The sequence below is a fragment of the Somniosus microcephalus genome, chromosome 4 (assembly GCF_052327205.1).
Source record: "Somniosus microcephalus isolate GS21.2 chromosome 4, FLI_Smic_1.0, whole genome shotgun sequence".
Classification (NCBI taxonomy): domain Eukaryota; kingdom Metazoa; phylum Chordata; class Chondrichthyes; order Squaliformes; family Somniosidae; genus Somniosus; species Somniosus microcephalus.
Genome location: NC_140990.1, coordinates 310,981,393 through 311,094,772, shown reverse-complemented (window position 1 = coordinate 311,094,772; position 113,380 = coordinate 310,981,393). Strand labels below are relative to the sequence as shown.

At 46.3% G+C, this 113,380-nt stretch overlaps 1 protein-coding gene across 1 annotated transcript; it reads right to left on the bottom strand.

Moving 5' to 3' along the window:
• Positions 1-39,771: 39,771 nt before the first annotated feature.
• On the bottom strand, positions 39,772-112,997 carry LOC147120593 (protein mono-ADP-ribosyltransferase PARP14-like). Its single transcript, XM_085986723.1, has 25 exons — positions 112,657-112,997; positions 108,985-109,193; positions 107,877-107,931; positions 107,613-107,783; positions 105,829-106,077; positions 103,815-104,048; positions 93,249-94,777; positions 92,263-92,314; positions 89,630-89,761; positions 87,659-87,721; positions 86,882-87,058; positions 86,588-86,772; positions 85,301-85,349; positions 82,787-82,921; positions 79,975-80,037; positions 77,231-77,407; positions 73,259-73,425; positions 71,699-71,822; positions 63,005-63,067; positions 58,357-58,533; positions 52,572-52,751; positions 50,038-50,625; positions 47,916-48,061; positions 43,567-43,741; positions 39,772-41,488 (listed from the first exon to the last, which is right to left on the bottom strand). The coding sequence occupies exons 1-25, from the start codon at positions 112,823-112,825 to the stop codon at positions 41,187-41,189; spliced, it is 5,571 nt and encodes a 1,856-aa protein (XP_085842849.1). The 5' UTR covers positions 112,826-112,997; the 3' UTR covers positions 39,772-41,186.
• Between the last annotated feature and the right edge of the window lie 383 nt (positions 112,998-113,380).

Sequence of the window (113,380 nt, the reverse complement as noted above, 5' to 3'; positions counted from 1 at the left end):
GCTTCCACCAGAGGCATGGTAAAGACCTCTCTTGTATATAGTGTGTTTATAAGTTACTTAAAGCTTACTTTAATGTTACTTGATGGTAAGCCTCCTTTTTCTTACATCATAGAGTGTAAGGTATACGAGGGGGGGCGAATGGGGACCTGCCCAGACACCAGCTCCCCCTCCCCACGACTAGTAAGTCAATACTCCTGCGAGGACTCAATGGCACTAAAGTGCCAGCTCACTTGAGCACCACGCAGCTGGTGGAAATCGATAATATATACCTCCCCATGAAATTCTATGTGTGTAAAAATAATGAAGGTACAATATTAGGTAATGATATAATGAGGGAGTACAAAGCAATAATTGATTGTGGCAAAGGAAAGTTAACATGGCCAAAGGCGGATGGCCGTAAGGAAAAGATTAGACAACTGGCAAATAACACTGGCACCCTTGGGGTGGCCACCATAACTACCAGGGACTGGCACAAAGATACGGGAGGATACGGAGCCATTTGTGATTCCGTGATTGGGGTATGGGCTGAAACAAAGTTAGATACAGGAAAAGCTAGTATCGACCCTATTAAGATTCCCGGACCAGAACACAAGCCACACCGCCAGTACCCAATAAAGGCGGAGGCCAGGAAGGCAGTCATGGACATAGTGAAGGGGCTAGTAGAAAGGGGTATCCTGAGGGAAACCACGAGCACTACTAATTCTCCCACATGGCCAGTAGAGAAACCTGATGGGAGCTATCGGTTGACTATAGACTATACGGCCCTCAACAAGGTCACTCCTAAATTACACCCCATCGTTGCCAGTCCCTCAACAATTTTGAATGGGCTATCCCCTGAACAGAAGATATTCACCGTTTTAGACATAGCTAACGGATTCTGGGCACTCCCATTAGATCCGGAATCACAAGAGAAATTTGCATTCACAGTAGGGGATAAATAATATACGTGGACCCGATTGCCACAGGGATTCCATAATAGCCCAGCTATTTTCCACCGCGTCATGAGTGATATCCTAAAACAGATAGAAGTACCTAAAGGAAGCACTATTTTACAGTACGTCAACGACATACTAATAGCCTCGGAAACGAAGGCAGACCAGCTGGCAACCCTATATTTAGTACTAAGGGCCCTAGAGACGGCTGGCCTCAAGGCAAGCCCTAAAAAAGCACAGATAGGAAAAACTCAGGTCCTATACCTGGGACATCTAATCTCCCAAGGACTTAAAGAAATGCCACAGGACAGGAAACACGCTGTCCAGGGCATGCCGAGACCCGTAACAGTACGCGGAGTCAGGAAGGTACTGGGGCTCTTTAATTACAGTCAAAATTTTATCCCGGGGTTCGCTAAATTAGCAGAACCTATACAAAGATTAGTGAAAGGGGGTAAACCCGCGTTGGAACCGATAGATTGGGGACCGGAACAAGAGGAAGCTTATACTCAACTAAAGTCTGAGCTAGTATCAGCCCCAGGGCTAGGACTGCCAGATATGAGTAAGGACTTCCACATACATTGCAACAATGAAGAAGGGTTTTACACAGCAGTAGTTACACAGGATCATGGGGATAAAAGAAGGCCCGTCGCCTACTATTCCACAGCGGAGGGACCGGTAGTCACAGGGCTCTCCCGGTGCATAGCTGCATTGGATTGTGCGGCTGGGGCAGTAAAGGTTGGTGAGCCGATAGTAATGACAGGAAACATTATATTGCACACTAAACACACTCTGGTAGAGATGCTGAATACTGGGAAATTAAGATCCGTCTCGAATATGAGACGTGCCAAGTGGGAGGCCGTCCTCCTCCCTCCGAGTAAAGCAGTAACCATTGTTAGAGACACAGGGGAGAACCCGGCAGAAGGAATACTGGGAACTGGGGAGCCCCACAACTGTGGGGACGTAGATATGAACCTGGAAGAAGATAGGATAAAAGACACCCCTTTAGCGACAGCGGAAGAGACGTTGTACGTAGATGGTTCACGCAAGTACATAGATGGGCTGCCCCGAACGGGGTGGGCGGTGGTTAATGGCGAATTAAAAACCGTAGAGTCAGGACGGATTGATGGAGGCCTATCGGCCCAAGTAGCAGAGCTAGTGGCTCTCACCAGGGCACTAGAGTTGTCAGAGAATAAAATCGTGAACATTTACACAGATAGTAGGTATGCCTTTGGGGTGGTCCACGATTATATGACTGCATGGGGTAGGAGGGGATTCATTACTACGGGAGGCAATCCCATAAAACACCAGCTGAGGATAGAAGCCCTCCTAGAAGCTAGCGACAAACCCCAACAGGTAGCAGTAATTAAGATTAAGGCACATCAGAGGGAACCGGACCGGACTAGCCCGGACTGGTTAAATCACCAGGAGAACCAGGCTGCGGACCAAGCAGCTCAAAGGGCGCTAGAGCAAGAAAGGATCGAAGAAGTACCAATAGCCGCTGTGAGCAGCTCCAAGGACGAGATAAGTATTGACGAACTCCATGAGGACACCCCCGACGTCGAAAAAGGTACGTGGGAAGAACAAGGCGCAAAGCGGGGAAGCGATAATGTCTGGCGAAAGGATAACAGGGTAATGGCCCCCAAGTGCATTCAAAATACGCTATTAGAACTCCACCATGGGCTTGTACACTCAGGGAGAGAAGCGATGATGGGAAGCCTCAGCAAAGAATGGTGGTGGAAGGGGATGGGAAGAGATATCGCGAGATACTGCCATCGATGTATCACCTGTGCGCAGTATAACCCCGGGCGACCCATAAAAGTCAAAATGGGACATCAACCAAGGCCACGAGGGCCCTGGGAGCATATACAAATAGACTTCACAGGTCCCCTTCCACCGTCACACGGCAAAACATGCTGCCTCGTGGTCATAGACCAATTCACCCGCTGGGTAGAGGCTTTCCCCACGCGAAATTGCACCGCTTTGACGGTTGCCAGAGTCTTAGCCGAAGAAGTAATCCCCAGGTGGGGAATACCAATTCAAATGGACTCTGATCAAGGTACCCACTTTACCGGGAGTGTCATAAAAACGGTATGCCAATTAATGGGAATTAAACAAAAATTCCACATCCCATACCACCCTCAAAGTTCGGGCATGGTGGAACGAATGAACCGAACCCTTAAAAATGCATTGGCAAAGGCAATGCAGACGTCGGGGAAAACCTGGACTGAAGTATTGCCCATTATCCTAATGAAGCTGCGAGCCACTGAAAACCGAACAACAGGCTTGACCCCTTATGAATTGATGACAGGAAGGGCGATGCAATTGCCAGAAGGCATCATAACAGGTGGGGCCGATGTAGGCCATTTAAAAGATAGACTAAAACGATATGTTCTGGAACTTAGCACTCAATTAAAGGAGATGCGAAAGAATGTCCGCGATAATCAGGAGGACAAGGATCAGGCACAAGAGCTCACAATGACGGCTTATGTTCCGTCAGCGGGTAGTAAAGTCATGGTGAAAACTCTGCCCAGCAAACCAGGGTTCGCCCCAAAATGGAGTGGGCCATATGAAATCATAATCAGTGGGGATACCTGTGCCTGTCTAGACATAAGGGGTAAAGGAGTATGGAAGCATTGGACACAATTGAAAGTATATAAAGACAACTGACTGGCTACTTTCTGAATCTGTTTTACAGGTGATCTGCATACCCTTTGTCATAAAATTCCTGTAAAGACTGGACTGTAGTGATATATTAATCATGTTTAGAGTATTATGGGTAATGGCGTTGTTTCATATTGTCACGGGAAGCGCTACCCCATTTACGTAAAGAGAGAGGATTGCATGTAAATACCTTTCTGTATATGTCATATGTCTATGCGAAAAAAATGGGCCAAAGCTCCTGCTGGGTGTGCGCCCATGTGCCCACCCATACGGGGGGAGGAATCCCATTAAGGCCTATCCCCTTTAGGGTAGAAGAGATGGTAGGGTGGTTATTATACTCTAATACCACCTGGAATAAGGAGGATACCATACAAACCCAAAATAGCTTGAATCCAGGTCAGCTGGAACATGAGTGGAAACAGGCAGGGTATAACCCCACGAACTTTAAAGGATGGTTTCATCCCCAGTACGATAATCGAAGGTATCCAGAAGAGCTATTAGTCAGCACAGGGGGAAAACTAAACAATGCAGAGGGGGAAGTCTGCTTGGTAAACTATGACGAGACAGGGTTAGTGGTTGGATGGAGTAAGTGCAAGTACAATTACACTTTAACCAAAACCAGTACTAAACCACCAGGTGCCCTAGAATGGCCCTACGTGGGAACGTTTAATTTATCCGAAGTGCTAAACCGGACTAGCAATCTACCCTGGAAGGAATACCTGGGATCATGTACCAACTTTGGAACAAATTTGAGGCCTATAATAATACCTATTTCATTTGCGGATATAAGGCGTATCCGTGGCTTCCACGAACCTGGACTGGGTCATGCTATATAGGATACGTAGTACCATACATCCATTATTTATCCTCCCTAACCCACCACTACGGGTACCAGTCGTTATGGCAACCAGCCAAGCGTGTTAAGAGAGCTATTACGGAAACCGAAAGATTCTGGGCTATAGCATTCCCCTGGTACGGAACAGGAAAAATAGCAAGGGAATCCATAAACATGGCAGCAGTGCTCGAACAAATAGCCAACGATATGGCTGAGTCCCTGAGAGAAATGAGTGCCGAAATGGTGGCGATCCGGACCACCGCCTTACAGAATAGGATAGCCCTAGATTATCTGTTGGCGGCGCAAGGAGGCACCTGTGCCCTGATCGGGACAGACTGCTGTACATATGTCCCAGATAGCTCTGAGAATATCACGAACCTAGCAAATCATATCCAAGAAGAAATAAAGAAGCTCCATCAACCCACAAGCACAGGGGGATGGCTTGATTGGTTGCTAGGGAAGACCGGGTGGGGAGCGTGGATGATGCAAGGGATAATAATAATAGTTGTAATTTGTATGTTGATGTGTTGTGCGCTGAGCCTTATAAAGTTGTGTTGCCAAACTGCTCTGAAAACCGTGATGCCGATCGCCTCTATCGAGGAGGAACACACCAACCTGCTACCAAGGGACGAAGAACACTGTCGAAGGAACAACCAAACCCCCGGACATAAGCCAGTGGCTGTAAGCACTGATGAAAGGGGGACCGAGGATGGTCATCTGGGAGCAAATGAATCGTGCTCCAGGACCAAGAGGAGGGATTGTTAGAATAAAATTTTGCTGGACAAGATTGCTGGACAAGATTTTGCTGGAAAAGACACAAACAACAAATTCGCTGACTGGGACTAATTGAATCACTGCACAGTGAGACATGCCACGCTTACGCATGGCTGGAACAAAGTTCATCTCGTGTCCTGACTGGGACTAATTGAATCACTGAGAACTAACAAGGTTCACTGGTATCCTATCATCGAACTAATCACTTGTATCCTATTATCGAACTCATCACATTCCGCCGGGGAACAAGACGGAACGAAGACCTGAAGAGGCAGAATTGGCAACACGAGTGTGTAAACTCCTGACTGGAGGAAAATAACGATATGCGCTAATAAACGAATTGATTGGATGAATGTAAATGATCTAAAACCAACTTCTTGGAATTGTATATAAGCTCGGCACGTACTACAATCGGGGAGAAGGTGCTCTCGCAGACCGTGTGGTTGCAGACGCTTCTCCCAGAGCTCTGTCATTTAATAAAGCTGTCTCTCTTACTCAAAGTCTAGTTTCCGAGGAATCATTTTTCCTACAACATACCACAAAAAAGCAAAGGACCCAGTACTGAGCCCTGTGGAACCTCACTGGAAACAGCCTTCCAATCACAAAAACACCCTTCGACCATTACCCTTTGTTACCTGCCTCTGATTTTGGATCAAACTTGCCATTTTGCCTTGGTTCCCATGGGCACTTTCTTTCGTGACCAGTCTGCCATGCGGGACCTTATCAAAAGCCTTGCTAAAATCCATATAGACTACATCAAATGCATTCCCCTCCTTGTTGTCTCCTCAAAAAATTCAATCAAGTTAGTAAGACACGACCGTCCCTTGACAAATCCATCCTGACTGTCCCTGATTAATCCGTGTCTTTCTAAATGAAGATTCATCCTGTCCCTCAGAATTTTTTGCAATAATTTTCCCACCACCGAGGTTAGGCTGACTGGCCTGTAATTACTCGGTCTATCCCTTTCTCCCTTTTTAAACAATGATACCACATTAGCAGTCTTCCAGTCCTCTGGCATCACACCTGTAGCCAGAGAGGATTGGAAAATGATGGTCAGAGCCTCTGCTATTTCCTCTGATAACAGTCTGGGATACATTTCATCTGGGCCTGGGGATTTATCCACTTTCAAAGATGCTAAACCCCTTAATACTTCCTCTTTCACTATGTTTATTTCATCTAATATTCCACACTCCTCCTACCTGATTGCAATGTCTGCATCATCCCTCTCTTCTGTGAAAACAGATGCAAAGTATTCATTAAGAACCATACCCATGTCTTCCGTCTCCTCACACAGATGTTGGTGAGGAGGACTTTGCCGGGTCGACTAGGCTGTAGCCGGTGCCGAGGTCGATGCCGGATGGTCTGTCCAGTTTTATTCTTATTATTGTTTTTCGTAGCCGTTTGTTACAACTGAGTGGCTTGCTAGGCCATTTTAGAGGGTAGTTAAGAGTCTACCACATTGCTGTGGGTCGGGAGTCACATATAGGCCAGACCAGGTAAGGACGGCAGATTTATTTCCCTAAAGAACATTAGTGAACCAGATGGGTTTCTATGACAATCTAGTAGTTTCATGATCACCATTGCTAATGCTAGCTTTTTATTCAAGCTTTTAATTAACTGAATTTAAATTCCCCAGCTGCCGTGGTGGGATTGTGAACTCACACCTCTGGATCATTAGTCCAGGCCTCTGGATTACTAGCCCAGTGACATAACCACTATGCTTCCATTCCATGTTTATCTATGTCAAAGTTTATTTTCCACTTAACTGCCCAGTGTGCAAGTTTTCTAATGTCTTCTTGTGTTATGTTGCTCTCTTTTTCAGTGTTAGCTTTACCTCCCAGTTTGGTATCATGTCTTGTTTTTTTCTAAACTTTCTTTTTGTTTTTACCTGTAGGTGTGTCTGGTGCGATACTAAAAGCTGCAGGTAGTTCTGTGCAGGATGAATGCAAGGCCCTAGGTACTGGTATTTCTCAATCAGGGTTATGCTCTTCTAGGATATATGCTTTGAAAATGTAACTACAACAACAGCTAACATTTATATAACACCCCTCACATGGAGAATGTCTCAAGGCACTTAAAACATCAGGAGAAAGCGGACACTGAGCAAGGAGAAGTGAGATTATGGGAGGAGAGTGAAGACAAAGTTGAAAAGTTCCGTTTATAATAAACTTTTGAAGGAATTGAGAGAAGTGGTGATGCTATTACAATATCTGTTGGACCTATATTACAGTAAAAATATCAAACCTTCATGTTATTTACTGTTCAAAAGGTGATTGATTCTGAAGCTTATTTAACAGAATGACACTTAACAGATGGGGGACAGGGGTGGAGGGGTGGGGGGGTGCTGGGTGGCTACTTCTGCCCACTGCCCTAATGGCCTGGCAGTAGTTTGGGGTTATGTCTGGGTGAGGGGGTTTGTCCAGGACTATTTCGGGAATCCCCTCAGATTATCCCAGTGGTACCTGTGTCTGCTGAGATGGGGTAGGTTCTGTTCTGGGCCAAACATGGATCCAAAGTTTAACAAATCAATAACAATCAATCCCGATGGAACAAGGACGTCACGTCACAGGAGAGCAGTTATTTCAAAATTCAGCACCTTTGCATCATTGTCCCAGTTGGCATCTGCCTCAACCCCACAGCAGCAGGGGTCTGCTCGTAGATTACACTGGCCCCATGAGGGCAAGTCCCCCTGTTACACCGCTACAGACACAGGCGCCTGTGGTGTATGTAACCGTTCCACCTTCAAGAGAACTATTTTAAGAGATGCACTACTTTATCTTGGCTGCTGTATACTGTAATACCGGTGGTGACCACACCGGTATATAAGTGCTGTGTAATGATTTATTGGGCAGTTCAGCCTGACCTTCGACTAGTAAAGACCTGTTGCATTTATTCTTGTGGTCTGTGTGCAGTGATTCTTACTAACAATAACTAGAACACACAGTGGCGACGATGACGATCTTACCCTGCGGCAGAGATATATCCAAGGCAGTTTAACGGGCGTCGAGAAGAGGCATCCGCCCTCATCATCCTGCTGAGAAAAGACTCGGGTCTGAAGAGCAAGGAAGAATCCTGACACGAAGCCTTCCATCAGTAACAGGCAGTGATCATCCCTTCTATCACGGTGGTGGGTAAGCCGATCAGTGACGAGCAGCAAGTCGGCCACGTTGGCTGTGAAGTAGGGGAGGGAAAAACGGAGGATATAAGGGCGGAGAACTCGACCACGGCCGGGGAAAAGAGCCGGACAGAAGTCGGGGCCAGAGGCGCTGAGACTGGGGCAGCATAAGGCACGGGAGCCGCGGTGAATGCAAACGCAGCCGGTGTAAAAGACCGGGCTGCAAGCGGGCTGGGAGGCGCAACAGCGTCGAGAGAGAGCTCGACCGCGACCAGGGAAAAAGGCCGGGCAGCTACCGAGGCCGCGAGGCGCGGGAGAAAATAAAAATAATTTTTTTTAAAATCCGCGGAGAACTCAGCCGCAGCCGGGGGAAAGGACCGGACTGCAAGAGGGGCTGGGAGGCACGATTTGAGAACCGCTGGGGAGGGCGAATGCAGCAATACGGCAATCGCCATTACAGCCAGCGGGGGAGAAAGGCAAACGCGGGAAGCCGCCATTTTCATAGGCGGGGGAAGAAGAAAAGCGCGGGAAACCGCCATTTTGAAAAAAAATAATAATAATAAAAGAAAAATTTATTTTTGTTTCTCAAGAAGATTGCGAGGATGCCTAAGCGTGATAACATCAACGATTTCGATGCCGATGTTGAAGATTGGGCCACGTATGTAGAACGCATAGAGATTTATTGTAAGGCAAATAAAATATCAGATGAAGATAAAGCACTAACCTTACTAAACGCAATGGGTGCGAAGACATACGGGCTATTGAAGCATCTTCTATCACCAGCTAAACCGGCGGATCAGGCTTTCGCTAATATTGTTGCTGTCCTGAGAAATCATTTGAACCCCACACCGCTGATGTTAGCGGAACGATTTAAATTTTATGCGAGAACGCAACTGAAAGAGGAAAGCAACGCGGAGTATTTAATTGAACTGCGTAAGCTAGTGAAATACTGTCAGTTTGGGGAAAGACTGACAAAGGCACTGAGAGACAAATTCGTGTGTGGATTGTCGAAAGAAGGAACACAAAAGCGGCTGCTTGAAGAGAATGATCTTACACTTGATAAGGCTGTCACTATTGCAGCATCGCACGAAGCCGCAGCGAGAGGCACTGCGGAAATGCAGCTGAAGGCAGCGGTACTCAGCATAGATCAAATGGCTTTGGGTACAGCGAAATGTTATCGTTGTGGAAAGACAACACACGATCAGAACCAATGCTGGTTTAAAAATCAGGAATGTAGAAAATGTGGCAAGCTTGGTCACATAGCTAAAGTATGCCGGTCAGGAACGAAGACCAGCAACAAAAAGTCACCGCAGGAAAAGTGCAGAAAGGTACATAAGGTGGCTGAGAAGAGTTCGGATGAACAGAATTCGGATTCAGACTCCAACAGCAAGGAACTGGGTAGTCTGAGAATTCACAATGTGAGTAAGGAAGCTGACCTACAAACTATCTGGGTCACACTTCAGATAGCAGGAGTCCAAGTGAAGATGGAATTGGACACCGGATCGGCGTTGACGGTCATGAATAAGCAAGATTACAAAAGGTTATTCACACATATTCCCCTGCGGGATACGGAGATAGTATTGCAGACATACACGGGGCAAAGAGTATACCCCATCGGAAAGATAAAAGTCAAGGTGGTACACAAGGGCAAAGAACACCAAGGAATGGACTTATATGTACTACCTGAGGGAGGTCCACCACTTCTGGGACGGGAGTGGATCAGGAAAATAAATATGGACTGGCACTCCCTAAAAGCAATAACAGTAGATTCCGGAAAAAAAGATGTCAAACCTGAACGATTGTCCAGAATATTGGATGAGGCTAAAGAGGTGTTCCAACAGGGACTGGGAACACTGAGAGGAATTACAGCAAAAATCAAGATTGCAGAACATGCAAACCCAAAATTTTTCAAAGCCAGACCGGTACCTTATGCGATATGACCTGCTGTGGAAGCTGAGCTGGAAGGGCTAGAACGTTCAGGAGTACTGTCTAAGGTGGACTGGAGTGAGTGGGCCACGCCCATTGTTCCCGTCATGAAGCGTTCATCGAGTAACAAGCCAGGGGAACCGGGGAAGGTCCGCATCTGTGGAGACTTCAAGATCACGGTTAATCCGGTGCTTCACACGGTGCAATATCCGCTTCCGCGGATTGAGGATATCTTTGCTCCATTGTCTGGCGGGAAACACTTCACCAAGATAGACCTGGCGCAAGCGTACTTACAGGTGGAAGTTGAGGAAGAGTCGCGCCAGTATCTCACAATCAACACGCACAGAGGCTTGTATCGATATAATAGACTGGTTTTTGGAGCGGCTTCGGCTCCAGCAATTTGGCAGAGGGCCATGGAGCAGGTATTACAGGGAATTCCAAGCACTCAATGTTACTTGGACGATATCCTGATTACAGGAGATGACGATGAGGAACACCTTGCAAATTTGAAACTGGTGCTCACCAGATTGAAGGAATATGGACTTCGAGTTAATCGCCAGAAATGTGAGTTCTTTCAGAAACGGATCTCGTACTGTGGTCATGTCATTGACCAGGAGGGGCTGCACAAGTCACCTGACAAGATCGAAGCTGTTGTGAAGGCTCCCGCTCCGGAAAATGTATCCCAGTTGAGGTCGTTCCTAGGGTTGATTAACTATTACCATAAGTTTCTGCCAAATCTATCCACGGTGCTGCACCCGCTGAACGCTCTTTTGCAGAAAGAAGTACCATGGAAGTGGAGCGAGGACTGTAAGAAGGCCTTTCGCAAAATCAAGGCATTGATCACCTCAGAGGAAGTGTTGGCTCACTTCAACCCAACGCTACCTATTCGTTTAGCTTGTGATGCTTCTCCTTATGGTATTGGAGCAGTACTCTCACACAAGTTGCCAAATGGCTTGGAAAGGCCAGTCGCATTTGCATCCAGATCATTGACCTCCGCTGAGCGCAACTATGCTCAGATAGATAGGGAGGCTCTCAGCCTTGTGTGGGGAGTAAAGAAGTTTAATCATTACCTGCAGGGCCAGAAGTTTACACTGCTGACAGACCACCAGCTGTTGGTATCCATTTTTAACCCTAAGAAGGGTGTTTCGGTGATGACAGCACAGAGGCTCCAGAGATGGTCCCTTTTCCTAGGGGCACATCAATATCAGATAGAATTCAGAGGTACAAAGAAGCATGGTAATGCTGATGGGCTGTCGCGCCTGCCACTACCTACTGAGGAGGAGGCACCGACGGTTGACCCGGTGGAGTTATTTCACTCGACCATCATCGAATGTTTACCTGTCACCAATGCAAATATTGAAAGGGAGACTAGGAATGACCCGACACTGTCCCGGGTCTACGAATTGACAGTAAAGGGATGGCCAGCCCATGGTGATCCACTGTTACCGGCATTCTCAGCAAGACGAGAACAGCTGTCCATCTGTCAGGGAACATTGATGTATGGAACAAGGGTGATTATCCCTCCTAAGTTAAGAGAGAGAGTTCTAAAAGAACTACATGAAGGTCATCTGGGGGGAGTCAAGATGAAAAGCCTTGCTAGGGCTTATGTGTGGTGGCCGGGTATCGACCAACAGATAGAGGATCTGACGAAAAGCTGCTCAGGGTGCCAAAAAGTCCAAAATGCACCTCCAATTGCACCGCTGCATCCATGGGAATGGCCTTCAACCCCATGGCAACGTGTACATATTGACTTTGCTGGTCCATTCATGGACTCCATGTTTTTAATTGCGGTGGACGCACATTCTAAATGGCCAGAAGTGATTAAAATGACTACCACTACCTCGGAGAAGACGATCGCGGTGCTAAGAACGATATTTGCAAGAAATGGATTGCCAGAGCAAATATGTTCAGACAACGGACCACAGTTCGTGTCAGAGGAATTCCAGAAATTCCTGAAGAAGAATGGGGTGAAACATTATACCTCTGCCCCATGTCATCCAGCTACGAATGGGCTGGCCGAGAGGTTTGTACAGACGTTCAAAAAGGCAATAAAGGCCATGAGCGAAGATCAGATTCCACTGCAACACAAGGTGGACAATTTCCTACTGGCATAGCGAAACGCCACCCATGCAACAACAAACCAAAGTCCTGCCATGATGTTTTATAACAGGAGGTTGCGGTCCAGGTTGGACTTGTTAAAACCAAATGTGCGGAGGGAAGTTGATATACCTATCAATTCCTCCAATAAAAGGCGAAGAGTTACGAAGGTGACTAAAGGTTTTTATTGACTAAATAACAGCCCACTCTCGTGGGTGATCCGATCCAAGCAGGAGGAATACCAGCCAGTCGCTCACCTTTATACCTGGCCTGGTGGGTGGAGCCAAGGCGGAGTCGGCAGTGGTCATCCCAGGTATAGCAGTGTGGCAAGAGGCGACCTCGTACCGTGATACAATAGTGGTCAGTGATACAGTTATAACGAACAGTGGTGAACAGTGCTAACGATAGTGAACGTGGTTTACCACATTCACCCCTTGTTTAGAATTAAGTCCGGCGGGGTGAAGTGTACTACCAATTCTGGTAGGTCAGTCTGTCCGGAGGCTTCGTAAGCCTCTCCGATCGCCGCAGCGGTGGTGTTGCCTTATCCGGTGCTGGTGCCTTATCCGGTGTTGATGCTGGTGTTTGCGTGGTCGGCGAGGGCTCGTGGGGTTCCGGCATGCCGTCTACCTGGACTGAGGTTGGGGGGGGTGGTGGCGGTGTTTCCGGATCGGCTGAGGGTGCGAGGTCTCGTAGGGAGACAGTGTCCTCCCGCCCGTCTGGGTACGCCACGTAGGCGTACTGGGGGTTGGCGTGCAGGAGGTTCACCCTCTCGACCAGGGGGTCCGTTTTATGGGTCCTCACGTGTTTCCGCAGCCAGACCGGCCCCGGGGCGGTCAGCCAGGTTGGTAGAGTGGTTCCCGTAGTCGACTTCCTGGGGAAAACGAACATTCGTTCATGGGGGGTGGTGTTAGTGGCCGTGCAAAGTAATGACCGGATGGAGTGCAGCGCTGTCGGGAGGACTTCTTGCCAGCGGGAGGTTGGGAGGCCCTTAGACTTTAAGGCTAAGAGGACGGCCTTCCATACCGTCGCGTTCTCTCTTTCCACCTGACCGTTACCTCTGGGGTTGTAGCTGGTGGTCCTGCTTGCTGCAATACCTCTCTCTAGGAGGAATTGCCGGAGTTCCTCGCTCATGAAGGAGGAGCCCCGGTCGCTGTGTATATAGTTCGGGAACCCGAACAAGGCGAAGAGGGCATTCAGGCACTTAATGACCGTGCTACTGGTCATGTCGGGGCAGGGGAAGGCAAAGGGGAAACGGGAGTACTCATCAACGATGTTGAGGAAGTACACATTACGGTCAGAGGACGGGAGGGGCCCCTTAAAGTCGATGCTCAGGCGCTCGAAGGGGCGGGTGGCCTTGATCAGGCTTGCTCGGTCCGGCCTATAGAAGTGCGGTTTGCACTCCGCACAGGTCTGGCAGTTCCTGGTCATGGTCCTGACCTCCTCGATGGAGTAGGTCAGGTTGCGGGCCTTAATGAAATGGTAGAGTCTGGTGACTCCGGGGTGGCAGAGCTGGTCGTGGAGGGTCTGAAGCCTATCGATATGCGCGCTGGCGCATGTCATTCGTGAAAGGGCATCAGGGGATTCGTTCAGCTTGCCTGGCCGGTACAAGATCTCATAATCGTAGGTGGAGAGCTCGATTCTCCATCTCAAAATCTTGTCATTCTTGATTTTGCCCTTCAGCTTGTTATTAAACATGAAAGCCACCGAACGCTGGTCGGTGAGGAGGGTAAATCGTTTGCCTGCCAGGTAGTGCCTCCAGCGCCGTACTGCCTCCACGATCGCCTGGGCCTCTTTCTCGACCGACGAATGTCGGATCTCGGGGCCCTGTAGGGTCCTTGAGAAGAAGGCCACTGGCCTCCCCTCCTGGTTTAGGGTGGCGGCTAAGGCGAAGTCGGAGGCGTCGCTCTCCACCTGAAAGGGGATGGACTCGTCCACTGCGTGCATCGTGGCCTTGGCTATGTCTCCCTTAATGAGGGAGAAGGCCGCGCACGCCTCCTCCGTGAGGGGGAAGGAAGTGGCTTTCAGGAGGGGTCTGGCTTTGTCCGCGTAATTGGGTACCCATTGGGCATAGTAGGCGAAAAGCCCCAGGGTTCTCCTAAGTGCTTTAGGGCAGTGGGGGAGGGGTAGCTCCATGAGGGGGCGCATTCTTTCTGGGTCGGGGCCGATGATTCCGTTCTCCACTACGCAGCCGAGGATGGCAAGGCGCGTGGTGTTAAACACGCATTTCTCCTTATTGTAGGTGAGGTTCAGCCGTTGGGCCGTACGGAGGAATTTCTCCAGATTCGCGTCATGTTCCTGCTGGTCGCGGCCGCAGATAGTGACGTTATCTAGGTAGGGGAATGTAGCCTGCAGTTCGTTCTGGTCAACCATCTGGTCCATCTCCCTTTGGAAGACCGAGACCCCATTAGTGACACCGAAGGGGACCCTAAGGAAGTGGTATAGGCGCCCATTCGCCTCGAAGGCGGTATACTGGCGGTCCTCAGGGTGGATAGGGAGTTGGTGGTAGGCCGACTTCAGGTCGATGGTCGAGAATACTTTATACTGTGCAATCTGATTGACCATGTCAGATATGCGGGGGAGGGGGTATGCGTCCAGCTGGGTATATCTGTTTATGGTCTGGCTGTAGTCGATGACCAGGCGGTTTTTATCGCCGGTCTTTACGACTACGACCTGGGCACGCCAGGGGCTGCTGCTCCCCTCGATAATGCCCTCTTTCAGGAGGCGCCGCACCTCAGAGCTAATGAAGGCTCTGTCCCCGGCGCTATACCGCCTGCTTTTGGTAGCGACGGGTTTGCAGTCAGGGGTAAGGTTAGCAAACAGAGAGGGTGGCGGGACCTTGAGGGTGGAGAGGCTGCAGGTGTTACGCGGTGGGCGGTTTAACGTTTGCTGGTTGTTGACTGTGAGTGGGGGGAGGGGTCCACCGTATGCTAGGGTTACGCTTTGGAGGTGGGATTGGAAGTCCAGCCCTAGTAGGACGGCAGCGCAGAGATGGGGGAGGACGAGGAGTTTAAAGTTTTTATACTCCGTGCCCTTAACCGACAGGGTCACGACACAGTAGCCGCTGATGTCCGTGGCGTGGGACCTCGATGCCATCGAGATTCGGCTGCGCGTTGGTAGGACAGAGAGGGAGTAGTGGCTCACCGTGTCTGGGTGGATGAAGCTCTCCGTGCTTCCGCTGTCGAACAGGCAGGTCGTGGCGTGGCCGTTCACTTTGATGTCCATCATTGACTTGGACAGATGGTGCGGGCGGGCTTGGTCCAGGGTGACGGAAGCTAGTGTGTAGCTGAGCGAGTCGTTGTCATCTGCGGGCGAGGCGGTCGGGCGTGGTGAGTAAAATGGCGTCTCCCACGAGGTAGGGCCCCATGAGGCACTATTGGGGTCGGTTGCCTTAATCAAAGATGGCCGCCCCCATGACTCATGTGTGGGGATGCTGGCCTCAGTTGCCCTAAACAAAGATGGCCGCCCCCATGACTCATGTGTGGGGATGCTGGCCTCAGTTGCCCTAAACGAAGATGGCCGCCCCCATAGTTCGCATGCGGCACTGCTGGCCTCTGAGGATCCGCTCCTGCAGGCCTTGGAGAAGTGGCCTTTCTTCAGGCAGGTTCTACATATGGAGTTCTTGGCTGGGCAGCGCGACCTCGGGTGCTTCTCCTGGCCACAAAAAAAACAGCCGGCGGCCCGATCGCGGATGCCCGATGTCGGGGCCGGTGCCGGGGGTGGCGGGGCCGGTCGGGTCCGGGACGCCGACGCAGAGGTAGGTCCCGGGGGCGGCGCTGGGAAGGGTGCTGTGGTAGGGGTCGGGCCCGAGTCCCAGGGTCGCGAGCAGTACCTGGTGAATGCTTCCTGATCTTGGTGGGCCACTTCCAGGGAGATAGCGAGGGCTTCAGCTTTTTCCATGCTGAGGTCTTTAGCTTCCAGCAGTCTTTGCCGTGAGTACTCGGACCGTAGGCCTTTCAGGAATGCGTCGCGGATATTATCTTCAGTATTTTCGGCTGCCGACACCGATTTAAAGTCACAGTTCCTGGCGAGTGCATATAGCGCCTGTGAGAATTCGGCTACTGATTCTCCTGGCTGTTGCGGCCGTGATCTTAGGAGGTGCCTAGCGTACATGTAGTTTACCGGGGTCCGGTACTTCTGTTTCAGCAGGTTGATGGCGGTCTCGTAGGTAGTCATGTCCTCGATGAGAGTGTATACTCTCGGGCTCAGTTGTGCCTGCAGGACACTTAGTTTGGATGCCTGAGGGACGCTGGATTCTCTCAGGTATGATTCGAAGCAGACCAGCCAGTGTTTAAAGTCTGCGGCTGAGTTTGCTGCTCGTGGGTTCAGGTCCAGGTACGGCGGTCTGAGGGCTCGCAGCCAAGCTGGCTGGTGTGGCTGTGCTCCTGGGAGCTGCGCTGGTGGCTCCTCCGCCGGTTGTGACTCGTTGTCGGACATCATTAAATTTAGTCAATAAAATTGATATACCTATCAATTCCTCCAATAAAAGGCGAAGAGTTACGAAGGTGACTAAAGGTTTTTATTGACTAAATAACAGCCCACTCTCGTGGGTGATCCGATCCAAGCAGGAGGAATACCAGCCAGTCGCTCACCTTTATACCTGGCCTGGTGGGTGGAGCCAAGGCGGAGTCGGCAGTGGTCATCCCAGGTATAGCAGTGTGGCAAGAGGCGACCTCGTACCGTGATACAATAGTGGTCAGTGATACAGTTATAACGAACAGTGGTGAACAGTGCTAACGATAGTGAACGTGGTTTACCACAGAAGTCGAAAACAAACAGTTCCAGCATATCAATAACAAGCCCACTCAGAGTTTTGAAATAGGACAACCGGTGTTAGCCAGGGACTATAAAAACGAAAAATGGCAATCTGGAACAATTCGGGCCAGACAAGGACCCCTGATGTACACGGTAGATGTTGGTGAAAATGTAATGCGACGTCATGCTGACCAACTGGTGGGATCGAGAACAAGGGTCGAGCCCATGGTTACGACAGAGACAACCGTGGAGGAAGTTAGTGAACCTGAAGCATCTACCTCAGAAGTGAATATACCTGATGATGATGTCCTATCCATAGGGGATCAACTAGATGAGTCACCCCAGCAATGAGAACCAGAGGCCCCTGAAAGGCGTTATTCGCCTCGGATCAGGAGGCCTCCTCAGAGACTGAATCTGTGAACTGTTTTTACATGAAGTTGTGTATATATGTTATTATGTTATGTTAAATGGGGAATATATACTGTTAAGCTAAAAAGGGAGGATTGTGGTGTATGTAACCGTTCCACCTTCAAGAGAACTATTTTAAGAGATGCACTACTTTATCTTGGCTGCTGTATACTGTAATACCGGTGGTGACCACACCGGTATATAAGTGCTGTGTAATGATTTATTGGGCAGTTCAGCCTGACCTTCGACTAGTAAAGACCTGTTGCATTTATTCTTGTGGTCTGTGTGCAGTGATTCTTATTAACAATAACTAGAACACACAGACTTAACAGCGCCCACTTCAATTATTTAAATCACCCATCTTCCGGCTTTGAGACATGATTATGGTGGGATGAAAATTATGGGCAGATCTCCCACTGGGATTTCTAGGATAATGTCTTGGCCATCACTCAGTTGTGCAGGTGATTAGTGGAGTGCTGTAGGACAGGGCTCTATGATATGCTGCCTGTCCTAAAAATGAAGTACCTGCATACTGAAAAATGACCACCCTGTGGGAGCTCTCTTGTCCAAGTTAAAATTGTTATTAAAATCGCTGTCTTGAATATAATCAACAACTGAGCCTCCACAGCCCTCTGGGGCAGAGAATTCCAAAGATTCACCACCCTCTGAGTGAAGACATTTCTCCTCATCTCAGTCCTAAATGGCCGACCACTTATTCTGAGACTGTGACCTCTGGTTCTAGACTCCCCAGCCAGGGAAAACATCCACCTTGCATCGACCCGGTCAAGCCCTGTAAGAATTTTGTATGTTTCAATGAGATCACCTCTCATTCTTCTAAACTCTAGAGAATATAGGCCCATTCTACTCAATCTCTCCTCATAGGACTATCCCCCCATCCCAGGAACCAGTCTGGTGAACCTTCATTGTTCTCCCTCTATGACAAGTATATCCTTCCTTAGGTAAGGAGACCAAAACTGTACACAATACTCCAGGTGTGGTCTCACCAGGGCCCTATACAATTGCAGTAAGACGTCTTTACTCTTATACTCAAATCCTCTTGTAATAAAAGCCAACATACCATTTGCTTTCCTAATTGCTTGCTGTACCTGCATGTTAACTTTCAGTGATTCATGTACAATGACACCCAAGTCCCTCTGAACACCAACATTTCCCAATCTCTCACCATTTAAAAAGTACACTGCTTTTCTGTTTTTCCTACCAAAGTGGATAACTTCACATTTGTCCACATTATATTCCATTTGCCATGTTCTTGCCCACTCACTTAGCTTGCCTATATCCCCTTGAAGCCTCCTTGCATCCTCCTCACAACTTATATTCCCACCCAGCTTTGTATCATCAGCAAACTTGGATATATTACATTTGGTCCCCTCATCCAAATCATTGATGTAAATTGTGAATAGCTGAGGTCCAAGCATTGATCCTTGCGATACCCCACTAGTAACAGCCTGCCAACCTGAAAATTACATTTATTCCTACTCTCTGTTTTCTGTCCATTAACCAATCCTCAATCCATGCTAGTGTATTACCCCCAATCCCATGAGCCCTAATTTTGTTTAATAACCTCTTGTGTGGCACCTTATCGAATGTCTTCTGAAAATCCAAATACACCACATCTATTCTGCTAGTTACACCCTCAAAAAACTGTAATAGGTTTGTCAAACATGATTTCCCTTTCATAAATTCGTGTTGACCCTGCCCAATCCTATTATTATTTTCTAAATGCCCTGTTACCATGTCTTTAATAATAGATTCTAGCATTTCCCTACTACTGATGTCAGGCTAACTTGTCTGTAGTTCCATGTTTTCTCTCTCCCTCCTTTCTTAAATAGTGGGGTTACATTTGCTACCTCCCAATCCACGGGAACCGTTCCAGAATCTATGGAATTTTGGAAAATGACAACCAATGTATCCACTATCTCTATAACCAACTCTTTCAAAACCCTTGGATGTTGGCCATCAGGTCCAGGGGATTTATTGGCTTTCAGTCCCATTAATTTCTCCAGTACTACTTTTTTACTAATACTAATACCTTTCAGTTCCTCATTCTCGCTCTAGCCCTTGGTTCTCCACTATTTCCGGGAAGTGTTTTGCATCTTCTTCCGTGAAGACAGACACAAAGTACTTGTTTAATTTCTCTGCCATTTCCTTATTCCCATTATAATTTCTCCTGTCTCAGCCTGTAAGGGACCCACATTTATTTTCACGAATCTTTTCCTTTTTACATACCTATAGACGCTTTTACAGTCTGTTTTTATGCCTCTTGCTAGTTTACTCTCATATTCTATTTTCCCTATCTTCATCAATTTCTTGGTCCTCCTTTGCTGAATTCTAAAATCCTCCCAATCCTCAGGCTTACTATTCTTTTTGGCAGCATTATAAGCCTCTTTCTTTGATCTAATACTAACTTTAACTTCGCTTGTCGTGCTTAATCACATGACATTTGATCATGTGACTTTTTCCCACTGTTTGCAAATGTTATTGCATTTACCTTAGTTGAGTGCCTCACTATCACAAAGCCCCGAATAAAATATTTAACTCTTTGTTTGAGAGTGAGATGAATAACAATTTGAAAATCAAAGGATCACAAAGGAATAGAAATATTTAAGGATAAGTAATGTTTAAATAAAAGTTACTTCTGTGATGTTTCCACAATATTGACTGCAATAAGAAGCACTGAGTAAATACAACTGATTCGACAAAAACATGATCAATATAAGTAGCTTCTAATTAAAGTTTCTGTACAATTTTATGACTTTCTAACAATACACAGCAAGTTATAAAGATAATAAATAAAACAAAAACCGAATCTATTTCAATTCCCTGACTCCCACACTCCACCACGGAAACCCAGCTTCAGGGAGGTGAGGCTCAGTCCTCAGAGAAAAGCAACCTGACTCCGTAATAAAACACATTATACAACAGCGCACAACACAGGCCGACATGAACTCTCCCTCCCTCCAGTATGTGTTGCTCTCACTCTCTCTCACCATCCCCAGTTTGTTTATCTCTTTCTTTCTCTCTCTCTCCCCAGCTTCTGTTGCTCTCTCTCTCAGTTTGTATTTGTCTCTCTCCACCAGTTTGTGTTTCTGTCCCTCCCTCCCTGTAGTGTATGTGCTTTCAGTCAGAACTACTTTTTACAGCTCCTGTATACTGTAGTACCGGCAGTAACCACACTGGTATATAAGCTGCACGCATGCCTCTGTACTCCAGTCTAGAGATGACCCTCCTCCAGTAAAGACCTGTTGTTTGTTATATACAGCATCCGTGTAATTCTTTATCCACTGAACCACGGATCTAACAGTGGCGACGAGTGTTGATGCGAATCTACCTGCAACATTAAACAAAAACAAAAAAAATAGTCGAGTCCAGGAACACGGGCGTCGACCGCGAGCAACCACCCAGCAGCCAGGCAGAGATCCAAATTCGCTGGGGAGGCTGTGGAGAGCCGGGCTTGGTTCCCCAGCCACAACGAGCAGTAAGAGACCGACGACAGGTCCTGAGCAGACCCTTCCCGAGCAGCGGCGGCTGGAGCCGACCGACGGCAGAGAGAGAGAGTCGGGCAGCGTCGACGGGGTAAGAAAAAGGGTGAAGAGAGCAGGGCGCAGCCGGGGGTTGATCACCGAGCAATGTCATGGAAAAATACTGCAAAACCGGAGAGAGAGAGGGTAAGAAACAGCCGGGTTCTAGACCGAGCGGCGTCGACAAGTATCAAGAGAAGAACGCGCAGAGCACAGCCAGGGATCACGGGCTGATCAGGGTCCACGGGGCGAAGCAAGGGGAGACGCCATTGAGCTACGGAGAAGCAGGGAGAGCGCGGGAGACACCATTGAGCCGCAGAGAAGCAGGGAGAGCATGGGAGGCGCCATTGAGCCGTGGAGAAGAAGGAAGAGCGCGGGAGACGCCATTTTGTGAAGCCGCAGCGGAGAAGACGGGTGAGCGCGGGAAGGAAGGAAAGTGCAGGAGACGCCATTTTGAGCCAGCGGAGAAGAAGAGGAAGCGCGGGAGGCGCCATTGGGGATAGTTAACGCACAACCAAGGATGCCGAAGAGTGGCAGTATCTCTACGTTCGACAATGAAGTCGAAGATTGGGTGACATATGTGGAACGTATTGAGGTGTACTGCAGGGCGAATGAAGTGCCAGATGCTAATAAAGCACTGGTTCTGCTAAATTCCACGGGTGCAAAAACTTATGGGTTACTGCGGAATCTAATAACCCCAGAGAAGCCGGTAAACAAGGATTTTGGAAGCATAGTAGAAATCCTACAGGACCACTTAAGCCCCACACCGCTGCTGATAGCAGAACGATTTAAGTTCCACAAAAGGAACCAACACAAAGACGAAAGCAATGCTGAGTACCTAACGGAACTGCGCAAGCTATCGAAATACTGCCAGTTTGGAGCGGGACCAGCAGACACGTTAAGGGACAAGTTTGTGTGTGGGGTACAAAGTGAAGGAACCCAGAAACGGCTTCTATCAGAAAAGGACCTTACGCTGGACAAAGCTTTCAATATGGTAGTATCACACGAAGCAGCCGCAAGGGGCGCTGCAGAGATACAACGGAGACCGCAAGAATACGGCACCAACGAAATGACCTATGGAACAGGGAAGTGCTATCGCTGTGGCAGAACAACACATGACCAGAAAGATTGTTGGTTCAAGGACCAAGCGTGCAGACAGTGTGGGAAAGCAGGACACATAGCAAGAGTCTGCAGGTCTGGGAAGAAAACCAACAGTAAGAAATCTCCACAGGAGAAGTACTAAAAGGTACACCAGGTGATGGACAATGGTGCAGACGAACAGAAAAGTGACACAGACTCCGGAAGCAAGGAGCTGGGTTGTCTGAAACTACATAATGTAACCGAAATAGAGGAACACCAGACTATCTGGGTTACACTCAAGATAGACGGAGTCCAAGTGGAAATGGAATTGGACACAGGGCCAGCTCTAACAGTCATAAATCAAAGAGACTACAAGCGGCTATTTTCACACATACCCTTGAAAGCTACAGAGATTGTCTTGAAGACGTATACGGGGCAAAAAGTCTACCCCAAAGGAGAAATAAGGGTGAAAGTGACATATAAAGGTCAGGAAATACCTAAAATGGATATATATGTAGTGCCAAATGGAGGACCACCACTGCTAGGACGTGAGTGGATCCGGAAGATACATTTAGATTGGCATTCCATACAGGCACTGAAGGTGGAGGCCAAAAAGGATGACGACGTCACACCTGGACGACTGTCAAAAATGCTAACTGACGCAAAAGAAGTGTTCCAGGAGGGACTAGGAATACTAAAAGGAATAACAGCAACAATTAAAATAGAGGATAATGCAAGCCCAAAGTTTCTGAAGGCCAGACCAGTGCCTTATGCGATCAGACCAGCAGTTGAAGCAGAGCTGGAAGGGTTGGAACGTTCAGGAGTACTGTCCAAAGAGGACTGGAGCGAGTGGGCTACACCCATCGGCCCTGTAATGAAGAGGTCGTTGAGTAATACGCCTGGGGAACCAAAGAAGATCCGCATCTGTGGGGATTTTAAGGTGACAGTGAACGCAGTCCTTCACACGGTGCAATATCCGCTTCCACGAATTGAGGATATTTTCGCCTCGCTATCTGGTGGTAAACGCTTCACCAAAATTGATCTAGCCCAGGCGTACTTGCAAATGGAGGTAGAAGAAGCTTCGAAACATTACCTTACGATCAACACCCATAAAGGTCTCTATCAATACAACCGGCTGGTGTTTGGAGTAGCCTCGGCTCCGGCTATCTGGCAAAGGGCGATGGATCAGGTCCTGCAAGGGATTCCAGGGACCCAGTGTTATTTGGACGACATCTTGGTCACGGGCGAAAATGACGGTGATCACCTCGCTAACTTGGAGAAGGTGCTCGCTAGATTAAAGGAATATGGGCTACGAGCTAATCGCCACAAGTGCGAGTTTTTCCAGAAACAGATCTCGTATTGCGGCCACGTCATCGATGAAGAGGGGTTACATAAGTCCCCTGACAAGATTGAGGCAGTAGTCAAGGCTCCAGCACCGGAAAATGTGTCACAACTGAGGTCGTTCCTCGGGCTGGTAAACTATTACCACAAGTTCTTACCAAATTTGTCTACGGTACTACACCCGCTGAACACCCTACTGCAAACAGGGGTACCATGGAAGTGGGATGACGAACGTAGATGAGCTTTCCAGAAGTGTAAAGAATTGATCACATCAAAAGAGGTGTTGGCCCATTTCAACCCAGCACTACCAATTCGTTTGGCATGTGATGCATCACCCTACGGCATTGGAGCGGTGCTGTCGCACAAATTCCCAGACGGGTTGGAGAGGCCAGTGGCCTTTGCGTCTCGGTCACTAACCTCAGCCGAGCACAACTACGCCCAGATTGACAGGGAGGCCCTCAGCCTAGTATGGGGAGTAAAAAAATGCAACCATTATCTGCATGGGCAGAAGTTCACCTTGCTGACTGACCACCAACCACTTGTCTCCATCTTTAATCCTAAGAAGGGCGTGCCAGTAATGACTGCACAGCGGTTACAAAGATGGTCCCTGTTTCTAGGGGCGAATCAATATGAAATAGAATATAAAGGCACGAAACAGCATGGGAACGCTGATGGGCTATCGTGCCTGCCACTGCCTACGGTGGAGGAAGCACCAGCAGTGGACCCTATCGAGATATTTTATTCGTCGATAATTGAACGATTGCCAGTAACAAACGCGGATATAGAGAAGGAGACCCGCAATGACCCGACGCTGTCACGGGTATATGAATTGACAGTGAGGGGATGGCCAACACATGGCGACTCACTGTTGCCAGCATTCTCATCCAGAAGAGAACAGCTGTCAGTATGCCAGGGGACAGTGATGTGTGGATCCAGAGTGGTGATTCCACACAAGTTAAGGGAGAGAGTGCTAAAGGAGCTATATGAAGGTCATCTGGGGGGAGTGAAAATGAAAAGCCTTGCTAGGGCTTATGTGTGGTGGCCGGGAATCGATCAACAAATCGAAGACCTAACTAAGAGCTGCTTAGGATGCCAGAAGGTCCAAAATGCACCACCACATGCCCCTCTACACCCATGGGAGTGGCCCTCCTCTCCATGGCAATGGGTGCACATTGATTTCGCTGGTCCATTCATGGACTCAATGTTCTTAATAGCAGTGGATACTCATTCAAAGTGGCCTGAGGTGATAAAGATGTCTTCAACCACTACAGAGAAAATGATTGCAGTCCTACAGACCATATTTGCCAGAAACGGTTTGCCAGAGCAGATCTGCTCTGATAATGGACCACAATTTGTGTCCGACGTGTTCCAAAAATTCATGAAAAGGAATGGGGTAAGGCATTACACATCCGCCCCGTATCATCCAGCCACCAATGGATTGGCTGAGAGGTTCGTACAAACCTTTAAGAAGGCGATAAAGGCCATGTGCGACGAGGAAATTCCACTACAGCATAAGATGGACAATTTCTTATTAGCCTACCGAAACGCGACACATGCAGTTACCAACCAGACCCCGGCCATGATGTTCTTTAACAGAAGGTTGAGATCTCGTCTGGATTTGCTCAGACCAAATGTGTGAAGAAATGTTGAGGACAAACAATTCCAGCTCATCAACGAGAAGCCGACAAGGAGCTTCAATGTAGGGCAACCAGTCTTGGCCCGTGACTATCGAACAGAGAAGTGGCAACCCGGAACGATATGTACAAGGCAGGGGCCATTAATGTACACAGTGGATGTCGGGGAGAACATTGTGAGACGCCACGTCGATCAGATCTTAGCGTCACAGGAAGGCGTCAACCCCATGTCTCGAGTACCTGGGGATGAACCCGACATAACGGTAGCATCTACTTCAGACCCAGTAGCAGTGGAACCCGATGAACTACCCGATGAAAAGGGGTCAGAATCGCATCTGCACCAAGAACAAGAACCTCCGGAAAGGCGCTATCCCGAAAGGGTCAGGAAGCCGCCCCAAAGACTGAATCTATAAATGGACTCTTTGTTATTGAATGTACATGTAAAAATGTAATTGTTATTTGAATATTAAGGGGGTATTATTAATCTAAAAAGGGAGGAATTGTAGTGTATGTGCTTTAAGTCAGAACTACTTTTTACAGCTCCTGTACACTGTAGTACCGGCAGTAACCACACCGGTATATAAGCTGTGCGCGTGCCTCTGTACTCCAGTCTAGAGATGACCCTCCTCCAGTAAAGACCTGTTGTTTGTTATATACAGCATCCGTGTAATTCTTTATCCACTGAACCACGGATCTAACACTCCCCACTTCATGTTTCTATCCCTCTCTCCTTAGTCTGTGTTTCTATCTCTCTCCCCCAGTTTGTGTTTCTTTCTCCCCAGTTTGTGTTTCTCTCTCTCCCCCAGTTTGTGTTGCGCTCTCTCCCTACCCCAGTTTGTGTTTCTCCCTCTCCCCCAGTTTGTGTTGCTCTCTCTCTCCCAGTTTGTTTCTCTCTCTCCCCCAGTTTCTGTTTGTTTCTCTCTCCTTCCCCCACAGGACCCAGGGCCCACAGTGTTGCCAGGCGATTTTCGTTGGCCCCAGCGCCGCCATCCTCACACCCGGGAATGAATCACCGTATTGTGATTAATGGGGAGACCAACAGAGGTCACACAACATGCTTTGGTTGCAAGCCACGACAGCCAGGGTACTCCACATGCCCGAAATTAAGGATAGTATTCGACTAAAAACAAGGGCATATAAGGTAGCCAAATCTAGTGGGAGGATAGAGGATTGGGAAAACTTTAAAAGACAGCAAAAAATAACAAAAAGATTGATTAAGAAAGGGAAGATAGATTATGAAAGTAAATTAGCAAAAAATATAAAAACAGATAGTAAGAGTTTTTATAGTTATATAAAAAGAAAAAGGGTGGCTAAAGTAAATGTTGGTCCCTTAGAGGATGAGACCGGGAAATTAATGGTGGGAAATATGGAGATGGCAAAAACACTGAATGAATATTTTATATCAGTCTTTACAGTAGAAGACACTAAGAATATCCCAACACTGGACAAACAGGGGGCTAAAGGGGGGAGGAGCTAAACACAATCAAAATCACTGAGGAAGTGGTACTCGGTAAAATAATGGGACTCAAGGCGGATAAATCACCTGGACCTGATGGCTTACATCCTAGGGTCTTGAGGGAAGTGGTGGTAAGGGTTGTGGATGCATTGGTAATAATTTTCCAAAACTCCCTGGACTCGGCAAAGGTCCCGGCAGACTGGAAAACTGCTAATGTAACACCCTTATTTAAAAAGGGCAGTAGACAGAAGGCTGGGAACTATAGACCAGTTAGCCTAACATCTGTGGTAGGTAAAATTTTGGAGTCCATTATTAAGGAGACAGTAACAGGACATTTGGATAATCATAATTTAATAGGACAAAGTCAGCATGGTTTTATGAAGGGGAAGTCATGTTTGACAAACTTGCTGGAGTTCTTTGAGGAAGTTACATATAGGGTGGATAAAGGGGAACCAGTGGACGTAGTGTATTTAGACTTCCAAAAGGCATTTGACAAGGTGCCACACAAAAGATTACTGCTTAAGATAAAAAATCACGAGATTGGGGGTAATATTCTGGCATGGATAGAGGATTGGCTATCTAACAGAAGGCAGAGAGTTGGGATAAATGGTTCATTCTCAGACTGGCAATCAGTAACTAGTGGTGTTCCGCAGGGGTCAGTGCTGGGTCCCCAACACTTTACAATCTATATTAACGATTTGGAGGAGGAGACCGAGTGTAACATATCAAAGTTTGCAGATGATACTAAGATGGGAGGGAAAGTAGTGAGTGAGGAGGACATAAAAAATCTGCAAGGGGACATAGACAGGCTAAGTAAGTGGGCAGAGATTTGGCAGATGGAATACAATACTGGAAAGTGTGAGGTTATGCACTTTGGCAGGAAAAATCGTAGAGCAAGTTATTATCTTAATGGCAAGAAACTGGAAAGTACTGAAGTACAAAGGGATCTGGGGGTCCTGGTGCACGAAACTCAAAAGGTTAATATGCAGGTGCAGCAAGTGATTAAGAAGGCCAATGGAATGTTGGCTTTCGTTGCTAGGGGGATTGTTATGAAATCTGTTTGTCTTGATCCTGTATTCGTTTTGCACTCATGTATATTACCCTCCCCCACTGTGTATAGTTTCACTTCCTCTTTCCCGACTAACCTGGGAGGTTCCAGGTCTTGGCTCTTGGCTCCGCCCCTGACTTCTCTTACATAAAGATCCCAGGATCTGTATGACTCATTCCTGTGAACCAGTCGGCGTGTTGAGATGTTAGCTCTGATCTTAGTGATTAAAAGCCAACTTGTTTAAGTCTATAACTTCTAGTTTTGTGGTTATTGAAGGCCCATCAATTTTAATCACTAAAGAATACTAGGATGGATCGACTCCTAAAACCAGAGCGTCTGGACTTGGATCCACATTCTGCTGAAGCATCAAATCAATTTGGACACTGGCTCAAATGCTTCGAACTCTTCGCGGGGGCCTCATCCGCTTGCGAGGTAGATAAACTGGGTCTACTGACTACTCGCGTAAGTCATCAGATTTATTCGTTCATCCGGGACGCCACCTCTTACATGGAGGCCATCACTATCCTGAAGGCCCAATACCAGAGGCCGGTAAACGAAGTGTACGCCAGACACCTGCTGGCTACACGCAGGCAGCGACCAGAGGAATCAATGGACGATTGCTTACAGGGCCTAAAGGACCTGGTCCGGGACTGTAGCTGCAAGGCTGTGACGGCAACGCGTACTCTGACGAATTGGTCCGCGATTCCTTCATCACGGGCCTCAAATCGAATTATATCCGGCAGAGACTGCTGGAGAAGGAGGTCCTGGACTTAAAAAAGGCAGTGGCCACTGCGCGATCGCTGGACGTGGCCCAGAAAAACTCTGACTCTTATTCTTCCAGCCATGCGGCCCTCACCGCCTCGTGTGCGCCGAGGGGGCCGCCATCTTGGAATCAGCCATCTTCCCCATCCAGGTCTCAGACCAGCTCTACGCCGCCGGAGTCCCCACACAGAAGTTCACCCAGGAGTCCTACTACAGCGGCAATGTCTCGAGGCCCGAAATGCTACTTCTGCGGCCAGGCCAAGCACCCCAGACAACGATGCCCAGCAAAGGACGCTACATGCATCAAATATAAGAAAAAGGGGCATTTTAGCAAAGTCTGCAGGGGGAATCCGATTTCCAACTCCGTCACCGCCTCGTGCGTGCCGTGCGGGCCGCCATCTTGGGATCCGTCATCTTTTCCCGACTCAACGGCCGCCCAGGGCCCAACAGTGGCTTCGATCACGGTGGATCAATCCAGGCCACACCCGTTGACAAAATCCATGATGGACATACAGGTAAACGGGAATTTAACGAAATGTTTAATTGACTGTGGGAGTACCGAGAGTTTTATCCACCCTAGCCTGGTACGGCGGCACTCATTAACAGTAACCCCTACACGGAGCAGAATTGCTATGGCTGCTAAGCCCCACACTTCGGACATTTTGGGCTACTGTGTGGTAACACTGACTGTAAAAGGCACGGACTACAAGGATTTTAAACTCCTCGTGATGCCAGAACTCTGTGTTAATGTAATCTTGGGCCTGGACTTCCAGTGCCACCACGAAAGTGTCACGTTAGCATATGGCGGGTCCCAGCCGCCACTCACAGTCTGTGGCCTATCAACCTTAAAAATCAGCCCGCCCTCTTTATTTGCTAATCTCGCTCCGAACTGTAGGCCCATAGCGACCAAAAGTAGACGGTACAGTCTGGAAGACAGACACTTTATCAAGGCGGAAGTGGACAGACTCCTGCGGGAAGGCATTATTGAATGCAGTACCAGCCCGTGGCGTGCCCAAGTAGTCATAGTTAAAAATAGCGAAAAGAAACGGATGGTAATTGACTACAGCCAGACTGTTAATATTTATACCCAGCTGGACGCCTACCCTTTACCCCGCATATCAGAAATGGTCAACCAGATTGCGCAATACCGAGTCTTCTCGACTATCGACCTCAAATCCGCGTATCACCAGCTCCCCATTAGAACGGAGGACCGCCCATACACCGCCTTCGAGGCGAACGGGCGCCTCTACCATTTTCTCAGAGTGCCCGTCGGGGTAACAAATGGGGTCTCGGTCTTCCAACGTGAGATGGACCGCATGGTTGACAAGAATAAACTACAAGCTACCTACCCCTATCTGGACAATGTCACTATATGCGGGCACAACCAGCAAGACCACGATCTAAATCTTGCAAGATTTTTAAAAACTGCCCTAAAGCTGAATCTAACCTACAACGAAGACAAATGTGTCTTCAACACAACCCGTCTCTGTATCCTCGGCTGTGTGGTGGAAGATGGGGTAATTGGACCGGACCCTGACCGATTACGCCCCCTAAAGGAACTGCCCCTGCCACACAACCCCAAAGCTTTAAAAAGGTGCCTGGGATTTTTTTCGTATTATGCCCAATGGGTGCCCAATTACTCTGATAAGGCCCGACCCCTCATTAAATCGACGTCCTTCCCACTATCAGCTGAAGCTCGGGAGGCTTTCACCAGTATTAAACAGGACATTGAAAGGGCTGCAGTGTGTGCAGTGGACGAATGCATTCCCTTTCAAGTCGAAAGCGATGCGTCAGACTTTGCCTTAGCTGCGACCCTCAATCAGGCTGGGAGACCTGTGGCCTTCTTCTCCCGAACCCTTCAGGGACCTGAAATCAGGCACTCTTCTGTCGAGAAGGAGGCACAGGCTATAGTGGAGGCAGTGCGGCACTGGAGACACTACCTAGCCGGCAAATGTTTCATCCTGCTCACCGACCAGCGGTCGGTGGCTTTCATGTTTAATAACAAAGGGGGAAAATCAAGAATGACAAAATACTCAGGTGGAGGATCGAACTATCCACGTTCGACTATGATATTATGTACAGGCCGGGAGCCCTTAATGAACCCCCAGACGCCCTATCGCGGGGAATGTGTGCCAGCATTCATACGGACAAATTACAGGGTCTCCACAACGACCAATGTCACCCAGGGGTCACCCGACTATACCATTTTATAAAGTCCCGCAATCTACCTCACTCCATCGAGGAGGTCAGGGCAATGACCAGAGCCTGCCGCATCTGTGCGGAATGCAAGCCTTGTTTCTACAGGCCTGACCGTGCACACCTTATCAAAGCCACACGGCCATTCGAGCGCCTAAGTCTGGACTTCAAGGGACCCCATCCCTCTGCCGACCATAACGTATACTTCCTCAATATCATTGATGAATATTCCCGCTTCCCCTTCGCCATTCCCTGCCCAGACATGACCAGTGCCACAGTCATCAAGTGTCTCTGTAATCTATTCAGCATGTTTGGCATGCCGAACTACATACACAGCGATAGGGGGACGTCATTCATGAGTGACGAGCTGCGCCAGTTCTTGCTCTCGAAGGGGATAGGCACTAGCAGAACCACTAGCTACAACCCCCGGCAAGTGGAAAGGGAGAATGCTACTGTTTGGAAGGCTGTCACGTTAGCCTTAAAGTCAAAAGGCCTTCTGACCTCCCGCTGGCAGGAAGTCCTCCCAGACGTGCTCCACTCCATAAGGTCTCTGTTATGTACTGCCACTAACGCTACCCATCACGAAAAGATGTTCGTTTTCCCCCGGAAATCCACCTCGGGCATATCTCTACCCGCGTGGCTGATGTCTCCGGGGACAGTACTATTGCAGAAGCACGTGAGAGGCCATAAAACGGACCCCCTTGTGGAAAAGGTACAGCTCCTCCATGCAAACCCTCAGTACGCCTGTATCGAATACTCTGACGGGCGAGAGGACACTGTTTCCATAAAAGACCTCGCTCCCTCGGGGAGCGGAGAGAACGATGGGAGGCTATCCGATGAAGACCTACACTACAAAGAGACAGGACGCCCAGAGGTATCAATACCCATCTTTAACCTGGAGGACACTGCAGATAACCTGGAAGACACTGCGGAGGCCCGGACAGCGGAGGAACCAGAATCCACTCCCCTAGAGGCACCCCAACCGGCTTTGTGCCGATCACTGTGAACTGCAAAACCTCCTGACAGACTCACGTATACCAACTTTTAAGAAACATCACCCCGATGGACTAAATCTATAGAAGGGGTGAATGTAATGAAATCTGTTTGTCTTGATCCTGTATTCGTTTTGCACTCATGTATATTACCCTCCCCCACTGTGTATAGTTTCACTTCCTCTTTCCTGACTAACCTGGGAGGTTCCAGGTCTTGGTTCTTGGCTCCGCCCCTGACTTCTCTTACATAAAGATCCCAGGATCTGTATGACTCATTCCTGTGAACCAGTCGGCGTGTTGAGATGTTAGCTCTGATCTTAGTGATTAAAAGCCAACTTGCTTAAGTCTATAACTTCTAGTTTTGTGGTTATTGAAGGCCCATCAGGGATAGAATATAAAAATAGCGAGGTATTGCTTCAGTTGTACAAGGTATTGGTGAGGCCGCACCTGGAATACTGCGTACAGTTTTGGTGTCCATACTTAAGAAAGGACATACTTGCTCTCGAGTCAGTACAAAGAAGGTTCACTCGGTTAATCCCGGGGATGAGGGGATGGACATATGAGGAGAGGTTGAGTAGATTGGGACTCTACTCATTGGAGTTCAAAAGAATGAGAGGCGATCTTATTGAAACATATAAGATTGTGAAGGGGTTGGATCGGGTGGATGCGGGGAGGATGTTCCCGATGATGGGTGAAACTAGAACTAGGGGGCATAGTCTTAGAATAAGGGGCTGCTCTTTCAAAACTGAGATGAGGAGGAACTACTTCACTCAGAGGGTGGTAGGTCCATGGAATATGCTGCCCCAAAAAGCTGTAGAAGCTACATCATTTCATAAATTTAAAACAGAAATAGACAGTTTCCTAGAAGTAAAGGGAATTAAGGGTTATGGGGAGCGGGCAGGAATTTGGACATGAGTCTAGGTTCGGATCGGTCATGGCCCTGTGGGTAGCGGAGCGGGCCCAGGGGCCGTGTAGCCTGATCCTGCTCCTATTTCGTGTGTCTAATTCTGTTAGATTCAGGAGATGTTTCTGTGATAGTGGATTGGCGGTTAGGATCAGATCAGCCATGATCTTATTGAATGGCGGAGCAGGCTCGAGGGGCCGATTGGCCTACTCCTGCTCCTATTTCTTATGTTCTTATGAGACCATTTCTCCAGAGTGACCAGCAGCAGCACTCGGGAGCCCAATCCAGGAGACTCTCAGCCAAGGGACAGGAACCCAACCAGAACACCATGAAATAGTCCTGAGATTTATTACTAGATCCTAGTCGATGGTACTCTGCAAGGTAAGTCAGAGAATATGGTCTCTTTCCTACTTGTCTCTGTTGTCCTCATGTTGCGTTTTGTCTCCCTACTCTCTTCTACTTCTCGCTCTCATTCCCCCAAACTCTTTTTGCATCCCTCTCTCCTCTTCTGCTTCTCCCTCTCTCTTTCTATCTTTCAGTTGGGAGCTGATTGCTGGCATGGTTATAAAACAGCCTGTGGGAGCTTCAGACTGCATTTTCTGGTGAGGGTTGTGGGAAAATCTTTGGCCCTCAATGGCTCCTTTCCAATCCCCATGACCCATGCTCTCCCATGCCCTCATCATCACTACTTGTTCTCCTATGAATGAATCATTTGTATTCTCCCCACCCCTTCAGTCTGTTGTCACTCATCTCACCCTTAACCCTTCATCCACTCCACTCAATCCCCACCCACCCCGCAAACAACAAGGGCATTTAATGAAAATACAGAGACCCCTCACTCTCGCCCTAAAACTATTTCCCTCCTCCTCTCCCTTCCCCTGCTCCTCCCCTCCCATCCCATCCCATCTTTCCCTCAGAGGCCTTATTTGCTTTCAAATGAATCAGTACTCCTCCATGTTGAACACCACTTGGAAGAAACACTGAGAGTAGCAAGGACACAGAATGTACTCTGGGTGGGGGACTTCAATGTCCATCACCAAGAGTGGCTCGGTAGCACCACTGCTGACCGAGTTGGCCGAGTCCTGAAGGACATAACTGCCAGTCTGGCATCATCTCACCCTTAGCCCTTCATCCACTCCACTCAATCCCCCACACCCACACCCACCAAGGGCATTTAATGAAAATACAGAGACCCCTCACTCTCACCCTTAACCTATTTCCCTCCTCCTCCCATCCCCTCCTCCCCTCAGAGGCCTTATTTGCTTTCAAATTCAACTTGTTTTTTTTAAATAGTCGAATTAGAATGAGGACAAGCACTGTTTGCTTCTCTCTCGCACACACACAAATACAGGTGACTGCGATTAAAATGTTTACACTTGTGTCAATGACATGTGAGATGCTTAGACGCTTTCTATTTGCTTCAAAACACACTTGTATTTGTAAATTGAGCTAAGATTAGGTAGCGAAGGCGCTCTTAACATTCTGAAGTTTATAGAACACAAAAGTTGCAACAAATGTGCACACTCTATTTTCTCATGTTCTCTCTCTCATGTGCATGCACACACATAGCCTTAAATAAAGCACTGGATATAAACTTTACCTGAATGATTCCTTTGGAATTTGATCTTTGGCTTTTCTTCAAATGATTTTGAAAAATAACTCAGCAAAAAACTGCCAGAAGCTAAAGATTCTCATAGTTCAGCTGAATTAACGGTATGTAATGAAATGTGTTTGGCTTGCCTGTATTCGTTTTGCACTCATGTATACTACCCTCCCCCACACGGTGTATAGTTTCACTTCCTCTTTCCTGACTAACCTGGAATGTTCCAGGTCTTGGCTCTTGGCTCCGCCCCTGACTTCTCTTACATAAAGATCCCAGGATTTATATATGACTCATTCCTGCGAGCCGGTCAGTGTGTTGAGATGTTAGCTCTGATCTTAGTGATTAAAAGCCAACTTGTTAAGGTCTATAACTTCTAGTTTTGTGGTTATTGAAGGCACATCACGGTACTAACGCATTCTTGGGGAATTGAGTCACTGCGTATGCTCAGATTGCACTGTCTGAATTTATTTCACATAGAAACATAGAATATAGGAGCAGGAGTAGGCCATTCGGCCCCTCGAGCCTGCTCCGCCATTCAATGCGATCATGGCTGATCATCCAAATTCAGTATCCTGTCCCTGCATTCTCCCCATACCCCTTGATCCCTTTAGCCTTAAGAAATATATCCAACTCCTTCTTGAATATATTTAATGTATTGGCCTCTACTGCCTTCTGTGGTAGAGAATTCCACAGGTTCACCACTCTCTGGGTGAAGAAATTCATCCTCATTTCTGTCCTAAATGGCTTACCCCTTATCCTTAGACTGTGACCCCTGGTTCTGGACTCCCTGACCATCGGGAACATCCTTCCTGCATCTAGTCTGTCCAGTCCTGTCAGAATTTTATAAGTTTCAATGAGATCCCCTCTCATTCTTCTAAACTCCAGCGAGTATAAGCCCAATCAACCCAATCTCTCCTCATACGTCATTCCTGCCATCCCAGGTATCAGCCTGGTGAATCTTTGCTGAACTCCTTCCATGGCAAGAACATCCTTCCTCAGATAAGGCGACCAAAACTGCACACAGTACTCAAGATGTGGTCTCACCAAGGCCCTGTACAACTGCAGCAAGACATTCTTGTTCCTGTACTCAAAACCTCTCGCTACGAAGGCCAACATACCATTTGCCTTCTTAACCGCCTGCTGCACCTGCATGCTTACCTTCAGCGACTGGTGCACAAGGACACCCAGGCCTCGTTGCACTTCCCCTTCTCCCAATCTATTGCCATTCAGATAATAATCTGCCTTCATGTTTTTGCCACCAAAGTGGATAACCTCGCATTTATCCGCATTATATTGCATCTGCCATGCTTCTGCCCAATCACCCAACCTGTCCAAATCATCCTGGAGTTTCTCAGCATCCTCCTCACAGCACACATGCCCACCCAGCTTTGTGTCATCTGCAAACTTGGAGATATTACATCTAGTTCCCTTGTCTAGATCATTAATATATATTGTGAATAGCTGGGGTCCTGGCACCGATCCCTGCGGTACCCCACTAGTCACTGCCTGCCACTCGGAAAAAGACCCATTTATTCCAACTCTTTGCTTTCTGTCTGCCAACCAGTTCTCTATCCAAGTCAGTACCTTGCCCCCAATCCCATGCGCTTTAACTTTACACGCTAATCTCTTATGCGGGACCTTATCGAAAGCCTTTTGAAAGTCCAAATACACCACAGCCACTGGTTCTCCCTTATCTATTCTACCAGTTACATCCTCAAAAAATTCCAATATATTAGTCAAGCATGATTTACCTTTTGTAAATCCATGTTGACTTTGTCCGAGATCCTGTCACTATTTTCAAAGTGCTCTGCTATTACATCTTTTATAATGGACTCCAGCATTTTCCCCACTACTGATGTCAGGCTTACCGGTCTGTAATTCCCTGTTTTCTCTCTACCACCTTTTTTAAATAGTGGGGTTACATTAGCTACCCTCCAATCCATGGGAACTGTTCCAGAGTGTATAGAATTTTGGAAGACGACCAGCAATGCATCTACTAATTCTAGGGCCACTCTCTTAAGTACCCTAGGATGTAGATTATCAGACCTTGGGGATTTATCGGCCTTCAATCCCGTCAATTTCCCTAACACCATTTCCCTACAAATACTGATTTCATTCAATTCCTCCCTCTCATTAGACCCTATGTTCCCCGACATCTCTGGGAGGTCATTTGTGTCCTCATTCTAGTGGGAATGTACCTCAACTATACCTGGACTATTTTCTCTTTAAAGGTAGCCAATTGTTCCATTACAGTTTTGCTTGCCAATCTTTGATTCCAGTTTACCTGGGCCAGATCCGTTCTCATCGCAGTGAAATTGGCCTTCCCCCAGTTAAACATTTTTACTCTAGATTGCTCCCTGTCCTTTCCATAGCTAATCTAAACCTTATGACACTATGATCACTGTTCCCTAAATGTTCACCTACTGATGTTTCCTCCACTTGTCCTACCTCATTCCCCAGAACCAGATCCAGCAATGCCTCCTCCCTTGTCGGGAGTTCTGGTCGCCACACTATTGGAAGGATGTGATTGCATTGGAGAGGGTGCAGAGGAGATTCACCAGGATGTTACCTAGGCTAGAGTGCTTCAGTTTTGAAGAGCGACTGGACAGGCTGGGGTTGTTTTCCTTAAAGCAGAGAAGGCTGAGGGGGGACCTGATTGAGCTGTACAAAATTATGAGGGGCATAGATAGGGTAGATAGAAAGGAACTTTTCCCCTTAGTAGAGGGGTCAATAACCAGGGGGCATAGATTCAAGGTAAGGGGCAGGAGGTTTAGAGGGGATTTGAGGGAAAACATTTTCACCCAGAGGGTGGTTGGAATCTGGAACTCACTGCCTGAAAGCATGGTAGAGGCAGGAACCCCCACAACATTCAAGAAGCATTTAGATGAGCACTTGAAATGCCATAGCATACAAGGCTATAGACCAAGTGCTGGAAAATGGGATTAGAATAGACGGGGTGTGATGGTCAGCATGGACATGATGGGCCGAAGGGCCTCTTTCTGTGCTGTAAAACTATGACTCCATGACTCCCCAGCCAGGGGAAATATCCTCCCTGCATCTACCCTGTCAAGCCCTGTCAGAATTTTTTATGTTTCAATAAGATCACCTTTCATTCTTCTAAACTCTAGAGAATATAGGCCTAGTCTACTCAATTTCTCCTCATAGGACAATCCCCCCCCATCTCAGGAACCAGTCTGGTGAACCTTCGTTGCACTCCCTCTATGGCAAGTATATCCTTCCTGAGGTAAGGAGACCAAAACTGTACACAATACTCCAGGTGTGGTCTCACCAGGGCCCTATATAATTGCAGTAGGACATATTTACTCTTATACTCAAATCCTCTTGTAATAAAGACCAACATACCATTTACTTTCTTAATTGTTTGCAGTACCTGCATGTTAACTTTCAATGATTCGTGTGCAAGGACACCCAGGTCCCTCTGAACACCAACATTTCCCAATCTCTCACCATTTAAAAAATACTCAAATTTTCTGTTTTTCCTACCAAAGTGGATAAATTCACATTTCTCCACATTATATTCCATTTGCCATGTTCTTGCCCAGGTAAAATCCTGGTGAATCTCCTCTGCACCCTCTCCAATGCAATCACATCCTTCCTATAGTGTGGCGACCAGAACTGCACACAGTATTCCAGCTGTGGCCTAACTAGCGTTTTGTACAGCTCCATCATAAGCTCCCTGCTCTTATATTCTATGCCTCGGCTAATGAAGGCAAGTATCCCATATGCCTTTTTAACCACCTTATCGACCTGTCCTGCTGCCTTCAGGGATCTATGTACATGCACACCAAGGTCTCTCTGATCCTCTGTCCTTCCTACGGTCCTACCATTCATTGTATATTCCCTTGCCTTGTTAGTCCTCCCAAAATGCATCACCTCACACTTTTCAGGGTTAAATTCCATTTGCCACTGTTCTGCCCATCTGACCAACCCATCTATATCGTTCTGTAGCCTGAGGCTTCCCTCCTCGCTATTTACCACTCCACCAATTTTCATGTCATTTGCGAACTTACTGATCATACCTCCTACATTCATATCTAAATCATTAATGTACACTACAATCAGCAAAGGACCCAGCACCAGTCCCTGTGGTACACCACTGGACACAGGCTTCCAGTCACAAAAACAACCTTCGACCATCACCCTCTGCCTCCTTCCACTAAGCCAATTTTGGATCCAATGTGCCAAATTGCCCTGGATCCCATGGGCTCTTACCTTCTTGACCAGTCTCCCATGCGGGACTTTGTCAAAAGTCTTACTGAAGTCCATGTAGACTACATCAACTGCACTACCCTCATCCACACACCTAGTCACCCCCTCAAAAAATTCAATCAAATTGGTTAGACATGATCTCCCCCTAACAAAGCCATGCTGACTAACCTTGATTAATCCTTGCCTGTCCAAGTGGAGACTAATTCTGTCCCTCAGAATTTTTTCCAATTATTTCCCTACCACTGATGTTAGGCTCACTGGCCTATAATTCCCTGGTTTATCCCTACTACCCTTCTTGAATAATGGTACTACGTTGGCTGTCCTCCAGTCCTCTGGCACCTTCCCTGTGGCCAGAGAGGTTCTGAAAATTTGTGTCAGAGCCCCTGCAATCTCCTCCCTTGCCTCACACAGCAGCCTGGGAAACATCTCATCTGGGCCTGGGGATTTATCCACTTTTAAGCCCGCTAAAACCGCTAGTACCTCCTCCCTCTCAATACTAATTTGTTCAAGTATATCACAATCCTCCTGCCTGATTTCTATGCCTACATCGTCCTTCTCCATAGTGAACACCGATGCAAAATATTCATTTAAAACCTCGCCTACATCTTCCGGCTCTATACAAAGATTGCCACTTTGGCCCCTTTGTGTCGTCTGCAAATTTGGAGATATTACATCTAGTTCCCTTGTCTAGATCATTAATATATATTGTGAATAGCTGCGGTCCAAGGACCGATCCCTGCGGTACCCCACTAGTCACACCCTGCCACTCGGAAAAAGACCTGTTTATTCCAACTCTTTGCTTTCTGTCTGCCAACCAGTTCTCTATCCAAGTCAATACCTTGCCCCCAATACCTTATTGAAAGCCATCTGAAAGTCCAAATACACCACATCCACTGGTTCTCCCTTATCTATTTTACCAGTTACATCCTCAAAAAATTCCAGTAGATTAGTCAAGCACGATTTACCTTTTGTAAATCCATGTTGACTTTGTCCGATCCTGTCACTGTTTTCCAAGTGCTCTGCTATTACATCTTTTATAATGGACTCTAGCATTTTCCCCACTACCGATGTCAGGCTTACCGGTCTGTAATTCCCTGTTTTCTCTCTACCACCTTTTTTGAATAGTGGGGTAACATTAGCTGCCCTCCAATCCATGGGTACTGTTCCAGATTCCATCGAATGTTGGAAGATGATCAGCAATGCATCTACTATTTCTAGGGCCACTTCCTTAAGTACCCTAGGATGTAGATTATCAGGCCCAGGGGATTTATCGGCCTTCAATCCCGTCAATTTCCCTAACACCATTTCCTTACAAATTCTGATTTCTTTCAGTTCCTCCCTTTCATCAGACCCTATGTTCCCCGACATCTCTGGGAGGTTATTTGTGTCATTAAGAATTGTGACCTCTGGACAAAAATATTATATTCAAATCCAGGCCTCCAGGTAATAACTTCAACGCAGCATTAAAAGACACAAAGGATAATTCACTCAATACATTTATTACACGTTATTGTGAAATCGGTTTTTTTAATTTGTTTTTTTGTTTAAATCCTTATGTCGGGTATTAAAAATTTCAGTGGCTAAGAAAAATACAGCAGCGAGAATTTATTGGAAAGCATTCTGAGAGACTTGTGGAGAAAAAAATGCAACAGCGCCACATAGTGGCCCAGAACCTGAAATTACACATAGTGAAAGGAGGCAATTGGCGTGGATAAATCGAATGGGAAATGTGGACCTAGCGATTTACAACAACAGACGTTAACACAAAAATGTGACAACAGGAGATAAGGTTTGCAAAGAGGAAATGTGTACAGATGTCAGATATTTAGTAAGACATGGTGCGAGTTAAGATACGGGCAGCAGAGTTTTGAATGAGCTCAAGTTTATGGAGGGTGGAAGATGGGAGGCCGGCCTGGAGAGTGTTGGAATACTCGAGTCTGGAGGGTTGCAGCAACACATGGGCTGACACAGTGTTGGAGATGGGCAATGCTATGGAGGTGGAAGTCGGCGGTCTTTGTGATGGAGTGGGTATGGAGTTGGAAGCCCAGATCAGGGTCCAATTGGATGTCAAGGTTGGAAACAGTTTGGTTCAGCCTGACACAGTGACCAGGGAGGGGGATGGTGGGAACGGAGGGATCCAAGGATACATCCTTGAGGGACTCCAGCGGTAATGGAGTGGGAAGAGATGCCATTGCAGGAGATTCCCTGGCTGTGACTGGATAGTTAAGTGCGGCAACAGGTGAGGGCAGTCACACTCAGCTGTACAACGGAGAAGATTGAAGCCAATTCTAAAAGAGAAAATACTTGAATTTTGGAGGGCTATGCCATGTACAAAGTACCCAAGAATCAAAACTGCTGCTCTTTGGCGGATCCATTTTTCGGAGACGTTAAACCGAGGCCCCGTTTTCACCTCTCGGGTGGACATAAAAGATCCCATGATGGTGCGGATATGTGATCGGAAGCTCATTTCAGGGTCAAATATGTCACCATGGTTATGAGCAGTGTGGTTCAGCCTCAGACAGGCAAAGGGATGGATTCAGTGGCTAGGGAACGCAGGGGACCAAAGACAATGGCAGTGGCTTCGGTCTTCCCAATATTTAGTGGAGGAAATTTCTGCTCATCCAGTTGAGAGAAGTGGTGGTGAGGTAGAGCTGGGTGTTGTCAGCGTACGTGTGGAAACTGATGCTGTGTTTTCGGATGATGTCGCCAAGGGGCAGCATGTAGATGAGAAATAGGAGGGGGCCAAGGATAGATCCTTGGGGGACAGCAGAGGTAACGGTGCAGGAGTGGGAAGAGAAGCCATTGCAGGTGATTCTCTAGCTACGATTATGTAGATAAGAATGGAACCAGGCGAGTGCAGTCCCACCCAGCTGGACCCCAACTAGACAGGTTCCTTCTGACTCACGCTGTCCTTGTTTTAAAGGTGATCAAGTATTCCGGATATGCCCCATCATCGCAAAAAATAACAAAAATGGTAGGTTTAGATACGTTGTCCACTGCACAGTCGCAAAGGTCAGCTGAATCTTTCTGTGGATCTACTGGTGTTGGTTCCAGCATATCTTGCGTTCCTTTGCATTTCTTCCCAGTAATCACTCGTGCCTGATAGATGTATTTGTGTCCCTCAGAGTCAGGGTTGGAGTATTTCGTATCACATGAATACGAGGCATTCAAGGCAAAGTAAGTTCCTTTTCCGTAGTAAGTAGCTAAGAAGAATGAAAAGTACACTATTAGATAATAGCTGAAGTCATTGCTCGAACTGATAATCTGCTGTAATGCACCACTAGTAAAAACACATGAAAACTCAGGGACTACGATAAATAGGAAAACCGAACTTCCAATTTAGGCCATTTTTATGCTGGTCCTGTTTTATTTTGAATTCCAGGACATCAGCTGTCTTGAGCCAGCTCCCAGTGTTAAGTGAGACTCCCTTATCCCCTCAGCTGCTCTAGCACCCAGTTTTTCAGGAGTATGTGAGTCCGCCCCTGGGATAATGAAACTGGATTTAGCGGTGTAAACAATGGGAGAGGGATGATGGATGCCAATCGCCTGGAAACTGAATTAAAATGGGCTCAGCGTAAAAGAGGCTGAAGTCACAAAGGAAAGCACACAATTAATACACTGTAGTCACAGAAATGTAAACATAAAAAAACAGTGACTGCTGCCAACATACCAGAAGCTGCCAGAAGCAATCTGCGCATAAATGTTAACTTTCATAACTTTCATAAAGCCGATCGTAACACCAATTAAAATTTTAATTTTAATTTTCTTTTCGGCTCAGTTCAGCAGCGCATAAGTATTAACTTTCTCCCTCGGCTCAGCTCGGAGGCAGCGATCTCTTTTCCCCACCCCCTCCCTGTTGTTGGGAATATTTAACATTAAACCATCTTCAGCCATGTCTATTATTACTTAACTTTAAAGCTTGGTGGACGCTGACTGTTGGTAAACTCCAGGAGCTTTCGCTTCTCAAGCACACCAGCTTCATGTGAGGAGCCCGGAGCCCAGCCGGACCCCACCATCAAATCACCACATCGGTGACCAGAAACCCATTAGAAATTACTGGAAACCGCGAGTATCTTTACTTCTAATAATAATTACAACGGTGAATTATTTCACAAGCAAACCACATTAATATATCAGAGAGACTGCTGCCAAGGAACCATGCACAACGACTTTATTTCATTGGCATCAGTCGCGTCCATACATAAATCATTCATTTGTATATGATGTACATTTTCCCGTTCTGGTAAAATGTTACACTAAAAAGGCAGTGTTTGACCCGTGCTCTATCACTTTACACCACAGATGATAATACAGCGGCTCTGAACTTCCACCTCTGGAACATCGCCTGACACAGCCGCTGCTGAAACCCTCATCCATGCCTTTGTTACCTCTAGACTTGACTATTCCAACGCACTCCTGGCCGGCCTCCCACGTTCTACGCTACGTAAACTTCAGATGATCCAAAACTCGGCTGCCCGTGTCCTAACTCGCACCAAGTCCCATTCACCCATCACCCCTGTGCTTGCTGAATTACACTGGCTCCTGGTTAAGCAATGCCTCGATTTTAAAATTCTTTCTTCTTTTCAAATCTCACCATGGCCTCTGCTCTCCCTATCTTATTAAAGGGGAGGGGCCTTGTGCAACGTGACCCGAGGCCCAGCTGGGTCACCAGGGATCAGGGTGCCGGCAAAAGAGCCCGGCACTCAAGAGGAGTGCTGGGCTGATGGAGCGCGACCGGCACCCCGTGGTGGGGGGGGCGGGGCTGCATAGGAGGCCGGGGGGCAGGTGCTGGCAGGCGGCCAGCAACAAAAATGGCCGCCCGGCACCTCCCCTTTAAATATCGCCGCACCTACGCCCCCCTGACCCTGTTGGACATAGCATCTGTCGATAAGTCAGGGGGCCTTACCGAAGTTTGCGGCCGGGGCGCGAGTGGGGTACAGCGCACGGTGATGATGTCATCGCTGGAGGTGCAGCGCCACGGGACGCTACTGGTTACCGCCACCACTTACCTTCTGCTGAATTTCCCGGGCGCTAGTTGTTTTGCACCCTGTTAACACCCTCTTAGGGCGCTAACAGGAGGCGCAAAGCAACCGAATTTTGCCCCCGTGATCTTCAGAATGCTTAACACGAACTCAGAGCAGGCAGCTGCTAAGTTCCTTCATTTGAAAATGTAAGTCCCCCTCAAACATTGTTCACTGGTTTTCTTTGTCAGACTATTTTCGGCCTGAATATTCCAGCAGTATTTTGGTCCTTTTATTCTTGTATTTTCTCAGGTTCTTACCATTTCTCCCACAAAAGCTTCTGTTGAATCCAGTTCTGTTCACTTTTTGGGAAATTTCCTTTGTAGTCCCATGATAAAGGATCTGCTCAATATTTAGCCCAGGATTCTTTCTTTGTACTGTTTCTTTCCTGACAAAATAACTTTGCCAAAGCTTACGACTCTGGATCCTGTCGACCTGGAGAGACATTTACACATTAGTATTTGAAGTAAAAATAAATAGATTAAGATTTGCAACTAACATTATTCAGTTATTTTAGTAAAATACATTCTGTATGAAGTATTGCCGAAACTCACTGGACATTAAAAAAACCAAACATTCGGGGCCTGAAATTCTGGATAGATCTTGAATCGATTGATCAGAACGGGGTTGGACAATGGGATTCAATCCCGTTACTACAGTGAAGCAACAATGATCAGCCATGATCTCATTGAATGGTGGAGCAGGCTCGAGGGGCCGAATGGCCTACTCCTGCTCCTATCTTCTATGTTTCTATGTTTCCAGTAGAAGGGAAGAGGTGTTCTCAGAGATCAGGTTTGGGGCAGAAGTTTGAGGAAATGTCATGGGAAAACATACATGAGAAAGAGAAGTGTCTGGGTTGGTGGCACTGCAGATTGGCAGGTTTTCAGAAGGAGAATCCTGGTGCAACTTTTTTGGGGTTGTATTTGCAGCTGCAGGTCATACCATCCCATTTTACTGGTTTTAGTGGCCCAACACCACCTGAAAGTTGTGGTAAAAAAGAAGGAAAATCAAGCCAAAGGATTTGAAGAACATCCCAGTCAATAGTGCATGGCATTGGACATGCAGAGTCAAGACCAAATGTAGTCTTCAGGTGGAGCAAGATTAGAGGGTAGGGGATAACTGGACCAGAGTACGAGGGTGTAATTCAGTCTCTATTTTAAAGTCATACATTCTGTCCTTATTTTGTGTACTTTGATTTTACACGATAATTTATAGTTAATTAGTAAAACTTACAGTAGTTTGGGAAGCAGGCATGTCGAGTTGGTTGGAGAACAGGAGTTTGGAATGTAAAACTTGAGATGCTATGGTGCCACCACTGATGGGAGGGTTTAAATAGAGAAGGTGCATGCCGAGATAAGGGGCTAAAAATGTGTTTGAAAACGGGCGTGGGTATCGCAATGCGGAATCAACCCGTGCCTGTTCAAAGTAATGCAGGCAGCAAGCAAACTGCGTGCTGCCTGTTAATTAGAATGATAGTGGCATGCGGCCCAAAGCTGAATGTATTACTGAGTGGCTGCACGCTCAGCAGGGGATCCAAGTTCATGCAAGGCTAGCACCAATTAAAGCTAGCCTGCACTTCTTAAAGCCAGCCTGCACTTCTTAAAGGGGAGGTGCATTCTGGCTCCAGCAGGTATTTCAACTGGCTGGGGAACAGAGTGTGAGCAGGAAGAAGTACAATGGCACAACAGGGGAGAGAGCATGCTTCAAGGTTCTCAGATGCAGCACTGGACACTACGGTGCAGGAGGTGGACAGGAGGTGGACAGGAGGAGAGAGGTCCTGTTTCCACAGGGGGCAGGAGGCCCTCCAGGCGATGGGAGCAGATAGCCATTGTGGTCAATGCCAGCAGTGTAGCCTTGAGGACCTGGATGCAGTGCCGCAAGAAGTTCAATGACCTCACACGAGTGGTCAAGGTCAGTGAATTCAACTTCAAATGCTATATCCTTACAACTGAACCACTAGCCTCAGACACTGCTCAGTTCACCACACCCCTATCACTCACCTACCAACAATCTCTATCAATCACAATTCCTACTTCACATTCATAACTTCACCTCACCCTCACACCCACGTCACAGCTTGCACACACTGTCATCTATTCAACCATGGCAGGCACATCATCGAAACACATTGCACCACACTCACTGACACACTTTCCTCTCTTGCAGGACAAGGTGGCTCATAACTGTAGGCAGCAGGGCTACTCACAGGGGCATCTGCATAACCTTACCCTAATGGAGGAGATGGTGCTGGAGATCATTTGAGCAGCCATCGCTGAACGGCGCAGCCGAAACACTGCTAGTTGACGGTATCCTCATACCTAATCCTCCTTCTCACATCCCACTTCCCCCTCATCCCACAATCTCTTTTGATTTACAAGCTGCAGATGGTGTAAGCATACACCTCTTGCTTCCCCCCCACCCCCACACCCTCGCCTCCCCTCATCACAACCCTACCCTTGTGTCTTCCTCCTTTCAGATAGCCAAGAACTCAAACCTGGCCAGGCAGTGGTGGAGGAGCAGGAAATGCAAGAGAAAGAAGGCAGTGATGCTGAAAATACAGCACCGTCACTCGATTTCACACTTGCAGCCACCAGCTCAGATACTAACACTGCGTGTACTTTAGAGCGTAGCATACAGGTGGGATCTGCACAAGGTGAGACACTGGGCACAGCCCTTGCCACCAACCTTGCACAGGACTTTGCGTAGAGCTTGGATCCCATCCTTGCCACACGGAAGACAGGCACTAAGAGAATGCATAAGGATGATTAGTTGACTTTGGAATGTAATATTGGATGGTTTGCTTTATAAATTTGGTTTGAAATGTTTGTTTTGTGTTGGCTTTTATTGTAAGATTGTGGCCAAGAAGACACTGTGATGGTCCGTAACAGTGGGAGGTAAGGTGTGGGACTGCAGGTGAATGGGAAATTAGGGTTGGCGTTCAAAGGTACTGCAGTCGATCATGGACAGCTCTTCGTCGTATACTTGCTTGCAAGGGCTGTGCCCTCATGATGGCAAGGTTGTGCAGCATGCAGCAGCGCTCTGGTGAGTACTGCAAAGCTCCTCCAGAGCAGACCAGGCAGCGGAAGCATTGTTTAAGCATGCCAATGGTCCGCTCTATCATATTCCGTGTGGCAGCATGGCTTTCAATGTATGCATGGAGCCCACGTGTGCTTGGGTTGCGCACCGGAGTCATGAGCCAGGTGGTCAGTGGATAGCCCTTATTGGCCAGTACCAACTCTCTAGTTTGTCGTGGTGGCTCAAATGCATATGGTACAGCGGACTGCCGCAGAATGAAGGCATCATGACTGCAGCCAAGATACTGAGCATTGACCTGCAGGATGCACTGAGTATGGTCGCACACCAGCGGGACATTGAGGGAGTGGAATTTCTTCCAGTTGCGTACATCTCTGAACTCATATGCGGCGCCCGCAAAGCCAATGTGTGTAGAGTCAATGGCACCCTGCACCATGGGGAAGCTTGTTATCCTGGTGAAGCCACATGCTCGCTCCGCCTGCTTCTCTCTGGCAAGAGAGAATGAAATGTATTCAGCTCTTTGCATACAGAGCCTCAGTGACCTCCCTTATGCAACAGTGCACAGCGAACTGGGAGATGTTGGAAATACTGCCTGCACCAGCCTGGAAGGAGCCCGACACATAAAAGTTCATGGCCACACTCACCTTGACAGCCACTGGCAATGCCATCCTCGCCCTGCTCTGAGGCTGCAGGTCTGGTCGCAGGAGGTGGCAGAGTTCTGTGACCACCTCCTTGGTGAAGCGGGGCCTCTGAATATACTGCTCCTGGCTTAAGTGCAAGTAGGAGAAGTGCTCTCGGAAGACCCCAAGTGGGTAAGGCCTCCTGCTGCGAGCCCTCCTGCCCCTCCTCCTCCTCCATCTGCAAGCAACTTGTCCTTTTCTTCGCTGCCTCCGCGCCATCTCCCTGTCAACACGAGGGGGACTGCAAGTAGAGTCCCCATGACTGGGAGCAAGTGGTATGAGCAGAACCCTTTAAATGAGAAGCAAGGCGTTCTCCACTTGCAGCAACACTCCCTGTCACCTCACTAACGTTAAATAACTGTAGAAAGCCCCAAATAGTTTCACAAACTTACACAGAGCCAGTAGAAATGAAAAAGCAAGTCAGCTGCAAGTTGTTTATGATCCATTTAAATAGCGCTGTTAAGGGGGTCCTTCCTCCTGCTGAACATCGGTTCAGCTGGTCGTGCTTTAGAGAAGGCATTAAAAGGAGTGTCCATAATGGCAGCTCTTGCATCAAATCAGCGTTGCACACTTACTGGCGTCACGATCTGGCTCATCTAAATATCTGGAACGAGCGTAGACGACGGCAGCTCTGCTGACATGCCCAATGTGGCGGCGGCCGCGTTCCGCGCCAGAAGTGGCCAGAAACAAGGCAGCCACCATTTTTTCTTCCAAACCGGCCTTAACAGCCGGCATACACGGGTCCAATTTCCCAGCACTAATCTTTAGTAGGTTTATATCAAGTCTCTAGCATCTGATCCCTAATCCTTAATAGAGGTCTCACTAGTTTGCTTTACAGGATAAAGTTGAGTAAAATGCAATAACATATGAAATCAAATTTTATTGATCATACGTACCTTGATTATGTCAACAATTGTTTTCTGACAAGATTTCCTGAACGTCTCTGTTACTTTATTGTATTCTGTTGAACCTGTCTGAAGAGAAACCATCATAACTTCCATTTTTTTCATGTTAGTCCAAGTTGCTGGGAGTTCAAACGTAGCTGGAACATAAAATAGATGTAGATGTAGTAACAAAGCACATTCTGACTAAAGGTAACTTAAAAGTTTCGCTTTTCATTTGTCAATGATCTGTCTTTGCCAATCAGTTCAAATTAGATACCTGCTTCACTCTCGTCAACAATCAGCACTGATCCCTGGATTCTTCTTCCCCCTCACCCAGTCAGCATCACTTGTCTAACAAGTACCCACTATTTCTCTTCCTTCAGCTAATTTATTATCCATAACCAGGTTTTCTCGTTCCTCAGATTTTGGGAGCCATTTGAATTTAACGTCTGTGGGTTCTCCATGGCTCAGGAAACTCGGCAGCTAAAGGGGGTCGGGAGCTGCCAGATCCAGCAGTTAAGTACTTTTTAGAGCACCTCTTGTGGGCCAGGAGAAGCAGGAGTGCTTCCCCCGGCCTCTCAAGCAAGTCTTCTGCCATGATCTTCCGAGCCCCCGTCCCCCGCTCCGTGATCAGCCTCCCTCCCCACACTCTTCAGATTCCCCACGATCTCTCTCCCTCTCTCCCTCCTCGCTGCCGCTCTCCAAATCCCCCACCATCGTTCTCTTATTTTGTTCCTTGTCTCCCTAAGGCATTGACTTCTGCCAGAGTACAGTTCCACAGGGTCAGGCAGCTCTCCAACACCTTCTCCTAGTGATTATTCTTTATGTGTAAGCCAACTTCCAGTGAGTGTCAGGAGGTTATTCAATACCTGATCCGATCCTTATACTTTCTATCCAGGATCACTTGATAGCGATCAGGTTGGACACAGAGTTCGCAGGTGACACGAAAATTGGTGGGGTGGTAAATAGCGAGGAGGGAAGCCTCAGGCTACAGGACGATATAGATGGGTTGATCAGATGGGCGGAACAGTGGCAAATGGAATTTAACACTGAAAAGTGTGAGGTGATGCATTTTGGATGGACTAACAAGGCAAGGGAATACACAATGAATGGTAAGACCCTAGGAAAGACAGAGGATCAGAGGGACCTTGGTGTGCATGTACATAGATCCCTGAAGGCAGCAGAACAGGTGGATAAGGTGGTTAAAAAGGCATATGGGATACTTGCCTTCATTAGCCGAGGCATAGAATATAAGAGCAGGGAGGTTATGATGGAGCTGTACAAAACGCTGGTAAGGCCACAGCTGGAGTACTGTGTGCAGTTCTGGTCGCCACACTATAGGAAGGATGTGATTGCATTGGAGAGGGTGCAGAGGAGATTTACCAGGATGTTACCTGGGCTGGAGCGCTTCAGCTATGAAGACAGACTGGACAGGCTGGGGTTGTTTTCCTTGGAGCAGAGAAGGCTGAGGGGGGACCTGATTGGGGTGTACAAAATTATGAGGGGCATAGATAGGGTAGATAGAAAGGAACTTTTCCCCTTAGTAGAGGGGTCAATAACAAGGGGGCATAGATTCAAGGTAAGGGGCAGGAGGTTTAGAGGGGATTTGAGGAAAAACCTTTTCACCCAGAGGGTGGTTGGAATCTGGAACTCACTGCCTGAAAGGGTGGTAGAGGCAGGAACCCTCACAACATTCAAGAAGCATTTGGATGAGCACTTGAAATGCCATAGCATACAAGGCTACGGACCAAATGCTGGAAAATGGGATTAGATTAGACAGGGCTTGATGGCCGGCGCGGACGCAATGGGCTGAAGGGCCTCTTTCTGTGCTGTATAACTCTATGACACAGGGCGAGCCCCCTGCTCTTTTAACAAACTGACCCTGTCCCCAAAATTTGGATGGGTCTTTGCTGCGGCAGACTGGTGTTCCCACCACACTTCCAGCAGTGCAGCAGCAGAACCAGGGTCTCTAGATTCTATCTTTGGAGATGCTCAAAACACGCGGTTATTCAAAATACAATCTAAGTGAAAATTAACAAAGAATCTAAAAGTAATTTAGGAACCTTCAGCATGATGTGTAAATCAGGTTCCCTGTGTAATTCTTTCATAAAGATAACCTTTTGTTTTGACATACCTCCTCCAAGAAGCCTTCTCTCAATAGCCATTACATTTCCTTTTGAATCTTTTTCTTGCATTTCACCAAAGTTAATAGAGTGCGTTTTCCCATTTTTCACACAAACTAAGGTGTTCTCTTTATTCTGGTAAGCTTTCTCAAGGTCGCAGTTTAAAGATTGATCATAAGGTTGAAATGTTTCATTATTCACAAACTCCCACTGGACAAATGTCTTCATCCGAGCCTCTTCCTGCTTTCTATCCTCTCTCTCTTTAGCAGACTGAAGCATAGGAGTCAGGTTTAAAATGGTTTCCAGAACATCCTCAGTGTTTCCATCTATTATTATTTTCTTTTGATGGAGTTCAACTTTCAATTGCTGTTTTTCACAGAGATCTGCGATTTGTTGCCTTTGGTCGTTTGACAAACAAGCTGCATATTCATTGTCGATTATTCTGCTTGTACAGTTTTCTTTAATTAGATCTTCAACATCCTTCTGAGTCGCAGCAATGGTACTCTTTGTCATGCCATGTACCTCAACTATGCCAATCAAACACTTTGCTGGCCTCAGAGTGATTGGATAAACAGGTTTCACTGGGAGAGTTGTTTGTGCTGGAAAAAAAATTAAATTTATATCACATATAGTAATATAAAAAAAATCTTGGGCTGGATTTTCCCATTTCCCACCCACACAGCGCAGGGGAGCCTGGGAGACAGCAGGAAACCCGGAAGATCAGGTTTCCCGGCATGGTGCGGAGTTTTAACTTCTCAACGTGCGTGCGACGGAAAGGGCGGGCTCCCCGCTCAGAAGACAGACTGTTTGACAGGCTGACTTTCATTCATATGGGGAACACGGAGCAGTAGGCCACAGGACCAGGAAGGTGCTGTGCCCAGGATGGTGGCGGGTGGTTGGGGCGGGGGGGGGGGGAGTTCAAGCCCGGGGTAGGCGGCGGGGGGGGGGTCACGTTCCCCGGCTGGGGGGAGGGTGGGGTGGTCTGATCCCTGACCCGGGGGCTGTGTCGTGATCCGGGGGGCGCGGGCGGCGGGGTGGAGTTTGATCCCCAAACCCGGGAGGGTGAGATCAATTCCTGCTGGGGGGAGGGGTTCCGATCCCCGACCCCGGGATGCGATAGATCCCCGGGGGTTTCGATCCCTAGCCCCGGAAGGGCTGATGTTGGGGGCATGGAGGAAGCACTCCTGCTCCTCCCGGCCCACAAGGATTGCGCCCCGAGACTGAGGCCGCCTCGTTGCAGCTACCAGGAATCCCGAGCCCCAGGATCCCCGGCCGCCTGCAGTAAAACCTGCAAAGCAGATTAATGTAGAGGCTTCAGACCTCATTATTATAATGTTTAAATTGCCAACCCGCCTCCTGGCAGCGGGTTTTCACCCCTCCACTCCCCCCGTCCCGCCTGAGTGAAAGGTGAAAGTGGGCAGGCTGGGGTTGGGTTTTACAGTTTTACAAATTTAATTTCCCCCCCACGCCTACGACCCACCTGTTCTTACCTGTAAAAATTCCAAGCCTTATATCTGTGCACACCTCCTGTCAACTTTTTCCATTGTGGAGAATGGAATTTATAATGGAAATATAACAATAAGGACAGAATGTATGACATTAAAATGAGAAGGCCCTGGTCCAATTATCCCCTGCCTTCTAACGCTGCTTCTCCTGAACAATACACTTGATCTCGCCTCCTGGGGAGGGTTGAATTTCCATGGTGGTTCTCCTGCTCATCTACCATAATCTTGGCGGAAGAGCTGCAGAAACCCTGGGAAAATGGCGCACATGTTGCTTACACCATCTTTCTGGGATTTCTGAGGTTCTTCTGCCAATGTTATGGTACTAGGACTAGTATTTATTAAATAAACTTTTTAGTGTCTTTTTAGTGTCTTGATAGCTCAACCACCTAAATGTCAGGAGTCACTTTATTATTGTAATATTAATGTTAAATCATAAAAATAAACATATGCAATTCAACTTTGGTTGAAAATAAAGAATTTTAAACACTTTAATTCTGTTCACACACTCTGTCTCCCCATTCTCTCTTCTTTCCTGGTTTATTTTGCTTTAAATTAACTACTTTTTTCTTACAAATCCACCTTTTTTGACTCTTTTCTAACATTAATATTTGTCTGTGGTCTTTGGAGTCTGAGAGTGCCGAAGTAAATTAGCTGAACTGTGGTTCTCTAAAGGTTAATCAAGTACACCCCAAACAGTCATCCCAACCTCCCTCCAATTCAGGTGGAATCACAGGTATGATCAGCTCTGCAATACAGCAAATGCAGAAATGCTGAAATACCTGCAGAAAGAGTCACTACTGACAATAATCAACCATGAGGTGACAAGACTGGTTAATACAGCAAATGAGAATGTTACACTGGCCCCATGGGGTTGCTCCCTCTGAGGTTATGTCACACTCTGGGGCAATGGTGGATGAAGCTGACTTGTGACAGATTGACATTATCAGTGCAAAATTGGGGTAATTCCTGAAATGGGTTTCAACATTATGGAAAACACCTGCAGGATTATCGAGCTGACTTCAACGAAAATAGTTCCTCACCACCAGTCTGCGAAATGTTGAAAAGCTGCTCCATACACTGGCGAAACGGATCCATCATCAGTGGATCGAACAAAATAATCCTAATCACAGACAGTGAAGGTTGAGTGAAGTCTGCCACATAATCGCATATTGCATCCAGCAGTGAATTTGCAGCATCACTGGGATTCAGTTTTCCGTTCCCTAAACAAAAGGCAGCAGATTTGTGTGGTTAAGTTCAGTGCAATGAGAAAGTTCAACAAAAGCAAAGGCTGTAAGGTAATCAAACTATTAACATCTTTGACTACATTGCTTTACGATCAATTATTTCAATTGCGTTTTTATTTTCAGTTTTTACTGTAATTTTCTCCCCTCCCATCCTCATCTGAAGGTATTGCCTCTTTGATGGGGTACAGTTCCACAGGCAACGGCTAACCTGCAGTACTTCGCTCAAGTGACCATTCTTCATATGTAAGCCTAACCAGAGGGTGACAGCAAGCTATTTGATCATGGCGGGGTGGCACCACAATAGAACCTTACCCTGTAACAATCCAGACATCACACTTTGTTACAGATGCAAATTTTAAAATGCTGGGTGCTTCTGAGCTGCAGCCTGAAACTGATAAATAAATCCAAACCCTAACCTTAAATTTCCCTCACAAAAAAACTAAACTCTGACTTTATTTACTCATAGCAATTGGACCTTGTGACCTTAGAACAACTGGCCAGCTGAAAAGGCGATCTTGCCGGTAACAATGGCGTCCAGGGCTGCTAGGTGCTGGGGAAAGATGGAAGGCAACTTAAGAAAAGCTAAAATAAAACAGGGATTTTAAAGCTTCACAGAATCCTTGGGGGCGATTTTGCCAGCCTGGGGAGGCGGGTATGGAGGTGGGACTGCCGGGAAAATGGCAGAATCTGGGGTGGGTACCCATCCCGCCCCCAACCTGCCTCCGTGCCATCTTCCCAGGAGGCGGGTACCCGGCCTGCGCTGGGAGCCGCCTCCTCGAGGCAGGAAGGGGATTAGTGCCAATTAACTGCCTGTTAGTAGGTAGTTACCAGGCAGTTTTTTGGATAATCCCTATTTTGCCACCTAAAGTGTGGGCTTCCCGACGGCTCTGAACCTCGCCAGGGTCGGCGAGGCGAGCCGTGGGTCTGCGGGGGTCGGAGGGGCCGAAATGTCCGGTGTGCAGGTGAGTGATGGGTGCACGTGTGCAGAGGTAAGTGTGTGAGGTGAGTGTAAAGTGTTTTAAAAGTGCTTCTTCCTCCAGACTTCAACCCTTCACGTCTCGGGAGTCCCTCATCTCACCGGCAGAGAAAGCAGAATGGCCGCTGCATTTTCAAATGCATCAGCCTTCTGCTTTCTGCTCAGGAGAGATCTCTAAGTAAGCCTGTGCCACAGGTCTCAACTTAGAAGACAGATTGTCAGTGTTTGACAGCTTCACAGAGCTCTCGAACGATGACAATTCATCTGTCAAAAGCTCTTGACAGGTGAAACATCACTCGCTGACGTCACCAGTAACCGGCTTTCCCTTAATTGGCCAGCTAAGCCCACTGGGTGGTCTTAACAAGGTCAATCAAGGGAAAATAGCATGGGTTGGCCGGAAGTCAATGGAGGTGGGATTAAAACACGACAAGCAGCAGTCCCGACTCCATCACGTCCTCATTGGCAAAATCACTATTTCTCCACTTCGGATTTTGTTTTTCTTTACTACTGTCTACTACTTTACTACAGGCCCTTCTACCATTTGCTGTGGGGCTGTCTACCCCCTTAAGATGGGCACAAATGAGTTTCCAATTGTGGATTACCCTTTAACCTAGCCTCATGAAAGAAAAGGAATAGGATCATAGAATGTTACAGCACGGAAGAAGGCTAATCAGTTCACCATGGCTGTGCCAGTTCTCTGAAAGAGCCATCAACTTAATCCTATTCTCCTGCCCTTTCTCCATCGTCCTTTCTCCATCGTCTTCCACTTTCCTTTTAAAGCTATTATGGATTCTGCTTCCACCATTGTTTTTAACAGGTTATTTCATGTCCTAGCAACCCAGTTTAAAAAAAATCTCATAACCTCTCCCTTCATTCTTTTGGTGATGATCTTAAATTTATGTCCTCTAGTTACCAACTCATTGAACAGTGGATGTATTTTTTCCTATTTACCTGATAAAAACCCTTAATAATTTTGAATACGCCTATCAGATATTCTATTAATCTTCTCTGCTCCAATGAAAAGAGCATTTGGTGAGCCAGTGAGACAGGACACACCCAGGGATGGTGAAGGAATAGTCTGCGATTGATATGATTCTGTAAGTATGACTATGTCAGGCTGTGCTTGACTAATCCGTGAGACAGCTCTGCCAACTTGGGTACAGATCCCCAGATATTAGTGTGGAGGACTTTGCAGGGACGACTGGGCTGGGTGTGCCTTTGTCGTGTCCTGATTTGATGCCTAGGTCGCAAGCGAGTGGTCCGTCCGGTTTTATTCTTTTGTTCCTTTCTAGCAGTTTGATACAACTGAGTGGTTTGCTGGGCCACATCAGAGGGCAGGTAAGACATTGGTGTGGGAGCTGGAGTGACATATCGGCCAGACTGGGTAAGAACAACAGGTTTCCTTCCATAAAGGACACTAATGAACCAGTTGGGTTTCAAAGACAATTTGACAGTTTTGTGATCACTTTTACTGGTACAAGCTCTTTTTTTATTACTAGATATTTTTCATGTATTATTTTTTAATGGAATTTTCATAGAAGCTAGGTTTATCCCTCGTGGACAATTCCCTGGGAACTGTCAATGTCATTACTTGGTTGTGTGCTTCAAAAGTGCGGGGAAGGGATATCTTCCAAATGATTTCCTGGATTCTGCAGCTAAGAGTAAACTCACAATCAGCAGGAGGCCTGAGTGTAAATATCAGCAAAAATTGTATTTCAAACTCGGGTTTTGTACTTGGGAGGACAATAGTCTCACACTGGAATTACTGGACCACCTCATATGTAGGTATGAGGCACGAGTTGGCTAAGCTAGATTGGGAAACTAGATTAAAAGATATGACGGTAGATAAGCAATGGCAAACATTTAAAGAATTAATTCATAATTCGCAACAAATATATATTCCCTTATGGAATAAAGACCCACAGGGTCAGTAGTCCAACCTTAACTAACGAGAAGTTAAAGATAATATTAAAGGAAGAGGCTTATAATGTTGCCAAAAAGAATTGTAAGCCTGAGGATTGGGAGGATTTTAGAATTAAGAAAAGGATGACCAAGAAATTGATAAAGAAAGAGAAAACAGAATATGAGACTAAATTCGCAAGACACAAAAACAGATTGTAAAAGCTTCTATAGTTATGTAAAAAGGAAGCGATTAGCAAAAGTAAAGGGTCTCTTAGAGGTAGAGACAGGAGGCGTTATAATGGAGAATAAGGAAATGGCAGAGACATTAAACGAATACTTTGTATCTGTCTTCACGGTAAAAGACACAAATAACATTCCGGAAATAGTAGGAAACCAAGGGTCGAGTGAGATTGAGGAACTTAAAGAAATTAATATTAGTAAACAAAATGTACTGAAGAAATTAATGGGACATAACATTGATAAATCCATTGGACCTGATGGCATATATCCTAGGATTTTAAAAGAGGTAGCTACAGATATAATGAATGCATTGGTTTTGATCTTCCAGAATTCCCTAGATTCTAGAACACTCCCTGTGGACTGGAAGGTAGTAAATGTAACCCTGCTGTTCAAGAAAAAATGGAGAGAGAAAACAGAAAACTATAGGCCAGTTTCTTTTTGATTTTGACTTAATATGCCCGACATCAGTAGTAGGGAAAATGCTAGAATGTATTATTTACAACGTGTTAACAGGGCACTTAGAAAATCATAAGATTGGGCAGAGTTAACGCGAATTTATGAAAGGGAAATTATGGCCTAGAAATTCAGTATAGCCACTTTTGGGGCGGTAATCGGGCGGCCGCTAAAGTTTGCGGCCGGCGCAAAGTCGAGCCCCCTTCGCCGATATTCAGTTGCATCGCCCTAAGAGGTTGCTGCTGCATCATCATCATCTCCTCCTCCTCCTCCTCCTCCAGAAGGAGTGTTGCAAAACGGCTGCCTTTTCTACTGCAGGAGTGCCCTTTAATTTGCGCTCCCCGCGGCCCGCATCGGCTGAGCACCGTTCGACTCAACAGTCGCTAGGGCCGCCAGGCGCACAATGGGGCGGCGCGAGTGAAGTTCCGGTTCCGGGCGCACAAAGGGCGTTGCATGACGAAATGACGTCATGATCTGCGCGCGCAGATGAGCGCGCGTAATGACTTTGCGCCGGCGCTAAATGTCTACTGAAGTTGGGGCGAGGCGCAGATCGCGCTGCGCCCGGGCGCTAAGCGCCTAGCGCTCGAGATCTACTCCTCCTAAGGCGCTAACGGCTGGTGCAGCCAACTGAATTTCTAGGCCTATGTGTTCACAAATTGTTACGAGTTTTTTGAGGTAACCAATGTTCCCTCTTATTTTGGGGGGTGGGGTGTGCCTGCGTGGGCCATTCACAGTTTCATGCAGAAACTTCACATTGAAAAAGCCGGTCCCGGGCTGTGAGGGAAGCTCGCGGCCACCCACCTTATAGGGAACATTGGTTGTAATTAGCAGGATTGATAAGGGGGAACCAGTGGATGTAGTGCATTTGGATTTTCAAAAAGCATTCGATAAGATGCCACACAAGAGGTTATTACACAAAATTAGGGCTCATGGGATGGTGGGTAATATATCAGCATGGATTGAGGATTGGTTAACGAACAGAAAACAGTCTCGGCTATTTACAATCCATATCAATGACTTAGAAGTGTAATGTATCCAAGTTTGCTGATGATACAAAGTTAGGTGGGAAAGTAAGCTGTGAGGAGGATGCATAGAGGTTGCAAAGGGATATAGACAGGATAAGTGAGTTGGGAAGAACATGGCAGGTGGAATATAATGTGGAGAAGTGTGAAGTTATCCACTTTGGTAGGAAAAATAGAAAAGCAGAATATTTTTTAAAAGGGGAGAGACTGGGAAATGTTGCTTTTCAGAGGGACCTGGGTGTCCTTGTACATGGATCACTGAAAGTTAACATGCAGGTACAGCAAGCAATTAAGAAAGCAAATGGTATGTTAGCCTTTAATACAAAGGGATTGGAGTTTAAGAGTAAAGAAGTCTTACTGCAATTATATAGGGCCTTGGTGATGCCACACCTGGAGTACTGAGTACAGTTTTGGTCTCCTTACCTAAGGAAGGATATACTTGCCTTAGAACGAAGGTTCACGAGATTCTCCAGATGAGGGGATTGTCCTATGAGGAGAGATTGAGTAGACTAGTCCTATAATCCCCAGAGTTTAGAAGAATGAGAGGTGATCTCATTGAAACATACAAAATTCTTAAAGGGTTGACAGATTAGATGCTGGGAGGATGTTTCCCTGGCTGGGGAGTCTAGAACTAGGGTACATAGTCTCAGAATAAGTGTTTGGCCATTTTGAACTGAATTGAATTGAAGAGAAATTTCTTCATTCAAAGGATTGTGAATCTTTGGAATTCCCTACCCCAGAGCAGTGGCTGCTCAGTCGATGAGTAAATTCAAGACAGAGATCAATAGATTTTTGGATACTAAGGGAAATATGTGATATGGAGATGGAAGGTGGAGTTGAGGTAGAAGATCTTATTGAATGGCAGAGCAAGCTTGAAGGGCATAATCCTGCTCCTATTTCTTATATTGTTATATTATATATTTTCTGTAACACATATGCTCGTAAAAAGGTAATCGATATACCATGTGCATTTTGTACTGAAACCTACCTGTACCCATTGCTGGAAAAGACACAGAACTTATTTTTAGGTTTTCACATTCCTTCAGAATCTTGCCAAAAGATGCTTTTATATTTTTCACTTCAGTCAATTTAACCAAATGTAGAATGTATTTTACTTGAAGATTTCCTGCCGTTGTGGTTACAACACTATCAATGCTTTGGGTTCCTATGGTGGAAAAAAGAGAAGTCTGACTTAACACAAAACTACTTCCATTCTCATCAATTCAATAACTCGTTGATAGCACATAGTTAACCTCACTCTAAGTTCAAAAGCTGATGGATGTGTCTCTTAAAAGGATGCATCATCCACAACCTCACAAGGTCACAAGCTAGTTATGGGTGAGGAAGGCCATTCGGTCCATCTAAATTCATCCATCCAGAATAACCCAAAGTCTCCCCATTCCAGCATCCAATTGTTTCTGAAACAATTCGAGGGTTTTTGCCTTCACTACTCTATCTGGCAGTCTATTCCATGCGTTGATCACTCTTTGTGTGAAGGAGAATTTTCTGATATTAGTCCTAATTTTACCTTTTAATAATTTGAATCTGCCTCTCCTTGTCCTATTCTTGCAATTTAGTTTTAAATTATATTCAGAATTGCCATTTCCATTCCCTTAATTTTCTTATGACCACCTATACGGTCACCTCTCAGACTCCTCCTTTCCAGGCATCACAACTCAAACCTTTGACACTTGAAATTAGCCTTGCGGCTCCTCTCTGCACTGCCTCCAACTCTTGACTGTCTGTCTTGTGCCTTGGCAACAGAAGTGGACACAAGGAGCCGTGTGACCAGGGCAGTGCACAGCTTGATCATGACTTCCTCTGACTTGTACTCTGGTGGCTTTGTTGATTGCTGCTCTGCATTGGTTGGACATGTTCAGCATAGACATCCTGAGACTCCTAGGGTTAGAAATTCGTTATAGCCAAGGAATGGGCGGTGTCAGTAGAAAAGTTGGAGAATTAGCGCCAGCCGCAAACGCTTTAGATTGCATGCAAACTTCGTGCTCACTGCTCAATAAAATGATTGGAGTCCTAAATCAAGTCTTAAAACCCAAGCTCATTGGCATTACACTTAAAGGGTGGACCAATATTGGATGCATTCTAATCGCAACTCGTCATTGTTACGGGCTTTTTTCACCACTTAAATGGGAGGTTCATTGATGCTGCAGCACCTGACTCTCAGCATTGCTGGCTGTGCAGCTGCCTCAGCAAGCAGAAGCAGAAACATAACAATTGGAATGAGCCGGAGGACTGAAGCAGGTGTGCTCATGGCAAGTCCACGCCCCAGGGAGAGAGCCCGCAAATTCCCTGGTGAAGCATTGGAGGCATTGGTTTTCGCTATGGAAAGACGGAGGCTGGTGCTCTGCTCAGCAAGTGGCAGGAGGCCCTCGCCACAAGTCTTCTACACCATGTGGAGGGAGGTAGCGCAGCATGTCCTGGGCAGCACTGTGGTCCCCAGGACCCACACACAGTGCAGGAAGAAATTTAACAACCTCACTAGGGTGGTCAGGGGGATTGAATGCTTCAACGAATGCTACATACCACCATCTGAACCACAGTCTGCACACACTTCCCAAAGCACCACACCCCCAACACTCACCCATCAACAATCTCTACCTACCAACACACACACCCACATCTCACACCTTGCACACAATGACAGCTATTCAACTATGGCAGGCACATCACCCAAACACATTATTCCACACTCACACAAACACTTTCCTTTCTTTTGCAGGCCAAGGTGGCACACAGCAGGAGGGAGCAGGAGCGAACAGGCGGGGGACAAGCTGACACCCAAGCACTGTCTGCGCTGGAGAATCGAGTGCTGCTGGTTATTGGGTGCCAGGTGCGGGCGCCATGGCCACCAGCGACATTGACTCCCTTTGGGACAATACGGTATGTTCATCACTACTCCTTCTTCTCACATCCCGCTTCCCCCTCCCCCCACAAGCGTTTTGCACTTTCCAGCTAATCATGCTGTATGCACGCATTTCTCCCTTCCTGCCCCCCTCCCCTCACCTTAACCCGACTCTTGTGCCTTTATGCTTTCAGATAATCAGCAAGCACCTGAGCAGCCTGTCCCTGAGGGCACGGTAGAGAGCGCGCGGGAGAAGAGGAGGAGGAAGAACACACCGCGTCACTGCATGTCTCACTCATAGACACCAGCTCAGATACTGGCACTACGTGTTCTTTAGAGGCGAGTATAGTAACAGGATCTGCACAGGGTGAGGCACCGGGGATGAGTGGGCTGCAGCAAGGCCAGGGGGAAAGGGTAGCTCGGGGGCCAGCTCCCCAGGAGGGTGAGTTCGCGCATGAGTTCTGCTGCACAGGACTCAGATGAGGATCTCGATGGGAGGCCTTTAGAGGAACGGTGATGGGCATGCACATGGAGATGATAGGTGCAATGTTAAGATTGCCCGAGAGCCTCTCGGCAATGGTAACGCGAGTGGAGGAGTCCAGGTCCAACATTGCACAAGGCTTTGCGTTCACCACGGCGCCATCATATCCAGCCTGTAAAGGATGGTCGACTCTCAGAGAGATTATGATGACCCAGACCTGATGCCGCATGTGATGAGCGATCTGGCAGCTTCCATTGCAGCACAGGCGGAAGCGACACAACATCTTAGTGCTGTAATGCAGTCTATGGTTGGTGGCATCCAATCTCAGACTGTTATCATGCAGTCTCAGCTTGATGCCATGCAAGCTCTGACTGCTGCCATCGTGGCTGGATTTACCACTGTCGACCGGGGCTTTCACGGTGTCGCAGCAGGCCAGCAATCTGTGCTCCAACAGATTGGTAGTGATGCTGAGGTGCTGCCCCAGGGGAGTGGCAGTGGGTCAATGGAGCAGGAACCTGCTGTCCTCTCTCAGGATGACAGCATTCCTGCTCCCACCACTGCCACTCAGCCATTGCCCTTGTTGCTGCCTGTCATCCAGCCAGCCCAGACTGCTGCCACCCATGCTGAAGTGGTGCAGTCTGCAGCCGGACCTTCCAGGCCCAGAGCTGGTCCAGGATGTCCTGCAAGGCCATCTGTAGTCTCCCGCACGGACACTCAGCAGCCTTCCACCAGCCGTGCTGCAGCCATTGCGCCAACACTTCGTAGGCGCACTAGAGCAGGAAAAGGCACAGTAACGACAGGCACGAAGGCATTGCACAAGGGTGAATAGTTAATATTTTTGGAGTAAATATGTGTTCACTGATTGTTGATAAAATTATTGCTTCACTTACCATTCTTTTGTGGTGTCTCTCATTTCAGCTTTGCGCTGAGATATGGCCTGCGAGGGGAATAGAATGATACGGATGTGGTGAACAAAGGGAATCTGGGGTTTGTCACCCTGGTGTGAAGCTGGAGGTCTGTTTGGAGGAGGTGGCAGAGTTCTGTGACCATCTCCTTGGTGAAGCGGAGCCATCTAATACACTGCTCCTCGCTTCATTGATGGTAGGAATACCCTCGGAGGGTAAGGCCTCCTGGTAAGAGCCCTGATGTCCCTCCTCATCTCTGTGTGCACATGTTCCCATATTTCTCGCTGCCTACGCTCCCTCAGCCATAGATCCTGGAGGGCAAGGTGGCGCCAGTACAGCCCCCATTAATGTTACCAAGTGTAGCAGTTTGAATCTTTGAACAATAAATGTAGCTACTTTTTAGTTGCCACAAGACTCCTGATACAAAAGAACCTTGAAATTACTGAATGAAACTGTTGCAGTGGGTAAAACTAACAAAAAACCACTGAAACTGCACTAACCTGACAGCTGTGAGTGATTACTGACGATCCATTTAAATAACGTCCCTGGAGCTGGCTTCCTGGTGTTGCATGCCAACTCTCCCTGTTGGTGTTTACTCCAGGCGGTGAGGTAAGTGGCGAGAATCAATTTTGCAAATCGGGCAGTCAGTGAGCGTTGCACAGTCACTGATGTCATGTTCTACATGGCGTTGATGTTCCTGGCGATACCTTTTACCAGCGGCGCTACAGGTGGGCCGGATTTGGAGTATGGTGCTGGATTTGCCTCGCCCCGGCGATACTGGTCTAGCGCCCCGTTAGCACCATCTACTGGCACTAACGGGAGGCACTAAGTGGATGAATTTTTCCCCCTAAATCTCTTTCACCTTCTTGCTTAGTTATTTCACCACCATTCACGGAGTACATGTGTTGTCCATTTTTCCTTCCTATGTGCAGTAATTTGCACTTATCTACATTAAATTTAATCTGCCATTGTTCGGTCCACATACAAATTTCAAACTGTAAATGCTCCATTAAGCAAACAGAAAATGATACCTAAACCTCTGTTTCAGTTACTGCTCCTGCTTCAGAATGCTTTTAGTAAAAATTGTTAAGTTTATAGATTTTCATTTCAATTACATGTTTTAAGTACTAGCCTATATTATATCCAGACCTTTAATTTAATTAGGTCTTCTATGTTTAAAGGAGATTTTATAATATTGATTGTAGCTCATCTAAAATTAATTTTTAAATGTCCTCCTGTACCTTCTGGACTTTGAGGCTGGTCCTAGCTTTAACTTTGAGCCCATTATCTGCTAATAGGTGGCTGCCAAAATACTATTCTTACTATAAAATGTTTCATTCTGAGCTTGCCTTTACCCACATGAAGAGGCAGAAGCCATACAATTACTCACCCAGTCGATCACATTCATCCACTAATGATTGGCCGCCTGCTTTCAAAATAGCACCAGAAACGCCTGCAAGGTAGAGAAGTTAGTTATTGGCGCAATTTAAATTTCTGAAAGAACTCAACTTTTGTACTTTTGATCTGTATCTTTCAGTAGAGCTTGGAGACAGAGCTTGGAGACAGAGCTCGGTGAACACAATCAGAGTGAATCGCAAGCATTTGGTGAGCGCAGGAATCGGGGGAGAGGAGGGAGGTGGTTGAGATGTCTGACTGAAAAGGAGGAGTGGAGCCACAGAACCCAAGGACTCTTAAGCTAATAAGACTGACAGCAGACCTGCAGGAGAGTGAGAGGAGTGGCCGGAGATAAAGGTAGGCCCGAGAGCCCGGAGCGAGCGCGAGCATTAGGGAGTGAGGTTAAGAAAAACCTAAAGTGACGTCAGCACAAGGGAAGGAGCTGATTGATGAGTAGCTGATGATTGAATTTTTTTTTAAGTCGTGAGTTTATTTCTGCTAAGTTAGTCAATAGTCTATTAAATAGAGGCATGGCAGGGCACCTCAGTCCCGTGGAATGCACATCTTATGCCATGTGGGAACTCCAGGATGCTTCCTGTGTCCTGGACAACCACCTGTGCAGGAAGTGTCATCAGCTGGAGGAGCTCAAGCTCTGGGTTTCGTAGCTTCAGCAGCAGTTGGTATCATTGCGGTGCATCTGTGAGGCTGAGAGCTACGTGGATAGCACGTTTCAGGAGGTGGTTACCCCGCAGTGTAAGAGTGTACAGGCAGAGAGGGAATGGTGACCACCAGACAGACAAGGAGGACAAGGCAGGTAGTGCAGGCGTCCCCTGAGTGCATCTAACTCTCTAACCGGTATTCTGATGGTAACGGCGATGGTGCCTCTGGGGAGTACAGCCAGAGCCAAGTCCCCGACACCACGGGTGGCTCAGCTGTACAGCGGGGGCGGAGGAAGATCGGGTAAGCAATAGTGATATGGGATTCGATAGTTAGGGAAACAGACAGGCATTTCTGTGGCCGAAGATGTGATTCCAGGATGGTATGTTGCCTCCCTGGTGCCATGGTCAAGGATGTCACTGAGCAGCTGCAGGACATTCTGAGGGGGGAGGGAGAACATCCAGCGGTCATGGTCCATATTGTTATCAACAACACAGGTAGAAAGAGGGTGAGGTCCTGCAGGCAGATTTCAGGGAGCTAGGAAAGAGATTAAAAAGCAGGAACTCAAAGGTAGTAATCTCCAGATTACTCCCGATGCCATGAGCTGGTGAGTATAGAAATAGGAGGATAGAGCAGATGAATGCCTAGCTGGACAGATGGTGCAGGTGGGAGGGCTTTAGATTCCTGGGACATTGGGACGAGTTCTGGGAGAGGTGGGACCTGTACAGGCCATAGTGGTTGCACCTCAACAGAGCCGGGACCAATGTCCTCGCTGCGGGGGGCGATACTGGATGGGATAAAAATTGATAAAGAGGAGGTAGTAGAAAGGATGGCTGTACTTAAAGTAGATACGTCATCAGGACCGGATGGGATGCATCCTAGGATGCTGAGGGAAGTAAAAGTGGAAATTGCGGAGGTACTGGCCATAATCTTTCAATCCTCCTTAGATACGGGGGTGGTGCCAGAGGACTGGAGAATTGCAAATGTTAGACCCTTGTTCAAAAAAGGGTGTAAAGATAAACCCAGCAACTACAGGCCAGTGAGTTTAACCTCAGTACTGGGGAAGCTTTTAGAAATGATAATCCGGGACAAAATTAACAACTTGGACAGGTTTGGATTAATTTAAGAAAGCCATCACGGATTTTTTAAAGGCAAATCATGTTTAACTAACTTGATTGAGTTTTTTGATGAGGTAACAGAGAGGGTTGACGCAGTGTACATGGACTTCCAAAAGGCGTTCGACAAAGTGCCACATAATAGGCTTGCCAGCAAAGTTGAAGCCCATGGAATAAAAGGGATAGTGGCAGCATGGACACGAAATTGGCTAAGTGACATGAAACAGAGAGTAGTGGTGAACGGTTGTTTTTCGGACTGGAGGAAGGTATACAGTGGTGTTCCCCGGGGGTTGATACTAGGACCACTGCTTTTCTTGATATATATTAATGACTTGGACTTGGGTGTACAGGGCAACATTTCAAAATTTGCAGCTGACACAAATCTTAGAAGTATAGTGAACAGTGAGGAGGATAGTGATAGACTTCAAGAGGACATAGACAGGCTGGTGGAATGGCGGACACGTAGTCGATAAAATTTAACATAGAAAAGTGCAAAGTGATACATTTTGGTAGGAAGAACGAGGAGAGGCAATATAAACTAAAGGGTACAATTCTAAAGGGGCTGCATGAATAGAGAGACCTGGGGGTATATGTACACAAATTGTTGAAGGTGGCAGGGCAGGTTGAGAAAGCGGTTAAAAAACTTCCGGGATCCTGGGCTTCAAAGAGGCATAGGGGGAAAATTTGGTTGATTAGCGCCTCCCGTTAGCGCTCTAAGAGGGCGCTAACGGGGTGCAAAGCATCTAGCGCCCGGGCGCAGCGATGTTTGCGCCGCTCGAGAAAGTGACCAGACATTTTGCCGGGGCGCTAAACACTACTGCCACGATCTCCTGCGCCCACAGATCATGACGTCAGTCGAGCGTGCAACGCCCCGGTAGCGCCCCGGACTGGATATTGAGTGGTGCCCCCTGCCTTTCCGCCTGCCACTAGCAACGACAGGTAGAGGGGAATGTTTTGTAGTCAGGGAGGGACTGGAGGAGCGTTATTTAAAGGCGTCCACTTTCTGCCTTTTTTTGTTGGCGACATTTTTGCACCACGCATTCTGAGAGAGAGAGAGACTTCTGGCGAGATTCAATGCTGTGTGAAGGAGTTTTGGGTACTGAGCAGCACTTTGCAGGTTCATTTTGATTTGACCTTCCTTGTATTGATTTAGAAGAGACTATGGGGGCTGCATTCTGAGCTCTTTCCCTGGGTCTCTCCATTGTTCTTTCCAGCAGAATTGATTTACAGGTCTCTACAGGCCGAGATTCAAGGCTGCAATGAACAGGGTGTGGATGGAGAGCAAGATCGACCCTCCCCTCCGCCAGTGTGTCTGTGTTCCATTGCTAACTGACATCACATGAGCTTCGCCAACGCTCTGAGGTAACCTTGCTCCTCGGCGTTAGCACCTTAAGAGAGGTGTGTAGCGCCTGATTTAGCGCTGAAATCACTTCCAGGGGCGATAGAAGCCAAGTTTGCAGTCGGATGCGATAATTAGCGCCAGGCGCTAAATTTTGCACCCGGCCGATAATTGCGCCCCAAACGGGACGATACCGAATTTCTCCCACATAGAGTACAAAAGCAAAGAAGCTATGATGAACCTTTATAAAACACTGGTTCAGCCTCAACTGGAGTATTGTGTCCAATTCTGGGCACCACACTTTAGGAAGGATGTGAAGGCATTAGAGAGGGTGCAGAAAAGATTTACAGGAATGGATCCAGGAATGATGGACTTCAGTTACGTGGATAGACTGGAGAAGCTGGGGTTGTTCTCCTTAGAGCAGAGAAGGTTGAGAGGAGATTTGATACAGGTGTTCAAAATCATGAGGGGTCTGGACAGATGTAGATAGAGAGAAACTATTCTCATTGGCAGAAGGGTCGAGGACCAGAGGACACAGATTTAAGGTGATCGGCAAGAGAACCAAAGGCGACACGAGGAAAAACTTTTTTACGCAGCGACTGGTTAGGATCTGGAATGCACTGCTTGAGAGGGCAGATTCAATCGTGGCTTTCAAAAGGGAATTGGATAAGTACCAGAAGGAAAAAAAATTGCATGGCTATGGGGAAAGGGCTGGGGAGTGGAACTAGCTGAAGTGCTCTTGCAGCGAGCTGGCACGGGCTCGACTGGTCGAATGGCCTCCTTCTGTGCTGTACCCATTCTATGATTCTATGACCTGCAACATAACTCAACACTGCCATATCATTTTACCATGTGTTTCATGCTGTGGTGATATGACCATTTTTTCTGATGGTATATCAATCTCCAATGAGGGCATGCATCCTCTTTCTTTTCTCCACTCTCTCTCTAGAAGGAACCCCTTTCTCTTGGCCAGATTTTCTGCAGGCAAGAAGCCAAGGCAGATAGCTTGCTTCCAGGACACTGCTTTAGCTGGTTTTAGCCTTGGGTTATGGAGGGAGATAAATTGGTCAACGTTCCCACTCCCAATCACTATCTTGCAACACCTGCTGGAAGTGTGCATGTGTGAGCACAAGATTGGGTTTAGCTGTGAAGCCCTCATGGTATAATAGCTTGCCAACACTCACTGTCAAGGCTCACCACTTGGCCATCTTCGCAATCAATTCTGTTCATAGTTCAACACAAGTGAAGTGGCACCTCTTTCTCAAAACACATTTTCAGCTTTTGTCATGGTGGCTAACTGTAAGAGGGAATATTGCATTGACACCTCAACTCTAATGGGCCTCTATAAAAACAAATTCTTTCAGATATTTTAGGTAATCATTTGTCAGATTGGTTCAGTTGGTAGCAATCTTGCCTGACTCAGAGGGCTCGATATTAACTCCCTGCGATTGGTGGGAGAGGATCTTTGGGTAGGAGGGAAAAAATTTAAAATTGTGAAACGCGACCCCCATCCCGTCGCGTAGGCGCCTGCCACCATTTTTACAGCAGCAGAGTGCGTGACGTGACACATAATATTTAAATCAGGATCCCACAGTACAGTTGGGAGCCTGATTTAAATGTAACGGTTGCCAGCCAGGTTTCCCAGGGTTCGGGAAATCTGGCAGCTAAATAGCGATGGAGGCTGCCAGCTGCAGAAGGTAAGTGCTTTTTAGACAGTTGCTTGTGGGCCAGTAGGACCAGGAGTGCTCCCCTTGGCCCATCATGTAACCTTCTGCCAATCGCGACTTCTCCTTGCTGCCCATAACCTAACTCACAGCAAGTCCTGTTCGCCCATCACACTTATGCTCGCAGATCTACATTGTCTCCCAGTCCGGCAGTGCCTCAATTTTAAAATTCTCATTCTTGTTTTCAAAACCCACCATGGCCTTGCCCCTCCCTATCTCTGCAACTTCCTCCTGCCCTACAACCCTCTCAGATCTCTGCGCTCCTCCAACTCCAATACCCGATTTTAATCGCTCCACCATTGGCGGCTGTGCCTTCGGTTGCCTAGGCCTTAAGCTCTGTAATTCCCTCCCTAAACGTCTGGAACTCTCTTTCCTCCTTTAAGACACTCCTTAAAACCTACCTCTTTGAATAAGCTTCTGATCATTTGTCGTGATAGCTCCTTATGTGGTTTGGTGTCCGAACAAGTGGTAAGGGATAGTAAGTCAGGGGGTTGGATACTGTTCTCTGAATAAGGGATCGGCCATTTAGGACTGAGATGAGGAGAAATTTCTTCACTCAGAGGGTGGTGAATCTTTGGAATTCTCTACCTCAGAGGGCTGTGGAGGCTCAGTTGTTGAGTATATTCAAGACAGAGATCGATAGATTTTTGGATATTAATGGAATCAAGAGACATGGGGGTAGTGCAGGAAAGTGGAGTTGAGGTAGAAGATCGGTCATGGTCTTATTGAATGGTGGAGCAGGCTCAATGGGCCGAAAGGCCTACTCCTGCTCCTATTTCTTACGTTCTTAACAAGCTCTATCAGGGGAAATTCATTTCAGAGGCCGGGATGGAGCCAGCAGCAGGTTTGGGACCCGCCACCGACATTGCCTTCCACGGACCCGCCGAGGTTCATAAAATCCAGCCCATAGAGTTTAATAACGGTAATAGGGCATTAGTGACATCAGGGAAAAATAGTAAAAAGTTCAAATTAAAGGTGGTATATCTGAATGCACGAAGCATTCGTAACAAGATAGATGAATTAATGGCACAAATATAGATAAATGGGTTTGATCTAGTAGCCATTATTGAGACGTGGTTGCAGGTTGACCGAGGTTGGGAACTAAATATTCCAGGTTACTTGACTTTTAGAAAAGTTAGGCAAAATGAAAAAGGAGGTGGGGTAGCACTGATAACAAAGGATGAGATAAACGCAGTAGTGAGAAAGGATCTTATCCCAGAATATCAGGATGTAGAATAGGATTGGGTGGAGCTAAGAAATAACAAAGGGCCGAAAACACTGGTGGGAGTAGTTTATAGGACCCCTAACAGTAATCATACTGCTGGACAGAGTATAAATCAGGAAATCAGAGGAGTATATAACAAGGGTAAAATAATACTAATGGGGGAACTTTAATCTTCATATAGACTGGGCAATCCAAATTGGCAAACATAGGTTGGCGGACGAGGTCATGGAATGCATTTGACAATACGTCAAGGAGCTAACAAGGCAACAGACTATTCCAGTATTGTGTAATGAGAAAGGGTTAATTAGTAATCTTGTAATAAAGGATCCTCTGGGGAAGAGTGATCGTAATATGATAGAATTTCACATTTAGTTTGAAAGTAAAATACTTCAGTCCAAAATCAGAGTTTTAAACTTCAATAAAGCCAATTGCATAGATATGAGGGGCGAGTTTGAGCGTGATGTGGTTAAGTCCAAAACTAAGGTCCTAAATTTAAACAACAACAAATTGTATTTATATAGCGCCTTTAACGTAGTAAAACGTCCCAAGGCACTGCACAGGAGTATTTTAAGACAAAAAATTTGACACCGATCCACATAAGGATAAATTACGGCAGGTGACCAAAAGGCTGGTCAAAGTGGTAGGTTTTAAGGAGCATCTTAAAGGGAATAGAGGTAGCGAGACGGACAGGCTTAGGCAGGGAATTCCAGAGCTTAAGGCCTAGGCAACAGAACGCACGGCCATCAAAGGTTTAGCGATTATAATCAGGGAGCCAATGTAGGTCAGCGAGCACAGGGGTGATGGGCGAACGGGACTTGGTGCGAGTTAGGAACAAAGCCAATTACGGAGTTAAGAGGGGCAAGTTGGCTGAGATACATTGGGAAAGTAGATTAAAAGATATGACGGTAAATAAGCAATTGCAAACATTTAAAAAAGTAATTCGTAACTCTCAACGAATATACATTCCCTTGAGGAACAAAAACTCCACTGGAAAACTGGTGCAACCATGACTAATTGGAAAAGTTAAGGATAATTGAAAAGTTAAGGATAGTATTAGAATAAAAGAAGAGGATTACAATGTTGCCAAAAAGAATAGTAAGCCTGAGGATTGGGAAGGTTTTAAAAATCAGCAAAGGATGACCAAGAAATTGATCAAGAGGAAGAAAATAGAATATGAGAGTAAACTAGCAAGAAATATAAAAACAGATTGTAAGAGCTTTTACAAGTATGTAAAAAGGAAGAGATTAGCGAAAGTAAATATGGGTCCCTTAGAGGCAGAGACAAGCAAAATTATAATGGGAAATAATAGAAGACAAAAAGAGCATACCGGAAATTGTGGGGAATCAAGGGTCTAATGAGAGTGAGAAACTTAAGTAATTAATATTAGTAAAGAAAATGTACTGGAGAAATTAATCAGACTAAAAGCAATCCCCTGGACCTGATGGCCTACAACCTACCATTCTGAAAGTGGTGACTTCAGAGATCTTGGATGCATTGGTTTTAATCTACCAGAATTCCCTAGATTCTAGAATGGTCCCCATGTATTGGAAGGTAGCAAATGTAACCCCGCTGTTCAAGAAAGGAGGGAGGGAGAAAACATGGAACTATAGGCCAGTTAGCCTGACATCAGTAGGAGGGAAAATGCTAGAATCTATTATTAAGGATGTGGTAACAGGGTGACAGTGATTGGGTAAGAAGGTGGCAGATGGAGTATAATGTGAGAAAGTGTGAAATTATCCACTTTGGTAGGAAGGCTGGAAAAGCAGAATATTTTTTAAAAGGTGAGAGACTACTAAATGTTGGTATTCAGAGGGATTTAGGGATCCTTGTACATGAATCACAGAAAGTTAACATGTAGGTACAGCAAGCAATTAGGAAGGCAAATTGTGTGTTAGCCTTTATTGCAAGGGGGTTGGAGTATAAGAGTAAGGAAGTCTTGCTGCAATTTTATAGGGCTTTGGTGAGACTATGCTAGAGTACTGTGCACAGTTTTGGCCTCCTTACCTAAGGAAGGATATACTTGCCTTAGAGGTGGCACAACAAAGGTTCGCTAGATTGATTCCTGGGATGAGCGGGCTGTCCTATGAGGAGAGATTGAGTAGAATGGGCCTATATTCTTCAAAGTTTAGAAGAAGAAGGTGATATTATTAAAATGTATAATATTCTTAGAGGGCTTGACAGGGTAACTGTGGAGAGGGCATTTCCCCTGGCTGGAGAGTCTAGAATTAGAGGGCATAGTCTCAGGATAAGGGGTAGGCCATTTAGGACCAGGATGAGGAGACATTTCTTCATTCAGAGGGTAGTGAATCTTTGGAATTATCTACCCCAGAGGGCTGTGGATGCTCAATGAGTACATTCAAGACTGAGAGTGATAGACTTTTGGCCACTAACGGAATCAAGGGATATGGGGATCGGGCGGGAAAGTGGTGTTGATGTCGAAGTTCAGCCATGATCTTACTGAATGTTGGAACAGATTGAGGGGCCGAATGGCCAAATCCTGATCCTATTTATTATGTTCTTATTATGCTGCTGTGAAGCACCTTTGGATGTTTTCTACGATAAAGGCGCGATAAAAATGCAAGTTGTTCTTGTTTGAAAAAGGATGCGTGAACAAGACATTGTTACTCACCACTCTTTCGCATAAGGTCTCCAGTCGTGCTGTTTACAATCGCGTCAGTCTGTTCTGCTGTGATGTCACCTTGAACAGCCAGCACTTTTACTTTGCCGATGTTTATTTCTATTGTGTTCATTTTCTGAAGGAAAAAATTCTGAGTTTTAAAAATATTACAATAATTTCCGTTCTTTCCACGTGTGCTTCTTTCTGAACAAGAGGGTAAGGGGGCGAAATTCGGCTCCCTTGTGCCTGCCGTTAGCTCCTCCGGGGGGCGCTAACGGGGCGCAAAGGGCTTCTCGAGAAATTTGGTGGGGTGCTACTGAGGCACTAGCCGATAGCGCCGCACCCCGCCGGTAACGCCCCAGGCCACTGCGCCGCCGGCGATGACATCATCGCCAAGCGACACGACCCCTTAGTGCCCCACGGCGGCAGAAATTCGGCTGTGCCCCGTGCGGCTGCTGCGGGCGATGTCTGCAATATTATCGGGACAATATTTAATTTATTTAAAGGGGACGTGCGGCTGTTACCCGCACCGCCATTTTATTCTTGCAGCCGACCTCCAGGTAGGCCCTTCGTGGCAGCCCTTGGCCTGGTCCATGGCCGCCATCGCGCAGCCCGGTACTGCATCTCGGTGCCGGGCTGCGGCCACGTGGTCTAGTGTGCGCCATCTGAGGTCCTGCAGAACTCACAGCATCCCTCCTCTTTAACGGAAGGTGAGGGGCCGTGAAACACGTCAGCGCTACAAGGAGCGGCCGTGTAGCGCTCTGGTGTTCGAACACTTTGCACCCCCGACACCGGCCCGAGAGGAAGTGGAGCGCCCGAGATAGCGCTCCATTTCCTCTCCGGGGCGGTAAGCCGAATTTAGCGGCCGGGGTGGTACTTCCGTGCCAGGCGCTAAATGACCGCCACTAATTCGGTTACCGCCCCCAAGCGGGGCGTAACTGAATTTCGCCCCCTTAGCATCCAATCTGTTCTTGGGCTTCCACTTATAGAAGCAACTCAATTTAACTCTCGGATAGCAAAGCGAACGACCGGCCCAACTGGAAGCGGTAGCAGGGAGGCTCGGTTGATTTTAATGGCCAGGCCTCATTAACTTGCTGACTTCCTGACCAATATGGTCGTTAAATTCAAGTGCCATGATGATGCCGCTGGGGACCATGGGGAATGATCCCTAGCACAAGGTATCTGCTCCGCAAGGGGAAACCTGGTCGGGGAGGGAGGGGGGCTGTGGGGAAGCCCGGGATAGGGAGGACCAAGGTTTTCCTTGGATGAACACTTCTGATCCTCCTGCCCTACAATCAAATTGAAGAAAAATGTAAAAACCTTCCCTTGCTGGGGCCTCTTCTGGCCCTGGCTCCTGTTCCCAGAAACTCTGGCTTGGCGAAGAAGCCATCACTGCTCCTCCACTCAAGCCTCAGGTTAAAATAGCAGATAGGGCCCGAATGACCCCACTGGGTTGGGGCGAGTATTCTTGCCAGATAGGGGCAGAAAAGGAATGTGTAAGCTCCCCACACTTCTGCCTGGTTTCATTATTAGGTTGTAAAATGCTGTCACTAATTTTAATCCTTTTCCTACCTTTTGTGATTTTTGTTGCAAGACATCAAAAAAAACATCATACACTTTAGGATCAAAGACAACAATGTAAATGAGTCTAATGGCTGATGGTTTGTTTTGTGACAAATGATTTTCGAATCCAGTCAACATGCTTTCAATAGTGGTCTGCGGCTTGACTCCTCCTATACCTGCAGAAAGGACAATGTCTTAGCAAAATGAAATTAAAATGGACTGAAACCAGAAGAGGATGAAACTCACTGTTAGACATGTCTTTGGTCAAATGATTGTGTTTTGTCATAGGTATTGCATTCAATGAGACACTAATTTGGAACCTTGTTTGCCTATTTATTATTGAGCACTGAGCAGGAAACACCAGGCACACAGTTCCTGATTTGAGCAGTGTTAACATTATGCATTTTGGTACATGGAACTCGGCTAATTCGGTTTCTGAAAAGGTGTTCGGGCTTAACTCATTCAATAGAGAGCAAAAAAGTGATTGGCATCATTGAAGAGTGAAAGAGAGAGAGAGAGATATGGATTTCACTTGGCAACAGTCATTACACTACTAGGTGAATTCTGTAGGCCGCCAACTAGTAAGAAGGATATAGGGGAGCAAATTTGCAGGGAAATTAGAGAGAGGTGCAAGAACTATAGATTAGTTATAATGGGGAACTTCAACTATCCTAATATAAACTGGGATAGTAAGAGAGTAAAGGGCAGAGAAGGGGAAGAATTTCTGAAGTGTGTTCAGGAGAACTTTCTTGATCAGTAAGTTTCCGGCCCAACGAGGAAGGAGGCATTGCTGGATCTGGTTCTGCGGAATAAGGTGGGTCAAGTTGAGCAAGTGTCAATAGGGGAACATTTAGGAACAGTGATCACAGTATCATAAGGCTTAGATTAGCTATGGAAAAGGACAAGGAGCACGCTAGAGTAAAAATACTTAATTGGAGGAAGGCCAATTTCAGTGGGTTGAGAATGGATCTGGCCCGGGTAAATTGGAATCAAAGATTGCCAGGCAAAATTGTAATCGAACAATGGGCTGCCTTTAAAGAGGAGATGGTTCGGGTACAGTGATGGCACATTCCCATGAGGGAGAAAGGTAGGGCAACCTTGTCAGGTTGAGAATAAAAGTGAGAACCAGACTGAATATATAAAGCTCAAAGGGGAAGTGAAAAACGAAATAAGAGGGGCAAAGAGAGGGTATGAGAATAGATTGGCAGCTAACATAAAAGGGAATCCAAAAGTCTTCTATAGGCATGTAAATGGGTAGTAAGAGGAGGGGTGGTGCCGATTAGGGGCCAAAATGAAGCCCTACGCATAGAGGCAAAGTACATTGCTGAGGTATTAAATGAATACTTTGCATCTGTCATTACCAAGGAAGAAGATGCTGCCAAAGTTATCGTGGAAGAGAAGGTAGTTGAGATACTGGATCGGATAAAAATAATAAAGAGGAGGTACTAGAAAGGCTGGCTGTACTTAAAGTAGATAAGTCACCAGGATCAGATGGGATGCATCCTAGGATGCTGAGGGAAGTAAAGGTGGAAATTACGGAGGTACTGGCCATAATATTCCAATCCTCCTTGGATACGGGGGGGGGGGGGTGGTGCCAGAGGACTGGAGAATTGCAAATGTTACACCCTTATTTAAAAGGGGCGTAAGGATAAACCCAGCAACTGCAGGCCAGTCAGTTTAACCTGAGTAGTGGGGAAGCTTTTAGAGATAATATTCAGGGACAAAATTAACAGTTACTTGGACAAGTGTGGATTAATTAAGGAAATCCAGCAAAGATTTGTTAAAGGCAAATCATGTTCAACTAACTTGATTGAGATTTTTGATGAGGTAACAGAGAGGGTTAATGATGGCAATGTGGTGTACATGGACATCCAAAAGGCATTTGATAAAGTGCCACATAATAGGCCTGCCAGCAAAGTTGAAGCCTGTGGAATAAAAGGGACAGTGGCAGCATGGATAAGAAATTGGCTAAGTGACAGGAAACAGAGAGTAGTGGTGAACGGTTGTATATCTAACTGGAGGAAAGTATACAGTGGTGTTCCCCAGGGGTCGGTACTAGGACCATTGCTTTTCTTGATATATATTAATGCCTTAGACTTGGGTGTACAGGGCAACATTTCAAAATTTGCAGCTGACACAAAACTTGGAAGTATAGTGAACAGTGAGGAGGATAGTGAGAGACTTCAAGAGGACATAGACAGGCTGGTGGAATGGCAGACGCATAGCAGATGAAATTTAATGCAGAAAAGTGCGACGTGATACATTTTGGTAGGAAGAACGAGGAGAGGCAATATAACTAAAGGGGGTGCATGAACAGAGAGACCTGGGGGTATATGTGCACAAATCGTTAAAGGTGGCAGGGCAGGTTGAGAAAGCGGTTAAAAAAGCATATGGGATCCTTAGCTTCATAAATAGAGGCACAGAGTATAAAAGTTATGATGAACCTTTATAAAACACTGGTTTGGCCTCAACTGGAGTATTGTGTCCAACTCTGGGCACCGCACTTTAGGAAGGATGTGAAGGCCTTAGAGAGGGTGCAGAAAAGATTTACAAGAATGGTTCCAGGGATGAGGGACTTCAGTTATGTGGATAGACTTGAGAAGCTGGGGTTGTTCTAGTTAGAGCAGAGAAGGCTGAGAGGAGATTTGATAGAGGTGTTCAAAATCATGAGATGTCTAGACGGAGTTGATAGAGAGAAACTGTTCCCATTGGCAGAAGGGTCGAGAACCAGAGGACACAGATTTAAGGTGATTGGCAGAAAAACCAAAGGCGACATGAGGAAAAACTTTTTTACGCAGCGAGTGGTTAGGATCTGGAATGCACTGCCTGAAAGGATGGTGGAGATTCAATCATGGCTTTCAAAAGGGAATTGGATAAGTTCCTGAAGCAAAAAAATTTGCAGGGCTACAGAAAAGGGCGGGGAAGTGAGATTACATGAAGTACTCTTGCAGAGAGCTGGCATGGGCTCAACAGGCCGAATGGCCTCCTTCAGTGCTGCAACCATTCTATGATTCTATGATTTTGTTCAAGTGACCAGTTTCAGGACCTGGGGACTGAAAGCAGGATTTCTGCCAGCAGGATGTTCAAAAGGGACATTGCAACCTACGCAACGTGATGTTGATGTACATTGCCAAAAGAATGTTGATGTACGAATGTTGTAGATAAATTTAAACTTGTGTGCATAAGAATCGGCTGAAGGGTGGTGCATTGACTGGAGACTAGATATAAGGCAAGGCCACTTCCAGTTTGATAAAGAGAATAATGTTTAAAAACAGAAGCTACTGTGTTAAGTTTGAGGATAGACCTACAAGAATGAATGCATGCCTCCGTTCAAAACTGCTGACAAAACTCCACTTGTAAATTGCATTATACTCTGAAGAAATTATAATGCACTTTTAGATTGTTTTTCATGTTAAAGTAGGAAAAATAAAGTAGGAAACCTTAAGACTAAATTCATTACAACTCAAGTGAACAACATAAGAATGTTTAAAACAACAATCCAGTGAGACAGTCTGTAGGAAAAAAAGTTCTAACATGGAAGCTAACGATTACGAGGAAGCCACATCATGTAATCAGACCAGGTTGCCCTCCGCTTTAATCTCCTGTCTGTGTTCAGTTATTTGATCGTAGCCAAGGCAGCAGTTGGGGATGCTAAAATTAGCCTCAGTACCCTTGGGTGAGGGTGATGAAAAATTTGCCAGAGTTCTTGCACCTGATTGTTATTGAGGACAACACCTGCCGCATGTGTGCGTGTGTTAGATAAGGAAAGAATTACGTCTGGCTGTGATACCATTAAAGCTGTATAACGAGTTGATGCTCACTGTCAAGAATCACACTTGAATAATGGACATTTGTGAGAGGTGTTGGAAAGCACATTGGCTCTCATGGAACTGTATCCCAAGAGGAATCAACACCTTCAGGAGAGAAGTGAAGGAGAAGGAATTGGCAGGAAAAAAATATTCATGATCTGACTGCAATTACCTGTTCCTAAAGCAGGGAAAGATACTGTAGTAATCTGTTTTTTTTCACTTTCCTGCAATACTTTTTCTACCGAGGCTGTAATCATAGCTGAATTTGTTTGACCGACCATATGTATGATGTAATCGCAGGTAAGATTTCCACTTCCAGTAACTACAACACCATCGCCAGGCTGAGAACCTGAAGAAATCAAAGACACAAAGTTAAATAAAAAGTATATTTATATTTCTACCTATGAAATAACAGCAATGCATTTAAATAGCTTCTACAACTGCAGGCTAAGAAAATAATTATTATACATTTAGCTCTGCTTTAAATATAAAAACACAGCTGATTATGAACAAAGATATGCATCTGGGAAAGCAAGTCACCAAGCATCTCAAAATACTGGATACAATTAAAGCTGCATTTTTTTGATACCACTATTCCCAGCCAGAATGGAGATGATTGGATAATTCCCCTGTCAATCACGCCTGGAGACGGCACTGCTGTAAGTGACTGGATATTGATTTTACGCACATAATTTGTATGTAACTATCCTCCACTCACTGCACTTAGCAGGAGAAATCACATTGCTTTTATCCAGAGAAGATGGTGCAGTTTCAGTCATGAGATCTGTTTGCTGTAGTTTGTAGGGACTGTTTTTTTAAATAGACTGTTTGCTGTAGTGCGCTGTTTAAATACACTCTGTTTGCTGAGTAAATAGACTTTGTTTGCTTTGCTGTTCGCTGTAAAATAGACCATTTGCTTTGAGTCCTGCCGTTTGTCCCACCCCGACCCCCTGCTAGGTTGTCAACTTCAATGGTCACAGAGATCAAATGTTCAACAATTTCCAAATTTGAACTTTATGTACTGACGAAGACTATGACAAATCATATCTAGTTTGAACATTCTAACCATGTCAACGTCATCATGACCACTACCACAGAAAAACAAATCTTGCTCAGTCAACATTCAATTATGTTCATAAAAGGTAAAAATTGTAATCATTGGAGATAGATTTTTGTTTTTATTCAATAATGGGATGTGGGCATCGCTGGCAAGGCCAGCACTTATTGCCCATCCCTAATTGCCCTTGAAAAGGTGGTGGTGAGCCGCCTTCTTGAACCGCTGCAGCCCGTGTGGTGAAGGTACTCCCACAGTGTTGTTAGGGAGGCAGTTACAGGATTTTGACCCAGCGACGATGAAGGATCGGCAACATACTTCTAAGTCAGGATGGTGTGTGACTTGGAGGGGAACTTGGAGGTGGTGGTGTTCCCATGCGCCTGCTGCCCTTGTCCTTCTAGGTGGAAGAGGTCGCGGGTTTGGGAGGTGCTGCTGAAGAAGCCTTGGCGAGTTGCTGCAGTGCATCTTGTAAATGGTACACACTGCAGCCATGGTCCACCGGTGTTTAGAAGCCCTTAACGGTGATATTTAACTCACCTTTTAACGTTACCAGTTCGCCCATGGATTTCACGCTCCTTCTGGACCCCATCTGTTCATTTGAAGCGGAGGTTGAGTGGCCATTTAAATTTTTTTTTTTAATTCATTCATGGGATGTGGGCGTTGCTGGCAAGGCCAGCATTTATTGCCCATTCCTAGTTGCCCTTGAGAAGCTGGTGGTGAGCTGCCTTCTTGAACCGCTGCAGTCCATGTGGTGAGGGTACTCCCACAGTGCTGGTAGGTAGGGAGTTCCAGGATTTTGACCCAGCAACGATGAAGGAACGGTGATATACTTCCAAGTCAGGATGGTGTGTGGGCACTTAGAGGTGGCGGTGTTCCCATGCGCCTGCTGCCCTTTTCCTTCTAGGTGGTAGAGGATGCGGGTTTCGGAGGTGCTGCCGAAGTAGCCTTGACGAGTTGCTGCAGTGAATCTTGTAGATGGTACACACTGCAGCCACGGTGCGCCGGTGGTGGAGGGAGTGAATGTTTAAGGTGGTAGATGGGATGCCAATCAAGTGGGCTGCTTTGTCCTGGATGGTGTCAAGCTTCTTGAGTGTTGTTGGAGCTGCACTCATCCAGGCAAGTGGAGAGTATTCCATCACACTCCTTACTTGTGCCTTGTAGATGGTAGAAAGGCTTTGGGGAGTCAGGAGGTAAGACAATCGCCACAGAATACCTAGCCTCTGACCTGCTCTTGTTACCACAGTATTTATGTGGCTGGTCCAGTTAAGTTTCTGGTAAATGGTGACCCCCAGAATGTGGGGGAATTCAGCGATGGTAATGCTGTTGAATGTCACGGGGCGGTGGTTAGACTCTCACTTGTTGGAGATAGCCATTGCCTGGCACTTCTGTGGCGCGACTGTTACCTGCCACTTATCAGCCCAAGTCTGAACATCGTCCAGGTCTTGTTGCATGTGGGCATGGACTGCTTCATTATCTGAGAAGTTGTGAATGGCAGTCATCAGTGAACATCCCTATTTTTGACCTTATGTTGGAGGGAAGATCATTGATGAAGCAGCTGGAGATGGTTGGGCCTAGGACACTGCCCTAAGGAACTCCTGCAGCGATGTTCTGGGGCTGGGATGATTGACCTTCAACCACCACAACCATCTTCCTTTGTGCTAGGTATGACTCCAGCCAGTGGAGAGTTTTCCCCCCGATTCCCATTCACTTCAGTTTTACTAAGGCTCCTTGATACCACAGTCGGTCAAATGCTGCCTTGATGTCAAGGGCAGTCACTCTCACTGCACCTTTGGAATTCAGCTACTTTGTACATAAATTGTCTTTTTTAATATAATGCATATCTATATATGCCTGTAACTTACCCAATTGCTTGCATTCATCCATGACAGTACTGCCAGCTGCTGCAAATATTGCCCCAGAGACGCCTAAAAAACAATGGCACAACAAAGTTTGTGGATATCTAAGTCATTTTTACTCATGAGAAACAACTTTGGGCTAGCTTTCTGCCCATCCATAGTCAATGCCTAGAATATGCAGCCCTTTCATTTTTACACTTTATGTAAAGTATTGTTACTACAAAGAGATGAAAGAAATATACTGAAGTCATAATGGTTTGATTTGGAAACTCCATAATGAGAAATTCCCCTCGAGGGCCGTTTTGGGCACTAAGTGAAAAATGTTTGGCAAGTTAGCGCCAGGCGCTAACCTTTTCAAACGTTTGTTAAAATTCCCTCTTTTTGCTCCAAGAGGGAAGTGGAGCACTAAATCAAACACTCCACTTGGCTCTTGGAGCTCAAGAGGCGGGGAATGTCCCGATCCGGGGCGATGTGCTCAGCAGCGCCACAAGTGGCCTCGCATGGCGCTGCTGCGTTGCAGGGGCTCTTCCCCGCTTTAAAGGGAAGGGCCTCACGCTGCGAGCTCTGCAGGTTTCATTGTGGATTTCTAGGCCTCCGGTGCGTGGGAGTGCCGCGCGATCAGCCCGGCACCCGGGACCGGTGGCCGAAAATAAATGTTTTAAAAAACGGCACTGCTGCGGGGCGCGAGTTCGAATTTTTCTCCCGAGTCGCTACCGGGGCGTTGGGTCCAGAGATGACGTCAGGATCTCCGGGCACAGCAGATCGGGTGATATCCAGAAGCACCGTCGCAAACCTCCCGTGGAATTTCGCAGGAAGCGCGGTTATCGCCTCGGGGTGGGGGCAAAAAGCCGTTTGTGCCCCATTAGCGCCTCTCACCGGAGGCGCAAATGAGGGGAGTTTTGCCCCTCATGAGTTTCTAATCTCAATCTGAGCAGAAGATCGGAACTTCCCCAAAATGCAGGAAGGAAAATCAAGTGAGTCATCTCCAGGAGAGATGAAGATGGCTGCCGTCCTTGCGGGCTCCGTGCGTACCAGCAGCTAAGTGTCCTTGCTGCTTGGTGCGCTTGGCTCGTTAACAAAAAAGCATTTCACAGACTGGATTTCACTTGTTGTATTTGGTTATGTGACAAATAAAATTGAAATTGAAATACCTCCTATTATCCAGCTAAAGGTGGAATCACCTCAGCCACAGTTGATGCATATCCTGAGATCAGGAAGAAGAATGATGTGGAAGAAAATACAGGGAGTTTACCATCAATTTTGAAAGCAAGACGTTTTGAGGTTTATATTCATATGACATCGGTAGTGGGGAAAATGCTAGAGTCCATTTTAAAAGATGTAATAGCAGAGCACTTGGAAAGCAGTGACAGGATCGGACAAAGTCAACATGGATTTACAAAAGGTAAATCATGCTTGACTAATCTACTGGAATTTTTTGAGGATGTAACTGGTAAAATAGATAAGGGAGAACCAGTGGATGTGGTGTATTTGGACTTTCAGAAGGCTTTCGATAAGGTCCCGCATAAGAGATTAGCGTGTAAAGTTAAAGCACATGGGATTGGGGGCAAGGTAGTGACTTGGATAGAGAACTGGTTGGCAGACAGGAAGCAAAGAGTTGGAAGAAATGGGTCTTTTTCCGAGTGGCAGGCAGTGACTAGTGGGGTACCGCAGGGATCGGTCCTCGGACCCCAGCTATTCACAATATATATTAATGATCTGGACGAGGGAGCTAGATGTAATATCTCCAAGTTTGCAGACGACACAAAGCTAGGTGGGCATGTGTGCTGTGAGGAGGATGCCGAGAAACTCCAGTATGATTTGGACAGGTTGGGTGATTGGGCAGATGCATGGCAGATGCAGTATAATGTGGATAAATGCGAGGTTATCCACTTTGGTGGCAAAAACAGGAAGGCAGATTATTCTCTGAACGGCAATAGATTGCAAGAAGGGGAAATGCAACGAGACCTGGGTGTTCTTGTGCACCAGCCGCTGAAGGTAAGCATGCAGGTGCAGCAGGTGGTTAAGAAAGCAAATGGTATGTTGGCCTTCATAGCGAGAGGGTTCGAGTACAGGAACAAGGATGTCTTGCCGCAGTTGTACAGGGCCTTGGTGAGACCACATCTTGAGTACTGTGTGCCGTTTTGGTCGCCTTATCTGAGGAAGGATGTTCTTGCCATGGAGGGAGTGCAGCGAAGATTCACCAGACTGATACCTGGGATGGCAGGAATGACGTATGAGGAGAGATTGGGTCGATTGGGCTTATACTCACTGGAGTTTAGAAGAATGAGAGGGGATCGCATTGAAACTTATAAAATTCTAACAGGACTAGACAGACTAAATGCAGGAAGGATGTTCCCGATGGTCGGGGAGTCCAGAACCAGGGGTCACAGTCTAAGGATAAGGGGTAAGCCATTTAGGACAGAAATGAGGAGGAATTTCTTCACCAGAGAGTGGTGAACCTGTGGAATTCTTTACCACAGAAGGCAGTTGAGGCCAATTCATTAAATATATTCAAGAAGGAGTTAGATATATTTCTTAAGGCTAAAGGGATCAAGGGATATGGGGAGAAGGCAGGGACAGGGTACTGAATTTGGATGATCAGCCATGATCTCATTGAATGGTGGAGCAGGCTCGAGGGGCCGAATGGCCTACTCCTGCTCCTATCTTCTATGTTTCTATGTTTTGATATTCCTTAACTGACAAAACTCACTAGATCGATCGTATTATAGGATTGAATGTTTTATTCAAATGTTTAAAGATTTTACAAAATGAAATTCTAGGATCTAAGGGGTTAAATACAAACAAGAAGTTATCTTACCGGAATTGAGATTCAGTGTTGTATTTGTGGAATTCACTATTGCTTTCACAGATTCCTGGGTTATGTCTCCACGCTTCACCTCCACAGTAACATTATGGATTTTCAGCTGTGTCGGCAACAGTCCGCTCCGTTTAACTGGAGAGTAACAAAGAGATTTGTTCTCACTTAGCACCATAAATACAGTCAGTTCATAGATTCGTAGGGCTGGATTTTCTCAATGGAGACGTGCTGGAGGCGGGACTCCTGGTTTCCGTGTTTCAGTCCCGCCCCCAGCGACATCTGACCAACCCGCGGTATTTTCCCTTGATTGGCCTCCTGCGGGCTTACTGGCCAATTAAGGGAAAGCCAGTGACCGATGATGTCAGCGTATGACGCTTCATCTGTCGAAAACATTTTGACAAATGAATTGTCAGCGTTTGACAGCTTTGAGAAGCTGTCAAACACTGACAATCTCTGTTCTAAGGTGAGCCCTTGCACACAGGCTCACCAAGACCTCTCTCCTCAGCAGAAAGCAGGTGGCTGCTGCATCTGAGAATGCAGCAGCCATTCTGTCATCTCTGTCGTTGAGATGAGGCACCTCCGGATCCTCAAAGGTTGAAGCCTGCAGAAAGAAGCAAAGGTAAGGAAACTTTTTCCAACACTTTACATTCACCGCTCATACTTACCTATCCACACTTGCACCCATGACTCACCGCTACAGCTGACATTTTGACCCCTCTCACCCCCACAGAACCACTGCTCGCCTCGCTGACACTGGCAAGGTTCGCAGCTGTCGGGAAGCCCGCAACTGCAGGCGTAAAATGGGGCAAAGCCTCAAAACTGCCTGTTAACTACCTGTTAACAGGCAGTTAATTGGCTCCAATCTCATTCCCGCTTCGAGGAGACAGGTCCCTGCGCGACTCGGGGACCCGCCTCCCGGGAAGATGGCATGGAGGCGGTTTGGGTGCGGGGTCAGTACCCGCTGCCAGTTTCTGCCATTTTCCTGGCAGTCCCGCCTATATACCCACCTCCCCAGGGCTGGGAAAGTTGCCCCCATAGAGTCATAACGGCACAGAAGGAGGCCATTTGGCCCATTGAGTCCGTGCCGGCTCTCTGTAGAGCAATCCAGTCAGTCCCATTCCCCCACTCTATCCCCATAGCCTTGCAAGTTTATTTCCCTCAAGTGCCTATCCAGTCTCCCCTTGAAAACATGGAGTTTGTCCGCTTCCACCATTTCCGTCGGCAGCGAGTTCCAGGTTCTTACCACTCGCTGCGTAAAAAAGTTTTTCCTCACGTCCACCCTGTATCTCTTGCCCAAAACCTTAAATCTGTGTCCCCTAGTCCTTGTACCATCAACTAGTGGGAACAGCCTTTCCCTGTCTAGCCTATCCAAACCCATCATAATCTTGTACACCTCTATCAAATCACCCCACAACCTCCTTTGCTCTAATGAAAACAAATCCAGCTTCTCCAACCTGTCCTTGTAGCTAAGATCCCCCATCCCTGGAACCATTCTGGTAAATCTCCTCTGCACCCTCCCAAGGGCCTTCACATCCTTCCTAAAGTGTGGTGACCAGAACTGGACACAATACTCCAGTTGTGGCCTAAACAGCGCTTTATAAAGGTTCAGCATAACTTCTCTACTTTTGTACTCAATACCTCTATTTATGAAGCCCAAGATCCCATATGCTTTGCTAACCACTCTTTCAATATGTCCCGCTGCCTTCAGGGACCTATGCACATTAACTCCCAGGTCCCTCTGTCCCTGCACACTCTTTAAAACTGTGCCATTAAGTGTATATTGCCTCTCCCTGTTCCTTCTGCCAAAATGCATCACCTCACACTTCTCTGTATTAAATTCCATCTGCCACTTGTCTGCCGATTCTGCTAGCCTTTCTATGTCCTGTTGCAGTCGATTGGTATCATCCTCACTGTTTGCCACACCCCCAAGTTTGGTGTCATCGGCAATAGTTCATATCGGGAACTGTGCAAATGTTACTATCACCGTCAGTCCATCAAATGTTTGTACAACTTTGTAAATGGTGCCATGCACCTAGAGAAGGGCGGACTATTGAATTTCCCTTCTGCATCTACATGACAATTTAAAAAAAGTAGCTGGCTATTCTAGCTCCAGATTGGCTACAAATTTGGAGTTTACAGATTATCAGCATTGTGCCACAGTTCAGCTGTGGAATTTGGGTTGAGAACTGTTGTGTACTTTAGTTATTTGCTAAAATCAATACAAATTACAGCAGCCTTGTGAAAATTGTATTTAGAGACAGTGTTACTGTCCTACCGATTAGGGCATGACCATTGTTGAGGTAGGACAATCAGTAAGAAATATGTAAAGATATACATAGGAGGTTTTCTGTGAGCCGTATCACATATACATATTTAAACAAGCACCATTTATGAAAAAGTTAAATATGAAGTTGATATTTTACCTCTTTATAGAATTAGCTCAGGGGTTAGGAACAGGTTTGTTGAAAGTATAAAAGGGATCATTTTGCAGGGAAGGATGGAGTTGACCATTACCTGGTGGTGTGTAACTATGCTGTGGATTCGCAGTCATCTGTGCTGTGCCCTAAAATGTTCAAATTTGAAGAAAAGACAAAGATTACTGAATATAATTTCTTGAATTCATTAATAAAGCAAAACTTAAAAACACCCTGCTTGTGATATTGAATGAATTCAGGATGAATATGTTTCAATAACTAAATTAATTTTCTTTGAGATATTGAGAATTCCAAAATTTAACAGTTTCAGAGAGACTGAAAACTGTTTGGGATGAACAAACACTGTCTCGAGATGAAAAAGTGGCTGCAACAGGTTTGTACTCCCAGTAATGCACTGTGAAAAATGTTCATTTTATCAAACTCTTTGAATTCCTACCATTCAGTATTAAATCAAAAGCATTTCAAAACAAAATGGATTCATGCATTCTAATGTACAAATATTGTCTTACTCTCTAATACAAAATCAAAATACTGCAAATGCTGAAATCTGAAATAAAAACAGAAAATGCTGGAAATACTCAGCAGGTGGAGATGAAAACAGAGTTAATGTATCAGGTCAATGACCTTTCGTCAGAACTGGGAAATGTTAGAGATGTAGCAGATTTCAAGCAAGTACAGGGGCAAGGAAAGGGGGAGGGGAGGAAAGCACAAAAGGGAAGGTCGGTGATAGGGTGGAAGGCAGGAGAGATTAAATGACAAAAGGGATAATGGTACAAGGTGAAAGGAGATGGTAATGGGACAAGTAAAGAAACAAGAGGTCTAAATGGGAATATCAGAATCATCAGCAACAGCTGCCATCTGGAAAAATGGGGGCAGAGCTTATGATCTGAAACAGTTGAACTCAGTGTTGAGTCCAGAAGGCTGTAAAGTGCCTAATTAAAAGATGAGGTGCTGTTCCTCAAGCTTACGTTGAACTTTGTTGGAACAGTGTAGGAGGCCGAGGACAGAGAGGTCAGAGTGGGAGTGTTCCGGAGAATTAAACTGACAGGCGACCAGAAGCTCAGTGTCAAGCTTTTTATCCCAGATTTATTGAATTGAATTTAAATTACCCACCTGCCATGGTGGGATTATGAACTCATGTCTCCAGATCATTAGTCCAGGCCAACTGGATTTCTAGTCAAGTAACACAACCACTATGCTACCAAACCCATATTGAATGGTGGAACAGGTTGAAGGAGCTGAATTGGCTACTCCTGTCCCTATGTTCCTAACTGAAACGCTAGGTTATTAGTTCCTACGTTTTAATGTGCTATACTAAAAACAGACAGCTGGTGAAAATGAAATCCCTCCAGGATGCAAAGATTACCATTGTACCAACACCGAGGTTCTGCTTCTTTTTATCAAAAACATCAGCAAAATCATCATAGACATTTGATTCAAACGCAAGAATGGAAATGGCTTTCATGTTGGACGATGCAATGATCGAGAAATAATTCTCCAATCCATCGAAGACTGCGTTGACGGCAGTTTTACAACTGATTCCACCTTTACCTAAATAAAATACAAAAGCTCATTAGTAAACCTCAGAAGAAAACAAATCGAAGTAAACAACGAATCGCAGAATAAATAGACTGAACCGCTCAAATGGGGGCGAGGTTACCTGTCCCTACGGCTGGGAATGCAACAGTGGCGATGTTCAACCTTTCACATTCCTCCAGGACCTTTGTTACTGATGCTGTGATCCCAGCTGCTGTTACAGGCCCAACCATGTGGATTATATATTTACACTGAAGCTGGCCGCCTTTGGTAACTGCGACACCATCATCTGGCTGAGGACCTAGGAAAGAAATGGGTGGTGGAAATTCACCCTCATTAACCTCTATCTACAGCATTAGTAAAAATACGCTTATTATTTGTTTACAGCCCAAAGCAACAGATAAACTACTTTGTCTCTTCCCACATAAGCTGCAGCAGATATTTTCCCTGCTGAAAGATGTACCATGCAAAGGAAGGTTGGGGATACTTGCTGGGAATTGGATAGTAAGCCTTTGGCACAAGGTTTGCTTACAACAGAAATAATTTTAACTTGGACAAGACAGCTCCCACAGGGTGGTCATTTTTCAGTATGCAGGTACTTCATTTTTAGGACAGGCAGCATATGATAGAGCCTTGTCCTACAGCACTCCACTAATCACCTGCACAACTGAGTGATGGCCAAGACATTATCCTAGAAATCCCAGTGGAAATTCTGCCCACAATTTTTATCCCATCATAATCTTGCTTCTCCTTGCTCAGTGTCCTCTTTCTCCTGATGTTTTAAGTGCCTTGAGACATTCTCCATATGAGGGGTGTTATATAAATGTTAGCTGTTGTTGTAGTTACATTTTCAAAGCATATATCCTAGAAGAGCATAACCCTGATTGAGAAATACCAGTACCTAGGGCCTTGCATTCATCCTGCACAGAACTACCTGCAGCTTTTAGTATCGCACCAGACACACCTACAGGTAAAAACAAAGAAACAGATGTTAAGAACAAAGCAAAACCTTTGTTTCTTGGCGCACTGACTGGATTCATAAGTCACAGTTTGACTATTTTTGTGTAATTTCTGCCTTTGTTCTCTGGCTGATGCTGGGCGACAGGCCCCTAACACCACCCAGGGGGTTGGTCCTGGAGCCTTGTGTCTCTGTGGAGCTCAGTGCCTCAAAAGGTGGGGCAGGTACTTACTTAGCTTTTTGAGCACTCACTATATTCGACAGTGGCTTATACAGTTGTGCAACTTTTAACATTCATGATTTTTTAAAATCAAAATGGTGCCTTAAAATATGGGGACGCATCTACACAAGTGTGATTTGTAATCCACGCTTTAAGCTATAACAAGTTTTAACAACTCCTGCCACAATATATTTTGTTGAATCAATACTGTAATTAAATGAGCAATTCATAAGGATGGTATTGTATTTTCAACCTGGGCTTAGATTGGCTTCAAATTGCTGGTGTGATTGTCAATGGATGCTGCCAATCACTTAGGATTATAGCAATTAACAATGATAACATATAATCAAAGATACAGGGCTAAAGTTTCCGAGGGGGGGTTGCAATTTAAATTTTGGGTGAAGGTGTAAATCGGTCAGTGTTGAATTAGCCGTCCATTATATACCACGCTTGATTTACCTTTCCATTGGGACTTGTGATGGGGGATGGAGGGCGGGACAGGGTTGGAGTAAGCCTGGGGCAGGGAAGACCTAATATTACCTTGTGGAACCAGGACAAGCACTCCTGCTCCTCCTCGCCCCACAAGGGAAGTCAACGAAAATGAATACAAGTTACCTTTTTGGGGCTTTTCTGGCCCCGAATCCTCATCCTGCTGCCACAATGGCTTCCCCGTGCAGGCCTCTGGTTAAAATAGCAGTCATGCCCCGATAATGTAATCGGAGCCCAGTCTACATATTTAAAGAAGAACCCCACCAGTTTCCACCAAGTGCCCTTCCTGGCTGTGCAGAAGAACAGGTTAAAATCGGAACCTGTGGGAAATGAACAGGCCCTTGGTGGGAAAAATCCAGGGATGATTTTAACTGCCCGCCCATTTTCCGCCAAAATTGTCCCAGATAACAGAAAGTTTACTGTTTAGTTTACTATTAATATTTAGACTGGGCCAGAAATTCAGTGCATTTGCACCTCCCGTTAGCGCCTACGGGGCACAAATGACTTTTTGTCCGGGCGCGGCACCGTTAATGACTCCCGCTCAATTCAGCGGGAGTTTAGTGGCGATGGTAACCAGTAGCGCCCCGCTCCACTGCGCAGGTGATGATGACGTCATCACCATGCGCAGCGACCTGTTTATGGCCTGCCTGCAAAATAGCCCCGTGCCCCCTGAATCTGTGCCAGGCGATGACAGTGACCGATTCGGGGGCCGGGAACTGAGCGGCAGAAGGCTCGTGGGGCGGTAAGTAAAGGGGAGGTGGCGAGCGGGGGAAAAAAATCGTCCGACTTACTTGTTGCGGCCCGTTGCATCTTTGAACACGGGGTCCGTGCTGCGACCTGGCAGCCCTGTACTCCTCTTGAGTGCCGGGCTGCTGGCACAGCACCCCACTCCCCGATGGTCCAGGTAGGGCCTCGCAGAGTTGTGGGCTTGGGCCCTCCCCTTTAATGAGGGGAGGAGCTGTTCCATGCGGCAGCGCTACGTGGCCCATTGCGTAGCGCTGCAGAACGCACCACCCTAATATTTGGGGTTAGCGCTCTAAGAAGGAAGTGAAGCGCTTGAATTAGCGCCTCACCTCCCTCTTGTGACGCTAAAACTGAATTTAGCAATTGCCGGCGCTATTTTTTGCCGGGGGTTAAATTTAGTGCACAGGTGATGTTAGTGACCCAAAATGGTCGCTGATTAATTTTTCCCCTCTTAAACTTACCAGAAGTTAAGTCCAAAGTTTTGTTTGTAGAATTTACTATGGCATCTGTAATTTCTTGGGTGATATCACCTTTTTTCAGTTCTACTCTTACCCAACCTATTTGTACTGTTGGGACTGGTGATAGTTTTGACACTGCAGAGAGATCACAGAATAGTTACACTGAAACAAAGCAATATATGGTTCATAAAAGCAAAATACTACGGATGCTGGAAATCTAAAATGATCCAGGTCTAAAGTGGTGGGGGGGGGGGGGGTGCGGTGGGGAGTGAGAGCGAGAACATAATCCAGATAGTAAGACGGTTCACGCTCTCCCAACCCCACACCCTCCACTATCCCCTTAACACCCGCATCATGTTCTCCCTCTCCTCCCCCTAGACCTGGTTGATTTCTTGGAAAGCTCAGTGCGTGTGTGGCAAGTAATATCATTGGAGTAGAAGAAATCCAGAAGTCATGCCATTTTCACTATTCACTTCATACCCAATAAACCTGTTAACAATCCGTGACCCACACACAATGCCCCATCTATGGCGGGGGTGGGAGGTCAGGAACTTGTTGGGGGGAGGTCAGGAACCCAGGGTGGGGCGGGAGGAATTCGGCAGGGGGAGAAGGTCAGGAACTCGGGGGCGGGGTGGGGGGGGGGCGGGGAGGTGAGCGATGGGGGCCTTACGGAGAAGATCAGGAACTTGGGCGGCAGGAGGTCAGGAACTTGGGTGGGGAGGGAAGGTCAGGAACTTGGGCGAGGGAGAAGAGAAGGTCAGGAACTTGGGGGGAGGGAAAAGGTCAGAAACTCAGGGGGTGGAAAGTCAGGAACTTTGGTGCTGGGGGCAAGAACTTGTTTGGGGGTGGGAGAAGGTCTTAACCCGCGAGGGTGAGCCCCGTCTATTCAATGTAAGCTCAGTTCTGTCGAGCCTGGAAGTCAGAATGGCTAGAATTACACTTTGCAAAGTACTTGATTACTTAGGCAGGCAGGATCTAATTACACATTCCAGATAAACTGCTGGGTGTGTCTAGTCCGCCAAGGTGACCAATCAGAAATCTGGTGTTGGAAATAAACTTGACCTCTGAAAATATAGGGGCAGAGGTTAAGGTCTGAAATTCTTGAACTCGATGTTGCATCCAGAAGGTTGTAAAGTGCCTAATAGAAATTTGAGGTGCTAGTCCTCGAGCTTACATTGAGCTTCGTTGGAACAGTGTAAGAGGCAAAAGACAGAGACGTCAGAGTGGGAGTAGAGCAGAGAATTAAAGTGACAGGTGACCGGAAGCTTGGTGTCACGCTTGCAGACTGAATGGAGGTGTTCCGGAAAGCGGTCACCCAATCTGCATTTGGTCTCCACAATGTAGGGGAGACCGGATCGTGAGCAGCGAATACAGTATAGTAAATTGCAAGAAGTACAACTAAATCGCTGTTTTATCTGGAAGGAGTGTTTGGGGGCCTGGACGGGGGGAAGGGAGGTGGTAAAAGGGTAGGTGTTGCATCACCTGTGCTTGTACAGGAAGTTGCTGTGGGAAGGGGAAGGGGTGTTGGGGGTGATTGAGGAGTTGACCAGGGTATCGCGGAGGGAGTAGTCCCTTCAGAATGCTGAAAGGGGAGGGGAAGGTGTGTTTGATGGTGGGATTATGCTGGAGGTGGCAGAAATGGCGGAGGATGATCCGTTAATGTGGAGGCTGGTGGGGTGAAAGGTGAAAGGTGAGGACAAGGGGAACCCTATCTTGATTCTGGGACTGAGAGGAAGGGGTGAGAGCAGAAGTGCAGAAATGGAACGGACATGGTCGAGGGCCATGTCAACCACGGTAGAGGGGAATCCTCGGTTGAGGAAAAAGGAAGACATATCGGAAGCACTAGTATAGAAGGTAGCATCATCAGAACAGATGCGACAAAGACGGAGAAACTGGGAGAATAGAATAGAGTCCTTACAGGAAGCAGGATTGGAGGAAGTGTAGTCCAGGTACCTGTGGGAGTCAGTGGGCTTATAGTGGATGTTTGTTGTTAGCCTGTCCCCAGAAATGGAGAGGAAGGGAAGGGAAGAGTTGGAGATGGACCATGTGAAGGTGAGGGAAGGGTGGAAATTGGAAGCATGTGAATGTATTTTTCCAGTTTGGGGCGAGAGCAGAAAACGGCACCAATACAGTCATCAATGTTGTGGAAAAAGAGGTGAGGGAGGGGACCTGAGCAGGACTGCAACAAAGAATGTTCCACATATCCCACGAAAAGGCAGGTATAGCTAGGACCCATAAGGGTACCTATAGCAACATCTTTTATTTGGAGGAAGTGAGTGGAATCAAAGGAGAAGTAGTTTAATGTGAGACCAAGTTCAGCCAGACAGAGGAGGGTGGTGCTGGATGGGGACTGGTTGGGCCTCTGTTCAAGGAAGAAGCAGAGCGCCCTCAGGCCGTCCTGGTGGGGGATGGAGGTGTAGAGGGATTGGACGTCCATGGTGAAAAGGAGACAGTTGGGGCCAGGAAACTGGAAACTGTTAAAGTGGTGGAAGGCATCAGAAGAGTTGCGAGTGTAGGTGGGAAGAGACTAGCAAGTCAAGATGGGAAGTAATCAGTTCCATGGGGAAAGAACAGCCTGAAATGATGGGTCTGCCAGGGCGTTAAATATGTACGTCTACATATATAGTATGTCATACCTTGGGTAAAAGACAATGGTGGCGTGAGGACTTGTTTGTGTTGTTCAATAACCTGATCAGCAAAAGAAAAATTGTTATAGGACAGGGGTGAATATTTTACCAATAATGTTTTTTTTCCTGCAATTTGTTCAACAAGTTTGGAATATCAATCAATTATATAAAATATATTGAGTCACATCCTCTATTTGGCTCTTTCAGTCCGTATCAGCGTCTATTGATCTGATTGCCCAATGGGAATCAGATTATTCTTGTAGTGATTTGATTGGTTCATGGGTACCAGTACTAGTATGTACTAAAGATAATTCCACACTCTCCCACTCCACAACCAGCCCCTCTGTTCTCTGATGATCTACCAGCCTGACTCTGGTGTCCAACCCTCTAGACCAGGCCCTGGACCTCCTCTTCCCAGAAAGCTTCCGGCTAGATCGAACTCGCCAAAACCAATCCTGGCCCAACAACACTGGGCCTGCTGCTACCAATACCTCAGTGAAGGTCCGCTCATTTTGCTTTAAAAAAATATGTAATTCTCAGGATGTGGGCGTCACATGCTAGGCCAGCATTTATTATCCATCCAGATATTATTTTAACTGAATTCAAAATCCCCCAGCCCTGATAGCCAGCTTTCCCTCCCCCCCGCTCTCCCTCTGGACCTCCCAATTGCTGGGGACCATCTCCAAGGGCCCCTGGCTATGGCCTCCTGCCGCTGATGTTCCCTCCCACCTGCCTGCCAGGCGGTCCATTTGGCCGGCTGCCGTGCGGGAAACAGCTAAAAATATTAATGAGGTCCTGCCGTTTAGGCCTTTCTGGGTTCTTCAGCCATTTAGGCCTCAACTGCACGCTCCCCACCTCCCCATAAATATCGGGGCCTTGGTGTCTAAGTCGAGGCAAATATTTACTGGGCACAAAAGTTAATCTTACTTTTAGTCTAGTATAATGGTTTGCCAGATGGCTAAGATGGTACTATTTCATAGTTTGTGTACACTTACAGGTTTTGGGAGACTTGACGAACCCTGGTGTTCTTCCTTGGTTTTAATTAACAACATACACCCATGCCCTTTAGCCTTGACTTGTAGAGTGTCCTTGTGCTTAGAGAGGGCTGTGGCCTCTCCTGGTTTACAGTAAGTGTAGGTTTCTGACTGAATCAGTGATAACTTTTCTTCAATAGCAGAAACTGCCTCATTTATATGTTCTGCTGTACCAAATACTTTTAAACCTGGAGAAGCCATTCTGATATATGTTATGGTGACACCTTTGTTTTGGATTTCAGGCAGTTCTGTGAGAATCAAGGAACTTTCCATATAGTCTACTTGCATCACCGTGGCAGGAATGAGCTGTGAGATCACCTGCTTATTGTCCAGATAACTATTTATTATTTTTGCAGCATCTGCAACAATGCCTGAAAATCCTACAATTATTATGGCAGCTGGATTCTTCTCCTCAATGATTCTGCAGCCCTCATTGCTTGACTGGATATCAGATTTCAAATCATTAAGCAACCTTTTCCATTCGTCAACTTCAGAGACTTCGATTTGCTGTGGAGTGAAGTCAATCCTTACTTCCTGGAACAACTGCTTTATTTTATCTTCTACTTTCTTTACATCTGCCTTGACAGCCAAGAGTTCAACAGACTGTCTACGCACCAGTGTGGCCTTGATGTCATTTTGAATGAAGTGAGTTTGAACAAATTTGTTCAGGTCCAGCGATTTTATAAAATCTTCCATGTGTGAAGACTGATTGAGAGGCTTCCTTTCTAACTGGGACTGAAACTGGTTGATGACTTTTTGGGCTTGGCTAACTTTCTCTTTCAATCCTTTCAGCTTTAAGACTGGGGGAGCGACGTTGGTGGATATTTCCACAGAGGAAACAGTGTCTTTGACATGACTTTGCAGAAACTCCAACTCCTCGAGACTTTCCAATGGAATCTGCTCTTCGACAGTATTCCTCTCATCCTCTAATTCTTTGTTTGCCTTTTCCAGTATTCCTTGTAGCTTTCTGGAAGTGTCTGAAACTTTACTTTGTTCCCCAACAACAACAATCTTGTTTTCTGTAGAACAGTAAAGGACATCAAAGCCAGGTGCCTTTAGTCCTCTGCTTTTGTTCTTCACTTTTTCCCACAAGTCTTTATCTGTTGGAAAGTCTCTGAAGTCAAACTTCCTGATGAATTTCTGAATTGCCTCTTCTGCGTGCTTCTTCCAGTCCTTAGCAATTTTGTAGCACAACAATATATTTGCATCAAAAGAAGGCTTCAGAATAAATTGCTTTGAATTTGGAGAGTCTGTAAAGGTAATGTCACAATAAACATCCTTTGAAATTTCTTCTAACTCTTGGTTATAGAGACGAGTCTTCCGGATGTAGTTTAGAAGTGAGGGATTGATGCAAATGTCACATTGTTCAGGCTGTTTGATTTTCGGACCATTATCCCCATACAAAGATAGTTGCAGTCCATGGTAATAGCGACTAACAGTCAACTGAAGACCTTTTAGGGAATGTTCCCTTTCAGTGACTCTTCTTACCACTGCAAAAATACAATTGGAAGAAACCAAACAATTTTAGTGAGTAGAAATAGATGTATCTATTATCTATCTATTCCTGTGTCATATTCCAGAATGTCGCACTTGTTACAGATGCAAAACAATTGTTTCTTTGAACAAAAAGCCAGTCATTTCATGCCCGGTCCTTCTTACCTGGAGGTTTGGTCTCCGTATCACAGGAATGATACCAAATTATTGAAGGGAGTCCTGAACAATGCCTCAATACTGATTTCTGAACTTTAGAGCACTGAGTTCCAAGGAACGATTGTTTACTTTGCGACTTTGCTCTCTGGCAAAGAGGAGGGGGAAGGGCATGATTGAGGTCTTTTCAGATTTTGCAGGTACGGTTAATTTGAATCCGGGAACGTTCTGACAGGATTCGATCACACCTACCTCGGCGGGTCCATGGTGGGCGATGTCAGTGGTGGGTCCTCTCTGCTGGCTCCAGCCCGCTGTCCAAACTGATTTTCCCCTGATTGGGCTTGTTCAGCCCACCCAGCGCGCTTCCCGGCCAATTGAAGGAGGCGTGTCTGATGACGTCATTCGATGACGCGTCATCAGCCGGTTTCCTTAAAGGGACCATGCACAAATTGATTTTGACAGTTGTGCTGTCAGTGTTCTACAGCATTGAGGTGCTGCAAACACTGACAATCACTGCACAGCGATGCAGGGCTGCACACGGGCTCTCCCATGACTCCCTCCATCTGCTTATGGAGGGAGTCACAGCATGCAGGGAGGTTCTCTTCCCTTCCAATGGGCAGAAGAGACATCCCCATGAGACCAACGCAGCCTGGTTGCACATTGCACAGGAGGGCACAAGCAGAGAGGTCATCAGGAGGACCAGGCTGCAGCGGTGCAAACCTTTCAATGATCTTAGCAGATCACGAAACGTTACTGTAAAGCCACAGTCAACCTCATCCTACTGTGCCACTTATCACATCCCCATAACTCTGCCTTCCCTACCCTACTCCTGCACAGCCTTACTTGTACATTCACCCATCCCTCACTATCTACATTATCACTTCCCCATCTCAATAGTCACCCCTCACACTCACCCTCATCCTAGTCCAATCATACCAACTAACAACACACAAGGGTAGGCACTTGGGTGTTTTATGCAATGTTCATGTAAAGTTTCTGTTAATGTGGTGTCAAACATTGAAACATTTATTTTCAACACGTTGCATGCTTTGACAGATTTGTGTGCGCCTTTGGAAGTGGTTTAGTGAGTTGCAGTGAATGGTGAGGCATAACGGTACCCCCCGCAATGGTGATGAGTGTGAAAGGAATGGCTTGGACCTTGTAGGGATGCTTTATTGTGTAGGTGTGTGGTGGTGCCAACCTGGCACATCATGTGGCAGCCAGGGTATACAGTGTCAAGTGAAGTAAATCTGGCCATGGTGAGGCCATCCCTGGCGTCCTGGGCAGAAATGTGGTCGCGTGATGGTGCCCTGTGTCCTGTGCAGCTTCATGTGATTGCGGAGAAGGTTGGTGGTGTTGTTGGTGCTGCTGGTCTGCCTGGTGCTGCTGATGTTGGGGTTCATCGTGGTCAGATTCTGAGAGCCACTTGGTTCCAGACGTCATTACAATTTTAGTCTAAACATGGACAAAGGAGCAGAATGCCAGAGGTGAGGTGAGAGTGACTGCCCTTGACATCAAGGCAGCATTTGACCGAGTGTGGCATCAAGGAGCCCTAGTAAAACTGAAGTCAATGGGAATCGGGAGAAAACGCTCCACTGGTTGGAGTCATACCTAGCACAAAGGAAGATGGTTGTGGTGGTTGGAGGTCAATCAGCACAGCCCCAGGGCATCGCTGCAGCTGTTCCTCAGGGCAGTGTCCTAGGCCCAACCGTCTTCAGCTGCTTCATCATTGACCTTCCCTCCAACATAAGGTCAGAAATGGGGATGTTCGCTGATGACTGCACAGTGTTCAGTGCCAGTCACAATTCCTCAGATAATGAAGCAGTCTATGCCCGCATGCAACAAGACCTGGATGACATTCAGGCTTGGGCTGATAAGTGGCAGGTAACATCTGGGCCACACAAGTGCCGGGCAATGACTATCTCCAACAAGCAGTACCATCGCCAAATCCCCCACCATCAACATCCTGGGGGTTGCCATTGACCAGAAACTGAACTGGACCAGCCACATAAACACTGGCAACAAGAGCAGGTCAGAGGCTAGGTATTCTGCGGCAAATGTCTCACCTCCTGACTCCACAAAGCATTTCCATCATCTACAAGGCACAAGTAAGGAGTGTGATGGAATACTCTCCACTTGCCTGGATGAGAACAGCTCCAACAACACTCAAGAAGCTCAACACCATCCAGGACAAAGCAGCCCACTTGATTGGCATCCCATCTACCACCTTAAACATTCACTCCCTCCACCACCGGTGCACCATGGCTGCAGTGTGTACCATCTACAAGATGCACTGCAGCAACTCGCCAAGGCTTCTTCGGCAGCACCTCCGAAACCCGCATCCTCTACCACCTAGAAGGACAAGGGTAGCAGGCGCATGGGAACACCACCACCTCTAAGTGCCCCACCAAGTCACACCATCCTGATTTGGAAGTATATCACCGTTCCTTCATCATCGCTGGGTCAAAATCCTGGAACTCCCTCCCTAACAGCACTGTGGGAGTACCCTCACTACACGGACTGCAGCGGTTCAAGAAGGCAGCTCACCACCAGCTTCTCAAGGGCAACTAGGAATGGGCAATAAATACTGGTCTTGCCAGCAATGCCCACATCCCATGAATGATTTTTTTTTTTTAATTTTAGATGGCCACTCAACCTCCGCCTCAAATGAACAGACGGGGTCCAGAAGGAGCGTGAAATCCATGGGCGAACTGGTAAAGTTAAAAGGTGAGTTAAATATCACTGTTAAGGGCTTCTAAACAAGCCAATAATTGGCTCAATTGCTTCCCCCACCACTGTGTGTCGGGTCTGTTCAGCGCTGACAGACCCGATACTTGGTAAAGGCACGTGGCAGCGGGTTGACAGTGGGGTCCCGACCCGCTGTCAAAAAAAAACATTTTCCCACCCGACCCGCCACCAAACGTGCCCGCTGACCACTGAAAAATTCGCCTCTGAGATTCTAGATTTAGGTAAGGCTGACTTCAATGCGATGAGACAGAGTATGTTGACAGTAAACTGGGCAAATCTGTTAATGGGTAAAACAACAGAAGATGAGTGGGCGATGTTCAAAAAAGAATTTAATATGACACAGGAACAGTTTATACCCCTAAGGGACAAGAGCTATACTTGCCAAAAAAATTGCCATGGACGACGAAAGGGCTCATGGGATTGGGGGTAATATAGTAGAATGGATAAAGGATTGGTTAACGGACAGAAAACAGAGTAGGGTAAACGGATCTTTGTCAGGTTGGCAGGCTGTAACTAGTGGGGTGCCACAAGGATCAGTGTTGGGACCTCAGCTATTTACAATCTATATTAATGACCTCTATGAAGGGACCGAGTGTAATGTATCCAAGTTTGCTGATGATACAAAGCTAGGCGGGACAGTAAGCTGTGAGGAGAACACAAAGCGTCTACAAAGGGATATAGATAGACTAAGTGATTGGGCAGTAAGGTGGCAGATGGAGTATAATGTAGGGAAATGTGAGGTTATTCATTTTGGTAGGAAGAATAGAAAAACTGAACATTTTTTAAATGGTGAGAAACTTTCAAATGTTGGCATTCAGAGAGATTTGGGTGTCCTCGTGCAAGAAACACAGAAAGCTTGCATACAGGTACAGCAAGCAATAAGGAAGGCAAATGAAATGTTGGGCTTTATTGCAAGGGGGTTGGAGTATAACAGTTAGGAAGTCTTGCTACAATTGTACAGGGCCTTGGTGAGACCACACCTGGAGTACTGCGCACAGTTCTGGTCTCCTTATCTAAGGAAGGATATACTTGCCTTGGAGGCGGTGCAACAAAGGTTCACTAGATTGATTCCTGGGATGAGAGGGCTGTCCTATGATGAGAGATTGAGTAGATTGGGCCTATACTCTCTGGAGTTTAGATGAATGAGAGGTGATCTCATTGAAACATACAAGATTCTGAATGGGATTGACAGGGAAGATGCTGAGAGGTTGTTTCCCTGGCTGGAGTGTCTAGAACTAGGGGGCATAGTCTCAGGATAAGGGGTCGGCCATTTAAGACTGAGATGAGGAGGAATTTCTTCACTCAGAGGGTTGTGAATCTTTGGAATTCTCTGCCCCAGAGGGCTGTGAATGCTGAGTCTTTGAGTATATTCAAGGCTGAGATAGATAGACTTTTGGACTCTAGGGGAATCAAGGGATATGGAGATGGGGTGGGAAAGTGGAGTTGAGGTCGATGATCAGCCATGATCTTATTGAATTGCGGAGTAGGCTCGAGGGGGCGTATGGCCTACTCCTGCTCTTATTTCTTGTGTTCTTATGTTCTTATGAAAGAGGTAAGAGACAACATAAAACTGAAATTAAAATATACAAAAATGCAAAAAATAGTGTGGGAATGACACAAAAAACAGCAAAGGGTGCCAAAACAGATAGTAAGAGCTACAAAAAGGGAGTATGAAAAGAAACTTGCAAGGGATATTAAAATCAACGCAAATTTTTTTGTAATTATATTAGGAAAAAGTGGGTGGTCAGGAGAAATGTTGGCCACTTAAAAACTGAAAGCGGTAATATTGTAAATGATAAGGAAATGGTGGCCATGTTGAATAATTACTTCGCATCAGTATTTACAGTAGAGGAAGAGGATTGCTTGCGGGAAAAACTAATATTGAATCAGGGACAGGGCCTCAACAAACTTAACGTAAGCAAAATAACAGTAATGAAGAAAATAACGACACTAAAGAGTGACAAATCCCCAGGATCACACGGTTTCCATCCCAGGCTTTTAAAGGAAGTAGGTTAGCACAGTGCAGATGCCTTAACTATAATCTTCCGAAGTTCTCTCAATTCGATTGGAAAATTGCGCATATCACTCGGCTACTTAAGAATGGCAAGAGAGGGAAACCAAGCAATTATAGACCAGTTAGCCTAACATCTGTTGTTGGGAATTTACTAGAGTCTATAATTAAGGATAGGGCGACTGAACACCTCGAAAATTTTCAGCTGATCAGAGAGAGCCAGCATGGATTTGTGAAAAGTAGGTCATGCCTGGTGAACCTGATTGAATTTTTTGAAGCGGTGACTAAAGTCGTGGACAGGGCAATCTTTATGGATGTTATTTATATGGACTTCCAGAAGGCATTTGATAAAGTCCCACATAAGAGACTGTTAACTAAGGTAGAAGCCCACAGAATTGAAGGCACATTTTGGACCTGGTTAGGAAATTGGCTGAGCGCAGGAGACAGGCAGTAGGGAGAATGGGTAGGTACTCTAAATGGCAGTATGTGACTAGTGGTTTGCCACCAGGATCTGTGTTGGGGTCTCAACTATTCACTGTATTTATTAACAACTTGGATAATGGGATAGAAAGCCACATATCCAAATTTGCCAATGACACAACGATAGGCGGCATTCTAGGCAGTGTAGATGAAAGCATAAAATTACAAAGAGATATCTACAGATTAAGTGAATGGGCAAAACTGTAGCAAATGGTTTCAATGTAGGCAAATGTGAGATCATCCATTTTGGACCTAAAAAGGATAGAACAGGGTATTTTCTAAATGGTGAAAAGCTAAAAACAGTGAAGATCCAAATAGACTTGGTGGTCTAGGTACATCTATATATATAAAACAGTATGTCTCTCTGTCTGTCTGTCTGTCTTTCTGTCTCTGTCCGGCTATACAATCAAAAGTTATAGAGCGTACCTACACATATGTTATATCAAAAGAAAGCTTATCATTAGGGGACTCTTGTAGGCGTATTTACTTTTTCGTCACACAAAAATTGTTATGACAATATACAAAAAAGGCTCAAAAATCCTACCTGTCATTAGCGTTGACTGACGTGCTGCTTGACCAATCCTACAGTTCACTCACCTAATGGTTGACCAATCAGTGCGTCATGGGCGGGTCCTAATCCTCCAGTCTCCCTAAACTTCGCCGCCATTTTTTCCATCCCCACAGGGACAGCAACACCAAAACAAACCTCCACATTCCGGCTCCCGATCCCGCTCCCGCCCCGCCGGAGCGGCAGGTAAGTTGGGCTCACTCGGGCCGTGCCTCGCAACCGCTCGGCCCAACACACACAGCGGTTGGGGGAGCGGCAGCGGCCGGCCGTCAGCTGCGCGATCCATGGGGGAGCTCAGCTCGGGTCCGTCTCGGCCCGACAGCGCCTCAACCGCTAGGCCCCGCACGGCCGCTATCACAACGGCAGCGGTCAGGGGAGCGGCAGCGGCCGGCCGTCAGCCGCGCGATCCGCGGGGGAGCTCAGCTCGGGTCCATCTCGGCCCGACAGCCCGGCCGCGCCTCAACTGCTAGGCCCCACACGGCCGCTATCACAACGGCACCGGGCCTCAGGCGCTAGGCAGGGAGAGGGGAGGGAGGGAGAGGACAGCACAGGGAGACGAGGAGAGGGACAGAGAGGGGGGACACACAGGGGCACGGAGACCGCGCGGCCCAAAATTGCCCTGGCAACGCCCATGCTAGTAGATACAGAAAATAATCAAAATGGCTAATGGAATGCTGGCCTTTGTATCGAGAGGGCATGAATATAAGGGGGTAGAAGTTATGCTACAGCTATACAAAGCCCTGGTTAGACCACACTTGGAGTACTGTGAGCAGTTCTGGGCACCACACCTTAGGAAGGGTATATTGACCTTGGAGGGAGCACAGTGCTAGTTTGCCAGAATGATACCCGGACTCCAGAAGTTAAATGATGAGGAGAGATTACACAAGCTCGGGTTGTATTCCCCAGAATTTAGAAAGTTATGGGGTGATTTGATAGAAGTTTTCTAGATATTAAGGGGAACAGATAGGATAGATAGAGAGAAGCTATTTCCACTGGTTGGGGATTCTAGGACTAGGGGTCATAGTCTAAAAATTAGAGCCAGACCTTTCAGGAGTGAAATCAGAGAACACTTCTATACACAAAGGGTGCTAAGTTGATTTTCCTGATTTTAACCGCTCACCCACCCCATTCTAATCGGGCGGCTTGGGTTAAAATCAGGGCCGTAGATAGATATTGGCCCAGAATTTGAGGTCAGGGTGAAGCTGGCCCTGAAGTAAGCTTCACACAAAGTTCTAGCAATCACTGTGTTGAGACGTTTGGGTTTTCCGACACGTAGTTCAAATCAATGGAGTATAGTGGGGATCCCCTAGTGCGAGCTGTTGTGACGTCAACAAGCTGTCTAAGCAGCCAATCAAAACACAGAATTTTCACAGACAGGAAGCCAGGAAGTGGGTCAGCTCTTAAAATTCTAACTTTTTAAAAATGTTAGAGAACAAAACAAAGATTGGGGCTCTCACATGGGGAAAAGGCAAACCTGAAATAAAGATGAACAAACTTCTAAAAAAAATTTAAAGGTTTTTTGCAAAGTTTCCTAAAAATGTTAATTTTTATTACAATGGATAAATGTGACACTGCACAAAATTAAAATTAGTTTTTCAGGGCCATAACCTTTGTTTTGCAGCCAATATACTGTTAAAACCCCAGTTACACCTAATTCAAAAGAGTTTAACTTTTAGTGGTGTATTTAACAGCGGTATTACTGCGGAAGAGTGAAAGCTTTCGTCAGTTCTATGATTTGAGGGATTTCACCGATTGCCGGCTCTGTGGTAGGGGTGAGTTGGGGGGACGGGTGCACAATGCAGCCAGTATCGGAGCAGTGAATGACTGACTGCAACTTCAGGATTTATGCATTAGGCTGTGCATACGCTAAATCCTGAAATTGCGTAGGCATACACAGACCCTTAATTTATAATTTTGATATATCTTAAAATGCTTTGCCAGGCCAAAAGGCTTTTCGAAGTTAAATAAAATTGTAACAGATGGTCTTTCACTGATAAGTGGACATGGAATGTGCTTTGATGTGCTTTACTAAAAGGCAGCCAACATTTGGGAGCAAATGTGCTTTCAAAAGGAACTGTTGTGTTTGCAAGCTGCTTTGTGATGGAGATATGTCAAGAGCTGGGTGTCGGATAAGCAGACACTGACAGAACTCATGGTTGTGACTGCAGGGGGTAGTCAGTGACAACAGAGATAAACAAACCCCCTTAGATTTGCAGACATCGTGTCTGCAACAAAATAGGCAAAAAATTGTAGAATGATTTTTGGTGGCTAAAGGGGAGGAGTCAAAACTTTGCAGTTTTGAAATGCAGGATACGACGTAACACATGAAATGTGACCAAATGGTTTACTGTCACTTTTGTAAACTTTATGAGTGAATGAACAATTTTGGGCTGTGATAAAGGCAACTAATGGATAGTCACACAGGAAGTGTGAGTGTGAAAGTTTGACAGCTCAAACAGCTCATGTCGAACATTAAAGGAACATTTCACCATCTCTGAATGATTGATTTACTGGAAAAGGAAAGGAAAACTGTATAAAAACCAGTGAGGAAAAATACCGGCACTGCAGTCGGAAGGACGGGCCTGGCTGATCATCTCAACTCAAAGAGCTGCAGTCGAAAGGCAGAGAGCTGTAGTCAAAAGGACGTGGCCTACAATCAACACTGGACTGATCATCGGCGGGTGGCTGTATGTATGATTTCTTGTAACATTATTGGTGAACTGCTCGGATAGTGGTTGGGGTTTTGAATCTGTCTTAGGAACAATAAAAGGTTAAAGGCAGAACCCGTGTGTCTGGTGTAATTTCTCATAAGTCTCAAGTCTGAACTCTCTAACCTGTTGGACGGGGCGAGGGGTAATTCCGCACGTCCTACAAATTGTGGTCCGCTTCAAAGGCGAAAGGCCGCCAAACGCTGCCAGTCCGCCATCATCAGGACCACAAATTCTGGGCCATTATGAAACTTAAACTTAGAAACAATGTGCTGGAAAGCTAGCCAGCAGGAGATAAAATAAATTATAACGTTTGAATTCTTGAAATACATCAATTTTTTCATTAAAAAAATGAAATACTCTACCCTCCTGATCTTGAAAACGAAGAACAGCTGTCCTTTCAAATCTTTGGATAATTTCTGCGATTTCCCCACCACCGCTGCGTTTGGTGTTTGAAAAGTACAAGTCCAGGAATTCATCGGTCAGACTAGGATCAATTCCTTCTATCTGCACAGTATCTGTCTTCTCCAGACGGTGGGCAGTGATAACATTGTTGTCAAATAGCTTCTGACAACAATTCTGTCGAAAGGAGTTGGCATCTAAAAAAGCAACATAAGGGAAAATTCTGTATTACTGCACATGGGCACATTAATCACAAACTCCAGGGCCTGATAATCTACATCCTAGGGTACTTAAGGAAGTGGCCCTAGAAATAGTAGATGCATTGCTGGTCATCTTCCAAAATTCGATAGACTCTGGAACAGTTCCCATGGATTGGAGGGTAGCTAATGTAAGCCCACTATTTAAAAGAGCTGGTAGAGAGAAAACGGGGAATTATAGACCGGTCAGCCTGACATCGGTAGTGGGGAAAATGCTAGAGTCCATTATAAAAGATGTAATAGCAGAGCTACTTGGAAAACAGTGACAGGATCGGACAAAGTCAACATGGATTTACAAAAGGTAAATCGTGCTTGACTACTCTACTGGAATTTTTTGAGGATGTAACTGGTAGAATAGATAAGGGAGAACCAGTGGATGTGGTGTATTTGGACATTCAGAAGGCTTTCGATAAGGTCCCACATAAGAGATTAGCATGTAAAGTTAAGGCACATGGGATTGGGGGCAAGGTACTGACTTGGATAAAGAACGGTTTGGCAGACAGGAAGCAAAGAGTTGGAATAAACGGCTCTTTTTCTGAGTGGCAGGCAGCGACTAGTGGGGTACCGCAGGGATCGGTCCTAGGACCCCAGCTATTCACAATATATATGAATGATCTAGACGAGGGAACTAGATGTAATATCTCCAAGTTTGCAGACGACACAAAGCTGGGTGGGCGTGTGTGCTGTGAGGAGGATGTCGAGAAGCTCCAGGATGATTTGGACAGGCTGGGTGATTGGGCAGAAGCATGGCAGATGCAGTATAATGTGGATAAATGCGAGGTTATCCACTTTGGTGGCAAAAACAGGAAGGCAGATTATTATCTGAACGGCAATAGATTGGGAGAAGGGGAAGTGCAACGAGACCTGGGTGTCCTTGTGCACCAGTCACTGAAGGTAAGCATGCAGGTGCAGCAGGCGGTTATGAAGGCAAATGGTATGTTGGCCTTCGTAGTGAGAGGGTTCGAGTACAAGAACAAGGATCTCTTGCTGCAGTTGTACAGGGCCTTGGTGAGACCACACCTTGAGTGTTGTGTGCAGTTTTGGTCACCTTATCTGAGGAAGGATGTTCTTGCCATGGAGGGAGTGCAGCGAAGATTCACCAGACTAATACCTAGGATGGCAGGAATGACGTTTGAGGAGAGATTGGGTCGATTGGGCTTGTACTCGCTGGAGTTTAGAACAATGAGAGGGGATCTCATTGAAACTTATAAAATTCTAACAAGACTGGACAGACTGGATGCAGGAAGGATGTTCCCGATGGCCGGGGAGTCCAGAACCAGGGGTTACAGTCTAAGGATAAGTGGTAAGCCATTTAGGACAGAGATGAGGAGGAATTTCTTCACCCAGAGAGTGGAATTTTCTACCACAGAAGGCAGTGGAGGCCAATTCATTAAATATATTCAAGAAGGAGTTGGATATATTTCTTAAGGCTAAAGGGATCAAGGGATATGGGGAGAAGGCAGGGACAGGGTACTGAATTTGGATGATCAGCCATGATCTCATTGAATGGCGGAGCAAGATCGAGGGGCCGAATGGCCTACTCATGCTCCTTTCTTCTATGTTTCTATCTATGTTTCTATGTTTCAATACAGGCCTCAGTGAAACCACTTCATTCAGTTCCATACATCAATCAACCTGGCTTCACCCCCAAAACATGCAAATAAATGAACTGCTGTTTGCTAAATAAAATTAGAAAAGAATAAAGTGTGAGGACACCAACCTATATCAGTTTCAAATGTGACTGCCACTGTTTCACCATCTTGCAGAGGTTCGATATGATGCCCTGTGTTGTTGCTGAGGCTGTCAACGTACAGAGAAATATGCTCTAACCTCGAGTTGCCATCAAAACCTCTCAGAACAAATTTTCGGGGCTCGTACTTTTCCCCTTCTTTACCTTTATCATATAATTGCACTTTCAGAGTTTTGCCCCCCACCTCGTGCTGCTTTTGTGAAATAATTTTTTCCAGGTCTGTAAACATAAACCAGAATGGCAAAATAATCAGTCAGTCAAATGTATCTATGTATGAACCTTACATCCCTTAGAGTACCCATCACAGCCATAGCGCTCTTTAGACATCGTGCAAGTCCAACCGCTTTGACAAAATAACTCGCTCGATAACCTGATGTAATAGGCAACAAAGAATAGGTTAACAATTGTGTTAAAACAGCACACAAAGGAATTTTACACAAACTCATCAATCCAGTGTGCTACCAATGGAAATTAAGTCACTAAGTTCGAAGGTTTACTGTGTTCACTATTTGAATTGAGATTGTAATTGCCTTCTTTATCTATAAGGTTATGATATTCGCAGCAAACAGTGAACTAAGGAAGGTTCCTTCATAAACTCTCAATCTCACTCATCCAGCATTTTCTGTTTTAGTACAAAGGAATTTTTGCTTTCCTTCTCGCCTGTTGTTAAAACTGATCTGAGAATGTTTGCTCTGATGCTGAGTGTCATGTTTAAGAGTTGTGCTTTAAAACAAAGTGGATTGAGAAAGATTTAAAAAGAAATGGGTAATGGCTGTAGACATTGAATAATGTGTATTAAAGATAGATGAGTCAGACTGGAAGATCTCACAACTCACTGTCTTTTTCAAACTGATACATTCAGGATCTGTTATCCCAACCCAGGCCCGTCAGCCAGGATGGCCAGAGCCATTAAGCAATTCATTGTCGCGTTTCAGGTGGCCAAGCCAATATCCATTGAAATGAGGCCCAAACCCAGAAATGGTTCAGGCCTCCCAACACCAGCTGACTTTGCACCTGTTGCAGGTGGAAGTCAAAAATCGTCCCATTCCCCCAACTCCAGTAAAATGCAATTCAGATCACAAAGGGCTCCTATGGTTACACTATCGTATGGTTAGATATTGGGCAGTACAGACACATTCCTCAATGTAAGACGCTCAGCCCACTTATAGGAGTGACCAGCACTACTGTACCCGAGCGGATATGTAAGGCAGACCCAAAACTTGAAACCGAGGAAAAAACACGGTGCACAATTCAGTGGGTTGTTACAAAACACGGGAAGTGAGATTATTCTACGCTTCTGAAGACATGTGGCCTCTGATTGATTGATTGAAAGCCTGTTGGTGCAGGAGGGCTATATGGATGGCATTCCCTCAATCCTCGCTCTCTGTTTCTCTCTCTCTCTGTCATCATCTTTTAAGTCAGGAACTTACCGTCAGAAAAGCATTCGGGTCCAGCAAGAGAATGTGGATCAGTCTCCTGCTAAAGTATGTGTTGTATAATGCAGAGGGTGCCTCCTTCTATCAATATTTTTATTAAATAATCTTAAGGCTTGCCTCATTTGTGTATTAAAAGCTAAAGTCTAGGAATTCCTGCGCGCAACACTAGCACACGAATGCTTGACAAAGTAACGTCATATGAAGTGGTAAGCATTGATGGAATGCAGTCATTTCTAGGCTGCTATCGTTTTCATCCCTGCCACATATTCTATCTCTCTCTTTCTCTCAGATGATACAGTTAATGATATCGACATTTACCATCACTGCTCGGGCAGGTCACAAACCAAGAGCGTTCGTCATTTACAGAGATTTCCACATCTGGTGCAATTCTTTCAAAATACATTGCAACAACATCTGTATCAACTGGACCGTCACTGCGAACCAGCAGCTGGTTGGAGCTGCTTTCCTCTCTCTCGGAGGATTCCAAAACTGAAAGAGAAAAATTTTCCTCAAATAACGATTGTGACACATAACAAAGGTCATGGCAGGATGTACTTTGATCTGCAGAAACAAAGTCTGTACCTGACTCAGCCACTGGAACTGGGGATCCTTGATTTTGAAATCCTTTTGCCGGGCTCTGCATAAGGAAAGCAGAAATAGAGTACTGTACACAATAGGTGACTACATTGTTCTAGGCAAAGTAATGGTGCATTGGATGTAAATTAAATGAAAACAAAGAATACAAATAAAACAAAAAAGTCAATTCACTTTCTATTTTTCCTCACTTTTCTCTCCTGCTCTCCTGAGTGTGTTGGCTCATGTTGCGTTATGGTTCCATCACAGACCAATGTTCCCTGTTATTTTTTTTTGGGTGCACGGGGCCTTTAACGGGCTGTGCAGCCCATTCAATTTTTCGCGCATGTGCGGTTATTTCCGCTGAAAAGTCGGTGAGCGGCCTGCTCCCCGGGAACATTGTCACAGACACTGTTATACCTTTGGTTTCTGATTCAAGTGTACATTTTTCATGTCTGAGCATAGATAGCAGTGTCATCAGCTACTTGACTGTGAGAGCCAACACAGATGAGTCCACTCCTATCCTCACCCAACAGTCACATATACTTTCCAGTAGATCTCACTCAGTAGCGATCAGGGATCAAAATCGTAAGTGATTGTTCCCGCCTATGTCTCGAGGTGGGGAAGCCCATTGTGGCAACATAACTGCTGCCCCAGATTTGCGGAGTCAGCACAGACCAGGAAATGGATCTGGAACATTATGGTCGGGATAGCTTCAGATTATACCAGTCAGAGTCTTTACCCATTAGGAAGTTACCATTCATTTTAAGAAAAGCCAGCCTGAGTACCAAATACACTAATCATCTTAAAACAAGCGGCAGATTGAGCATGAAGGCAGATTGTTTGGCTTCGGCTGTGACAGGAATTAAGTTAATGCTTATAATTTATGTTTAAATTCTATGTCATCATTTCTTGGACAGCAGGATGGTTAAAACTTCTGAGATCAGTTTTATATACAATCCTACATTTACATCTTTAAATATGTATCAACAAAATGAGAAATGTTTGCCTTTGTACTATTTAAAAGTAATCTTCTTTGTAAAACCCAATTAATAGCAAACATCATGGCAGAAAGAATAAATAACGGAAATGTACATTCACATGAGAAGTGACTTACCTGTTCATGTTCACTCTGTTTTTGTGAACTGGTCACTAATTGACTTTGTTCTATTGCTGGCTCTCTGTTGGTGCCTGCTGTCACTCCGATGGGCCTCGCAGAACTTCCTCTACTACTGTCCTCCTGAAAGAGCGTAACCCGAAGCTGGACTGGCTCCGGGTCTAACAGCCGCACCGTGTGGAACTCGTTCTTCACAACATTTTTCTGCACTGATGACACAGAATAAACATCAATCACTTTGGTTCACAATTTGGTAAGAATAACCTCCCTTTATCCTTCTTATTGCTTCCAGTCATGGTCACCAAGATGTGGTTTATCAGACTTCATTGCAATTAATTATTAAAATCTGTTTTCATCATTTACCTACCGAGATTATACTATTTTCAGGCAGGCTACATTAGGACCTGGACAATATCCAGGCTTGGGGTAGCATGTTACATAAGTGTCAGGTAATGGCCATCTCAAACAAGAAACAAGGGGAATGGTAGCATAGTGGTATTGTCACTGGGCTAGTGATCCAGAGACATGTGTTTATTCCCACCATGGTAGCTGGTGAATTTAAGTTCAGTTAATTAAATAAATCTGGAATAAAAAGCTAGTATTAGTAATGGTAACCATGAAACTATCAGATTGTTGTAAAAACCCATCTGGTTCACTAATATCCTTTAGGAAAGACATTTAGGGCACCGGCTATGGACAACAGCACACCCAGTCCAATTGACCCTGCAATATCCTCCTCACTTGTGCCAAAATTGGGAGAACTATCCCACAGACTAGTCAAGCAACAGCCTGACAGAATCATCTCCCAAACTCCTCCATCACCATTCCTGAACATTCAGTCCCTCCAGCCTGTTCAATTATTTTTTTTATTCATTCACAGGCAATTCATTCCTTTATTGCTCATCCCAAATTGCCCTTGAGAAGGTGGTGGTGAGCAGCTGCCTTGAACTGCTGCAGTCCGTGAGGTGAAGTTACTCCCACAGTGCTGTTAGGGAAGGAGTTCCAGGGTTTTGACCCAGCGACGATGAAGGAACGGTAATATATTTCCAAGTCAGGATGGTGTGTGACTTGGAGGAGAACTTGGAGATGGTGGTGTTCCCATGCGCCTGCTGCCCTTGCACTTCTAGGTGGTAGAGGTTGCGGGTTTGGGAGGTGCGGTCGAAGAAGCTTTGGTGAGTTGCTGCAGAGCACCTTGTAGATGGTACACACTGCAGCCATGGTGCGCCGGTGGTGGAGGGAGTGAATGTTAAGGTGTTGGATGGGGTGCCAATCAAGCAGGCTGCGTTGTCCTGGATGGTGTTGAGCTTCTTGAGTGTTGTTGGAGCTGCACTCATCCAGGCAAGTGGAGAGTATTCCATCACACTCCTTACTTGTCCCTTGTACATGGTGGAAAGGCTTTGGGGAGTCAGGAGGTGAGACACTCGCCGCAGAATACCTAGCCTCTGACCTGTTTTTGTTGCCACAGTATTTATGTGGCTGGCCCAGTTAAGTTGTTGGTCAAACTGATCCAGTTAATTTTCTAGTCAAATTCGATCATAACTGATCTGTCCCTACATAAGAACATAAGAAATAAGAGGAGTAGGCCATACGGCCCCTGGAGCCTGCTCCACAATTCAATAAGATCATGGCTGATCATCGACCTCAATTCCACTTTGCCGCCCGATCTCCATATCCCTTGATTCCCCTAGAGTCCAAAAATCTATCGATCTCAGCCTTGAATATACTCAAAGACTCAGCATTCACAGCCCTGTGGGGCAGAGAATTCCAAAGGTTCACAACCCTCTGAGTGAAGAAATTCCTCCTCATCTCAGTCTTAAATGGCCTACCCCTTATCCTGAGTCTATGTCCCCTAGTTCTAGACACTCCAGCCAGGGGAAACAACCTTTCAGCATCTTCCCTGTCAATCCCCTTAAGAATCTTGTATGTTTCAATGAGATCACCTCTCATTCTTCTAAACTCCAGAGAGTATCGGCCCATTCTACACAATCTCTCATCACAGGACAGCCCTCTCATCCCAGGAATCAATCTGGTGAACCTTCGTTGCACCGCCTCCAAGGCAAGTATATTCTTCCTTAGATAAGGCGACCAAAACTGTGCACAGTGCTCCAGGTGTGGTCTCACCAAGGCTCTGTACAATTGTAGCAAGACTTCCTTACTCTTATACTCCTACCTCCTTACAATAAAGGCCAACATGCCATTTTCCTTCCTTATTGCTTGCTGTACCTGCATGCTAGCTTTCTGTGTTTCTTGCACGAGGACACCCAAATCTCTCTGAACACCAACATTTGAAAGTTTCTCACCATTTAAAAAATATTCAGTTTTTCTATTCTTCCTACCAAAGTGAATAACCTCACATTTCCCTACATTATACTCCATCTGCCACCTTACTGCCCACTCACTCAGTCTATCTATATCGCTTTGCAGACTTTGTGTTCTCCTCACAGCTTACTGTCCCACCTAGCTTTGTATCATCAGCAAACTTGGATACATTACACTCAGTCCGTTCATCTAGATCATTAATATAGATTGTAAATAGCTGAGGCCCCAACACTGATCCTTACTGCACCCCACTAGTTACAGCCTGCCAACCTGAAAAAGATCCGTTTATCCCTACTCTGTTTTCTGTCCGTTAACCAATCCTCTATCCATGTTACTATATTACCCCCAACCCCATGAGCCCTAATCTTGTGTAATAACCTTTTATGTCGCACCTTATCGAATGCCTTTTGGAAATCCAGCTACATCCACTGGTTCCCCTTTATCTACCCTGCTAGTTTCATCCTCAAAAAATTCTAATAAATTTGTCAAACACGATTTCCCTTTCATAAAACCATGTTGACTCTGCCTAATCATGTTATGATTTTCTAAGTGTCCTGATACCACTTCCTTAACCCCCTTTACCCACCTCTGCTCCTTATTACTTGATACCCTTAATAACCTAATTCTAGCGATTTGAAAGCTTAAATTGACCCAGTACCCAAAGACTTTTGGGGGAGAGAGTTCCAGGTTTCTACTAACCTTTGTGTGAACCAGTGTTTCCTGGTTTCACTCCTGAGGGGCTTGGCTCTAATTTTAAGATTATGCCTCATGTTCTGGATTCCCCACAAATATCCTGAATGATTACTCACTCAAAGGAAGCAGACTTTGCGCTGTTTTCAAGTGTAAATTCCTAGTGGGAGCCTGGGGTCAATGCATTTGTTCTTCTCTGTACATGAATGGTTCAAATTAAATACCCCAGCGGTGGTGATGACTGGTTTCAGTGGATGCCCGGGAACATTTACACTGAATATAACATTAAAGGGTAAATTCCCTGATCATACTCTCCCAGCCGAGAGTTGGGCTCGAAGGGAGCTACAAGATTCCAGCGCCGATTCACTCAGTGTTGGATCGGGGTATTTGCCCTCAAAAACCAAGGCAGTGATGATCCAATGGTGTCTAATTAAATTGCTGAAAGCAACAGTTAATAATAATACTCCCCAGATATCAAAAGTTGCCTTAACATGTGCTCTCAGACCAGTAGCGCATCATTAAATTGCACTCAAAATACTTCAACATGACCACAAGTTTATCAAGTGGCCAAGAGTTTATTACTGGGAAACAGTGTGTCCATATTTTATACACCAGTACAAACCCGATGCGGGTCTAAATGTCTTTATCAAGATCAATTCTTACCTTGTTCATTTTTAAAATACACCAGGAATTTCCTCTGATCCTGGTGTGCTGTAATCTCACACTCTCCTCCGCCAGATTTCCTTTTGCTTTGAAAGTAAATGGCTAGTTTACTTTTGACTGAGTCCAGGTCGACAAGCAGCCCTTCTACTAACACGGGAAATCCAGCCATCCCTTGGCTTTCCTCATCGGAGAACCAAGTTTCAGCCTCGACTCCTGTCGATCCTCGGAATGAGCTCAGTTTTTTGGGAGGGTGAGTGTCCAACTGTGCTCTCAATGTTGTGAAACCGATCTCTTTGAAGCTTAGATTTTAGACCGAACGATGCTCGGAAATGTGAGCTGCCTATCCGAAATCGAAAGTGAAAGAATAGGAAAAAATAGTAATATTTGGAAACTCCCAGCTAGGTTACAAACTTTTGAGATCTTGATCTATTTAAAAATAATCTATTATGTCTATCCTGGACAGGCGTTTAGGGACATATTTCGATCTGCTCATTCTCCAGTTCACCCATTGGGGAATGCTTGTATTGTTGGTCCCTGTCTGGTTATAAAATGGCTGTTCACACCTGCCAGTCCCCCACATCTTCAGAGACTGACCTCAACAACAACAACAACCTGCATTTATATAGCACATTTAATGTAGCAAAACGGCCCAAGATGCTTCACAGGAGCGTTATAAAACAAAATTTGACACGGGGCCACATAACGCAATTTAAAGACAGGTGAG

Coding starts and splice junctions, on each gene's coding strand:
- LOC147120593 (XM_085986723.1), bottom strand. CDS start 112,825: ATGGCTGGATTTCCCGTGTTAGTAGAAGGGCTGCTTGTCGACCTGGAC. Junction 107,932..108,984: donor AACAGAGTGAACATGAACAG/GTAAGTCACTTC, acceptor TTCCTTATGCAG/AGCCCGGCAAAAGGATTTCA. Junction 71,823..73,258: donor TGCAACAAAAATCACAAAAG/GTAGGAAAAGGA, acceptor TTTTTCCTTCAG/AAAATGAACACAATAGAAAT.